We start from the raw sequence: 109,792 nt of genomic DNA, 5'->3' as shown, positions 1-109,792 counted from the left end.
TCATTTTTTACGATGGATGGGGACCAATGGGGATGGATGGGGACCAATGGGGATGGATGGGGACCAATGGGGGCCATCCTCAAGAGCAAGCCCTACTTCGAGCTCAAGGCGCACTTGAACCGCCTCCTGGAGGTACCGGCCTATGGGGGACCAATGGGGATGGATGGGGACCAATGGGGATGGATGGGGACCAATGGGGATGGATGGGGACCAATGGGGGCCATCCTCAAGAGCAAGCCCTACTTCGAGCTCAAGGCGCACTTGAACCGCCTCCTGGAGGTACCGGCCTATGGGGGACCAATGGGGATGGATGGGGACCAATGGGGATGGATGGGGACCAATGGGGATGGATGGGGACCAATGGGGATGGATGGGGACCAATGGGGATGGAGGGATGGGGTTGGATGGAGGGGATGGATGGAGGGGGGATCGTCGCTTCTTGGGGGTGGTTTCGTGTATTTTTGGGGTGGTTTTATCACTTTTTTGGGTGGTTCCATCTCTTTTTGGGGTGGTTTCATCACTTTTTGGGTGGTTTCGACTGTTTTTGGGGTGGTTTTGTCACTTTTTTGGGTGGTTTTGCCTCTTTTTGGGGTGGTTTCATCAGTTCTGGGGTCTAGGAGAGCAGGAAGGACCCAGCGTGGCCATGGGGCACCTTGGAGGGCTGATGGAGATGGTTTTGGGGTGGTTTCACCTCTTTTTGGGGTGGTTTCACCTCTTTTTGGGTGGTTTCATCTCTTTTTTGGGTGGTTTCACCTCTTTTTGGGGTGGTTTCACCTCTTTTTGGGGGTGGTTTCATCACTTTTTGGGTTGTTTCCTCTCTTTTTTGGGTGGTTTCACCTCTTTTTGGGGTGGTTTCACCTCTTTTTGGGGTGGTTTCACCTCTTTTTGGGTTGTTTCCTCTCTTTTTTGGGTGGTTTCACCTCTTTTTGGGGTGGTTTCACCTCTTTTTGGGGTGGTTTCACCTCTTTTTGGGGTGGTTTCATCCCTTTCTGGTGTCCATCCCCTTTCCCACCCCGTCCCCCCCATACCCCACCCTTACCCCCCCCTTCCCACCCCATAGGAGCACAAGGCCACGGTGACGGCGCTGGAGGCCCGCGTCACCCACGCCAAGACCCGGTACTCGGTGGCCTTGCGTAACCTGGAGGAGATCAGCGAGCAGATCCACGCCCGCCGCCGCCATCGCCGCTCCCCCATTGGCGCAGAAGGCTTAGCTCCGCCCCCTCCCTCCGAATCCACTCCCATTGGCTCCCGTTTAGGAGTGGGAGGAGCTTCCGGGGATGACCTATCGGTGCTCAGCCTCCAGACCATCGCCTCGGACCTGCAGAAGTTCGACTCGGTGGAGCATCTCATGGGGCTTTCGGATGCCACCAGTCTCCATGGTGAGGACATGGAGGGGGGGCAGAGGTACCGGGCTGCTCCAGGACACCTGAAGCATCATCGGAGCGTCAGTCTCTAATAGGTAAAAGGGGGAAGGACCAATGGGGAGCAAGGGGGTCCCGAAGGAGATCAAGAGGGGTTCAGGGGTGCCATGGGGGCTTTGTGTTCCCCATGGGGGCTTGGTCTTCACTATGGGGGCTACATCTTCCCCATGGGGGCTTGGTCTTCACTATGGGGGCTACATCTTCCCCATGGGGGCTTGGTCTTCCCCATGGGGGCTTCATCTTCCCCATGGGGGCTTGGTCTTCCCCATGGGGGCTTCATCTTCCCCATGGGGTGAAGGTTGGAAGGACCCAAGAAGACCAAAGGGGCTTCGATCTCCCCATAGGAACCAATGGGTGAAGGTTGGAGGTACCCAAGAAGACCAAGGGGGCTTCAGTGTCACCATGGGGGCTTCATCTTCCCCATGGGGGCTTCATCTTCCCTATGGGGGCTTCATCTTCCCTATGGGGTGAAGGTTGGAAGGACCCAAGAAGATCAAGAGGGCTTTGATCTCCCCATAGAAACCATGGGGTGGAGGTTGGGGGTACCCAAGAAGACCAAGGGGGCTTCAGTGTCACCATGGGGGCTTCATCTTCCCTATGGGGGCTTGGTCTTCCCTATGGGGGCTTCATCTTCCCTATGGGGTGAAGGTTGGAAGGACCCAAGAAGATCAAGGGGGCTTCGATCTCCCCATAGGAACCAATGGGTGAAGGTTGGAGGTACCCAAGAAGACCAAGGGGGCTTCAGTGTCACCATGGGGGCTTCATCTTCCCCATAGGGGCTTGGTCTTCCCCATGGGGGCTACATCTTCCCCATGGGGTGAAGGTTGGAAGGACCCAAGAAGATCAAGGGGGCTTTGATCTCCCCATAGGAACCATGGGGTGAAGGTTGGAGGTACCCAAGAAGAGCAATGGGGCTTCAGTGTCACCATGGGGGCTTCATCTTCCCCATAGGGGCTTGGTCTTCCCCATGGGGGCTTCGTCTTCCCCATGGGGTGAAGGTTGGAAGGACCCAAGAAGATCAAGAGGGCTTTGATCTCCCCATAGAAACCATGGGGTGAAGGTTCAAGGTACCCAAGAAGACCAAGGGGGCTTCAGTATCACCATGGGGGCTTCATCTTCCCTATGGGGTGAAGGTTGGAAGGACCCAAGAAGATCAAGGGGGCTTTGATCTCCCCATAGAAACCATGGGGTGAAGCTTGGAGGTACCCAAGAAGACCAAGGGGGCTTCAACCTCCCCATAGGAACCCATGGGGTGGCTTCATCTTCCCCATAGGAACCCATGGGGTGGCTTCAACCTCCCCATAGGAGCCATGGGGTGAAGGTTGGATCTGGTGCCCCCCACTCTTGGAAGCTTCTTCTTGACCATGGAGGGGGGTTTGGGTTCATCTGCTCCCCCCATAGTGATGCTGGGATCCCTGTCCCATGGCATTCCCAGTATTGGGATCCGGAGCCCATGGAATTCCCTATTCCCAGTATTGGGATTGGAGCCGATGGAATTCCCTATTCCCGCTATTGGGATCCGGAGCCGATGGAATTCCCTATTCCCGCTATTGGGATCGGGAGCCCATGGAATTCCCTATTCCCAGTATTGGGATCCGGAGCCCCTGGAATTCCCTATTCCCAGTATTGGGATCGGGAGCCGATGGAATTCCCTATTCCCGCTATTGGGATCGGGAGCCGATGGAATTCCCTATTCCCGCTATTGGGATCGGGAGCCGATGGAATTCCCTATTCCCGCTATTGGGATCCGGAGCCGATGGAATTCCCTATTCCCGCTATTGGGATCGGGAGCCCATGGAATTCCCTATTCCCAGTATTGGGATCCGGAGCCGATGGAATTCCCTATTCCCAGTATTGGGATCGGGAGCCGATGGAATTCCCTATTCCCGCTATTGGGATCGGGAGCCGATGGAATTCCCTATTCCCGCTATTGGGATCCGGAGCCGATGGAATTCCCTATTCCCAGTATTGGGATTGGAGCCCATGGAATTCCCTATTCCCAGTATTGGGATCTGGAGCCCATGGAATTCCCTATTCCCGCTATTGGGATCCGGAGCCGATGGAATTCCCTATTCCCAGTATTGGGATTGGAGCCCATGGAATTCCCTATTCCCAGTATTGGGATTGGAGCCCATGGAATTCCCTATTCCCATCATCGGGATTGGAGCCCATGGGATTCCCTATTCCCAGTATTGGGATCTGGGCTGGCTGTGATGAGAACCCCCCAGGTTCGAGGCAGCCCCATGGGATGGGATGGGATGGGATGGGATGGGATGGGATGGGATGGGATGGGGTCATTCCCAGTGTAAATCCCAAGGAGTAAATGGATGTTCCCAGCCTATTCCCGATGGATTTCTTGGTGTATTCCCAAATCCCAACCCCCCCACAATGGGATATCCGCGTGTTTTGGGGTGCTTCCTATAGGGAATGGGATGGGGGGCTTGGGATTCCATTGGGAATGGGGGTCCCACTGTTGGCACCCTATTGGAGGTGGGGTGAACCCATTGGAGATGGGATGAACCCCATTGGAGGTGGGATGAACCCCATTGGAGATGGGATGAACCCCATTGGAGGTGGGATGAACCCCATTGGAGGTGGGATGAATCCCATTGGAGATGGGATGAACCCCATTGGAGGTGGGATGAACCCCATTGGAGATGGGATGAACCCATTGGAGATGGGATGAACCCCATTGGAAATGGGATGAACCCACTGGAAATGGGATGAACCCCATTAGAGATGGGATGAACCCATTGGAAATGGGATGAACCCCACTGGAAATGGGATGAACCCACTGGAAATGGGATGAATCCCATTGGAGATGGGATGAACCCATTGGAAATGGGATGAATCCCAGTGGATATGGGATGAACCCATTGGAAATGGGATGAACCCATTGGAAATGGGATGAATCCCACTGGATATGGGATGAACCCCATTGGAGATGGGATGAACCCATTGGAAATGGGATGAACCCACTGGAAATGGGATGAACCCCATTGGAGATGTCCTCCAGCCATCCAACCCTTGAAGCCTGAGGAGCACCCATGGCCATTCCCAACCCCAATGGGACTCCCTTTGGATACGGGATCCGCAGCGCCCCCATCCCAAGGAGAAGACCTCATCCCAAGCTCCTACGTTCTACTTTATTCCCATCATGGAAAACAGAAGATGAGGAATCCCCCCCCCAAACCCACCCCATACAATGAGACACGAGAAGAAGACCATGGACAAAGGACACGGCCAATGGCGGCTTTGGGAGCTCCGGGATGGGAAACAGTGGGATTCCATCCCAAATCCCAGTTCTGAAGAGGAGGAACCCCCCTGTGATGCCTTCAGGGAAGGGCTTTGGGATCCTTTGGGGTGGTGGTGGGTTCTCTGGGGTCTTGGTGGGACCTTGTGCCCCATTGGTGCCGTCATCCATCCATTATCATCCATCCATCCATCCATCATCCATCCATCCATCATCCATCCATCCATCATCCATCCATCCATCATCCATCCATCATCAATCTATCCATCATCCATCCATTATCCATCCATCCATCATCATCCATGCATTATCCATCCATCCATTATCCATCCATTAATCCATCCATCCCTTCATCCATCCATCATCCATCCATCATCATCCATCCATCATCATCATCCATCCATCCATTATCCATCCTTCATCCATCCATTATCCATCATTCATTCATCCATCATCCATCAACCATTATCCATGTTATCCATCATCATCATCCATCCATCATCATCCATCCATCCGTTATCCATCCATCCATCATCCATCAACCATTATCCATCTGTTATCCATCATCATCCATGCATCCATCATCCACCCATCAACCGTTATCCATCATCATCCATCCATCATCATCATCATCCATCATCCATCCATCCATCCATCATCCATCCATCATCATCCATCCATCATCCATCATCCATCCATCATCCATCAACCATCATCCATCATCCATCATCATCCATCCATCATCATCCATCCATCAACCGTTATCCATCATCATCCATCCATCATCATCATCATCCATCATCCATCCATCCATCCATCATCCATCCATCATCATCCATCCATCATCCATCATCCATCCATCATCCATCAACCATTATCCATCTGTTATCCATCATCATCCATGCATCCATCATCCACCCATCAACCGTTATCCATCATCCATCCATCATCATCATCCATCATCCATCCATCCATCATCATCATCCATCCATTATCCATCCATCACCCATTATCCACCATCATCCATCATCATCCTCATCCATTCCTCCACCCATCCCTTTCCCTACATTCAGCACCGATGACGCTCCCATTCCCGTACCCTTCCCTTCTTTCCCCATTCCTTCCCTCCTCTTTCCTATATCCATGTCCCCTCTTTTGGGGGCGCTATTCCCCCTTCCTCCTCCATTCCCAACACAGCCCTTCCCATCCCAATGCGCTCCTCTTGACCCAATTCAGATTCCATCCAACCCTTCCCAATCCCACACTTTTCATCCATTCCTTTCCCCAAACCCTTACCCCAGCCATTGAATGGGGGAAGAACGGGAAAACAGGGACAAATCCTTGTTCCCAATGGGACCAACCCCACTGCGAGGGATGGGGCCTAAAACATGGGGGGAACCAAGAGGAATCCTTGCAAATCCCACCCAGCAGCAGGGAATTTGGGGTGAAATCCACCTGGAAAAGCACCCGAGCCCCAAAATTCCATGGAATTAATGGGAAAATGGACAAAATAGCTCCAAAGGGGGTGGTCTTGGTGGCCAACCCCACTGGACTCAATGGAACGAGCCCAATGACTCCTCTTGTTGGCCAACCCCACTCGAGTCAATGGAACGAGCCCAATGACTCCTCTTGTTGGCCAACCCCACTGGGGTCAATGGAACGAGCCCAATGACTCCTCTTGTTGGCCAACCCCACTGGGGTCAATGGAACGAGCCCAATGACTCCTCTCGTTGGCCAACCCCACTGGGGTCAATGGAACGAGCCCAATGACTCCTCTCGTTGGCCAACCCCACTGGACTCAATGGAACGAGCCCAATGACCCCTCTCGTTGGCCAACCCCACTGGAGTCAATGGAACGAGCCCAATGACTCCTCTTGTTGGCCAACCCCACTCGAGTCAATGGAACGAGCCCAATGACTCCTCTCGTTGGCCAACCCCACTGGACTCAATGGAACGAGCCCAATGACCCCTCTCGTTGGCCAACCCCACTCGGGTCAATGGAACGAGCCCAATGACTCCTCTTGTTGGCCAACCCCACTGGGGTCAATGGAACGAGCCCAATGACTCCTCTTGTTGGCCAACCCCACTGGGGTCAATGGAACGAGCCCAATGACTCCTCTCGTTGGCCAACCCCACTGGAGTCAATGGAACGAGCCCAATGACTCCTCTTGTTGGCCAACCCCACTGGAGTCAATGGAACGAGCCCAATGACTCCTCTCGTTGGCCAACCCCACTCGAGTCAATGGAACGAGCCCAATGACTCCTCTCGTTGGCCAACCCCACTGGGGTCAATGGAACGAGCCCAATGACCCCTCTCGTTGGCCAACCCCACTGGAGTCAATGGAACGAGCCCAATGACTCCTCTTGTTGGCCAACCCCACTGGGGTCAATGGAACGAGCCCAATGACCCCTCTCGTTGGCCAACCCCACTGGAGTCAATGGAACGAGCCCAATGACCCCTCTCGTTGGCCAACCCCACTCGGGTCAATGGAACGAGCCCAATGACTCCTCTCGTTGGCCAACCCCACTCGAGTCAATGGAACGAGCCCAATGACTCCTCTTGTTGGCCAACCCCACTCGAGTCAATGGAACGAGCCCAATGACTCCTCTCGTTGGCCAACCCCACTCGGGTCAATGGAACGAGCCCAGTGACTCCTCTCGTTGGCCAACCCCACTCGGGTGCTGAGTGCCCTTGCCCCCATACCCCGAAGGCTCCTTCCCCACCCCATAGCCCCCTTCAACCCCCCCCTTCCCCTGTCTCCGTTTGGGCCCACCCCAACCCCATCCCTTCCCCGGCCCCACATCCGCCCCCATTGTGCCCATGGGGCCGTGGGGCCGGGGCTCAGTTGCTGAGGGTCGAGGCCTGAGCCCCTGGGGCTGGAGCCGGGGGGCAGCAGGGCTGGGGGAAGGCGCGGGCAGGGAAGGGCAGGGCCCAGGGCAGCTCCAAGCCCGGCACCGCGCCGGGGAAGGGCGGCAGCGCCGGGACGGGCGCGAAGGCGGCGGCGTCGGCGTCGTTGGCGTCGGCGTTGCCGGGGTTGGCTTTGGCCTTGTCCCCGCTGTGGGTGCGTTGGTGGCGGTTGAGGTGGGAGCTGCGGCTGAAGCACTTCCCGCACGCCCCACACTTGTAGGGCTTCTCCCCGGTGTGGACGCGCTGGTGGATGGTGAGCTCGGAGCGTTGGATGAAGCTCTTGCCGCACTGGGAGCACTGGTAGGGCTTCTCCCCCAAATGGATGCGTTGGTGCTTGATGAGGTTGGAGGAGACGCTGAAGCACTTCCCGCACGCCCCACACTTGTAGGGCTTCTCCCCCGTGTGCATGCGGCGGTGCTTGGTGAGATCCGACTTCTGGATGAACCCCTTACCGCAATCCCCGCACTTGTAGGGCTTGTCCCCTAAATGGGTCCGTTGGTGCTTGACGAGGTTGGAGCGCACCCCAAAGCTCTTCCCGCACTCCCCACACTTATGGGGCTTCTCCCCCGTGTGCACGCGCCGGTGCTTGGCCAACGCCGAGCTCTGCCCGAAGCTCTTCCCGCAGTCCCCGCATCCATAGGGCTTGTCCCCGGTCTGCGTCCCTTGGTCCTTCACCCTCCCCGCCCCATAAGTGATGCTCTCGCCGCATTCACCGCACGCGCGGCTCGCCCCATAGGGACGCCGTTGCCCGTCGCCGCCCCATAACCGCGTCCGTTTGGTTGCATCCGTGGTACCGCACTCAACGCACCGACCCATTGATGAATGGAGACGCCGGTGCCGCTCTAAATGGGAATACTGGGAGAAGCTCTTCCCGCAATCCCGGCATCCATAGGGCTTCTCCCCACCGTGGATGCGCCGGTGCCGGTCCAAATGGGAGCTCCACGCAAAGCTCTTCCCGCATTCCCCGCATGGAAACGCTTTGCCGGCCCCACGGCGCCGGTGGGTCCCGCGCTCCCCACACTTATGGGGCCGATCGGCGTCGCTATGGGTCCGGCGGTGCTTGGTTAAGGCGGCGCGTTTGGTGAAGCCAACCCCGCATTCCCCGCATTGGAATGGCTCCTCCGGTGATTGGGGTGCATCCGATGGGACCCCATGGATGCGCCGGTGCCGTTCCAAATGGGAGCTCCAACTGAAGCGCTTGCCGCAATCGGGGCACCCATAGGGGCGCTCCCCGGTGTGGATGCGCCGGTGCCGTTCCAAGTGGGAATTCCAATGGAAACCCTTCCCGCACTCCCCACACTTGTAGGGCTTCTCTTCCATAGGGAGCCGACGATGCTTACCCAAGCTCTTCCCGCATTCCGGACACTTGGGGTCCTTCTCCCCGCCGTTGCGATGTTGGGGTGCATTGGGATGAATGGGGGACCCCAACCGGAAACGCTCCCCGCATTCCGGACACTTCCCTCGCTTCGGGAACGCCGGGGCCTTGCCGCAATCCTGGCATCGGGATGGGAACTTCCGGAAGTTCCGGGGGTTTCCGGATCGTTTCCGGGGGGGTTTTGAGGGGGGAGGGGTGTTTTTAGGGGGGTCCCCCCCCCCTGTTTTGGAGGGGGGAATGGGGGATGGGGGGGGGATGGGATCGGGTTTAGGCAGGGGGCCAGGGGGGGGGTCCTCGTCTTCGTTGTCGCTCAATGGGGAATCGTCTATAGGGGAGAGAACGGGGGGGGAGATGCAGGCAAATCGGCCAAGCCCATTGGTTGGTTGCCCCCCGTGATGGTGGTTGCATCCAAGCCATCCTTCCATGCCTTTTGTCCCAATGGGATCTTCCCAATGGCCACCAACCCTCATCACTTGGTTGCCCCCATGATGCTGGTTGCATCCAACCCATCCTTCCATGCCTTTTGTCCCAATGGAATTCCATTGGGATCTTCTCTATGTAATCCCAATGGGATCTTCTCAATGGAATCCCAATGGGATCTTCTCAATGACCACCCAACCCCATCACTTGGTTGCCCCCATGATGCTGCTTGCATCCAACCCATCATTCCATGCCTTTTATCCCAATGGACTTCCATTGGAATGGAAGAAGATCCCAATGGATCTTCTCAATGGAATCCCAATGGATCCCAATGGGATCTTCTCTATGTAATTCCATTGGGATCTTCTCTGTGTAATCCCAACGGGATCTTCTCAATGGAATCCCAATGGGATCTTCTCTATGTAATCCCAACGGGATCTTCTCTATGTAATCCCAATGGGATCTTCTCAATGGAATTCCAATGGGATCTTCTCAATGGAATCCCAACGGGATCATCCCAGTGGAATCCCAATGGGATCTTCTCAATGTAATTCCAATGGGATCTTCTCTATGGAATCCCAATGGGATCTTCTCAATGGAATCCCAACGGGATCATCCCAATGGAATCCCAATGGGATCTTCTCAATGTAATTCCAATGGGATCTTCTCTATGGAATCCCAATGGGATCTTCTCAATGGAATCCCAATGGGATCATCCCAATGGAATCCCAATGGGATCTTCTCAATGTAATTCCAATGGGATCTCCTCAATGGAATCCAACGGGATCTCCTCATCCCACTGGAACCCAATGGGCTCTCCTCAATGGAACCCAATGGGCTCTCCTCATCCCAATGGAACCCAATGGGCTCTCCAATGAACCCAATGGGTCTCCAATGGAACCCAATGGGCCCAATGAACAATGGGTTCCAATGAACAATGGGTTCCAATGGATCCCAATGGGCCCAATGGATCCCAATGGGTTCAATGGAACCCAATGGGCTCTCCTCAATGGAATCCCAATGGAGTCCCAATGGGATCTTCTCTATGGAATCCCAATGGATCCCAACGGGATCATCCCAATGGAACCCAATGGGTTCAATGGATCCCAAGGGAATCAATGGAACCAATGGACCCAATGGAACCCAATGGGAAGTCAATGGGAAACCAATGGAGACCCAATGGGAAGTCAATGGGAATCCAATGGGAACCCAATGGAACCCAATGGGTTCAATGGAACCCAATGGGTTTTTGGGGGTTCCAACGGATCCCAACGGGATCACCCCGACACCATTCCCACGGCACTCACCGTCCCCCGTGCCCCTCCTGCGATGGGATTCGGCGAAGGCCGTGATCCGCGGCCAACTGATGGCGATCTCCTCGGCTATGGGTGAACAACGGGAATGGGGATCCCGGCTCCTCCCAGCCCCGGAACCCCCATTGCAAAGGGGGGGGGGGATCCCCCCGGGAATGGGGGCCTCACCCAAGGAGATGACGCTCTCGTAGCTCTCCTGCATCTTCTCCCAATGGGAATGAGCGTCCCGAGGACTGGAATGGGGCTGGGGTGGGGAGGGCACTGGGGAACACTGCGATGGAGAGGAGGTATTGGGGTGAATGGCGGGGGTTCAATGGGGGTCTAGGGGGGTTCAATGGGGGTCTAAGGGGGTCCAATGGGGCAGGGGGAGGGTCCAATGGGGGTCTAGGGGGGTCCAATGGGGCTATGAGGGTTTCAATGGGACTATGGGGGGATCCAATGGGGGTCTAAGTGGGTCCAATGGGGCTATGTGGGGGGTCCAATGGGGCTATGGGGGGGTCCAATACAGATATAACGGGGTCCAATGGGGCTGGGGGCAGTCCAATGGGGCTGGGGGGGGGTTTCAATGGGGATATGGGGGTCCAATGGGGGTCTAAGGGGGTTCAATGGGGGTCTAAGGTGGTTCAATGGGGGCCTAAGGGGGTTCAATGGGGTCTAAGGGGGTTCAATGGGGGCATCTAAGGGGGTTCAATGGGGGCATCTAAGGGGGTTCAATGGGGATATGGGGAGGTTCAATGGGGGTCTAAGGGGGTTCAATGGGGATATGGGGGGTCCAATGGGGGTCTAAAGGGGTTCAATGGGTGTCTAAGGGGGTTCAATGGGGATATGGGGGGGTTCAATGGGGGTCTAAGGGGCTTTAATGAGGCTATGGGGGGGTTCAATGGGCGTCTAAGGGGGTTCAGTGGGGATATGGGGGGGTTCAATGGGGGTCTAAGGGGGTTCAATGGGGGTCTAAGGGGGTTCAATGGGGGTCTAGGGGGGTTCAATGGGGGTCTAAGGGGGTTCAGTGGGGGTCTAAGGGGGTTCAATGGGGGTCTAAGAGGGTTCAATGGGGCTATGGGGGGGGGGATGCAAACAACGCGGCTGGATCCGGTGGGAAGGGAAGTGGGAATTCGACCGGAGGGAAGCGGGATCAGGGCTTAAATGGGGGGGGGGGGAGATATAAGGATAATGGGGGACCCCCCCCCCAAATACATCCCTATGGGGGCACAAACCGCGTTACCCCCCCCCCTTTTGCATTGGTGTCTCCCATTACCTGGTCCCGATGGCGTCGGGATGCGGAGGTGATGGATGGGGATGGATGGGATGAAAAAGGGGTGGGAATAATGGGATATGGGGGGGGGGAAATGGGATATGGGGCTGGGATATGGGATATGGGGTTGGGATATGGGGTGGGAATGTGGGATATGGGGTTGGGATATGGGATATGGGGTGGGATAAAGCGATACTGTTGCACGCCGGCTCCGTGATCCAGGGCACACAGGAAGGGGATGGAGCAACCGGGATACAGGGGGGGGGGGGGGGTGGTACCCACCATAGACAGGAAAAGGGGGGGGGGGAAAGGAGGAAAAACCGGGATAGGGAGCGTTGGGATCAACGGGATCGGGAACAACGGAGCCGCTTTTGTGGGTACGGGATGCGATGGAAAGGGGGGGGGGGGTTCGGTTGGGAATGGGGAAAATGGGAATGGGGGGGGGGTTTAGTTCACCCCCCCCCCCCATCCGTTCAATGGTATCGGCGCCGCCCGGCTTTGTCCGGGCTATGGGAGAAAAGGAGGGGGGGGTCCCTGTATCCCTATGGAGGAGGTGGGAATGGGGATGGGGGGGGAATGGGGATGGGGGGAATGGGGGTTAATGGGGGGGTCACTGCATCCCTATGGATTCAATGGGGATGGGGATGGGGGTTAATGGGGAGGGTCACTGCATCCCTATGGATTCAATGGGAATGGGGATGGGGGGGAATGGGGATGGGGGGGAATGGGGGTTAATGGGGGGGGTCACTGCATCCCTATGGATTCAATGGGGATGGGGTCCCATCCATCCCATGTGGATCCGATGGGATTGGGGATGGGGGGAAATGGGGGGGGTCCCTGCATCCCTATGGAGGAGGTGGGAATGGGGATGGGATGGGGTCGCATCCATTGCATGGGGATGGGGGGGAATGGGGATGGGGGGGAATGGAGGGGGGGGTCCTGCATCCCTATGGATCCAATGGGAACGGGGATGGGGGGGGAATGGGGTCGTATCCATTGCATGGGGATGGGGGGGGAATGGGGATGGGGGTTAATGGGGGGGGTCACTGTATCCCTATGGATCCAATGGGAATGGGGATGGGGGGGGGGATGAAGGGGGGGGTGGGCCCTTCGTTCCATATGGACTGGGTGGGATTGGGCATGGGGGGCAGTGGGGGTCCCCTCCATCCCATATGGAGCCAGTGGGATAGGGGGGATAAAGGGGGTCCCATCCAATCCCATTTGGATCCACTGGGATGGGGGGCAAGGAGGGTCCCATCCATCCCATGTGGATCCAGTGGGAATGGGGATGGGGGACAAAGGGGGTCCCCTCCATTCCCTATGGATCCGGTGGGATTGGGAATGGGGGTTAAAGGGGGGGTCCCCTCCTCTCCCTGCAGTGTCCCCGTGCCATGGACATGGATCCATTGGGATTGGAGGAGCCGGAGCCCTTTGGGGGTGATGGGGGGGACGATGCCCCCGACCCCCCCGGGATGCAGGGTAAGTGGGGATGGGGCCTTGGGAATGGGATGGAGACCTGGAGCCTATAGGGATAGGGGTCTGCATCCCCGTTAATGGTCCCATAGGGATAGGGGTCTGCATCCCCTTTAATGGTCCCATAAGGATCATGGCCTCCATCCCCTTTGATGGTCCCATAGGGACTGGTGTCTCCATCCCCTTTAATGGTCCCATAGGGATTGATGTCTCCATCCCCTTTGATGTTCCCATAGGGATCATGGCCTCCATCCCCTTTAATGTTCCCATAGGGATTGGTGTCTCTGTTGGTTGGGTGGGTTTTTTGTTGGTTGGTTTTTTGTTGGGTGGGTTTTTTTGGTTGGTTGTGTTTTTTGTGTTGGGTTGGTTTTTTGTTTGGGTTGGTGTTTTTTTGTTCCCATAGGGATAGGGGTCTGCATCCCCGTTAATGGTCCCATAGGGATAGGGGTCTGCATCCCCGTTAATGGTCCCATAGGGATAGGGGTCTGCATCCCCGTTAATGGTCCCATAGGGATCATGGCCTCCATCCCCTTTAATGTTCCCATAGGGATGGAGGTCTCCATCCCCTTTAATGGTCCCATAGGGATTGGTGTCTCCATCCCCTTTGATGTTCCCATAGGGATCATGGCCTCCATCCCCTTTAATGTTCCCATAGGGATTGGTGTCTCCATCCCCTTTAATGTTCCCATAGGGATTGGTGTCTCCATCCCCTTTAATGGTCCCGTAGGGATTGGTGTCTCCATCCCCTTTAATGTTCCCATAGGGATTGGTGTCTCCATCCCCCTTGACATTCCCATAGGGACGTAGGTCCCCATCCTCTTCGGGTCCCCCTCCCCTTTGTTATTCCCCCCGGGATCCCCATCCCCACCCCATCCCTGACCCCATCCCCCTTTACCCCCAGCCCCTATCACCCCGACGGACCCCATTGAAGCCACTGCGGAGCGGTCCCATTGGCCCGCGGTCCATCCACCGGAGCATCCCGTTGCCACGGCAACCAAAGCCCCTTGGCAACCCTTGGAATTCCAATGCTTGGAATGCGGGAAGAGCTTCGCCTGCAGCTCCCACCTCACCAAGCACCAGCGCATCCATACTGGGGAGAGACCATTCCCATGCCTCCATTGTGGGAAGAGCTTCAACGTCAGCTCCAACCTTTACCGGCACCAACGTTCCCATTCATCCCATTCATCCCCATCACCCCGCAGCGCATCCCATCCGTGCCGAGACCTCGACTCCCATCGCCGCCTCCACCGGAACCCGTTGCCGTTCCAGTGTTCCCAGTGCGGGAAGAGCTTCCCGTGGAGTTCCCATTGGGAACGGCACCAACGCGTCCATACTGGAGAGAAACCCTATGGGTGCCCCGAATGCGGGAAGCGGTTCGGGCGCTCCTCGCATCTCTACCGGCACCAACGCACCCATAACGGGGGGCGTTCCTATATCTGCACCTATTGCGGGCGATCCTATGGGAGCATCCTCCACTTCCAACGCCACCAACGCACCCATCGGGGCCGACGGCCCTATAAGTGTTCCCGATGCCGGAAGAGCTTCGTCGACGCTCCGGCGTTGATCCAACACCAACGCCTTCACCTCAATGGGGATAGGGATGAGAAACCCTATAGATGTGGGGCGTGCGGGAAGAGCTTCTCGTGGAGCTCCCATTGGGAACGGCACCGGCGCATCCATACTGGGGAGCGCCCCTATGGGTGCCCCCAATGCGGGAAGCGGTTCGGGCGCACCTCGCACCTCTACCGGCACCAACGCACCCACGATGGGGGGCGGCCCCATATCTGTGGGGTGTGCGGGAAGAGCTTCAATAGCACCGTCCACTTCCAGAAGCACCAACGGGCGCACGCCGGAGCGGGACGGGGCCATAGGGATGGGGAGGGATTGGGGGTCCGGGATGGGAGCTGTGGGGCTATAGGGGGGAATGGGGAAGGGGAAGGGGAGGAGGGGGGGATGGGGTGAATGGGGGGGGGAGGGGATATGGGGATGGGGAGGGGGTTGATGTGGGAAGGGTGGTGTGGGGGTAATGGGAGGGGGTGGGGATGGGATGGGGGGAGGGGAGCGTCTCCATGGCCAATGGGAATCATCTCCATAAGGAGCCATCTCCAATGGGAATCATCTCCAATGGGAATCATCTCCATGGCCAATGGGAATCATCTCCAATGGGAATCATCTCCAATGGGAATCATCTCCATGGCCAATGGGAATCATCTCCAATGGGAATCATCTCCAATGGGAATCATCTCCATGGCCAATGGGAATCATCTCCAATGGGAATCATCTCCATGGCCAATGGGAATCATCTCCAATGGGAATCATCTCCATGGCCAATGGGAATCATCTCCAATGGGAAGCATCTCCAGTGGGAATCATCTCCAATGGGAACCATCTCCAATGGGAATCATCTCCATGGCCAATGGGAATCATCTCCAATGGGAATCATCTCCATGGCCAATGGGAATCATCTCCAATGGGAAGCATCTCCAATGGGAAGCATCTCCAGTGGGAATCATCTCCATAAGAAGCCATCTCCAATGGGAATCATCTCCATGGCCAATGGGAATCATCTCCAATGGGAACCATCTCCATGTCCCATTGGGAATCATCTCCATAAGGAATCATCTCCATAAGGACCCATCTCCATGTCCCATTGGGAATCATCTCCATAAGGATCCATCTCCATAAGGATCCATCTCCATAAGGATCCATCTCCATAAGGACCCATCTCCATGTCCCATTGGGAATCATCTCCATAGGGAATCATCTCCATAAGGACGCATCTCCATAAGGACCCATCTCCATGTCCCATTGGGAATAGGGAGGAGACGGCCCCATCCATGGCCATGGTGGGATCCCATTGGGAATAGGGAGGAGATGGCCCCATCCATGGTCATGGTGGGATCCCATTGGGAATGGGGAGGAGATGGCCCTCCCCATCGCCCCTACGGGTCCCTCCCCCCCATCGCCCCTATAGCTCCCTCCCATTGCCCCTTAGTCCTCCTCCCATTGCCCTATAGCCCCCCTATATTTCCCCTATAGCTCCCTCCCCATCGCCCCTATAGCTCCCTCCCCATCGCCCCTATAGCTCCCTCCCCATCGCCCCTATAGCTCCCTCCCCATTTTCCCTATGGGTCCCTCCCATTGCCCCATAGCTCCCTCCCATTGCCACTATAACTCCCTCCCATTGCCCCTGACAGCCCCTCCCATTGTCGCTATAGGGCGCTCCCCATTGTCCCTATAGGGCGCTCTCCATTGTCCCTATAGGGCGCTCCCCATTGTCCCTATTGTGCTGTCCCCATTGTCCCTATAGGAAGCTCCCCATTGCCCCTATAGCTCCCTCCCCATTGCCCCTACGGGTCCCTCCCCATTGCCCCTATGGGTCCCTCCCCATCGCCCCTATAGCTCCCTCCCCATTGCCCCTATAGCTCCCTCCCCATCGCCCCTATAGCTCCCTCCCCATTGTCCCTATGGGTCCCTCCCATTGCCCCTATTGGTCCCTCCGGACCGCACCATCGCTCTGTGCACGGGGGGGGGTGCAGTTCCCTCAGTGGCCACCAGAGGGCTCCGGCTCCTTCCATTGCCGGTGCAAGGGGGGGGGGGTGAGCTCCACTACATCCGGGTCACAGCAGGAGCCGCCTCCAGCGGCAGCGGCGCGGGGCGAGGACCCCGCTCCCGGCCCCCCCCCCCCCTCCAGGTAAATGGAGCGTCCGAGGGGGGGGCACCTTGGGGGCTCTATGGGGTGGGGTGGGGGGGGGATAGGGGTCTGTGGGGACGCTATGGGGGGGGGAGTACCCTATAGGGGTCTGTGTGCGTCCCATAGGGGTGAGCGTGTTCCCTATAGGGATGTGTGTGTGTATCCCCCATAGGGATTTGTGTGTCCCCCATAGGAGTCTATGTGTGTGTCCCCTATAGGGATGTGTGTGTCCCCTATAGGGGTCTGTGTGTGTCCCCTATAGGGGTCTGTGTGTGTCCTAATGTGTGTCCCCTATAGGAGTGTGTGCGTCCCATAGGGTTCTATGTGTGTGTCCCCCATAGGGATGTGTGTGTCCCATAGGGATGTATGTGTCCCCCATAGGGATGTGTGTGTCCCATAGGGGTCTGTGTGCATGTCCCCCATAGGGGTGTGTGTGTCCCATAGGGATGTGTGTGTCCCCCATAGGGATGTGTGTGCCCCATAGGGATGTGTGTGTCCCCCATAGGGATGTGTGTGCCCCATAGGGATGTGTGTGCCCCATAGGGATGTGTGTGCCCCATAGGGATGTGTGTGCCCCATAGGGATGTGTGTGCCCCATAGGTCTCTGTGTGCCCCATAGGGATGTGTGTGCCCCATAGGGTTCTATGTGTGTGTCCCATAGGGGTCTGTGTGTGTGTCCCATAGAGGTCTGTGTGCATGTCCCCTATAGGGGTGTGTGTCCCCTATAGGGATGTGTGTGTCCTATAGGGTTCTATGTGTTTGTCCCCTATACGGGGGGGGGTGTGTCCCCTATAGACATGTGTTTGTCCTATAGGGGTCTATGTCTGTCCCCTATAGGGATGTGTGTCCCCTATAGGGGTGAGTGCATCCCATAGGGGTCTGTGTGTGTGTCCCATAGGGGTGTATGTGCATGTCCCCTATAGGGGTCCATGTGTGTCCCATAAGGTTCTATGTGTGTGTCCCTATAGGGATGTGTGTGTCCTATAGTGATGTGTGTATCCCATAGGGACGCGTGTATCCCATAGCAATGTGTGTATCCCATAGCAATGTGTGTATCCCATAGGGACGTGCGTATCCCATAGGGACGTGTGTATCCCATAGGGACGTGTGTATCCCATAGGGACGTGTGTATCCCATAGCAATGTGTGTATCCCATAGGGACGCGTGTATCCCATAGGGATCTATGTATGTATCCCATAGGGATGTGCGTATCCCATAGGTGACCCCCCCCTTCAGACCCCTCTTTTCCATAGGGAAAAGTGGGAATCGGGGGATGCTGACAGCAATGGGGGGGGGCTCTGTTCCCTTTGCAGGGGCCGGAGCCGTACTTGTGGGGCGCGGGCACCCCAAGCCCCCCCCCGGATCTGGGGGTCGCGATGCAGGAGAACTACGAGAACGTCATTTCCTTGGGTGAGGAATGGGGGGGATCCCTTGGGATTGGGGGGGGGGGGAGGAATTGGGGCCCTATGGGGGTCCCCAGGGCTCTTGGCAGCATCCCTGGGGTGGTTTGGGTACCACGAGGATCCCATTGGCATCCCATTGGCATCCCATGAGCATCCCATTGGTATCCCATGAGCATCCCATTGGTATCTCATGAGCATCCCATTGGCATCCCATGAGCATCCCATTGGTATCCCATGAGCATCCCATTGGTATCCTATTGGCATCCCAGTGGCATCCCATTGGTATCCCATGAGCATCCCATTGGTATCCTATTGGCATCCCATGAGCATCCCATTGGCATCCCATTGGTATCCTATTGCCATCCCAGTGGCATCGCATGAGTATCCCATTGGTATCCCATTGGTTTCCCAGTGTTATCCCATTGGCATCCCATGAGCATCCCATTGGTATCCCATTGGTATCCCGTTGGTTTCCCATTGGTATCCCATTGGCATCCCATGAGGATCCCATTGGAATCCCATTGATATCCTGTTGGTTTCCCATTGGTATCCCATTGGCATCCCATTGGTATCCCATTGCTTTCCTATGGGTATCCCACTAGTTTCCCATTGGTACCCCATGAGCATCCCATTGGTTTCCCATTGATACCCTATTGGTTTCCCATTGGTTTCCCATTGGCATCCCATGAGCATCCCATTGGTTTCCCATGAGCATTTAGGCCCCCCATCCCAAGGTCAGGATTGGGGGGGGATACACGTGCTGCTGGAAGCACTTTTTGGCCCAAACATGAAGGATTTCACCCCAAAACCGGCTTGGGAATGGCACCTTTGGAGCCCATCTATGGGATGCATTGAGGACCGGGATCCCCTTGTCCCACAGCCGAGGAGATCGCCATCAGCTGGCCACGGATCACGGCCTTCGCGGAATCCCATAGGAGACGAGGCCTGGGGTCGGGTAAGTCCTGGGATTGGGATGAATTCCATAGGTTTGGGGGAAAACGGCCCCAAATTTGGGGGAATTCTGTGGGATTGATGGAGAACATCCCAAATTTGGGGGAATTCTGTGGGATTGATGGAGAACATCCCAAATTTGGGGGAATTCCGTGGGATTGATGGAGAACATCCCAAATTTGGGGGAATTCTGTGGGATTGATGGAGAACATCCCAAATTTGGGGGAATTCTGTGGGATTGATGGAGAGCATCCCAAATTTGGGGGAATTCTGTGGGATTGATGGAGAACATCCCAAATTTGGGGGAATTCTGTGGGATTGATGGAGAACATCCCAAATTTGGGGGAATTCTGTGGGATTGATGGAGAACATCCCAAATTTGGGGGAATTCCGTGGGATTGATGGAGAACATCCCAAATTTGGGGGAATTCTGTGGGATTGATGGAGAACATCCCAAATTTGGGGGAAATCTGTGGGATTGATGGAGAACGTCCCAAATTTGGGGGAATTCTGTGGGATTGATGGAGAACATCCCAAATTTGGGGGAATTCTGTGGGATTGATGGAGAACATCCCAAATTTGGGGGAAATCTGTGGGATTGATGGAGAACATCCCAAATTTGGGGGAATTCTGTGGGATTGATGGAGAACATCCCAAATTTGGGGGAATTCTGTGGGATTGATGGAGAACATCCCAAATTTGGGGGAATTCTGTAGGTATTTTATGAATCCACCTCAAATTTGGAGGAATTCCTTGAAATTCTTGGAGATCCTCCTCAGATTTGGGTGAATCCTTTGGGATTGATGGAGAATCCCCCAAGTTTGGGTCAAATCCCATTGGATTCTTGCAGAATCACCCAATTTGGCTCAAATCCCATTGGATTCTTGCGGAATCACCCAATTTGGGTCAAATCCCATTGGATTCTTGCGGAATCACCCAATTTGGGTCAAATCCCATTGGATTCTTGCAAAATCACCCAATTTGGGTCAAATCCCATTGGATTCTTGCGGAATCACCCAATTTGGGTCAAATCCCATTGGATTCTTGATGAACGCCCCAATTTGGGTCAAATCCCTTTGGATTCTTGCAGAATCACCCAATTTGGGTCAAATCCCATTGGATTCTTGCAGAATCACCCAATTTGGGTCAAATCCCATTGGATTCTTGCAGAATCACCCAATTTGGGTCAAATCCCTTTGGATCCTTGTGGAATCACCCAATTTGGCTCAAATCCCATTGGATTCTTGAGGAACGCCCCAATTTTGGTCAAATCCCATTGGATTCTTGCAGAATCACCCAATTTGGGTCAAATCCCTTTGGATCCTTGTGGAATCACCCAATTTGGGTCAAATCCCATTGGATTCTTGCAGAATCACCCAATTTGGGTCAAATCCCATTGGATTCTTGCAGAATCACCCAATTTGGGTCAAATCCCTTTGGATCCTTGTGGAATCACCCAATTTGGCTCAAACCCCATTGGATTCTTGAGGAACGCCCCAATTTGGGTCAAATCCCATTGGATTCTTGTGGAACGCCCCAATTTGGGTCAAATCCCATTGGATTCTTGAAGAATCACCCAATTTGGGTCAAATCCCATTGGATTCTTGCGGAATCACCCAATTTGGGTCAAATCCCATTGGATTCTTGCAGAATCACCCAATTTGGGTCAAATCCCATTGGATTCTTGCGGAATCACCCAAATTTTGGTCAAATCCCATTGGGTTCTTGACGATCGCCCCAATTTGGGTCAAATCCCATTGGATTCTTGACGATCGCCCCAATTTTGGTCAAATCCCATTGGATTCTTGACGATCGCCCCAATTTGGGTCAAATCCCATTGGATCCTTGCAGAATCACCCAATTTGGGTCAAATCCCGTTGGATTCTTGCAGAATCACCCAATTTGGGTCAAATCCCATTGGATTCTTGCAGAATCACCCAATTTGGGTCAAATCCCATTGGATTCTTGCGGAATCACCCAATTTGGGTCAAATCCCATTGGATTCTTGCAGAATCACCCAATTTGGGTCAAATCCCATTGGATTCTTGCGGAATCACCCAATTTGGGTCAAATCCCATTGGATTCTTGCAGAATCACCCAATTTGGGTCAAATCCCATTGGATTCTTGCAGAATCACCCAATTTGGGTCAAATCCCATTGGATTCTTGCGGAATCACCCAATTTGGGTCAAATCCCATTGGATTCTTGCGGAATCACCCAATTTGTCAAACCCATTGGATTTGCGGAATCACCCAATTTGGGTCAAATCCCATTGGATTCTTGCAGAATCACCCAATTTGGGTCAAATCCCATTGGATTCTTGCGGAATCACCCAATTTGGGTCAAATCCCATTGGATTCTTGCAGAATCACCCAATTTGGGTCAAATCCCATTGGATCCTTGCGGAATCACCCAATTTTGGTCAAATCCCATTGGATTCTTGCAGAATCACCCAATTTGGGTCAAATCCCATTGGATTCTTGATGAACGCCCCAATTTTGGTCAAATCCCATTGGATTCTTGTGGAACGCCCCAATTTGGGTCAAATCCCATTGGATTCTTGCAGAATCACCCAATTTGGGTCAAATCCCATTGGATCCTTGCGGAATCACCCAATTTGGGTCAAATCCCATTGGATTCTTGCAGAATCACCCAATTTGGGTCAAATCCCATTGGATTCTTGCAGAATCACCCAATTTGGGTCAAATCCCATTGGATTCTTGCAGAATCACCCAATTTGGGTCAAATCCCATTGGATTCTTGCAGAATCACCCAATTTGGGTCAAATCCCATTGGATTCTTGCGGAATCACCCAATTTGGTCAAATCCCATTGGATTCTTGCAGAATCACCCAATTTGGGTCAAATCCCATTGGATTCTGCAGAATCACCCAATTGGGTCAAATCCCATTGGATTCTTGCGGAATCACCCAATTTGGGTCAAATCCCATTGGATTCTTGCAGAATCACCCAATTTGGGTCAAATCCCATTGGATCCTTGCGGAATCACCCAATTTTGGTCAAATCCCATTGGATTCTTGCAGAATCACCCAATTTGGGTCAAATCCCATTGGATTCTCGATGAACGCCCCAATTTTGGTCAAATCCCATTGGATTCTTGTGGAACGCCCCAATTTGGGTCAAATCCCATTGGATCCTTGCGGAATCACCCAATTTGGGTCAAATCCCATTGGATTCTTGCAGAATCACCCAATTTGGGTCAAATCCCATTGGATCCTTGCGGAATCACCCAATTTGGGTCAAATCCCATTGGATTCTTGCAGAATCACCCAATTTGGGTCAAATCCCATTGGATTCTTGCGGAATCACCCAAATTTTGGTCAAATCCCATTGGATTCCCTCAGAATCACCCAATTTGGGTCAAATCCCATTGGATTCTTGCAGAATCACCCAATTTTGGTCAAATCCCATTGGATTCTTGCAGAATCACCCAATTTGGGTCAAATCCCATTGGATTCTTGCGGAATCACCCAATTTGGGTCAAATCCCATTGGATTCCCTCGGAATCACCCAATTTGGGTCAAATCCCATTGGATTCTTGCAGAATCACCCAATTTGGGTCAAATCCCATTGGATTCTTGCGGAATCACCCAATTTGGGTCAAATCCCATTGGATTCTTGCAGAATCACCCAATTTGGGTCAAATCCCATTGGATTCTTGCAGAATCACCCAATTTGGGTCAAATCCCATTGGATTCTTGACGAATCACCCAATTTGGGTCAAATCCCATTGGATTCCCTCAGAATCACCCAATTTGGGTCAAATCCCATTGGATTCTTGCAGAATCACCCAATTTGGGTCAAATCCCATTGGATTCTTGCGGAATCACCCAATTTGGGTCAAATCCCATTGGATTCATGTAGAATCACCCAATTTGGGTCAAATCCCATTGGATTCTTGCAGAATCACCCAATTTGGGTCAAATCCCATTGGATTCTTGCGGAATCACCCAATTTGGGTCAAATCCCATTGGATTCTTGCGGAATCACCCAATTTGGGTCAAATCCCATTGGATTCATGTAGAATCACCCAATTTGGGTCAAATCCCATTGGATTCTTGCGGAATCACCCAATTTGGGTCAAACCCCATTGGATTCTTGCAGAATCACCCAATTTGGGTCAAATCCCGTTGGATCCTTGCGGAATCGCCCAATTTGGGTCAAATCCCATTGGATTCTTGCGGAATCACCCAATTTGGGTCAAATCCCTTTGGATTCTTGTGGAATCACCCAATTTGGGTCAAATCCCATTAGATTCTTGCAGAATCACCCAATTTGGGTCAAATCCCATTGGATTCTTGCAGAATCACCCAATTTGGGTCAAATCCCATTGGATTCTTGCAGAATCACCCAATTTGGGTCAAATCCCATTGGATTCTTGCGGAATCACCCAATTTGGGTCAAATCCCATTGGATTCTTGCGGAATCACCCAATTTGGGTCAAATCCCATTGGATTCATGTAGAATCACCCAATTTGGGTCAAATCCCATTGGATTCTTGCGGAATCACCCAATTTGGGTCAAACCCCATTGGATTCTTGCAGAATCACCCAATTTGGGTCAAATCCCGTTGGATCCTTGCGGAATCGCCCAATTTGGGTCAAATCCCATTGGATTCTTGCGGAATCACCCAATTTGGGTCAAATCCCTTTGGATTCTTGTGGAATCACCCAATTTGGGTCAAATCCCATTAGATTCTTGCAGAATCACCCAATTTGGGTCAAATCCCATTGGATTCTTGCAGAATCACCCAATTTGGGTCAAATCCCATTGGATTCTTGCAGAATCACCCAATTTGGGTCAAATCCCATTGGATTCTTGCAGAATCACCCAATTTGGGTCAAATCCCATTGGATTCTTGCGGAATCACCCAATTTGGGTCAAATCCCATTGGATTCTTGCAGAATCACCCAATTTGGGTCAAATCCCATTGGATTCTTGCAGAATCACCCAATTTGGGTCAAATCCCATTGGATTCTTGCGGAATCACCCAATTTGGGTCAAATCCCATTGGATTCTTGCGGAATCACCCAATTTGGGTCAAATCCCATTGGATTCTTGCAGAATCACCCAATTTGGGTCAAATCCCATTGGATTCTTGCGGAATCACCCAATTTTGGTCAAACCCCATTGGATTCTTGCGGAATCACCCAATTTGGGTCAAATCCCATTGGATTCTTGTGGAATCACCGAATTTGGGTCAAATCCCATTGGATTCTTGCGGAATCACCCAATTTGGCTCAAATCCCATTTGATTCCCTCAGAATCACCCAATTTGGCTCAAATCCCATTGGTTTCTTGAGGAATGCCCCAATTTTGGTCAAATCCCATTGGTTTCTTGACGATCACCCCAATCCGCATCGCATCCCTTTGGGATCGCCGCCGCAGCCCCACTTTGGGCTGAATTCCCCCTGTTTTGGGGTCTGTTCTCAGGTGCAGACACCGAGGGCGAGCAGGGCCCTTCGGAACCCCCCCCGCTGCAGCCTTCGGGGGGCTCCGGGGATGGGGGGGTCCATCCCGACCTGCGGCGCCAGTTGGGGCTCATCCTGCAGACAGCCGGGAGGAGCCAAGTGGAGAAGATGCTGCGGGAGCTGGTGCGGGAGCAGGGCCAGGCCGGGAAGCGCCGGGGCCGGAAGAGGGGCACCAAGGATGGAGGTAAAGGGGGGGGCACACGCGCACATCACCCCATAGAGCTACTGCGTGGCCCCATAGAGCTACTGCGTGGCCCCATAGAGCTACTGCGTGGCCCCATAGAGCTACTGCGTGGCCCCATAGGGCTACTGCGTGGCCCCATAGAGCTACTGCGTGGCCCCATAGAGCTCCATGGGACCATGGAGCGTCTTCATGTTGTGATGGACCTCAGCCATGGCACCGTAGACCTCATCTGTGGCCCCATAGACCTCATCCATGGCCCTGTAGACCTTCTCTATGGCCTCATAGACCTCATCCATGGCACCGTAGACCTTCTCCATGGCCCCATAGACCTCATCCATGGCCCCATAGCCCTCCATGTCCCCATAGACCTTCTCCATGTCCCTATAGCCGTCATCCATGTCCCCATAGACCTTGTCCATGGCCCTGTAGCCCCCCTCCACATCCCCATAGCCCCCCTCCACGTCCCCATAGCCCCCATAGCCCCCCTCCACATCCCCATAGCCCCCCATAGCCCCCCTCCACATCCCCATAGCCCCCCTCCACATCCCCATAGCCCCCCTCCACATCCCCATAGCCCCCCATAGCCCCCCTCCACATCCCCATAGCCCCCCTCCACATCCCCATAGCCCCCCATAGCCCCCCCCCCCATCCCCATAGCCCTCACCTCTTCCTCCCTGCTTCCCCCTACAGTCTCCACCACCGCCCCCGAATCCCCGCCATCGGAATCCCCCCCCGACCCCCAAAACCAAGCGGAACCCCTTGAACCATCCCCGGCGGCGGCAGCGGCACCATCGGCGCCCACCCCGCTTTCCCCTTGCCTCGAATGCGGCGCTCACCCACGCTGTTCCCGTTGCGGTCACCACCGTCGCGGCCGTCGCCTCCATGGCGTCAATGGTGACAAACCCCACCGCTGCGGCGACTGCGGCAAAGGCTTCAGCCGCGGCTCCAACCTGGCCCAGCACCGGCGCATCCACAGCGGGGAACGGCCCCACCGCTGCGGCGACTGCGGCAAAGGCTTCCTGCAGCGCTCCGACCTGCAACGGCACCACCGGGTGCACACCGGCGAGCGGCCTTACCCGTGCGCCGACTGCGGGAAGAGCTTCAGCGTCAGCTCCCACTTGGAGCGCCATCGGCAGACCCACGCCGACGGGGCGGCCCCGCGGCACAAGCGGGGGTCACCGGATGAACCCGTTTCCCTTCCCCATCGTTGCGGTGAATGCGGGAAGGGCTTTGCCCAACGCAACGCCTTGGCGAAGCACCGCAAGAGCCATAGCGGCGAGCGGCCGCATCGGTGCGGTGATTGCGGGAAGAGCTTCAGCCGCGGTTCCAACCTCACCCAACACCGGCGCATCCATACCGGGGAGAGGCCGTTTGCCTGCGGTGATTGCGGTAAAGGCTTCATCCAACGCTCCGATTTGGAACGGCACCAACGCGTCCATACCGGCGAGCGGCCCTATACGTGCGGGGAATGCGGGAAGAGCTTCAGCGTCAGCTCCCATTTGGATCGGCACCGCAAGATCCACACGGCGGAACGGGCTTGTTACCGGTGTCCCCAACACCTCGATACCTTCTTGGCCGCCCATCGCCACGGGCGCCTGTTCCAGTGTTCCCAGTGCGGGCGTTGCTTCGGGCAAGGGGCGGCGTTGCTCAAACACCAACGGTGCCACAACGGGGGCCAATGCGCCGATTGCGGGAAGAACCGCGCCGTAGGGTTGAGGCCTCGTGCTCAACAGTGCTTGGATTGCGGGGTGGAAGAGGACGCCGGCGCGGTGCCGGTGACACCACCACCACCACCAGCACCACCGGAGAAGCCCTATAAGTGTGGGGAGTGCGGGAAGGGCTTTGGGCAACGCTCGGCCTTGGTCAAGCATCGCCGGATCCATACCGGTGAGAAGCCGTACGCCTGCGGTGATTGCGGTAAGGGGTTCATCCAGAAGTCGGATCTCACCATCCACCGCCGCATGCACACTGGGGAGAAGCCCTACAAGTGTGGGGAGTGCGGGAAGTGCTTCAGCGTCTCCTCCAACCTCCTCACCCATCAACGGACCCATTTGGGGGAGAAGCCCTACCAGTGCTCCCAGTGCGGCAAGAGCTTCATCCAACGCTCCGAGCTCACCATCCACCAGCGCGTCCACACCGGGGAGAAGCCCTACAAGTGTGGGGCGTGCGGGAAGTGCTTCAGCCGCAGCTCCCACCTCAACCGCCACCAACGCACCCACAGCGGGGACAAGGCCAAAGCCAACCCCGGCAACGCCGACGCCAACGACGCCGACGCCGCCGCCTTCGCGCCCGTCCCGGCGCTGCCGCCCTTCCCCGGCGCGGTGCCGGGCTTGGAGCTGCCCTGGGCCCTGCCCTTCCCTGCCCGCGCCTTCCCCCAGCCCTGCTGCCCCCCGGCTCCAGCCCCGGGGGCTCAGGCCTCGACCCTCAGCAACTGAGCCCCGGCCCCACGGCCCCATGGGCACAATGGGGGCGGATGTGGGGCCGGGGAAGGGATGGGGTTGGGGTGGGCCCAAACGGAGACAGGGGAAGGGGGGGGTTGAAGGGGGCTATGGGGTGGGGAAGGAGCCTTCGGGGTATGGGGGCAAGGGCACTCAGCACCCGAGTGGGGTTGGCCAACGAGAGGAGTCACTGGGCTCGTTCCATTGACCCGAGTGGGGTTGGCCAACGAGAGGAGTCATTGGGCTCGTTCCATTGACTCGAGTGGGGTTGGCCAACAAGAGGAGTCATTGGGCTCGTTCCATTGACTCGAGTGGGGTTGGCCAACGAGAGGAGTCATTGGGCTCGTTCCATTGACTCCAGTGGGGTTGGCCAACAAGAGGAGTCATTGGGCTTGTTCCATTGACCCCAGTGGGGTTGGCCAACGAGAGGAGTCATTGGGCTCGTTCCATTGAGTCCAGTGGGGTTGGCCAACAAGAGGAGTCATTGGGCTCGTTCCATTGACTCGAGTGGGGTTGGCCAACAAGACCCATCCTTGGGGGCTTGTTCCCATTGGAACCCTTCAGTCTTGGTGAGTAATTATGGGATGGGGACCCTTCCTTTTCATTTTTTCCCCCGTTTTTAACCAAATCCCATGTTTTTACAGCAGGAATGTCCTTCTTTCCCCCATCCCAATGTCCTCCTGGATGGGATAGCCCCCACCACCCTCCCTTTCCTTTTGGGGTTGTTGGAAGCCCAGAAACCCCATTTCCCACTAAATTAAGGTGATTTTAAGGCTCGTTTCCCACTTCCTCCCTGTTTCCAGGTGGGATCCGAGGCAGGAAGTGGCCAAAATAGGGGGATTTGGGGGTTTCCCCCCCATTTTCCGCTGGATTTTTGCTCCTTGGAGCAGAACATGTTGGGGGGGGTTGGGGGGGTTCACATGGGGTGAAGATGGGGGGAGGGGGACCACTGTCATGTGTTGTTTTGGGCCCAAAAAAGGGGGTGCTGCTGCTCTTCAAGTGCCATTTTGGGGGGAAAAAAGCCCAATTTGGGGGTCATTGGCACTGCCAGGGATGCGTTAGGGAGGAAGGACTGGAGTATCCCACACGGAGCAGAGGCAATGCCGGGCTTTTCCCAGTGTTCCCATAGGAAAGGGAGCAAACTGGAGCTGGTTTCAGCTTCCTTTTTATGGATCTTATGGGGGGGGGGGAGGGTTTTGGGGTCGTTTTTGGTACTTTTGGTGATTTTGGATCCCCTGCCTTGGCTTTGAGGCCTTTAATAAAGAGCTGGGGTGAAGTCGTGGCCTCTAGTTTATTCCCAAGTGGGATTTCAGCCCCATTCCCAACAGCAGGCATCTCCCAAAGGGGGGGAATGGGGTGACCCCTGCATCCTCAGCCTAGGGATTGGGGTGGAAAACCCCATTTCAATGGGGTAATGGGATAAATGGGGGTAAAGGAGGGGGCTGGGGGGGGTGTTTGGGGTACACGAGGACCCCCCTCAATGGGGGAACAAGCACACAACGACCCAAGAGCATCATAAATAGTATTCATTATTAAATATCCCATTAAATAACCCCCCCTAATTAAATAGATCTCCATTAAATTAACATAAATACAATAAATAAGAGGGTGGGGATGAGGTGAGTGAAGGGCACCCATGGGTGCTAAAGGCAGGCCCCCACCCCCTCGCTTTGAGGGGGGTGGGGAAGAGGTAGGGGTAACCCATGGGTGCTGAATGCCTCTCTTTGAGTGCATAGGAAGGGGTATCAAGGGGGTGTCCAGCCCTGAGGCCACGGTGATGGGACCCCCCCATTATGTGCACAGGAAGGGGTATCAGGGGTATCCAGCCCTGAGGCCACGCTGATGGCCCCCCCAATGTCATGTCATCCCCCCCATTATGTGCACAGGAAGGGGTATCAGGGGTATCCAGCCCTGAGGCCACGCTGATGGGACTCCCCCCATTATGTGCACAGGAAAGGGTATTGGGCTGTCCAGCCCTGAGGCCACGCTGATGGCCCCCCCAATGTCATGTCATCCCCCCCTTATGTGCACAGAAAGCGGTATCAGGGGTGTCCAGCCCTGAGGCCACGCTGATGGCCCCCCCAATATCATCCCCCCCTTATAGGCACAGCTTGTGCACCAATGGGTGCTGGATGAAAGTCCTCAGGTGCCCCCCTCAGGTCAATGGGCACCAACACAGTTGATAGGGTGCAGACTGGGTGCCATCAGCAACGGGGGGCAAGAAGCACCCATAGAAGGTGCCATAGGTGCCAATGTCCCATTGGGTGTCCCAACAGGTTCAATGGGTGCTGGTCCCGGTGTGCTTGGGCTGGATGGAACCACGTCAAGGGTCACTTCCCCGGGGGTGCTGTACACTTGGGCGCTCACCACGGCCAACAGCAGCAGCAGGAGCCTCTTGGCACCGTTTGGCTCTTCCATTGGGGGGGGGCGCCGGACCTGGGGGGGGCAAAAGAATGGGGTGAGAAGTGATAAATACCCCCCCCCTCTCCCATTGGGGTAAAGGGCGCCCTCTATGGGGTCAATAGGGTTTAATAACCCTATAGGGAAGGCACCCAAGGGCAAAGGTGCTTAGGGTCAGGAGGGGAAGTGGTGTTATACCCCCCCTCTTTGGGGCAAATAACTGCCCCCCCCGGGGTAAACAGACCCTCTATGGGGTGAATAGACACTCTATGGGGTATAGAGACCCCTCCTTGGGGCAAGTAACTGCCCCCCTGGGGTCAATAGACCCCCCCCTTGGGGCAAATAGACCCCCTATGGGGTAAACGGACTCCCTATGGGGCAAATAACTGCCCCCCTTTGGGTCAATAAACGCCCTATGGGGTAAATAAAACCTCTATGGGGTAAACAGACACACCTATGGGGCAAATAACTGCCCCCCTGGAGGTAAACAGACCCTCCATGGGGTAAATAGGCCCCTCTATGGGGCAAATAGGTCCCTCTATGGGGCAAAAAGACCTACAATGCGGTAAACAGGCCCCTCTATGGGGCAAATAGGCCCCTCTATGGGGCAAATAGGCCCCTCTATGGGGCAAATAGGCCCCTCTATGCGGCAAATAGGCCCCTCTATGGGGCAAATAGATCCTCTATGGGGCAAAAAGACCCTCTATGGGGTAAATAGGCCCCTCTATGAGGTAAACAGCCCCTCTATGGGGCAAACAGGCCGTTTATGGGGAAAATAGACACTCTATGGGGCAAATAACTGCCCCTCTTGAGGTAAGTAAGAGCCTCTATGGGGCAAACCACCCCCGGGGGTGCGGAAATACCCATTGCCGCCCCCAAGGGATGAGTCAGGCCTGAGCCGCGGGGGGGGGAAGTGACTCAGCCCCCACAGGCCGGGAAACTGGGAATAAGGCTTGGGAATGGAGAACGGGAATGGGGAACGGGGATCGGAAAGCCGGGAATGGGCCTTGGGAAACGGGGAATAGGCCTCGGAAATGGGGAATGGGCCTCCGGGAACGGGTTCGGGATACGGGGAACAGGAAGCCGGGAATGGGCCTCGGAAAGCCGAGAATGGGGAACAGGAAAGCCGGGAATGGGGCTCGGAAAGCTGGGAATGCGCCTTACCCCCCCCCCCCGGTACTTACAGCAGGCGGGTAAAGAACCCTCCGGTGCTTCCGACGGGGCCTGGTCGGGGAGCGGGGCCCCAGTGGGGTCTCGAAGGTGAAGTACCGAGGAGGGGAAGGGGCCACGGCACCGGGATAACCGCCGCCGGGCCCCCGGGGGCTCCAGCCCCGGCCCGGGCACGCTGTGGTAGCGGCGGCCGCTGCCATCATGGGCACGGTCATGGCGTCAAAATGGCGGCCGTGCCTCAGGGCGGAGGCTTTTATAGCGGGGGTAAAGGGGAGGGGGCGGGGCTACGCGCTCGGGGTGGAGCCCATTGGTTGGTGAGAGGGGAGGGGGTGTGGTTAAGCGGGGAGGCCACGCCCTCCCGGGCGGGGGTTGGGAGGGGCATAGGGAGCGCTATAGGGGTGCATGGGGGGCTATAGGGGGGTATTGGGGGCTATAGGGGTGTATGGGGTGCTATAGGACTGTATGGGGTGCTATAGGGGATATAGGGGGGTATTGGGGGCTATAGGGGCTATACGGCGGTATTGGGGGCTATAGGGGGTGTCTATAGGAGTGTCTATAGCGATTGTGTATGGGGTAGCTTATAGGGGTTGTCTATAGGGGTGTCTATAGGGGGTGTGTATAGGGGTTGTCTATAGGAGTGTGTATAGGGGTAGTTTATAGAGGTGCCTATAGGGGTTGTCTATAGGGGGGTTGTCTATATGGGGTGTCTATAGGTGTTGTCTATAGGGTTGTCTATATGGGGTGTCTATAGGGGTGTCTATAGGGATTGTGTATAGGGGTGTCTATAGGGGTGACTATAGGGGTTGTCTATAGGGGTTGTCTATACGGGTGTCTATAGGGGTTGACTATAGGGGTTGTCTATAGGGGTGTCTATAGGGGTTGACCATAGGAGTATCTATGGGGTGTCTATAGTGGGTGTCTATAGGGCTGTCTATAGGGGGTTGTCTATATGGGGGTGTCTATAGGGGTTGTCTATAAGGGTTGTCTATAGGGGCTGTCTATAGGGAGTGTCTATAGGGGGTGTCTATAAAGGGGTGTCTATAGGGGTTGTCTATAGGGGTGCTTATGGGGGGGCACCCACACACAAGAGTTGGACTATGGGGGGAGGGGGCCCTATAGAGGAGAGGGGAGGAAATGGGGAGATTCCAGCATTCCCCAGCCCTGAGTCATGGATCCGGGGGGGGGGAGGGGGGAATTGCGTCATTCCCGGGTTTTCCATTCCCAGATAAAGGGGGATGGGAAAAGGATCGAGGAGGGCGCCTATAGGGGGGATATGGGTGCCTATAGGGGGGATATGGGCGCCTATAGGGGGGATATGGGCGCCTATAGGGGGATATGGGCGCCTATAGGGGGGATATGGGCACCTATAGGGGGATATGGGCGCCTATAGGGGGGGGATATGGGCACCTATAGGGGGATATGGACGCCTATAGATATGGGCGCCTATAGATATGGGCGCCTATAGTGGGGATATGGGCGCCTATAGGGGGATATGGGCACCTATAGGGGGGATATGGGTGCCTATAGGGGGGATATGGGCACCTATAGGGGGCATATGGGCGCCTATAGAGGGGATATGGGCGCCTATAGGGGGGATATGGGCGCCTATAGGGGGGATATGGGTGCCTATAGGGGGGATATGGGCACCTCTAGGGGGATATGGCCACCTATAGGGTGATCTATAGGTCCAGGCACCCATCGAGGGGCACCCATGGGTGCTCTCCCCCCACCCCCCCAATCCAACAGAGACCCAAAGGACCCCAAAGCATCCCATATATTAATGTAAACGTCTCCAGTATGGCCCCATGTAGATACAGCCCCACCTCCCCACCACGTGACCACGCCCCCCCAGGAGGCCACGCCCCCGTCTCCATCAGGCCACGCCCCCTCCCATTGGCCCCCTTCCGTACAATGGGGGGGCTTTGGTAGGGATGGGGAGGAGGAAGAGGAGATGCTGAAGGCAAAGGAAGGTGAAGGGGATGAAGGAGGAGGATGAAGATGATGATGATATTGATGATGATGATCGATGATGAAGGTCATGATGATGATGATGAAGGATGATGATGATGATATTGATGATGATGATGATGATTGATGATTGGTGATGATGCTATTGATGATGAAGAATGATGTTGATGAAGATGTTGATTGGAAGATGATGATGACAATGATGTTGATGACGATATTGATGATGATGGATGGTGATGATGATATTGATGATGAAGTATGATGATGATGATGAAGGATGATGATGTTGATTTGAGGATGATGATGAAGAATAATGATGATTGATGATGATAATATCTATGATATTGATGATGATGATGATATTGATGATGGATGATGACGACGATGATACTGATGATGATGATGATGAAGGATGATGATGGTATTGATGATGATGGCAATGATGACATTGATGTTGATGATGATCGAAGATGATGACGTTGACAATGATGATGATGAAGGATGATGATGATGACATTGATGATGCCGATGATGATGGATGTTGATGACGATGATATTGATGATGAAGGATGATGATGATGATAATGATGATGGATTATGATGATATTGATGATGATGATGATGATGATGACATTGATGTTGATGATGATGATCGAAGATGATGACGTTGACGATGATGATGATGAAGGATGAGGATGACGTCATTGATGACGTCATTGATGACGTCATCGATGCCGCTGCCCTCAGGCCAGCCCGGATTGGTCCCGCAGGAGGCGGTGCAGGAGCCCGAAGCTCGGCCGGTCGGCAGCATCCCGGGCCCAGCACCGCAGCATCACCCCATGGAGAGCAGGGGGGCAGCCGGGGGGGCACGGCAGGTATTCCTGGGATGGGGATCATGGCATTGACCCATTGATGCTGTTGGCCCCATTACTCCATTGCCCCCATTGGCCCCATTACCCCCATTCCCCCCATTACCCCATTATCCCCATTCCCCCCATTCTCCCCATTACCCCCATTCCCCTATTTCCCCCATTACCCCATTATCCCCATTCCCCCCATTCTCCCCTTTACTCCCATTCCCCCATTCCCCCCTTACCCCCATTCCCGCCCTTACCCCCATTCCCCCCCATTCCCCCGTTCCCCCCTTTACCCCCATCACCCCCATTCCCCCCATTGCCCCCATTACCCCATTCCCCCATTGCCCCCATTACCATTCCCCCCTTACCCCCTTACCCCCATACCCCCATTAACCCCATTTTCCCCCATTACCCCCATTCCCCCATTCCGCCCATTGCCCCCATTAGCCCCATTCCCCCATTGTCCCCATTGTCCCCATTTCCCCATCACCCCCATTACCCCATCACCCCCATTACCCCCATTGCCCCCATTACCCCATTATCCCCATTACCCCCATTCCCCCCCCTTTACTCCCATTACCCCCATTCCCCCATTACCCCATCACCCCCATTACCCCATTACCCCCATTCCCCCATTACCCCCATTCCCCCATTATCCCCATTCCCCCATTGCCCCCCATTGCCCACCTGCTTGCCCTGGGCCCGGAAGTGGTGCCCAGCATTGGCAATGACCTGCTCGTCGCTCAGGCCCCCATAGGGCTGCTCCCGGCACCGCGTCAGCACCTCCCACAGCGTCACCCCGAAGGCCCAGGCGTCACTGGCGGGGGTGAAGGTGCCCTGCGGGACCCATGGAGCCCCATTGAGACCCATTGCATCCCATTGAACCCCATTGCACCCCACTGAGCACCATTGCATCCCATTGAGCCCCATTGAAACCCATTGCTTCCCATTGAGTCCCACTGAATCCCATTGAGCACCACTGAACCCCACTGCATCCCATTGAACCCCATTGCATCCCATTGAACCCCATTGCATCCCATTGAACCCCATTGCATCCCATTGAGCACCATTGAACCTCATTGAACCGCATTGTATCCCATTGAGACCCATTGCATTTCATTGTATCCCATTGAGGATGCACTCCCATTCCCACCCCATCCCCACCATCAGGATTCACTCCCATCCCATCCCATGCCCATCCCATCCCCACCCCATCCCCATCCCATCCCCATCCCCATCCCCACCCCACCCCATTATCCCCATTATCCCCATTATCCCCAGTATCCCCCCCATCCCCATTATCCCCAGTATCCCCATTATCCCCATTATCCCAGTATCCCCATTACCCCCATTATCCCCATTACCCCCATTATCCCAGTATCCCCATTATCCCCATTATCCCAGTATCCCATTATCCCAGTATCCCCATTATCCCATTATCCCAGTATCCCCATTACCCCCATTACCCCCATTATCCCCATTACCCCCAGTACCCCCATTACCCCATTACCCCCAGTATCCCCATTACCCCCATTATCCCATTCCCCCCATTCCCCCCAGTATCCCCACCATGAGGATGCACTCCCAGGCCATCCAGCGGATGGGCAGCAGGGCCCTGCCCCGCACTCGGTAGTAGTGCCGCCCGTACAGGGGCCGGCTCATGCCGAAATCCGACACCTTCACCGTCACGCCCGCCCCCACCAGGCAGTTCCGGGTCGCCAGGTCGCGATGCACCACGTTCAGTCGCGACAGGAACCGCATCCCCGACGCGATCTGAGCCCCCACGTGCACCAGTGTGGGCAGGCTGAGAATGGGAGGGGGGGGGGTTAGAGGGGCGGGGCTAAAGGGAAGGGGAGGGAGGGAGGAAAGGGATTGGGTGGGAGGAAAGGGGCGGGGCTAAAGGGAAGGGGAGGGGCTAAAGGGATTGGGTGTGATCTAAAGGGGCAGGGCTAAAGGAATGGGGAGGGGCTAAAGGGATTGAGTGGGAGTAAAGGGGAGATGCTAAAGGAAAGGGGAGGGGCTAAAGGGAAGGGGAGGGGCTAAAGGGATTGGGTAGGAGTAAAGGGGAGGAGCTAAAGGGAAGGGGGAGGGGCTAAAGGAAAGGGGAGGGGCTAAAGGGATTGGAGAAGATGTAAAGGGATTGGGTGAGAGGGAAGGGGCGGAGCTAAAGGGATTGGATAGGATGTAAAGGGACTGGGTGGGAGTAAAGGGCAGGGGCTAAAGGGAAGGGGTGGGGCTAAAGGGAAGGGGTGGGGTTAAAGGGATGGGGTGGGAGTAAAAGGGGAGGGGCTAAAGGGATTGGAGAGGATGTAACGGGATTGGGTGGGAGGGAAGGGGCAGGGGCGGGGCTAAAGGGACTGGGTGGGAATAAAGGGGAGGGGATAAAGGGAAGGGGTGGGGCTAAAGGGACTGGGTGGGTGTAAAGAGGAAGGGCTAAAGGGAAGGGGAGGGGCTAAAGGATAGGGGTGGGGTTAAAGGGGAGGGGCTAAAGGGAAGGGATGGGGCTAAAGGAAAGAGGAGGGGCTAAAGGGATTGTGTGGGTGTAAAGGGGAGGCACTAAAGGAAAGGGGAGGGGCTAAAGGGAAGGGGTGGAGCTAAAAGGAATGGGTGCCCTAAAAAGGCGGGGGCTAAAGGGAAAAGGGGCGTGGCTAAAGGGAAAAGGGGCGTGGCTAAAGGGAAAAGGGGCGTGGCTAAAGGAGGGAAAGGGGGGGTGGCTAAGGGGAAAAGGGGGCACCTGAGGGCGCTGCCGGCGGGGCCGCCCAGGAAGCGGTGCAGGTCTCCGTGCTCCATGTACTCGGTGACGATGCAGAGGGGGCCGGGCCCCCCGCACACCCCCAGCAGCCGCACGATGTTGGGGTCCCGCAGGCGCCCCATGGTGCGCGCCTCCTGCAGGAAGTCCCGCCTGGGGGCAACCCGACCCCATTGGGCACCATTTGCATCCCATTTGCGTCCTATTGGTGTCCCATTGGTACCCCATTGACATCCCATTTGCATCCCATTTGCGTCCTATTGGTATCCCATTGGTACCCTGTTTATATCCCATTGACATCCCATTTGCATCCCATTTGCATCCCATTTTGCATCCCATTGATACCCCAATGACATCCCATTGACATCCCATTTGCATCCCATTGACATCACATTGACATCCCATCTGCATCCCGTTTACATCCCATTGATACCCCAATGACATCCCATTGACATCCCATTTGCATCCCATTGACATCACATTGACATCCCATCTGCATCCCGTTTACATCCCATTGATACCCCAATGACATCCCATTGACATCCCATTTGCATCCCATTGACATCCCATTGACATCCCATCTGCATCCCATTTACATCCCATTGATACCCCAATGACATCCCATTGACATCCCATTTGCATCCCATTGACATCCCATTGACATCCCATCTGCATCCCATTTACATCCCATTGATACCCCAATGACATCCCATTGACATCCCATTTGCATCCCATTGACATCCCATTGACATCCCATTGACATCCCATTTACATCCCATTGATACCCCAATGACATCCCATTGACATCCCATTTGCATCCATTTCCATCCCATTAACATATTCATAGCCCCATTTACCCCCCATTCCCCCCATTGCCCCATCCCCCCATTCTCCCATTCCCCCATTTCCCCCATTCCCCCCCATTCCCTCCCATTCCCCCCCATTCCCCCCCATTGCCCCATTGCCCCCCATTGCCCCCATTGCCCCCCATTACCCCCATCCCCCCCATCACCCCCCCCACCTCTCACTCGGGGTCGCCTCCCCCCTCAGCACTTTGACCGCCACCAGCAGGGGGCGCCCTGGCGCCAGGGCCGGGGGTCGTGACCCCGGCGGCTCCTCGACCTCGCAGAGCAGCACCTAAAGGGGGCGGAGCCTCAATGGCATCAGGGCCAATCAGCGTTAAGGGGGCGGGGCTTGATGTGAAGGGGCGTGGCTTACCTCTCCGAACTGCCCCTCCCCCAGCTTCTGCCGGAAGCGCAGGCGTTGGCGCGGGAAGGCCGGGAGGGCGGGGCAGGGGGCGGGGCCGGACGCGGGGTGGGCGGAGCCTCCGATGACGTCAGCTTCGGCGTAGGCCTCGGCTCCGCCCTCCGGGGCTGGGGGGGGGGAAGGATGGAGGGGAATGGGGGTTGGGCTTGAATGAGGTGGGAGGGGATGAAGGGGGGAGGTGGGGTCAATAGGGGAGGGGCGGGGCTTGGGCTCACCGTCGGTGTTGATTGGCTTGGCCCCGTCAGGTGGGGTCCGAGCGAGCCCTCCCATTGGCTGGGCGTAGGTGGCCAGGAGGAGGCGGTAGCCTGGATTGGTGAAGGGAGCTGGGGGGGGGGAGTGGTGTTAGGAACGGGGAGGGGCCTGTAGGCTCCACCCACTCAATACATCCGTGTATCCATATATGCATATATCTATACATCCATATATCCATCCATCATCCATCCATTGTCATCATCCATCATCATCCATCGTCATCATCATCCATCAACATCCATCCATCAACCATCATCTATTACCCATCATCATCATCATCCATTACCCATCATCCATCCATACTCATCCATCATCCATCATCATCATCCATCATTCATCATCCATCATCACCCACCATCATCCATCCATCCATCATCATCCATCTTCATTCATTCATCATCATCATCATCCATCATCATCTATCCATCAACTGTCATCTATTATCCATCACCATCCATCATCCATCATCCATTATCCATCATCCATCATCATCCATCATAATCCATCCATATCCATCCATCCATCACCCATCTATCATCCATCATCCATCCATCACCTATCCATCATCATCATCACCCATCCATCATCCATCATCATACATCCATCATGCATGCATCCATCCATCCATCATCCATCCATCATCCATACATTGTCATCATCATCCATCATCATCCATTATCCATCAACCATCATCTATTACCCATCATCATCATCATCATCATCATCATCATCATCATCATCATCCATCCATATCCATCCATCCATCTCCTATCCATCATCATCATCCCCCATCCCCCATCCCCATCCCCCCCCCATCCCCATCCCCCTCACCCTGTCCCGCTGCTCCCATTGGCCCCGCTCCCCTCCTTGGTTCCTGGTACCCCCCCTCTCCGGGGGGGATCCTCTCATAGCGGGGGGGTCCCCGCGCCGCCGCCGCCGCAGCCCCGTGGTTGACGCCGATGGAGCCCCCGGGCCCCGAGAGCTGCACCCGCAGCTCCGCCTCCGATGGACGCGCCTGGGGGAGAGCCTGGGGTACCCCAACAGCCCCCCTGCATCCCAGTGCAACCCAGTGCACCCCAGTGCATCCCAGTGCACCCCAGTGCATCCCAGTACATCCCAGCAGCCGCCGCCCCGTGGTTGACGCCGATGGAGCCCCCGGGCCCCGAGAGCTGCACCCGCAGCTCCGCCTCCGATGGACGCGCCTGGGGGAGAGCCTGGGGTACCCCAACAGCCCCCCTGCATCCCAGTGCATCCCAGTGCGTCCCAGTGCATCCCAGCCCATCCCAGTCCATCCCAGTGCATCCCAGTGCGTCCCAGCCCATCCCAGTCCATCCCAGTGCACCCCAGTGCCTCCCAGTGCATCCCAGTGCGTCCCAGTGCATCCCAGTGTGTCCCAGTGCGTCCCAGTGCATCTCAGTGCATCCAAGCCCGTTCCAGTATATCCCAGTGCATACTAGCCCATCCCAGGCCATCCCCATGCATCCCAGCCCATCCCAGTCCATCCCAGTCCATTACAGCCCATCCCAATGCATACCACCCCGTCCCATTCCATCCCAGCCCATCCCAGTGCATCTCAGTCCATCCCAGTCAATCCCAGTCCATTACAGCCCATTCCAGTGCAACCAAGTCCATCCCAGTCCATCCCATCCCAGCCCATCCAAGTCCATCCCAGTCCCTCCCATCCCAGCCCATCCGAGTCCATCCCAGTTCATCCCAGTCCATCCCAGTGCAACCCAGTCCCATTCACCTTGCCCAGGATCTTCTTCCAGTACTGGCGCCAGAGGATGAGGATGATGACGCCCAATAGGAGCAGGATGATGGCCACCAAGCAGCCAATCAGGACGGAGGTGGGGCTGTGCTCGCCTTTGGCTATTGGTTGGCCTCCATTGGGGTCCATTGGGGCTGGCATTGGGGTGGGGGGGGCATCATGGACCAATCACATCAATGGATTCCATCCATGGAGCCATCATGGACCAATCCCATCAATGGACTCCATCCATGGAGCCACCATGGACCAATCGCATCAATGGACTCCATCCATGGTGCCATCATGGACCAATCCCATCAATGGACTCCATCCATGGTGCCACCATGGACCAATCCCATCCATGGACCCCATCCATGGACCAATCCCATCAATGGCCTCCATCCATGGTGCCACCATGGACCAATCCCATCCAGCCCCACCATACCTGGTGTTGTGACGTTGGTGGCCATGTCCCCACGCCATTGGTCCTCATGGATGGCCATGACCCCCACGGAGGGCTCAGGGGCAGTGCCTGGAGGCCACCCACTGGACCCCACGCTCTCCTCCACCACATCTATGGGGTGAGCCCCATGGAGCAGCCAATGAAAGGGGCCCATGGGGTGGTTGAGCACCCAATCACCCAACCATTGACCCCATCACCCAACCATTGACCCCATCACCCAACCATTGACCCCATCACCCATTGACCCCATCACCCAACCATTGACCCCATCACCCATTGACCCCATCACCCATTGACCCCATCACCCAACCATTGACCCCATCACTCACCCATTGACCCCATCACCCAACCATTGACCCCATCACCCATTGACCCCATCACCCATTGACCCCATCACCCAACCATTGACCCCATCACCCACCCATTGACCCCATCACCCATTGACCCCATCACCCATTGACCCCATCACCCATTGACCCCATCACCCATTGTCCCCATCACCCATTGACTCCATCACCCATTGACCCCATCACCCAACCATTGACCCCATCACCCATTGACCCCATCACCCATTGACCCCATCACCCAACCATTGACCCCATCACCCAACCATTGACCCCATCACCCAACCATTGACCCCATCACCCACCCATTGACCCCATCACCCAACCAGTGACCCCAGTAGCCCACCTGAGAAGAAGGTGACCTCACTGAAGAGCATCCACTCCCCATTGAAGAAGAAATGGCACTGGATGAACTGGGCCTGACGCCCCCCGAGGGGCACGGTGATGGAGCGGGCACTGGGGTCCTTCATGCTCCCAGCCAGGCTATGGGTGACCGGGGTGGGCTCCCAAGGAGTGGCCAAGGTCTTCTTAAAGAGACACTCCACCCCCTTGAAGATGCTCACCCCATAGGTGTGCATGTTGTTGCAGTGGACCTAGTGGGGGGGACATTGGGGGTCCCATGATGCCATTGGAGGGGGTGAGAGCAAGGGGTCCAATGGGAAGATCCAGCTGCTGAGGTTGGGTCTCCAATGGGAAGCTAAGGAGCATCCAAAGGGGTTTCCAATGGGAAGCTCCATCCCTAAGGTTGGGGTCTCCAATGGGAAGCTCCACCCCTATAGTTGGGGTCTCCAATGGGAAGCTCCATCCCTAAGGTTGGGTTCTCCAATGGGAAGCTAAGGAGCATCCAAAGGGGTCTCCAATGGGAAGCTCCATCCCTAAGGTTGGGGTCTCCAATGGGAAGCTCCATCCCTAAGGTTGGGGTCTCCAATGGGAAGCTCCATCCCTAAGGTTGGGCTCTCCAATGGGAAGCTCCATCCCTAAGGTTGGGCTCTCCAATGGGAAGCTCCATTCTTAGGTTGAGGTCTCCAATGGGAAGCTCCACCCCTACGCTTGGGCTCTCCAATGGGAAGCTCCACCCCTAAGGTTGAGGTGTCCAATGGGAAGCTCCACCCCTACTGTTGGGCTCTCCAATGGGAAGCTCCACCCCTACGCTTGGGCTGTCCAATGGGAAGAGCCCATTCCCCCCCTTCCCATCATGCCCTGGGGCACCTGCATGGCTCGGAAGCTCCGGAGGGCCTCGAACTCGAACTCCAGCTCCAGGTGGGGCCGAGGCCCTGGGGGTCGGCTCCATCCCACGTAGTCATAGCCGGGCCCCAGGCGCCGCTCCCGGCTCCGGGTGAAGTCGTCCAGGCCCAGGATCCCATCGGACAACTGGCCCAGGCCCCCAAACTGCAGCCTGCAGGCACCAGGGCGTGGGGGGACCAGCATGGAGCAAGCGCATCCATGGTGACCATCCATGGAGCCATCATGGACCAATCGCATCAATGGACTCCATCCATGGAGCCATCATGGACCAATCGCATCCATGGGGCCATCATGGACCAATCGCATCAATAGTGTCCATCCATGGAGTCATCATGGACCAATCGCATCCATGGTGCCCTCATGGACCAATCGCATCAATGGATTCCATCCATGGAGTCATCATGGACCAATCGCATCCATGGGGTCCATGCATGGAGCCATCATGGACCAATCGCATCAATGGATTCCATCCATGGAGCCATCATGGACCAATCGCATCAATGGATTCCATCCATGGAGCCATCATGGACCAATCGCATCAATGGATTCCATCCATGGAGCCATCATGGACCAATCGCATCCATGGGGTCCATGCATGGTGCCATCATGGACCAATCACATCAATGGATTCCATCCATGGGGTCCATCCATGGACCAATCGCATCCATGGTGTCCATCCATGGAGTCATCATGGACCAATCACATCAATTTATTCCAGCCATGGGGTCCGTCCATGGACCAATCGCATCTATGGATTCCATCCATGGAGCCATCATGGACCAATAGCATCCATGGTGTCCATCCATGAGGCCATCATGGACCAATCCCATCAATGGACTCCAGCCATGGAGCCATCATGGACCCATCCCATCCATGAGGTCCATCCATGGACCAATCCCATCAATGGTGTCCATCCATGGAGCCACCATGGACCAATCCCATCAATGGATTCCATCCATGGACCAATCCCATCAATGGTCTCCATCCATGGACCAATCCCATCAATGGATTCCATCCATGGGGCCATCATGGACCAATCCCATCCATGGCATCCATCCATGATGCCACCGTAGCCCCATCCCATCTGGAGATGCTTTTGGGCCACATGAGGACAGTTTAGGTCCCATTGGGACCACATTGGGGACCCATAGGGACCCATAGGGACCCATAAGGACCCATAGGACCCATGGGGACTCACGGGCCGAGGCTGTATCCATCGTAGGTGGAATCATTGAGGACAATGGGTGCTGGGTCCAGGACCATCACTTGTCCATGTGGAGCCGTGTAGGACACGAGGCCTCCTATAGGGACACAGCCCCATAGGCTTGGATGAGGGACGTGGGGATGGGGTCCCACCACCCTTAGCACCGCCCCCATGGGGGTTGGAGCTTGGGTGGCACCATGAGGGTGATGGGGTGGAGGTGGCAATGGGTGTCAATGGGGTCAATGGGTGACAATGGGTGGCAATGGGTGGTAATGGGTGTTAATAGGGTCAATGGGTGTCAATGGGTGTCCATGGGTGCTAATGGGTGCCATAGGGTTTCAATAGGTTTCAGTGGGAACTAATGGGTGTCGATGCATGTCAGTGGTTATCAGTGGGTGTCAACGGGTGTCAATGGGTACTCATTGGTGCTGTAGGATGTCAATGGGTTTCAATGGGAACCAATGGGGTTCAATGGTTACCAATGGGTGCCTTGGGTTCTCGATGTGTGTCAATGGGTGCCAATGGGTTTCAAGGGGTGTCAATGGGAGCCAATGGGTGTCAATGGGTGTCAATGGGTGTCAATGGGAGCCAATGGGTGTCAATGGGTGTCAATGGGTGTCATTGGGTATCAGTGGGTGTCAATGGGTGTCAATGGGTGTCAATGGGTGTCAACGGGTGTCAATGGGTGTCAACGGGTGTCAATGGGTCCCAATGGGAGCCAATGGGTGTCAATGGGTCCCAATGGGTGTCAACGGGTGTCAATGGGTGTCAACGGGTGTCAATGGGTGTCAATGGGTGTCAATGGGAGCCAATGGGTGTCAATGGGTCCCAATGGGTGTCAACGGGTGTCAATGGCTGTCAATGGGTCTCAATGGGTCTCAATGGGTGTCAATGGGTCCCAATGGGTGTCAACGGGTGTCAACGGGTGTCAATGGGTCCCAATGGGTGTCAATGGGTGTCAATGGGAGTCAATGGGAGCCAATGGGTGCCAATGGGTGCCAATGGGTGTCAATGGATGTCAATGGGTGTCAATGGGAGTCAATGGGAGTCAACGGGTGTCAATGGGTCCCAATGGGTGCCAATGGGTGCACTCACCCTCCCAGGGGCACCCATAGAGCTCCAGGCGCAGGCAGACGCTCATGGCCCTGGGGGCCCGGGGGTAGATGCGGAGGGCGCGGGCCACGGGGGGCGGGGCCAGGTCCTTCAGCACCACCCCCTCGGGGTCCTCATTGCCCCCAATCACCTGCGGGGCAGGAGAGGGGCCTATGGGTACCATTGATCCCCATTGACCCCCATTGATCCCCATTTCCCCATTGACCCTCATTGATCCCCACTGCCCCCATTACCCCATTGCCCTCATTGCCCCCATTCCACCCATTCCCCCATTACCCCATTGACCCCCATTACCCCATTCTCCCATTCCCCCATTCTCCCCATTGACCCCCATTACCCCCATTGAACCCATTCCCTCATTGACCCCATTACCCCATTGACCCCATTGCTCCCATTGCTCCATTCCCCCCATTGTCCCATTGTTCCCCATTGCCCCCATTCCCTCCATTGCCCCATTACCCCCATACCCCCATTGCCCCCATTCCCCCATTACCCCATTACCCCCATTACCCCCATTGACTCCATTACCCCATTGCCCCCATTGCTCCCATTACTCCATTCCCCCCATTGGCCCCCATTCCCCCCACTGCTCCATTCCTCCCATTCCCCCATTGCCCCATTACGCCATTGACCCCCATTATCCCCATTCCCCCTGTTGACCCCATTACCCCATTGCCCCCATTGCTCCCATTGCTCCATTCCCCCATTGACCCCCATTCCCCCCATTCCCCCCATTAGCCGTTGACCCCCATTCCCCCCATTCCCCCCATCCTCCCCATTCCCCCATTGCCCCCCATTCCCCCCATTACCCCCATTACCCCATTGACCCCCATTATCCCCATTCCCCCATTGACCCCATTACCCCATTGCCCCCATTGCTCCCATTACTCCATTCCCCCCATTGCCCCCATTCCCTCATCCCCCCATTCCCCCCATTTGCCATTGCCCCCCATTCCCCCCCATTCACCTCCTCTCCCCACCGGTCCCTCCATCGCACCCAGCGCCGCCGGTCGCGGCTGTAGCGCAGCCGATAGGAGGCGGTGAACTCGCGGCCGTGCCCCCCCGCGTGGCGGCCCTGAGTCGCGACCAAGGTCACGAGGTGCAGTCGCGACAGAGCCACCTCGAGGAACTCCCGCTCTCGCGGGAACACGGGGCCCGCCGGGCACCACGCTCCGTCCCCGTCGCTGCGGCCAAGGCTATGGGGGGGATATGGGGGGTGAATGGGGGGGATATGGGGGGGATATGGGGGGGATATGGGGTGTATATGGGGTGTATATGGGGTGCATATGGGGTGTATATGGGGGATATGGGGGATATAGGGGGGATATGGGGGGATATGGGGTGTATATGGGGGATATGGGGTGTATATGGGGGGTAGATGGGGTGTATATGGGGACTATATGGGATGTATAGGGGGAATATAGGGTGTATATGGGGGATATGGGGGTGTATATGGGGGATATAGGGGGTATATGGGGTGTATATGGGGGATATGGGGAATATGGGGTGTATATGGAGGATATAGGGGGTGTATGGGGATATGGGGGGATATGGGGAATATGGGGGATAGGGGGTGTATGGGGGATATGGGGCATATGGGGTATATAGAGCATATAGGGTATATGGGGGATATGGAGTATATGGGGTAAATGGGATATGGGGTATGGGGTTATTATGGGGTATGGGGTTATTATGGGATATGGGGTATGGGGTTATTATGGGATATGGGGTATGGGGTTATTATGGGATATGGGGTATGGGGTTATTATGGGATATGGGGTATGGGGTATGGGGTTATTATGGGATATGGGATATGGGGTATGTTGTTATTATGGGGTATGGGGTATGGGGTTATTATGGGGTATGTGGTTATTATGGGGTATGTGGTTATTATGGGATGCTCGGGTCCCGGCGTGCCCCGCTCTCACCGGCCGTGCTGGGCAGCGGTGGAGTCGGACCAGGCGCTGGAGGCCGAGAGGTGGCTGTCGGGGATGGACCCGTCCTGCATCCCCAGGGCAAAGCGGCACCTGCCTGGGAGATGGGCTCATTATGGGGTATGGGGTTATTATGGGATAGGGGGTTATTATGGGATATGGATATATGGGATATGGGGTATGGGGTATGGGATATGGGATATGGGATATGGATATATGGGATATGGGATATGGGATGTGGATGTATCGTATATGGGATATGGATATATGGGATTGGAATATGGATATATCATATATGGGATACATATATGGGATTGTGATATGTATATATGGGGTATGGATAAATGGGATATGGATATATGGGATATGGATATATGGGATATGAGACATAGATATATGGGACTGGGATATGGATATATGGGATTGGGATAAGGGATATGGATATATGGGATTGGGATATGGGTATATGGGACTACGATATGTATATATGGGATTTGGATATATATATATGGATATATGGGATTGGGATATAAAATATGGATATATGGGATTGGAATATGGATATATAGGATATGGATATATGGAATATGGGCTACGGGATATGGATATATGGAATATCAGGTATGGAGATATGGGATATGGAATATGGGATATAGATATATAGCATATGGAATATGGGATATGTGGGATGTGGATATATGGGGTATGGAATATGGGCTATGGATATACGGGCTATGGGATATGTATATATGGGATATGGGGTATGGGGTTATTATGGGATATCGTATATGGGATAGGGCGTATGGGGTATGGGCTATGGATATATGGGGTATGGGATATGGGGTATGGGCTATGGATACAGGGATACAGGGATCTGGGCTATGGGGCACTCACTCAGGTCCAGCTGCTCCAGGCTCACGGTGCCCATTGGCAGCAGCAGCAGCAGCAGCAGGGGCACCCCCGCCATGGGGCCCCCCCTGCCTTGGGGGCACCGGTCCCCAGGGTCCCCCATCCCCATCGATGGCCCCATCCCTATGGATTCCCATGGGCAGAGACCCCCTATGGGCATGCGTGGCCACGAGCATCTCCCCTAATGCCCCCCCCCAACAGCCCCAGGTACCCCCGAACCCCCGCAAACCGACCCCTAAATCCCTCCTCAGCCCCCCAAGTGCCACAAATCCCCCCAAATCTGCTCCCAAACGCCCCAAAACGCCCCTAAACCACCCCCAAACGCCCGAAAACGCCCCGAAAACGCCCCCAAACGCCCCTAAAACACCTCCAAACGCCCCCAAACGCACTCCAAACAGCCCGAGGTGCCCCCAAACGCTCCAAAACGCCCCCAAACACCCCCAAATCCACCCCAAAGCACCCCGAAACGCCCCCAGAACACCTCAAAACGCCCTAAAACACCCCCAAACGCTCTCAAACGCCCCCAAAGTACCCCCAAAACGCCCCCAAAGTCCCCCAAATGCCCCCAAACGCCCCTAAAACGCCCCAAAACGCCCGGCAAACGCCCCCCAACATCCCCGAACGCCCCCCCGACCCCCCAAACGCTCCTAGAACACCCCCAAACACCCCCAAACCGTCACAAACGCCCCCCAAAAAGCCTCTAAAACACCCCCAACCCCCCCCAAGTGCCCCCAAACGGCCCAAAACGCCCCCAACCGCCCCCAAACGTCCGAAAACGCCCCCAAAACGCCCGAAAACGCCCCAAAAACGCCCCCAAATCCCGTACCACCGGCGCCCGGCTCCGGCTCCTCGCGGCCCTCGTGGCCCCTCCCCTTTACCCCCCCTCTCCCCCCCCCCCCCACGGGGGGCTTGGGAGGGGGGGGACACAAAAGGGGGGGTCCCAAGGGGGGTTGGGACCCCGGATGTTGGGGTCCGTGTCCCTTTCCTCCCCCCAGGAGGAACCCCATTGGTGGACCCCCCAAAGCCTCCTTTTGGGGTCCCCCCCTTGAACCCCCCTATTGGGAGCCATTGAAACCCCCTTTTGGGGTCCCCCCCATTGAAACCCCCTATTGGGGCCCATTGAAACCCCCTTTTGGGGTCCCCCCCTTGAACCCCCCCAATTGGGACCCATTGAAATCCCCTTTTGGGACCCATTGAAACCCCCTTTTGGGGTCCCCCCTTGAACCCCCCTATTGGGACCCACTGAAACCCCCTTTTGGGGTCCCCCCCTTGAACCCCCCTTTTGGGACCCATTGAAACCCCCTTTTGGGGTCCCCTCCTTAAACCCCCCCTATTGGAACATATTGAACCCCCCATTTTGGGGTCCCCCCCTTGAACCCCCCATTTTGGGGTCCCCCCCTTGAGCCGCCCTTTTCACCCCCTAGAAATCTTCATTTTTGGGGATGAATCCCCCCAAAATCTCCCTTTTTCTCCCCAAAACCCTCATCTTGGGGTGGGGATGGGCTCCTAAAACGCCCTTTAGGGGTTCCCCCCCTGAACCCCCTTCTTGGGGGGCCCCCCCAAACGTTTTTGGGCAGTGACCGAACGTCTGTGGGGCTATAAATAACGGGGGGGGGGGGGGGTTGAACGACGATGGAACAGCTGCCCCCTAACAGCTGGGGGGGGGAAGCAGCTGTTGGGGGAACAGCTGGAATGGGGGAATGGGGGGGGGCTGGAATTCCATAGGGAGGAGCCATTGGGATGGAATGGGGGGGTGTTAATGGAGGTTATTTGGGTGTTATTAGGGGTTATTTGGGTGTTATTAGCGGTTATTTGCCATCAGTAGTGGTTATTTGGGGTATATTAGCGGTTATTTGTCATTATTAGTAGTTATTTGCTGGTTATTAGCGCTTATTTGGGTGTTATTAGTGGTTATTTGCCTTTATTATTGGGTATTTGGTGGCTATTAGCGCTTATTTGGGTGTTATTAGCAGTTATTTGCCATTATTACTGGTTATTTGCTGGTTATTAGCGGTTATTTGCTATTATTAGTGGCTATTTGGTGGTTATTAGCGGTTATTTGGGTGTTATTAGTGGTTATTTGCCATTATTAGCGGTTATTTGCTGGTTATTAGCGGTTATTTGGGTGTTATTGCCGGTTAATTGCCATTATTAACTGTTATTTGTGTGTTACTAGCTGTTATTTGACTGTTATTAGCGGTTATTTGCCATTATTAGTGGTTATTCTGGTGCTATTAGCGGTTATATGCCCCTATTAGCGCTTATTTGGGTGTTACTAGATGTAATTTCTCTGTTATTAGCGGTTATTTGCCATTATTGGCTGTTATTTGGTTGTTATTAGCGGCTATTTGCCATTTTTAGTGGTTATTTGGGGTTTATTAGCTGTCATTTAGGTGTTATTTGCTGTTATTTGGGTGTTATTAGCGGTTATTTGGGCGTTATAAGCCGTTATTTGGTTGTTATTAGCCGCTATTTGCCGTTATTAGCGGTTTCTTGGGTGTTATTAGCGGTTATTAGTGGGTATTTCCCATCATTAGCTGTTATTTGTGTATTATTATCAGTTATTCCCTTTATTAGCTGTTACTTGTCTGTTAATAAAGGCTATTTCCCATTATTAGATGTTATTTCCCATTATTAGTGCTTACTTGGGTGTTAATAATGGGAAATAGCGGTTACTTAGCCGTTAATAGAGGTTATTTCCCAATATGCGGTAATTTGCCGTTATTAGTTGTTATTTGTGTGTTATTAGCGGTTATTTATCTCTTAATAGCTGTTATCTCCCATTATTAGGGTTATTTCCCATTATTAGCGGTAATTTCTCTGTTATTAGCTGTTATTTATGAGCTATTAGCGGTTATTTCCAATTGTCAGCAGTTATTTCGGTGTTATTAGCATTTAAGTCTTGTTAGCGGTTATTGAGTATTAATAGCGGTTATTTCCCGTTATTAGCAGTTATTTGCCTTCTATTGGCAATTATTTGCGTATTATTAGCATTTTTTTGTGCGTTATAAGGTTTTATTTGTCTATTAGGAGTTATTTCTTATTATTAGCGATTATTCCCACTGTTATGAGCGTTATTTCCCACTATTAATGGTTATGTCCCATTGTTACCCGTTGCTTTTCTGTTATTACTGGTTATTTCCTTATTATTAGCCGCTCTTTCCCATTATTAGCAGCTATTTCCTCATTATTAGCGTTTTTCCTCATTATTAGCTGCTGTTTTCCGTTATTAGCCTTTATTTCCCCGTGATTGCCATTATCTCTCCAATAATAGCTTTTATTTCCCCATTATTAGACGTTATTCCCCTTTTATTTGCCGTTATTTCCACATTATTAGCAGTTTTCCCCATTATTAACAAGTATGTCCAATTATTAGCTGCTATTTCCCCATTATTAGCCCAAATTGTCCATATTATGAGCGATTATTAGCCCTTTGTTAGCCCATTATTAGCCATTTCTCTCCCATTACACCCCATTATTTGAGTCTATTCACCTGTTATTCATCATTTTTGGCCATTATTCCACCATTATTAGCCTTTTTTACCCCATTATTAGCGATTATTCCCCGTTATTAGCCATTATTATCCCAGTATTAACCATAGTTAACCCATTATTAGCAATTATTCCACCCATTAGAAGACATTTTTCCCCATTCCCCCACATTCTTTGGGCCTATTCACCTATTATTCCCCCTTATTAAGCATGATTACCCCATTATTAGCGATTATTGTCCCTTATTAGAGAATATTAACTCATTATTAGCCATTATTATCCCATTATTAACGCATTATTAGCAATTATTTCCCCATGATAAGGCGTTTCACCCTATTTTGGGGGGTAGCCCCCATTATTACCCCATTATTAGCCTTTTACCGCCCCATTTTGGGGACGCACCCTCTGATTTTGTTATTTTCTCTATTATTAACGCTGATCACAGCCCACCCTAGGCCACGCCCCCTCCCACCATAGCCACGCCCTCTCCTCCAAAGCCACGCCTCTTTTACCATAGCCATACCGCCTTCACCACCCCTAATACCCGCCCATCGCCCGCTTTCCACCAATCACCGCGGGCGCCCGCGGCCGGCAGCCAATGGGAGGCGGCGGCAGCGCTGACGTACGAGGTGGGAGAGGAGGGCTGCCCCAGGGCGGCCGCCATGATGGGAGCTGGCAGGGGTAGGTGAGGGGGAGCCGGGTGGGACGTATAGATCCCCTATAGAGGGGTCTATAGGGGGTCTGTAGTGGGTAAATAGGGGTTTAGGGGTGCATATAGGGCCTGGACGGGGTATATAGGGGTGGCTGGAGGGGGGGGCACGCGGTTTATAGGTGTATAGGGGTGCTTGAAGGGGTCTATAGGGTCATGGGGCTATATAGGGGCCTGGGGGTGCTGGGGTGGGGATGTGGGGCCTGTATAGGAGGGGGTCTGGGGGCTACAGAGGGGCAGACTGGGGTATGAGGGGTGCTCTGGGAGGGTATATGAGGGGTATAGGGGACATGGAGGGTATAGGGGGGTATAAAGGGGTATATGGGGGGTATAGGGGGGTATATGGGGGGTATAGAGGGTTATAAGGGGGTATAGGGGATATATGAGGGTATATGGGGGGTATAGAGGGGTATAAGGGGGTATATGGGGGATATAGGGGATATATGGGCGGTATAGGGGGGTATAGGGGACATATGGGGGTATAGTGGGGTATAACGGGGGGTTTGGAGGGGTCTATGGGGCTCTATGGGACGTATGGGGGGCATAGGTCCATATAGGATCCATGTAGGGCACCTAGAGGGTCCATGTAGGTTCCCTATAGGGTCCCTATAGGATTCATATAGGTTCCCTATAGGATCCATATAGGTTCCCTATAGTGTCTCTATAGGATTCATATAGGTTCCCTATAGGATCCATATAGGGTCCCTATAGGGCCCATATAGGCCCCTTTCCCCCCCCACCAGGCGGTGCTGCCCCGTGCGCCGCCCCGGGGCCGGGGCCAGAGCAAGGGGGTGACCTACGGCCGGGGCAGCCCATGGTGCCCCCGGTATACACCAGCCCCTACAGCCCCTATAGACCCTATGGGGACCGGCACCATCCCCTATAGACCCTATGGGGTCCATATTCACCCCCTATAGACGCTATGGGGACCGGCACCATCCCCTATAGCCCCTATGGGGGCCATATTCACCCTCTATAGACCCTATGGGGACCGGCACCATCCCCTATAGCCCCTATGGGGACCATATTCACCCCCTATAGACCCTATAGGAACAGGCACCAGCTCCTACAGCTCCTATGGGGACCATATTCAGCCCCTATAGACCCTATAGGGACCAGCAGCAGCCCCTATAGACCCTGTGGGGACCATGCCCAGCCCTATAGGGACCATACCCAGCACCTATATACCCTATAGGGACCATGTCCATCCCCTATAGCCCCTATAGGGACCATACCCAGACCTTATAGGCACCAGCCCCAGCCCTTATAGACCCTATGGGAACCATATCCAGCCCGTACAGCCCTTATAGACCCTATAGGGGCTATGCCCAGCCCCTATAGGCACCAGCACCAGCCCTTAAGCCCCTATAGGGACCATGCCCAGCCACTACAGCCCCTATAGGGATCTCACCCACTTGTACAGACTGGATCCTATAGGAACCCACCCCACTAACCCCCTATAGACCTCCCCCTATAGGGTCCAACCCCCTATAGACCTCCCCCTATAGGGTCCAGCCCCTTCAAGGCCTCACCCTATAGACACTGACCTATAGGTCCTCTTTCCCTCCCCTTTTCCAGGTCCTGGCTGAAGCTTCTGGTTTGGAATGACACTGGGACAGGTACTGGAATCCCTATGGAGATTCTCCAAGGGCTCCTATAGGGTTGTGCTGCTTTCATCCATCAGACCCTATAGGGGACAGGGACTGGAATCCCTATGGAGATTCTCCAAGGGCTCGTATAGGGTTGTGCTGCCTTCATCCATCAGACCCTATAGGGGACAGGGACTGGAATCCCTATGGAGCTTCTCCAAGGGCTCGTAGCAGGGTTTGTGCTGCCTTCATCCATCAGACCCTATAGGGGACAGGGATAGTTGCATCCTATGGAGCTTCTCCAAGGGCTCGTATAGGGTTGTGCTGCCTTCATCCATCAGACCCTATAGGGGACGGGTACTGGAATCCCTATGGAGCTTCTCCAAGGGCTCGTATAGGGTTGTGCTGCATTCATCCATCAGACCCTCTAGGGCCAATAGGGGGGGGGTATAGGGGGATATAGGGCACAAGCCCCCCCACCTCCCACAAAGGCGTGGACGGCCCCCTATGGCCACCCCACGTAAGAACCGGAGGCAGAGGGACATAGGGGACAAAGCCAACCCTATGGGGACGATGAGGTCCCCAAAGGGCTTTAGTCCCTACATGTGGATCCGTATGGGATATGGGATATGGGGTATGGGATATGGGGTTATTATGGGATATGGGATATAGGGTATGGGGTATGGGATATGGGGTATGGGGTATGGGATATGGGATATGGGGTGTGGGATATGGGGTATGGGATATGGGGTATGGGGTATGGGGTATGGGATATGGGGTATGGGGTATGGGGTATGGGATATGGGTATGGGGTATGGGGTATGGGGTATAGGATATGGAGTATAGGATATGGGGTATGGGATATATAGGGTATGGGATAAGAGGTTCCATGACCCCACAGGATGCAGTGCTCTCCCTGCTGGACTCCATTGTTTGGTGTGTGGGATATGGCAAAGGCCCCAAATCCCATGGGAATCATGGAAAATGACCGGGAATAGCAATAAAAGCCTGAACTGGTCCCAGTGCCCACCCTAAACTGGTCCCAGTGCCCATCCCTACCCCCTATAGACCGCCATAGCCCCCAATAACCCCCCTATAGCCCTCCGCAGGCTCCTTATAGCACCTTTCCCACAGTGCACCGCGCCTCTCTCTTTATTTGCATAACCTGCCTAGCGACGGCCGCTGATTGGTGGAGAAGAAGGGGGCGGCCAGTTCCGCCTCTTTGCCAGGACTTCACGCACTTCCGGTCCGGCTTCCCTGCACTTCCGCCCGGCTCTGCGGGCTGAACGGAGTGGTTCCGGGGCACGGAGTCCCCGTTGCGGAGCGGCGGGAGGGAGATGGAGCGCATCGGTGGGGCAATGGGGGGCAATGGGGAGCTATGGGGTGGTTATAGGGGGTTATGGGGCTCTATGGGGTGTCTGTGGGGGGCTATGGGGTGGTTATGGGTCGGTTATAGGGGGTTATGGCTTGGTTATAGGGGGTTATGGGGCTCTATGGGGGGCTATGGGGTGGTTATGGGGGTCTATGGGGTGGTTATGGGGGGTCTATGGGGTGGTTATGGGGAGCTATGGGGTGGTTATGGGGTCGTTATAAGGGGTTATGGGGCTCTATGGGGTGCCTGTGGGGGGCTATGGGGTGGTTATGGGTCGGTTATAGGGGGTTATGGCTTGGTTATAGGGGGTTATGGGGCTCTGTGGGGGACTATGGGGTGGTTATGGGGGTCTATGGGTTGGTTATAGGGGGCTCTGGGGCTATGGGGTGGTTATGGGCTATGGGGTGGTTATGGGTTGGATATAAGGGATTATGGGACTCTATGGGGTGTCTATGGGGGGCTGTGGGGTGGTTATGGGGGTCTATGGGGTAGTTATGGGTTGGTTATAGGGGGTTATGGGGCTCTATGGGGTGTCTATGGGGGGCTATGGGGTGGCTATGGGTTGGTTATAGGGGGTTATGGGGCTCTATGGGGTGGTTATGGGGGTCTATGGGGTAGTTATGGGGGTTTATGGGGAGGTTAGGGGGTCTATGGGGTGGTTATAGGGGGTTATGGGGGTCTGTGGGGTTATAGGGGGTTAAGGGGTCTATGGGGTGGTTATGAGGGGGTCTATAGGGGGGTTATGGGGGTCTATGGAGTGGCTATGGGGTTGTTATAGGGGGTTATGGGGGTCTGTGGGGTGGTTATGGGGGTCTATGGGGTGATTATGTGGGTCTATGAGGACGTTATGGGGCCTGTGGGGGTTTATGGGGTGGTTATAGGGGGATATGGGAGTCTATGAAGTAGTTATAGGGGTCTATGGGATGGTTATGAGCGGGTATGAGGGTCTATGGGGAGGCTATAGGGGATTGTGGGGGTCTATGGGGTGGTTACGGGGGTCTATGGGGTGTCTCTGACCCCCATTGCACCCCTGCCCCATAGCGCTGCCCCCCCGCTCCCCACGGGAGCTGCCATTGGCGCTGCTGGAGCTGGGATGTGCTGGGACCTTCGAGTTGGTGGTGGGACCCCCGGGGGGGGCTCGGGGACCCCCCCACCGAGCCACAGTGAGACCCCCATTGAGCCCCATTGAGCCCCATTGAGCCCCATTGAGCCCATTGAGCCCCATTGAGCCCCATTGGTCCCACTGAGCCCCATTGAACCCCATTGGTCCCATTGACACCCATTGAGCCCCATTGACACCCATTGAGCCACACTGATCCCATTGAGCCCCATTGATCCCCATTGATCCCACTGAGCCCCATTGACACCCACTGAGCCCGATTGACCCCATTGATCACCATTGACACACATTGAGGCCCTTGAGCCCCATTGACACCCATAGACCCCATTGAACCCCACTGAGCCCCATTGACCCCATTGAAACCTATTGTCACCCATTGATCCCCATTGAACCCATTGACCCCTATTGATCCTCATTGACACCATTGACACCTGTTGAGCCCTATTGACTCCCATTGAGCCCCATTGATCCTCATTGACCCCCATTGATCCCCACTGACCCCCGTTGAGCCCCATTGACCACTACTGATCCCCATTGACACCCATTGACCACTACTGACACCCATTGATCCCCATTGACTCCCCTTTGTACCCCCATTACCCCACATTGACCGCCCACCCCTTTGTACACCCTAAACCCCCCCCATTGACCCCAATAAACCCCCTTTTGGGACCCCCAAGTGCATGGGGAAGGGGGGGGTTATGAGCCCCCCCTGAGCCCCCTCAAACTGACCTCTGACCTCTTCCCCCCCCCCCCCCCAAGCTCCCTCTGGGGGTCCCCCCTTTCGCCCCCTCCCTTGTTTCGGAGCTGGAGCAGAAGCTTTTGGGGTCCCCCGAGTGGCTTCCCCCCCACCAGCATGAGAGGGCCCAAAGGTATGGGGGGGGTCTATGGGGGGGTCTATGGGGGGTGTATGGGGTTCCTATGGGGAGGTCTTATGGGGGTCTATGGGGGGTCTGTGGGGGTCCTATGGGGGGTGTATGGGGTTCCTATGGGGGGGTCTTATGGGGGTCTTTGTGGGTCTATGAGGGGTGTATGGGGTTCCTATGGGGGGGTCTTATAGGGGTCTATGGGGGTCCTATGGGGGGGTCTGTGGGGGTCCTATGTGGGCATCAATGGGGATCCTATGGGGGGGTCTATGGGCATCAATGGGGGTTCTATGGGGGGGTCCATGGGAGTCCTATGGGGGTCTATGGGGGGTGTATGGGGTTCCTATGGGGGAGTCTTATGGGGGTCCTATGGGGGGGTCTATGGAGGTCCTATGGGAGGATCTGTGGGTGTCAATGGGGGTCTGTGGGGGTCCTATGGATGGTCTTATGGGGGTCCTATGGGGGGGTGTGTGGGCATCAATGTGGGGTCTATGGGGGCTCCTATGGGGGTCTGGGGGAGGTCTATGGGGGTCTATAGGGGATAGGGGGTGGGTCTATGGGGATCAATGGGGGTCCAATGGGGGGGCCTATGGGGGTCCAATGGGGGGGCCTATGGGAGTCTATGGGGGGCTCATACTGGGGCCTGTGGGGGCTCTAAAGGCCCTTGGGGGGGGTTCCTGTCCCCTGACCCCCCCATTGCCCCCCCCCCAGGTCATGGTCCCGGCACCCGGAGCCCCGGAACCTCTTTGCCTTGGAGCCAACCCCCCCTATGGGGGGGCTCCGGGCCCAAAGGGACCCCAAAAGCGGCTCCTTGAAGGGCTTCGTTGAGGTGGGGGGGTTCTATGGGGGTCTATGGGGGTCTATGGGGGTTCTATGGGGTTCTATGGGGTTTCTATGGGGTTCTATGGGGGTTCTATGGGGGTCCTGTGGGGTTTCTATGGGGGTCTATGGGGGTCTATGGGGGTCTGTGGGGTCCTATGGGGTCTTATGGGGGTTTTGGGGGGTTCTATGGGGTCCTGTAGTCGTTCTGTGGGGTCAAGGGGGGTCCTATGGGGGTTTGGAGGGGTTCTGTGGGGGTTTTGGGGCTAATTTGGGCTATTTAGGGTTGGGTTCGGGCTATTTTGGTCTACTTCGGGCTATTTTTGACTGTTTTGGAGCTATTTTAGGGCTATTTGGGCTATTTTGGGCCTATTTTGGGCTATTTTGGTCTATTTTTGGCTATTTTGGGTCTATTTCGGGCTACTTGGGGCTATTTTTGACTGACCCCCCCCTGTCCCTTGTGTGTGTCCCCCCCCCAGGAGCTGCTGCCCAATGTGGGGCTCTCAGCCAAGAACTCGCTCTCCCTGCGCCGCCCCCCCGGCCCCCCCCAAGAGAATCTATGGGGCAGCGCCACCTCCTGCCCTTTCTGGCCAGGTACCCCCATAGACCCCCCCATGGACCCCCCCATGGACCCCCCTATGGACCCCCCCCCATAGACCCCCATATGGACCCCCCATGGACCCAACCCGTGCAACCTCCCACCTCTCCCACCAATCTCCCCTTTGGACCCCCCCGCAATACCCAACCCATGGACCCCCCCTCTATGAATCCCCCCCATGGACCCCCCCCATGGACCCCCCCCATGAACCCCCATAGACCCCCCCATAGACCCCCCCATGGACCCCCCCATGGACCCCCCTCATGGACCCCCCCTCCATGGACCCCCTCCATGGAATCCCCCCATGGACCCACCCCCCATGGACCCCCCCCCCATGGACCACCCTATGGACCCCCCCATAGACCCCCCCATGAACCCCCCATGGACCCCCCATTCACACACCCCACCACCCTCCACCTCCCCACACACCTCCCTCTATTGACCCCTTATAAACCCCATATAGACCCCCCCATAAGACCCCCCCCATAGAACCCCCCCCAGCACCCCCAACCCCCCCCTTTGCCCCCCCCAACCCTCCCCATAGACCCCAAAACTCCCCCTTGGGGACCCCATCCCCTCCCCTTTGACCCTCACAAACCCCCCCCATGGACCCCAAACCCCCATAATGTCCCCCATAAGACCCCCCCTTTGACCCCCCCAAGCCCCCCTCCCATAGACCCCAACGCCCCCCACTCAGGGACCCCAATTCCTTCCTGCACCCCCTTTTGCCCCCCAAACCCCCCCTTTTTGACACCCCCCCCCCAGCTGGATTGGATGAGCCCAGCCTGGAGCAGCTCCGTATCCATGGCGACGAAGAGGAGGATGTGGACTTCGACACTGGTACCCCCCCCATTTTGGGGTGTCCCCCCTCCAATTTTGGGGTAGGTCTCCCCAATTCCGTGTCTCCTCTCTCCATTCTCGGGTGTCCCCCCATCCCTAGGCCCCCCCCCTTTAAAGCACTTATTGGGGTGCGCCCCCCCCATTAAACCTCTTTTTGCCCCCCCCCCCAGACCTATTGGTGACCCCCCCAGGGCTGAAAAGAGGGGTCGAGTACAAGGCTTCAGGTAGGGGGGGGGCACATAAGGGGGGGGGGGGGTTTAACCCCTTATGGGGGGTATTTAATGAATGGGGGGGGGCATTGTATGGGGGTCCTATGGGGGTCTGTGAGGGTTTTATGGGGGTCTGGGGGGGGTCTATGGGTGTCTATGGGGTGTCTATGGGGTGTCTATGGGGGTCTATGGGGGTCCTATGGGGGTTTGGGGGTGTCTATGGGGGTCCTGTGGGGGTCTATGGGGGTCTGGGTGGGTCTTATGGGGGTCCTATGGGGTTTTGGGGGTGTCTGTGGGGGTCTGGGGGTTTCTATGGGGTGCCTATGGGGCTTTAGGGGGTGCTCTATGGGGGTCTATGGTGTTCCCCCCATTGTGGCCCCCCCTTTGTTGTTGACCACCCCCCCCAGTTGGGGGCCATGGTGGGGGGGGACCCCTTTCCCTCTGCAGCCTCCTCCAGACCTTGGACCCCTTTGACTTGGGGGGGGACGAAGACATTGAGGGGGGGGGCCCCCCCAAACCGGAAGTGGGGGGCAGAGATGGGGACCCCCCGAAGAGCCCCCCCCCATTGCCCCATAGCGACAGCGTGGATGAGCTCCTGCATCAGGTGGGGCTCCATAGGGATCAATGGGGGGGGGGTGTGTGTGTGTTATTGTGCCCCCCCCCCTTTATATTGACACACCCCCCTCCTCCCATAGGAAGTGGTAGAGCCCGCCCCAGCCCCGCCCCCGGCCCCCCCCGAGGACCAATGGGCTGTGGCCGTTGACACCAGTGAGCCAATGGAGGACTTCGAGAGCCTGGTGCCTGACCCGGCCTTTAAGGTGGAATTGGGGGGGGGGTCCTAAAGGGGTTTGGGGGGGTCCTAAAGGGGTTTAGGGGGGTTCTAAAGGGGTTTGGGGGTCCTAAAGGGGTTTGGGGGCACAAAGGGGTTTGGGGGGGTTCTAAAGGGGTTTGGGGGGGTCCTAAAGGGGTTTGGGGGGTCCTAAAGGGGTTTGGGGGGGTTCTAAAGGGGTTTGGGGGGGGCTAAAAGGGGTTTGGGGGGTCCTAAAGGGGTTTGGGGGGGCTAAAAGGGGTTTGGGGGGGTCCTAAAGGGGTTTGGGGGGGTCCTAAAGGGGTTTGGGGGGGCACAAAAGGGGTTTGGGGGGGGCTAAAAGGGTTTTAGGGGGGGTCCTAAAGGGGTTTGGGTTGGCACAAAGGGGTTTGGGTGGGCACAAAGGGGTTTGGGGGGGGTCCTAAAGGGGTTTAGGGGGGTCCTAAAGGGGTTTGTGGGTGTCTTAAAGTGGGCTCGTCCTTTGTGGGCCCCATCCCCATTGTATCCCCATTACCCCCCCCTCAGTGGCCCTTTAAGCCGGACCCGTTCCAGCTCCGGGCCGTGCTGTGCCTGGAGCAGGGGCACTCTCTGCTGGCGGCCGCCCACACCTCGGCGGGTAAAACGGCCATTGCCGAGTACGCCATTGCCCTAGCGCAGCGCCACATGGCCCGGTGAGACCCTCCCGCACCCAAAACCGCCCTTTTTCACCCCAAAAATCGCTTCCAAAACGCGCAAAACCCACCCAAAACGCAGCCCCCCCATCCCCTGCTATACCCAGCCATAGCGCCCCTGCAGTACCCAGTGTGGCCACAAGAGGTCGTGGTTGTCCCATTGTTACCATCAAATCCATCCCATAACCTCCCTTTTGAGCCCCCAAAACCACCCTTTTTGTCCCCAATTATCATTGAGGGCCCCTAAACCCTCTCAGGACCCAAAACCACCCTTTTTCAACCCAAAAATCGCCTCCACAACGCCCAAAACGAAGCCCCCCATCCCCTGCTATACCCAGCCATAGCGCCCCTGCAGTACCCAGTGTGGCCACAAGAGGTCGGGGTTGTGCCATTGTTAGCACCGAACCCATCCCATAAACCTCCCTTTTGGTGTCCCCAAATCCCCCCATTTTTGTCCCAAATCATCAATATCGTCCCTAGACCCTCTCAGGACCCAAAACCGCTCTTTTTCACCCCAAAAATCGCCTCAAAAATTCTCAAAACCCACCCAAAACGCAGCCCCCCCATCCCCTGCTATACCCAGCCATAGCGCCCCTGCAGTACCCAGTGTGGCCACAAGACGTCGTGGTTGCTCCATTGTTAGCATCAAATCCATCCCATAAACCTCCCTTTTGGTGTCCCCAAAACAACCCTTTTTGTCCCCAATCATCATTGAGGGTCACTAAATCCTCCCAGGACCCAAAACCCCCCTTTTTCACCCCAAAAATCGTCTCCAAAACGCTCAAAACCCACCCAAAACGCAGCCCCCCCATCTCCTGCTATACCCAGCCATAGCGCCCCTGCAGTACCCAGTCTGGCCACAAGAGGTCGTGCTTGTCCCATTGTTAGCATCAAATCTATGCCATTAATCTCGCTTTTAGTGTCCCCAAAAACCCCCCTTTTTTGTCCCCAATCATCATTGAGGGTCCCTAAACCCTCTCAGGACCCAAAACCACCCTTTTTCACCCCCAAAATCGCCTCCAAAACGCCCAAAACCCACCCAAAACGCAGCCCCCCCCCCCCCCCATCCCCTGCTATACCCAGCCATAGCGCCCCTGCAGTACCCAGTGTGGCCACAAGAGGTCGCGGTTGTGCCGTTGTTAGCACCGAACGCATCCCATAAACCGCACTTTTGGTGTCCCCAAAACCCCCCTTTTTATCACAAATCATCATTGAGCGTCCCTAAACCCTCTCAGGAGCCAAACCTGCCCTTTTTCACCCCAAAAATCGCTTCCAAAACGCCCAAAACACACCCAAAACGCAGCCCCCCCATCCCCTGCTATACCCACTATAGCGCCCCTGCAGTACCCAGTGTGGCCACAAGAGGTCGTGGTTGTGCCGTTGTTAACACCGAATCCATTCCATAAAGCGCAATTTTGAGCCCCCAAAAGACCCCTTTTTGTCCCAAATCATCATTGAGGGTCCCTAAACCCTCTCAGGACCCAAAACCACCCTTTTTCACCCCAAAAATCGCTTCCAGAACGCCCAAAACCCACCCAAAACGCAGCCCCCCCCCTTCCATCCCTTGCTGGACCCAGCCATAGCGCCCCTGCAGTACCCAGTGTGGCCACAGGAGGGCGGGATGGTCCCATTGTTAGCACCGAACCCATCCCATAAACCTCCCTTTTTGTGTCCCCAAAACCCCCCTTTTTGTCCCCATTCACCATTAAGCTTCCCTAAACCTTCTCAGGACCCAAAACCACAATTTTTCGCCCCAAAAATCGCCTCCAAAACGCCCCAACCCCACCCAAAACGCAGCCCCCCCATCCATCCCCTGCTATACCCAGCCATAGCGCCCCTGCAGTACCCAGTGTGGCCACAAGAGGGCGGAGTTGCTCCATTGTTAGCACCAAACTCATCCCAGAAACCTCCCTTTTGGTGTCCCCAAACGCCCCCATTCGGGTCCCCAATCATCATTGAGGGCCCCTAAACCCTCTCAGGACCCAAACCCGACCTTTTTCACCCCAAAAATCGCCTTCAGAACGCCCAAAACCCACCCAAAACGCAGCCCCTCCATCCCCTGCTATACCCAGCCATAGCGCCCCTGCAGTACCCAGTGTGGCCACAAGAGGGCGGGGTGGTGCCATTGTTAACACCGAACCCATCCCATAAACCTCCCTTTTGGTGTCCCCAGAACCCCCCTTTTTGTCCCCAGTCATCATTGAGGGTCCCTAAACCCTCTCAGCACCCAAAACTGCCCTTTTTCACCCCAAAAATTGCCTCCAAAACGCGCAAAACGCACCCAAAACGCAGCCCCCCCCATCCCCTGCTATACCCAGCCATAGCGCTCCTGCAGTACCCAGTGTGGCCACAAGAGGTCGTGGTTGCTCCATTGATAGCATCGAATCCATCCCATAAACCTCCCTTTTGGTGTCCCCAAAACCCCCATTTTTGTCCCCAATCATCATTGAGCGCCCCTAAACGCTCTCAGGACCCAAAACCAACCTTTTTCACCCCAAAAATTGCTTCCAAAACGCCCAAAACCCACCCAAAACGCAGACCCCCATCCCCTGCTATACCCAGCCATAGCGCCGCTGCAGTACCCAGTGTGGCCACAAGAGGTCGCGGTTCCTCCATTGATAGCACCAAATCCATCCCATAAACTTCCCTTTTGGTGTCCCCAAAACCCCCATTTGGGTCCCCAATCACCATTGAGGGTCCCTAAACCCTCTCAAGACCCAAAACCACCCTTTTTCCCCCCAAAAATCGCCTCTAGAACACCCAAAACGCAGTCCCCCCATCCCCTGCTATACCCAGCCCTAGCGCCCCTGCAGTACCCAGTGTGGCCACAAGAGGTCGTGGTTGTGCCATTGTTAGCATTGAACCCATCCCATAAACCTCCCTTTTGGTGTCCCCAGACCCCCCCTTTTTCTCCCCAATCATCATTGACGGTCTCTAAACCCTCTCAGGACCCAAAACTGCCCTTTTTCGCCCCAAAAATTGCCTCCAAAACGCCCAAAACCCACCCAAAACGCAGCCCCCCCATCCCCTGCTATACCCAGCCATAGCGCCCCTGCAGTACCCAGTGTGGCCACAAGAGGTCGTGCTTGCTCCATTGAGAGCACCAAATCCATCCCATAAACCTTCCTTTTAGTGTCCCCAAAACCCCTTTTTTTGCCCCAATCATCATTGAGCGTCCCTAAACCCTCTCAGGACCCAAAACCGCCCTTTTTCACCCCAAAAATCGATTCCAGAATGATCAAAACCCACCCAAAATGCAGCCCCCCCCCCACCCCTGCTATACCCAGCCATAGCGCCCCTGCAGTACCCAGTGTGGCCACAAGAGGTCGTGGTTGTCCCATTGATAGCACCGAACCCATCCCATAAACCTCCCTTTTGGTGTCCCCAAACCCCCCTTTTTGTCCCCAATCATCATTGAGGGTCCCTAAACCCTCTCAGGACCCAAAACCGCCCTTTTTCACCCCAAAAATCGACTTCAGAACGCCCAAAACCCACCCAAAACGCAGCCCCCCCCCCCCCGCTGTACCCAGCCATAGCGCCCCTGCAGTACCCAGTGTGGCCACAAGAGGTCGTGGTTGTGCCGTTGTTAGCATTCAACCCATCCCATAAAGCTCCCTTTTGAGCCCCCAAAACGCCCCTTTTTGTCCCCAATCATCATTGAGGGTCCCTAAACACTCTCAGGACCCAAAACCACCCTTTTTCACCCCAAAAATCATCTCCAAAACGCTCAAAACCCACCCAAAACGCAGCCCCCGCATCCCCTGCTATACCCAACCATAGCGCCCCTGCAGTACCCAGTGTGGCCACAAGAGGGCGGGGTGGTCACATTGTTCGCATCAAATCCATGCCATAAACCGCCCTTTTGGTGTCCCCAAACCCCCCTTTTCGTCCCCAATCATCACCGACGGTCCCTAAACCCTCTCAGGACCCAAACCCGCCCTTTTTCACCCCAAAAATCGCCTCCAAAACGCCCAAAACCCACCCAAAACGCAGCCCCCCCCCCCCCCATCCCCTGCTATACCCAGCCATAGCGCCCCTGCAGTACCCAGTGTGGCCACAAGAGGGCGGGGTGGTCCCATTGTTAGCATCAAATCCATCCCATAAACCCCCATTTTGGGGTCCCCAAACCCCCCCATTTTGGTCCCCAATCATCATTGAGCGTCCCTAAACCCTCTCAAGACCCAAAACACACCTTTTCCACCCCAAAAATCGCCTCTAGAACACCCAAAACGCAGCCCCCCCCATCCCCTGCTGTACCCAGCCATAGCGCCCCTGCAGTACCCAGTGTGGCCACAAGAGGCCGTGGTTGTCCCATTGATAACACCAAACTCATCCCAGAATCCTCCCTTTTGGTGTCCCCAAACCCCCCCATTGGGGTCCCCAATTATCATTGAGGGCCCCTAAACCATCTCAGGACCCAAAACCCACCTTTTCCACCCCAAAAATAGCCTCCAAAACGCCCAAAACCCACCCAAAACGCAGCCCCCCCCCCCATCCCCTGCTATACCCACCCATAGGGCCCCTGCAGTACCCAGTGTGGCCACAAGAGGTCGTGGTTGCTCCATTGATAGCACCAAATCCATCCCATAAACTTCCCTTTTGGTGTCCCGAAACGCCCCTATTCGGGTCCCCAATCATCATTGAGTGTCCCTAAACCCTCTCAGAACCCAAAATCACCCTTTTTCACCCCAAAAATCACTTCCAAAACACCCAAAACCCACCCAAAACGCAGCCCCCCCCGACCATCCCCGGCTATGCCCAGCCATAGCGCCCCTGCAGTACCCAGTGCGGCCACAAGAGGTCGTGGCTGTCCCATTCATAGCACCAAACACATCCAAGAAACTTCCCTTTTGGGGTCCCCAAACCCCCCCATTTTTGTCCCAAATCATCAATAAGCGTCCCTAGACCCTCTCAGGACCCAAAAACACCCTTTCCCAACCCAAAAATCGCTTCCAAAACGCGCAAACCCCACCCAAAACGCAGCCCCCCCATCCCCTGCTATACCCAGCCACAGCGCCCCTGCAGTACTTAGTGTGGCCACAAGAGGTCGGGGTTGTGCCGTTGTTAGCACTGAACTCATCCCATAACCTCCCTTTTGAGCCCCCAAAACCCCCCTTTTTGTCCCCAATCATCATTGAGGGTCCCTAAACCCTCTCAGGACCCAAAACTGCCCTTTTTCACCCCAAAAATCGCTTCCAAAACGCGCAAAACGCACCCAAAACGCAGCCCCCCCCCCATCCCCTGCTATACCCAGCCATAGCGCCCCTGCAGTACCCAGTGTGGCCACAAGAGGTCGTGGTTGCTCCATTGATAGCATCGAATCCATCCCATAAACCTCCCTTTTGGTGTCCCCAAAACCCCCATTTTTGTCCCCAATCATCATTGAGCGTCCCTAAACCCTCTCAGGACCCAAAACTGCCCTTATTCACCCCAAAAATCGCCTCCAGAACGCCCAAAACCCACCCAAAACGCAGCACCCCCCCTTCCTGCTATACCCAGCCATAGCGCCCCTGCAGTACCCAGTGTGGCCACAAGAGGGCGGGGTTGCTCCATTGTTAGCACCGAACCCATCCCATAAACCTTCCTTTTGGTGTCCCCAAAACCCCTTTTTCTTGCTAATCATCCATCCGACGTCCCTAAACCCTCTCAAGACCCGAAACCACCCTTTTTCACCCCAAAAATCGCCTCTAGAACACCCAAAACGCAGCCCCCCATCCCCTGCTATACCCAGCCATAGCGCCCCTGCAGTACCCAGTGTGGCCACAAGAGGTCGTGGTGGTGCCATTGTTACCATCGAATCCATCCCATAAACCTCCCTTTTGGTGTCCCCAGAACCCCCATTTTTGTCCCAAATCATCAATAAGAGTCCCTAAACCCTCTCAGGACCCAAAATCACCCTTTTTCACCCCAAAAATCGCTTCCAAAACGCCCAAAACCCACCCAAAACGCACCCCCCCATCCCCTGCTATACCCAGCCATAGCGCCCCTGCAGTACCCAGTGTGGCCACAAGAGGGCGGGGTTGCTCCATTGTTAGCACCGAACCCATCCCATAAACCTTCCTTTTGGTGTCCCCAAAACCCCTTTTTTTGCCCCAATCATCATTGAGCGTCCCTAAACCCTCTCAATACCAGTCGCCCTCACCCCAAAAATCACCTTCGCCTTCAGAACGCCCAAAACCCACCCAAAACGCAGCCCCCCCCATCCCCTGCTATACCCAGCCATAGCGCCCCTGCAGTACCCAGTGTGGCCACAAGAGGTCGGGGTTGTGCCGTTCTTAGCACCGAACCCATCCCATAAACCTCCCTTTTGGTGTCCCCAAAACCCCCATTTTTGTCCCAAATCATCAATAAGCGTCCCTAGACCCTCTCAGGACCCAAAACCGCACTTTTTCACCCCGAAAATCGCCTTCAGAATGCCCAAAACCCACCCAAAACGCAGCCCCTCCATCCCCTGCTATACCCAGCCATAGCGCCCCTGCAATACCCAGTGTGGCCACAAGAGGTCGTGGTTGCTCCATTGATAGCACCAAACTCATCCCAGAAACCTCCCTTTTGGTGTCCCCAAAACCCCCGTTTTTGTCCCCAAACATCACTGAGGGTCCCTAAACCCTCTCAGAACCCAAAACTGCCCTTTTTCACCCCAAAAATCACCTTCAGAACGCCCAAAACCCACCCAAAACGCAGCCCCCCCATCCCCTGCTATACCCAGCCATAGCGCCCCTGCAGTACCCAGTGTGGCCACAAGACGTCGCGGTTGCTCCATTGTTAGCATCAAATCTATCCCATAAACCTCCCTTTTGGTGTCCCCAAAACCCCCATCTTTGTCCCCAATCATCATTGAGGTCCCCTAAACCCTCTCAGGACCCAAAATCACCCTTTTTCACCCCAAAAATCGCTTCCAAAACGTGCAAAACCCACCCAAAAACGCAGCCCCCCCCCCCGGCAATACCCAGCCATAGCGCCCCTGCAGTACCCAGTGTGGCCACAAGAGGTCGTGGTTGTGCCATTGTTAGCACTGAACCCATGCCATAAACCTTCCTTTTGGTGTCCCCAAAACCCCTTTTTTTGCCCCAATCATCATTGAGCGTCCCTAAACCCTCTCAAGACCCCAAACTGCCCTTTTTCACCCCAAAAATCGCCTCCAGAACGCCCAAAACCCACCCAAAACGCAGCCCCCCCATCCCCTGCTATACCCAGCCATAGCGCCCCTGCAGTACCCAGTGTGGCCACAAGAGGTCGTGGTTGTCCCATTGATAGCACCAAACTCATCCCATAAACCTTCCTTTTAGTGTCCCCAAAACCCCTTTTTTTGCCCCAATCATCATTGAGCGTCCCTAAACCCTCTCAAGACCCAAAACCGCCCTTTTTCACCCCAAAAATCGCCTCTAGAACACCCAAAACGCAGCCCCCCCATCCCCTGCTATACCCAGCCATAGCGCCCCTGCAGTACCCAGTGTGGCCACAAGAGGTCGTGGTTGTGCCACTGTTAACACCTAATCCATTCCATAAACCGCCCTTTTGAGCCCCCAAAAGCCCCCTTTTTTGTCCCCAATCATCATTGAGGTCCCCTAAACCCTCTCAGGACCCCAAATCACCCTTTTTCACCCCAAAAACCGCCTCCAAAACGCCCCAAACCCACCCAAAACGCAGCCCCCTCCGTTTCCTGCAATACCCAGCCATAGCGCCCCTGCAATACCCAATGTGGCCATTGTTGTTCCTTATGGCTCTTAATACCCTCCTATAAGCCTCTTATGGGGGTCCAATGGGGGAGCCATGGGGGTCCCCCTCTGTTGTGCTGTAAGTGGGGGGGTCCCCCCTATTTCCCCCCCCATTTTACCCCCCATTACCCCCCATTACCCCCCATTAACCCCCATTGCCCCCCATTTCCCCCCCCAGCTCCATTTACACGTCTCCCATCAAGGCTCTTTCCAACCAGAAGTTCCGGGACTTCCGGGGCACCTTTGGGTCCGTGGGGCTGCTCACGGGGGACGTCCAACTGCACCCCGAGGCCTCCTGCCTGGTCATGACCACCGAGATCCTGCGGTGAGCGCCCCGAAACTGCGCCAAAGGCACCCAAAATGGCCCAAAATGCACCAAAAGCACCCGAAACAGCCCCAAATGCACCCAAAACGGCCAAAAATAGCCCAAAATGCACCAAAACCACCCCAAAATGCACCAAAACCTCCCCAAAATGCACCAAAACACCCCAAAATGCACCAAAACCACCCCAAAATGCACCAAAACCACCCGAAACAGCCACAAATGCACCCAAAATGGCCCAAAATACGTTTGAAGCAGCCCAAAATGCACCCAAACCAGCCCAAAATGGCCCAAACAACCCCAAAATGCACCCAAATCACCCCAATATATACACAGAACCCCAAAACCCCCCAAAGTACACCCAAAACAGTGTAAAATGCACCAAAACCACCCCAAAAGATACCCGCAACACTCCAAAACACCCCAAAATACACCCAAACCAGCCCAAAATGCACCCAAATGAGCCCAAAATGCACCCAAACCACCCCAAAATATACCCAGAACACTCCAAAACACCCCAAAATACACCCAAACCGTCCCAAAATGCACCCAAATGAGCCCAAAATGCACCAAAACCACCCCAAACCTGCCCAAAACAGCCCAAAACAACCCAGAATTCATCCAAATCACCCCAAAATACACCCAAAAATGTACCCAAAAAGAGCCCCAAATCCACCCAAACCAGACCAAAATACACCCAAAAATACACCCCAAAATAGATTCAAACCACCCCAAAATAGACCCAAACCAGACCAAAATAGACCCAAAACCACCCCAAAATACACCCAAACCAGACCGATATACACCCAAAACACCCCTGAAACACCTCAAAATACACCCCAAAAGGTCCCAAATACACCCCAAACACCCCCAAAAAGCTCCATATACACCCCAAACACCTCAAAACACCCCAAAATACCCCAAAATAGACCCAAAATACCCCAAAATAGACCCAAAATACCCCCAAATAGACCCAAAATACCCCAAATAGACCCAAAATAGACCAAAATAGACCCAAAATAGACCCCAAATAGCCCCAAATAGACCCAAAATACCCCAAAATAGACCCAAAATACCCCAAATAGACCCAAAATACCCCAAAATAGACCCAAAATACCCCCAAATCGACCCAAAATACCCCCAAAAATCGACCCAAAATACCCCAAAATCGACCCAAAATACCCCAAAACCGACCCAAAATACCCCAAAATCGACCCAAAATACCCCAAAATCGACCCAAAATACCCCAAAATCGACCCAAAATACCCCAAAATCGACCCAAAATAGCCCAAGATAGACCCAAAATACCCCAAAATAGACCCAAATAGACCCAAAATACCCCCGAACAGCCCCCGATCCCCCTTTCCTGCCCCATAGCTCCATGCTCTACAATGGCTCCGATGTGATCCGGGACCTGGAATGGGTCATCTTCGATGAGGTGCATTACATCAATGATGCTGAGGTCAGGGGGGGCCCTATGGGGTGTCTATGGGGCTGGGGGGGGGTCCTATGGGGCGCCTATGGGGCTGCGGGGGCCCTGATGGGTGTTGACGGGGCTGGGGGGCTGATGGGGACCCACGGGCTGGGGGGGGTCCTATGGGGTGCCTATGGGGCTAGGGGGTGTCCTATGGGGCTGGGACCGGGTATCATTGGGGTCCCTATGGGAGTTATGGGTGGTTCTGTGGGGCACCTATGTGGTTGGGGGGGGCCCTATGGGGTGCCTACGGGGCTGGGGGGGGTCCTATGGGGCGCCTATGGGGCTGGGGGGGGTCTCTATGGGGCTCTATAATCTCTATAGGTCTCTGTGGGGCTCTATAGGGTCCCTATGGGTCTCCATGGGTCTCTATGAGGTCTCTATGGGTATCTATGGAGTGTCTATGTGTCTCTATGTGTCTCTATGGGTCTCTATGGGTCCCTATGGGGTCTCTATGGGGTCTCTATGGGTCTCTATGGGTCTCTATGGGGTCTCTATGGGGTCTCTATGGGTTCCTATGGGTCTCTATGGGGTCTCTATGGGGTCTCTATGGGTCTCTATGGGGTCTCTGGGGTCTCTATGGGGTCTCTATGGGTCTCTATGGGTCCCTATGGGTCTCTATGGGGTCTCTGTGGGTTCTCTATGAGTCCCTATGGGGTCTCTATGTGGTTTCTATGGGTCTCTGTGGGTCTCTATGGGGTCTCTATGGGTCTCTGGGGGTCTCTATGGGTCTCTGTGGGGTCTCTATGGGTCTCTATGGGGTCTCTATGGGTCTCTATGGGGTCTCTATGGGTCTCTGGGGGTCTCTATGGGTCTCTGTGGGGTCTCTATGGGTCTCTGGGGGTCTCTATGGGTCTCTGTGGGGTCTCTATGGGTCTCTGGGGGTCTCTATGGGTCTCTATGGGGTCTCTATGGGTCTCTGGGGGTCTCTATGGGTCTCTGTGGGGTCTCTATGGGTCTCCATGGGTCCCTATGGGTCTGCCCGCAGCGAGGGGTGGTGTGGGAGGAGGTTCTCATCATGCTCCCCGAGCACGTGAAGCTCGTCCTGCTCAGTGCCACCATCCCCAATGCCATGGAGTTCGCCCAGTGGGTCGGGTAAGGGGCAATGGGGGGTAATGGGGTAATGGGGGTAATGGGGGTAATGGGGGTAATGGGGTAATGGGGGTAAATGGGGTAATGGGGGTAATGGGGTAATGGGGGGCAATGGGGGAATGGGGTAATGGGGGTAATGGGGGTAATGGGGGCAATGGGGGTAATTGAGGCAATGGGGGTAATGGGGGAATGGGGTAATGGGGGCAATGGGGGTAATGGGGGTAATGGGGTAATGGGGGCAATGGGGTAATGGGGGTAATGGGGGTAATGGGGTAATGGGGGTAATGGGGGTAATGGGGGTAATGGGGGTAATGGGGGTAATGGGGTAATGGGGGTAATGGGGATAATGGGGGTAATGGGGGTAATGGGGGTAATGGGGGCAATGGGGTAATGGGGGTAATGGGGTAATGGGGGTAATGGGGGTAATGGGGGTAATGGGGGCAATGGGGTAATGGGGGTAATGGGGTAATGGGGGCAATGGGGGCAATGGGGGCAATGGGGTAATGGGGGTGATGCAGACAATGGGGGTGATGGGGACAATGGGGGCAATGGGGGCAATGGGGGTGATGGGGACAATGGAGGTGATGGGGACAGTGGGGTAATGGGGGTAATGGCGGCAATGGGGACAATGGGGGTAATGGGAGTGATGGGGTAATGAGTGTAATTGGGGTAATGGGGCAATGGGGGTAATGGGGACGATGGGGACAATCGGGACAATGGGGGCAATAGGGTAATGGGGACAATGGGGCCAATGGAGACAATGGGGACAATGTGGGTAATGGGAACAATGAGGACAATCAGGGTAATGGGGACAATGGAAACAATGGGGACAATGGGGGTAATGGGGGCAATGGGGGTGATGGGGGTGATGGGGGTGATGGGGGTGATGGGTACAGTGGGGTAATGGGGACAATGGGGGTAAGGGGGGTAATGGGGTCAATGGGGACAATTGGGGTGATGGGGGAATGGGGGTAATGGGGGGCAATGGGGACAATTGGGGTGATGGGGGAATGGGGGTAATGGGTGTAATTGGGGTAATGGGGACAGTGGGGGTAATGGGGTCAATGGGGGTAATGGGGGTCAATGGGGATAATGGGGGTGATGGGGGAATGGGGTAATGGGGCAATGGGGATAATGTGATTTTGGTGTGTTTTGGGCTGATTTTGGGGTGTTTTGGGGTGATTTTGGGGTGTTTTGGGGTGATTTTGGGGTGTTTTGGGCTGATTTTGGGGTGTTTTGGGGTGATTTTGGGGTGTTTTGGGCTGATTTTGGTGTGCTTGGGCTGATTTTCGGGTGTTCTGGGGTGTTTTGGGCTGATTTTGGGGTGTTTTGGGGTGATTTGGGGTGTTTGGGGTGGTTTTGGGGTGATTTTGGGGTGTTTTGGGCTGATTTAGGGGTGTTTTGGGGTGATTTGGGGGTGATTTGGGGTGTTCTGGGGTGATTTTGGGCTGATTTTGGGGTGTTTTGGGCTGATTTTGGGGTGTTTTGGGCTGATTTTGGGGTGTTTTGGGCTGATTTTGGGGTGTTGTGGCCCAGTTTTGGGGTCCTCACCCTGTCTCCCCCCCAGGCGCACCAAGCGCCGGTGCCTGCGGGTGCTGAGCACCCAGCGCCGCCCGGTGCCGCTGCAGCACTTCCTGTACACGGGGAACGGGCCCCGCACCCGCGAGCAGCTCTTCCTGCTGCTGGATGCGCACGGGAGCCTCAGCACACAGGGGTGAGACCCATGGGGACCCATTGGGACCCATTGGGACCCATAGAGATCCATAGGGACCCATAGGGACCATAGGAACCCATAGGGACCATAGGAACCCATAGGGACCCATAGAGACCCATTGGGACCCATAGAGATCCATAGGGACCCATAGAGACCCATAGGGACCATAGGGACCCATAGAGACCCATAGAGACCCATAGAGACCCATAGAGACCCATAGAGACCATAGAACCCCCATAAAGCCCCGTAGACCCATAGAGACTCAGACACCTCATAGAGACCCATAGACACCCCATAGAGACATAGAGACTACGAAGACCACGGAGACACATAGAGACCCATAGTGACCCTACAGGAACCCCATACCCAGCCCCATAGAATCTCCATAAAGACCTTGTATGCAGCCCTGTAGAGACTCCAGCCCCATAGACACCCCATAGAAGTGCTGCACCTAGCCCCACTGCACTCACTCCTACCCCACAGACACCCCAGCCCCATAGACACCCCATGGACACCCCATAGACCCCCCCATAGCCCCCCCATAGCCTTCCCATAAGACCCCCCATGGACACCCCATAGACCCCCCATAGACTCCCCATAGACCCCCCAGACCCCCCATAGACTCCCCCATAGACCCCCCATAGCCCCCCCCCAGACCCCTCTCTCCTGCCCCACAGTTACTACGCCGCGGTGGAGGCCAAGAAGCAGCAGCAGAGCAGCAAAGCGGGGCAGAGCTTTGGGGCCAAGCACCCCACGATGGCGCCAACGACCCCGGGCCAGGTCTGTGGGGGGGAACTTGTGGGTCGCGCTATGGGTCAGGCTCACCCCATAGCGCCCCATAGAGGAGTGGGGGTATGAGGGAGGGTGGGAAGGGTGGTTCCTGCTCACAACAGCGCCCCCTAGAGGAGTGGGGGTATAAAGGGGGGGCTCACCCCATAGCGCCCCCTATGGGAGTAGGGGTATAATGGGACTCAGGCCATAGCGCCCCCTGTAGGAGTGGAGGTCTAATGGGGCCCAGCTTCCCCATAGCGCCCCCTGCAGGAGTGGAGGACTAAAAGGGTTCCCCCCCCAGTTCCTCGAGCTCACTCCATGGCGCCCCCTACAGTAGCGGATGTATAAAGGGCCTCACTCCATAGCGCCCCCTGCAGGATCGGAGGTCTAAAAGAGACCTCCCTCCATAGCGCCCCCTACAGTATTGGAGGTATAACAGGACTCACTCCATAGCGCCCCCTGCAGGCTTGGAGGTCTAAAAGAGACCTCCCTTTCACCATAGCGCCCCCTACAGTAGTGGAGGTATAACGTGCCTCACTCTATAGCGCCCCCTGCAGGCTCGGAGGTCTAAAAGAGACCTCCCTTTCACCATAGCGCCCCCTACAGTAGTGGAGGTATAACGGGCCTCACACCATAGCGCCCCCTGCAGGATGGGAGGTCTAAAAGAGACCTCCCCTTCCTCCTGCTTACCCCATAGCGCCCCCTACAGTAGTGACGGTATAACAGGCCTCACTCCATAGCGCCCCCTGCAGGATGGGAGGTCTAAAAGAGACCTCCCTCCATAGCGCCCCCTACAGTAGTGGAGGTATAACAACAGGCCTCACTCTATAGCGCCCCCTGCAGGCTCGGAGGTCTAAAAGAGACCTCCCTCCATAGCGCCCCCTACAGTAGCGGAGGTATAACGGGCCTCACTCTATAGCGCCCCCTGCAGGATGGGAGGTCTAAAAGAGACCTCCCTCCATAGCGCCCCACAGCGCCCCCTGCAGTCTGGGAGGTCTAACCCCCCCCCCCCCATGTCTCTCTCTGTGCCCCATAGGAGCGGGGTCTGTGGCAGGCGCTGCTGGGGCTGCTGCGGGAGTGGGGTCACCTCCTCCTCTCCCCTTCCTCCATCACCCCCACAGCGCCCCCTGCAGGCTGGGAGGTCTAACCCCCCCCCATGTCTCTCTCTGTGCCCCATAGGAGCGGGGTCTGTGGCAGGCGCTGCTGGGGCTGCTGCGGGAGCGGGGTCACCTCCTCCTCTCCCCTTCCTCCATCACCCCCCCATAGCGCCCCCTACAGGGGTGGGGGTCTAAAAGAGACCTCCCCTTCTTCCATAGCGCCCCCTACAGTATTGGAGGTATAACGGGCCTCACTCTATAGCGCCCCCTGCAGGATGGGAGGTCTAAAAGAGACCTCCCCTTCCTCTATAGCGCCCCCTACAGTGTCGGAGCTATAACAGGCCTCACTCCATAGCGCCCCCTGCAGTATAGGAGGTCTAAAAGAGACCTCCTTCCACTCACCCCACAGCGCCCCCTGCAGGCTGGGAGGTCTAACCCCCCCCCCCATGTCTCTCTCTGTGCCCCATAGGAGCGGGGTCTGTGGCAGGCGCTGCTGGGGCTGCTGCGGGAGCGGGGGCTCCTCCTCCTCTCCCCTTCCTCCATCACCCCCATAGCGCCCCCTGCAGGAGTGGGGGTCTAAAAGAGACCTCCCCTTCTTCCATAGCGCCCCCTACAGTAGCGGAGGTATAACAGGCCTCACTCCATAGCGCCCCCTGCAGGATGGGAGGTCTAAAAGAGACCTCCCTCCACTCACCCCATAGCGCCCCCTGCAGGCTCGGAGGTATAACAGGACTCACTCCATAGCGCCCCCTGCAGGCTCGGAGGTCTAAATGAGACCGCCCTCCATAGCTCCCCCTGCAGTATAGGAGGTCTAAAAGAGACCTCCCTCCATTCTCACCCCACAGCGCCCCCTGCAGGCTGGGAGGTCTAACCCCCCCCATGTCTCTGTGCCCCATAGGAGCGGGGTCTGTGGCAGGCGCTGCTGGGGCTGCTGCGGGAGCGGGGGCTCCTCCCCGTCGTGGCCTTCACCTTCTCGCGCAGCCGCTGCGACGCCCACGCCGCCGCCCTGGGCCCCACGGAGCTGCTGAGCCCCAGCGAGAGGCAACGGAGCCGCCTCTTCCTCCAGCGCTGCCTCGCCCGACTCAAGGCCCCCGACCGCCGCCTGCCACAGGTGGGGTCTATGGGGGGGATATGGGGGGGATATGGGGGGGATATGGGGGTCTATGGGGGTCTATGGGGGTCTATGGAGGTCTATATGGGGGTCTATGGGGGTCTATGGGGGTCTATGGGGGTCTATGGGGGTCTATGGGGGTCTATGGGGGTCTATGGGGGTCTATGGGGGTCTATGGGGGTCTATGGGGGTCTATGGGGGTCTATGGGGGTCTATGGGGGTCTATGGAGTCTATGGGTCTATGGGGGTCTATGGAGGTCTATGGAGGTCTATGGGGGTCTATGGGGGTCTATGGAGGTCTATGGAGGTCTATGGAGGTCTATGGGGGTCTATGGGGGTCTATGGGGGTCTATGGGGTCTCTGTGGGAGTCTCTGTGGGGTCTCTGGGGCTCTGTGGGTCTATGGTGGGTCTTTGAGGTCTCTGTGGGGCTCTATGAGGACTCTATGGGTTTCTGTGGTGGTCTATGGGTATCTATGGGGCTCTATGGATCTCTATGGGCTGTATGGGGTCTCTATAGATCTCTATGGTCTCTGTGGGTCTCTGTGGGTCTCTATGGTCTCTATGGGTCTCTATGGGTCGTTATGGTCTCTATGGGTCTCTGTGGGTCTCTATGGTCTCTATGGGTCTCTATGGGGTCTCTGGGTCTCTATGGCCTCTATGGGTCTCTATGGGTCTTTATGGTCTCTATGGGGTCTCTATGGTCTGTATGGATTTCTATGGCCTCTATGGGTCTCTATGGTCTCTCTCTATGGGTCTCTATGGTCTCTATGGTCTCTATGGGTCTCTATGATCTCTGTGGGTCTCTGTCCCCCCAGGTGGTGGCCATAGGGGAGCTGCTGCAGCGCGGCATCGGGGTGCACCATGGGGGGGTCCTGCCCCTGCTCAAGGAGGTCGTGGAGATGCTCTTCAGCCAAGGGCTGGTCAAGGTGCGTGTGGGGCAGCCGTGGGGCAGGGATGGCTCTCTATGGGGCTCTGGGGGTCTCTATGGGTCTCTATGGGGTCTCTATGCGGTCTATAGGGTTCTGTGGTCTCTATGGGGTCTATGGGTCTCTACGGGGCTATATGGCGTCTATGGGTCTCTATGGGGTCTATGGGTCTCTGTGGGGCTCCGTGGTCTCTATGGGTGTCTATGGGGTCTATGGGTCTCTATGAGTCTCAATGGTTTCTATGGGGACTCTATAGGTCTCTATGGTTTCTATGGTGTCTATGGTTTCTATTGGGCTCCATGGCTCTCTATGGGTGTCTATGGGTGTCTATGGGTCTCTATGGTCTCTATGGTGTCTATGGGGCTCTATGGCTCTCTATGGTCTCTATGGGTCTCTATGGTTCTCTATGGGTCTCTATGGTTTCTATGGGTCTCTATGGCTCTCTGTGGGACTCAATGGTCTCTATGGGTCTCTATGGTCACTGTGGCTCTCTATGGCTCTCTATGGGGCTCTATTTTCTCTATGGGGCTTTATGGTCCCTATGGGTCTCTATGGTTCTCTATGGACTCTATGGGTTTCTAAGGGGTCTCTATGGGTCCTGCCCCACCCCAGGTGCTCTTTGCCACCGAGACCTTCGCTATGGGGCTGAACATGCCGGCCCGCACGGTCGTCTTCGACTCCATCCGCAAGCACGATGGGAACAACTTCCGGGACCTGCTGCCAGGTAAGGGACAATGGGGGCTCTATGGGGCCCTATGGGGTGCTATGGGGCTCTATGGGGCCCTATGGGGTGCTATGGGGCTCTATGGGGTGCTATGGGGCTCTATGGGTCTCTATGGGTCTCTATGGGGCTGCCCCACAGGTGAGTACATTCAGATGTCCGGGCGCGCCGGGCGCCGGGGGCTCGATGCCATGGGCACCGTCATCATCCTGTGCCGGGGCAGCGTGCCCGACCTGCCCGACCTGCACCGCATGATGCTGGTGAGCCCCGTAGCGTGTCCTTAACATGGCCTTAGCGTGTCCTTAACATGGACTTAGCATGTCCTTAGCATGTCCTTAGCGTGTCCTTAACATGTCCTTAGCATGTCCTTAGTGTGTCCTTAGCGTGTCCTTAACATGGCCTTAGTGCATCCTTAACATGTCCTTACCATGCCCTTAATGTGTCCTTAAGATGTCCTTAGCATGTTCTTAATGTGTCCTGAACATGTCTTTAACGTGTCCTTAGCATGCCCTTAGCATGTCCTTAGCATGTCCTTACCATGCTGTTAACATGTCTCTAAGATGTCTTTAGTGTGTCCTTAACATGTCCTGAATATGTTCTTAGTGTGTCCTTAACGTGTCTTTACCATGCCCTTAATATGTAAGGTGTCCTTAGTGTGCCTGTAACATGTCCTGAATATGTCCTTAGCGTGTTCTTAGTGTGTCCTTAACATGTCCTTAGTGTGTCCTTAACATGTCCTTACCATGCCCTTAATGCATTCTTAACATGTTCTGAACATGTCTTTAGCATATAGTTGGCGTGTCCTTATCATGTTCATAGTGTGCCGTTCGCATGTGCTTAGTGTGTCCTTAGTGTGGCCATAGCATGTTCTTAGCACGTCCTTAGTGTGCCTTTAGCATGTGCTTAGCTTGTCCTTACCGTGTGTGCTTAGCGTGTCCTTAGCATGTCCTTAGCATGTCCTTAGCATGTCCTTAGCGTGTCCTTAGCGTGTCCCCCCGCCGGCAGGGGCGCCCCACCCGCCTGCAGTCCCAGTTCCGCCTCACCTACCCCATGATCCTCAATGTGCTGCGGGCGCAGGAGCTGCGCGTCCAGGACCTGCTGCGCCGGAGCTACGCCGAGTTCCCGCTGCGCCGGGAGCAGGAGGTGGGCCCATAGAGACCCATGGAGACCCATGGAGACCCATGGAGGCCCATAGAGACCCATGGAGACCCATGGAGACCCATAGAGACCCACAGAGACCCATTGACACCACTGAGACCCATTGAGCCCTATAGAGCCCCATTGAGCCCATTGAGACCCATTGACCCCACTGACTGCATTGAGCCTCATTGAGCCCCATAGAGCCCCATTGACACCGTGGAGACCCAGTGACCCCACTGAGCCCCGTGGAGCTCCATTGAGCCCCATTGACACTATTGAGTCCCATTGAGCCCACTGAGACCCATTGAGCCCCATAGAGCCCCATGGAGCCCATGGAGACCCATTGACCCCCATTGAGCCCCATTGATACCATTGAGTCCCAGTGAGACCAACTGAGAACCATTGATCCCCATTAACCCCCATTGATCCCCATTGACACCCATTGAGCCCCACTGACACCACTGAGACGTACTGACACCCATTGAACCCCACTGAGCCCCATTGCCTCCATTCAGTCCCATTGCCACCCATTGATCCCCATTGAACCCCATTGAGCCCCACTGATCCCTATTGCCCCCCATTGACCCCCATTGCCCCCCCTAACCCCCCCCACTGACCCCACGTGACCGCAGGCCCAGGCTCGCCGCGTGGCCGAGCTGCAGGGGGCGCTGTCGGCGGAGCCGGAGCCGGATCCCGGAAGTGACGTCAGCTCCTACCACGAGGCCGTGGAGGCGCTGCGGAGGGACCGGAAGGAGCTGATGGTGCGGTGGGACCGGAAGTGGGCGGGGGCAAAACCAGAAGCGGAGGGGCGGGACCGGAAGTGGGGGGCTATAGGGCCGTATAGGCTTCTATAGGGATCTATGGGGCTCTGTGGGGCCCTATGGGGCTCTATGGGGGTCCCATGTAACCGGATGGGGGTCCCCGCAGCGGCGCTTGGCGGACTCGGTGGCCGGGCTGCGGGTGCTGGTGCCCGGCCGGGTGTTGGTGGTGAGCACCCAGAGACACCGGAACGCGCTGGGCCTCATCCTGCAGGTACCGGGCCCCAAAACAGCCCCAAAACACCCCAGAAACACACTGAAACTGCCCCAAAATCACCCGAAACACCCCAAAGCGCCCCAAAACAGCAGGAAATGCCCCAGAACCCACTCGAAACCACCCCAAAATCACCCGAAACACCCAAAACTGCCCCCAGATCACCCCAGGATCACCCAAAACAGCCGAAATCACCGCAAAACGGCCCCACATCACCCCAAAACCACCCCAAAACACCCCAAAACCACCCCAAATTGCCAACCCCCCCCGCCCCCCAAAATCACCCGAAACACCCAAAACTGCCCCAAAATCACCCCAGGATCACCCAAAACGACCGAAATCAGCGCAAAAGTGCCCCAAATCACCCTGAAACTCCCCCAAAACAACCCAAAACAACCCGAAACCACCCCAAAACCAGCTGAAACACCCAAAACTACCCCAGAAATACATTCCCCCATCACCCTCATTAGCCCCATTCCCCCATCGCCCCCATTACCCCATCACCCCCATTACCCCCATTCCCCCATAACCCCTATTAACCCCATTCCCCCATTGCCCCCCATTACCCCCAGGTCACCCCCAGCCCCTCAGGCCGCATTTTCACCACCTTGGTGCTCGCTGAGAAGCCCCCCGAGGGGGGGGAGGAGCCCCCGACACCCCCCGATGCCCCCCTCCCCGAGGAGCTGCTGCTCACCCGCCTCTTCCTGCCTGATGGTATGGCCCGGGGGGGTCCATTGTGCCCTATGGGGGGTCCATTGTGTCCTATGGGGGGGTTTGGGGGGCCCATTGTGTTCTATGGGGGGTCCATTGTGTCCTATGGGGGGTCCATTGTGTCCTATGGGGGGGTTGGGGGGTCCATTGTGTCCTATGGGGGGGTCCATTGTGTCCTATGGGAGGTCCATTGTGTCCTATGGGGCGGTTGGGGGGGCCCATTGTGTCCTATGGGGGGTTTTGGGGGGCCTATTGTGTCCTATGGGGGGTGCATTGTGCCCTATGGGGGGGTTTGGGGGGGTCCATTGTGTCCTATGGGGTGGTTGGGGGGTCCATTGTGTCCTATGGGGGGGTCCATTGTGTTCTATGGGTGTTTAGGGGTCCCATTGTTCCCTATGGAGTGGTTTGGGCTGTACCATGTGCCCTATGGAGGGGGGGTTAGATCCCGTTTGGGCTCTTTTATTGGGGGGGGGGTTTTGGGGTCCCCCAATCTCAGGGTTCCCCCCCTCCCTCCAGGCCCCTGTGGCCACGCTTTGGAGCAGCTCCAGGCCCAGGACTTTGTGGGGGTCACGGCCAAGACCCTGAAGGTGAACCCTGAAAACCTCCTGCAGGAGCTGAGGCCTCGCCACCAGCACCGGGACAGGTGTGAGGGGGAACCCCATTATTGGGGTCTATGGGGGTGGAGGGGGGAACCCCATTATTGGGGTCTATGGGGGAACCCAATTATTGGGGAACCCCATTATTGGGGTCTATGGGTGAACCCCATTATGGGGGGTGAACCCCATTATTGGGGTGTATGGGGGGGAATCCCATTATGGGGGTCTATAAGGTGAAGGGATGGAGGGGGGACCCCATTATTGGGGTCTATGGGGGGGAAATCCCATTATTGGGGTCTATGGGGTGAAGGGATGGAGGGGAGAACCCCATTATTGGGGTCTATGGGGGGGAATCCCACTATTGGGGTCTATGGAAGATTCCATTGTTACCAATGGGGGGGTGTCCATTGCTGCCAATGGGAGATTCCATTGTTACCAATGGGGGGGTGTTCATTGATGCCTATGGGAGATTCCATTGTTACCAATGGGGGGGTGCCCATTGACGCCAATGGGAGGTTCCATTGTTACCAATGGGGGGGTTCCATTGTTACCCCTCTGTGTGTCCCCCCCCCATAGGCCAGCCCTTGGTGCCGCCCTGCAGGAGCTGCTCCGGTTGGCAGCGGGGGTGGGGGGGGGCTCGCCCCTCCCCCTGCTGGATCCCGCTGGGATCCTGAGGGATCCGGATGCTTTGGAAGCGGCCGCTCGGGTGCGGGAGCTCAGCGCCCGCCTCGGGGCCTTCGAGTGCGTGCACAGGGCCCGGTTCCAGCAGGAGGTGAGGGGGGGGATATAGGGGGGGAGATGGGGGAGATGGGGGGGGATATGGGGAGACATAGGGGGATATAGGGCGGATATGGGGCGGATATAGGGGGGATATAGGAGGGGGTATAGGGGGATATAGGGGTGGATATGGGGGGGTATAGGGGGGGATATGGGGGGGATATAGAGAGGGATGTAGGGCAGATATAGAGTGGATATAGGTCAGATATACAGGGGATGTAGGGAGGATATAGGGCTGATATAGGGGTGGATATAGGGGGATATAGGGCAGATATAGAGGGGATATAATGAGGATATTGGGAGGATATAGAGTGGATATAGAACAGATATACAGGAGTTGTAGGGCGGATATAGAGGGGATATAGGGCGGATATAGGGGGACATAGGGCGGATATAGGGGGGGATATAGGCGTGGATATATGGGGAATATGGGGTGGATACAGCGGGAATATACGGTGGATATAGGTTGGATATAGGGCAGATAAAGGGCATATAGGGTGGATATGGGCAGATATAGGGGGGATATGGGGGGATATGCAGCGGGATATAGGGGGGATATGGGGCTGTTATAGGGTGAATATAGAGTGCATATAGGGGGGATATTGGGGCGGATATAGGGGGGATATAAGGCGGATATGGGGCAGATATGGGGCGGATATAGGGTGGATATAGGGGGATATAGGGCGGATATGGGGTGGATATAGGGGGGATATAGAGGGATACAGGATGGATATAGGGTGGATATGGGGCGGATATAGGGTGGATATAGGGGGGATATAAACGGATATAGGATGGATATAGGGTGGATATGGGGCGGATATAGAGGGCATATAGGGGAATATAGGGTAGATATAGGGGATGTAGGGCAGATATGGGGCAGATATGGGGTGGATATGGGGCAGATATAGGGGAATATAGGGTAGATATAGGGGATATAGGGTGGGTATAGGGTGGATATAGGGTGGATATGGGGCAGATATGGGGCAGGTGCAGGCTGTTTGCCCCCCATCCCTCCCTTGCCCCCAGTACGCGCAGGCCGCGAGGCGCCGCTGCCTGCAGGAGCAGTTGGAGCAGCTCCGCTTCCAGCTCTCCGACAGCTCCCTGCTGCTGCTGCCCGAGTACAGGCAGCGCCTGGAGGTCAGCTCTCCCCATTGACCCCATTGAACCCCATTGAACCCATTGACACCCATTGAACCCCATTGACACCATTGACACCCATTGACACCCATTGAGCCCCATTGACACCCATTGACCCCATTGACACCCATTGAACCCCATTGACACCCATTGACACCCATTGAACCCCATTGACACCCATTGACACCCATTGACCCCATTGACACCCATTGAGCCCCATTGACACCCATTGACCCCATTGACACCCATTGAACCCCATTGACACCCATTGACACCCATTGAACCCCATTGACCCCCATTGACACCCATTGACACCCATTGAACCCCATTGACACCCATTGACACCCATTGAACCCCATTGATTGATCCCCATCACCCCCATTGACCCCCATTGAACCCCATTGAACCCCATTGACACCCATTGACCCCATTGAACCCCATTGACCCCATTGAACCCCATTGACCCCCATTGACACCCATTGATCCCCATCACCCCCATGACCCCCATTGACCCCCATTCCCCCCATTGACTCCCATTGATCCCCATTGCCCCATTCCCCCCATTCTGCCCTACCCCCATTGATCCCCATTCCCCCATCACCCCTATTGCCCCCATTCCCCACATCACACCCATTGATCCCCATTGACCCCATTGACCCCCATTCCCCCATTCCCCCATTTCCCCATTCACCCATTCCCATCACCCCCATTCCCACCATTGACTCCCATTCCCCCATTGCCCCCCATTAACCCCCAATTCCCCCCCCCTTCCACCCCGCAGGTGCTGCGCTCCCTGGGTCACGTGACCCCGTCGGGCGCAGTGGCGCTGGGCGGCCGCGTGGCGGCGTCGCTGAGCACGGGCTCGCTGCTGGTGACGGAGCTGTTGCTTAGCAACGGGCTGGCGGCGCTGAGCCCCGCCGAGAGCGCGAGCCTCCTGTCGTGTGTCGCGACAGGGGGGGGAGGGGGGGGCCGGGGGGAGGTTCCCCCCCTGAGCCAGGCGTTGGGGAAGGTAAGGGGGGCGGATGGGGGGAATGGAGCTGACCGTTAATCGCGGAAATAGGGGTGGGGGAAATGAAGGTGGGAGTGGAGAATGGGAACGGGGGAATAGGATAATGGGAAGAGGTAATTGGGGAAATGGACGTGGAATGTAGGAATGGGAATGGGGGAACGTGGGCCCAATGCGGGGCTGAAATGGGGGTCGTGGCCCCCCAAAATGAGGGAATAAGAAGCAATGGGGACATGGAGCTATTGGAGGAGATGGAATTGGGATAATGAGGGATAATGAAGAATCTGGAACGGGACAATCGGATAATGGGAGAATGGGAAGGGAAATAGGATAATGGAACAAAATCGGGGTAATTGGGATAATCGGGTAATCGGAGAAATCGCGGCAATGCGGGGAAATCGGAAGAAATGGAGTAATCGAGATAAATGCAATGCTGGTCAGTGGGGTTCAATGGGATTCAGTGGGTGTCAATGGGTATCAATGGGGTTCAATGGGGCTCAATGGGTATCAGTGGGTGTCAATGGGTGTCAATGGGTGCCAATGAGTGTCAGTGGTGCTCAATGGGGTCCCTGTGTTGTGGCTCTCCCCCCCCAGGCCGTGCAGCACCTCGTGGGCCTGGCGCAGCGCCTGGGCCGCCTGCAGCAGGAGTGCGGCCTCAGCACCAGCGCCGAGGACGTGGAGCAGGAGCTCAACTTCAGCTTCATGGAGGTGGTGTTCGAGTGGGCCCACGGCGTGGTGAGAGCCTGAAACAGCACCAAAACAGCCCCAAAAACACCCCAAAACACCCAAAAATGCCCCGAAACAGCCCAAAACACCCAAAAAATCACCAGAACAGCCCCGAAACACCCAAAAATACCCCAAAACATCCGCCAAATACCCCAAAACAGCCCCAAAGCAGCCCGCAAGAGCCCCAAAATACCCCAGAAGCGCCTCAAAACAACCCAAAATACCCCCAAACAGCCCCAAAGTAGCCTCCCATACCCCAAAAGAGCCCCAAAGTGAACCCCAATACACCAAAGAGCCCCAAAATACCCTAAAACAGCCTCAAAGCAGCCCAAAATACCCCCAAACAGCCCCAAAGTAGCCTCCCATACCCCAAAACAGCCCCAAAATACACCCAAATACCCCAAAATAGTGCAAAATACCCCAGAAGAGCCTCAAAACACCCCAAAATACCCCAAACCAGCTTAAAACCAGCCCAAAATACCCCTAAAGAGCCCCCAAAATTCCCCAAACACCCCCAAGACACCCCAAAATATCCCCAAAACACCCCAAAATACCCTCAACCCCCAAAACCCCCATAAAAACCCCCCAAACCCCATAAAAAAACCTCAAACCCCCTTAAAACCCCCCCAAAACCCATTAAAACCCCCAACCCCCTTGAAAACCCCATTAAAAGCCCCAAAACCCCCCAAAACCCCCCAAACACCCCCAAAAACCCAAACACCAAAAACACCATCAAACAACCCCCAAACCCCCAAATCCCCCAAAACCCCATTAAAACCCCCCAAACCCCCCTTAAAACCCCCCAAACCCCCCTTAAACCCCCCAAAACCCCATTAAACCCCCCCAAAACCCCATTAAACCCCCCAAACCCCTTGAAAACCCCTTTCAAACACCCAACCCCCCCCCAAAACCCCATTAAACCGACCCAAAAAAACCCTTTTTCCCCCCATTCCCCCCCTTTCTTTTCCAGCCGTTTGCCTCCATCCGCCTCCCCCCGGCCCTACAGGAGGGCTCTGTTGTGCGCTGCATCCAACGCCTGGAGGAGCTGTGCCGGGAGCTGCGGCAAGCAGCCCGGCTACTGGGGGAGCCAGCCCTGGCCACCAAGATGGAGGCGGTCTCAGGCCTCATCCGCAGGGACATCGTCTTCGCCGCCAGCCTCTACACGCAATAAAAGGGGTGCCAAGGGCACCCCCATGGTTATGGATGGACTCGTGTCCCCACACACAGCCCTGTGTTGAGGTTGGTGCAGTTCAATGGCCACACAGCCACCCCTGTTGTGGTAATGGTTCGGTCCAATGCACCCCCCCATTGAGGTTGGCTCGGTCCAATGAATACACCCCCCACATTGTGGTAATGGTTCGGTCCAATTCATCCCTCCATTGAGGTTGGTTCGGTCCAATGCATCCCTCCATTGAGGTTGGTTCGGTCCAATGCATCCCTCCATTGAGGTTGGTTCGGTCCAATGCATCCCTCCATTGAGGTTGGTTCAGTCCAATGAATACACCCCCCCCCCCCCCCATTGTGGTAATGGTTCGGTCCATCCCTCCATTGAGGTTGGTTCGGTCCAATGAATACACCCCCCACATTGTGGTAATGGTTCGGTCCAATGCATCCCTCCATTGAGGTTAGTTCGGTCCAATGCATCCCTCCATTGAGGTTGGTTCAGTCCAATGAATGCACCCCCCCATTGTGGTAATGGTTCGGTCCAATGCACTCCTCCATTGAGGTTGGTTTGGTCCAATGCATCCCTCCATTGAGGTTGGTTCTGTCCAATACACACACAGCCATTTCCCCCCCCCCCCCCCCCCATTGTGGTAATGGTTTGGTCTGATTCCTCCCATTGAAGTCGGTTCGGTCCAATGCACACTCTCCCCCATTGTGGTAATGGTTTGGTGCTAACCCCCCTGTTGAGGTTGGTTCGTTCCAATGTGCACACATACACACACACACCCCCATTGTGGTAATGGTTTGGTCTAAACCCCCCATTGAGGTTGGTTCGGTCCAATGAATACAGCCCCCCCATTGTGGTAATAGTTTGGTCTGATCCCCCCACCCATTGAAGTTGGTTCAGTCCAATGCGCACACACACCCCCATTGTGGGAATGGTTCGGTCTAAACCCCCTCATTGAGGTTGGTTCGGTCCAATGCACACACCCCCCCATTGTGGTAATGGTTTGGTCTGATCCCCCCCCCCATTGAGGTTGGTTTGGTCCAATGCAATCCTCCATTGTGGTCATGGTTCAGTCTGGACGCCCCTATTGGGGTGGGTTCGGTCCAATGCACCCCCCCCATTATGGTAATAGTTGGCCAATAGGGTTCAGCCCTGGCCCCTGATTGGCGCATGTGATTCAGACCAGCCTTCTGATTGGCCCATGTGGTTCAGTCCAGCGCCCTGATTGGCCAATAGGGTTCAGCCCAACCTCATTGGCCCGTATGGTTCAGCCTAGCCCCCTGATTGGCCAATAGGGTTAAGCCCAACTTCATTGGCCCATGTGGTTCAGCCCAGCACCCTGATTGGCCAATAGGGTTAAGCCCAATTTCATTGGCCCATGTGGTTCAGTCCAGCGCCCTGATTGGCCCATGTCGTTCAGTCCAACCCCTGATTGGCCAGTAGGGTTCAGCCCAACCTCATTGGCCCGTATGGTTCAGCCCAGCCCCCTGATTGGCCAATAGGGTTCAGCCCAACCTCATTGGCCCGTATGGTTCAGCCTAGCCCACTGATTGGCCAATAGGGTTAAGCCCAACTTCATTGGCCCATGTGGTTCAGTCCAGCGCCCTGATTGGCCCATGTGGTTCAGTCCAACCCCTGATTGGCCAGTAGGGTTCAGCCCAACCTCATTGGCCCATGTGGTTCAGTCCAGCGCCCTGATTGGCCCATGTGGTTCCAATCCCTCCCCCTCATTCCCCATTGGCCCCATTCAACCCCTTCCCTTTAAACCACGTGACTCATCCCTTCCGCCCCCATTGCACCGAAGTGGTTCCGTCCTACGGCGGAGCCACGCCCCCTTCCTCCTGACGTCATCAAGCTGCGACAAGCCGGGATTTCCCCTCCCCCCCCCATGAGCCGCCGGCGCCGCTACGGGGACGGGATCGAGGCCAAGAGGCGGCGCCGGGACGGTACCGGGGGCCTATGGGGCTCTATGGGGCTCTATGGGGGCTCTATGGGGCTCTATGGGTCTCTATGGGGTCTCTATAGGGCTCTGTGGGTCTCTATGGGGTCTCTATGGGTCTCTATGGGGCTCTATGGGGTCTCTAGGGAGTCTCTATGGGGCTCTATGGGGTCTCTGGGTCTCTATGGGGCTCTATGGGGTCTCTGGGTCTCTATGGGTCTCTGTGGGGCTCTATGGGGTCTCTATGGGGCTCTATAGGGTTCTGTGGGTCTCTATGGGGTCTCTGTGGGTCTCTATGTAGGCTCTATGTGGCTCTATAGGTTTCTGTGGGGCGTCTATGGGCACCTACGGGTCTCTATGGGTCTCTATGGGGCTTTATTGGGTCTTTATGGGGGCTCTATGGGATCTCTGTGGGGTCTCTATGGGTCTCTATGGGTCTCTACGGGGTCTCTATGGGTCTCTATAGGGCTCTGTGGGTCTCTATGGGGTCTATGTAGGTCTCTATGTAGGCTCTATGGGGCTCTATAGTTTTATGTGGGGCATCTATAGGTCTCTATGGGGTCTCTATGGGGTCTTTCTGGTTTCTATGGGTCTCTATGGGGCCACTTATGGGCCCCCCCCCCATAGGCAGCCCTGGGGCAGTGGAGGCTGCCCTGGGGGCCCTGGGGGCCCTGTTCCCCATAGGGCTCTTTGGGGACCTCCTGCCCCCCCTGGTCCTGCGCCATCAGCTCTACAGCATCGTCAGCGACCGCACGGCCGTCGACCGGCACCTGGTGGGGCCCGCTATGGGGCAGCCCCATAAGTAACCCCCTGCCCCATAGGTGACAATGGGACTGCCCCTTTGGACCTCTCGCGGTTGGGTTCTCTGCCCCATTGGGGATAATGGGACCTCCCCCTGCCCCATTGGACCTCTCTTGGTTGGGTCCTCTGCCCCATAGCGGACAATGGGACCCCCCCCCCATGGGACCCACATTGTGTGTTCTGCCCCATAGCGGACAATGGGACACCCCCCCCCCATAGGACCTACATTGTGTGCTCTGCCCCATAGGGGACAATGGGACCCCCCCCCATGGGACCCACATTGTGTGCTCTGCCCCATAGGGGACAATGGGACCGCCCCCCTCATGGGACCCACATTGTGTGCTCTGCCCCATAGCAGACAATGGGCCCCCCCCCCATAGGACCCACATTGTGTGCTCTGCCCCATACCGGACAGTGGGACCCCCCCCCATAGGACCCATATTGTGTACTTTGCCCCATAGCGAGCAATGGGACCACCCCATGGGACCCACATTGTGTGCTCTGCCCCATAGGACCGGCTCCGGGCTGACGGGCGCATCCGGTTGCTCCATGTGGGGCTGGGCTCGGATACGCTGGGGGTCGTGTGCGTGGATGCCTATAGGGAGAAGGTGGGGAGGGGCCAGGGGGCACAATGGGAACGTCCACCCCCATAGGGCAGAATGGGATCTTCCAACCCCCCCATAAGGGATAATGGGATCTTCCACCCCCCATAGGGGATAATGGGATCTTCCACCCCCCCCCGTAGTGGATAATGGGATCTTCTACCCCCATAGAGGATAATGGGATCTTCCACCCCCCATAGTGGACAATGGGATCTTCCACCCCCCATAAGGAATAATGGGATCTTCCACCCCCCATAAGGAATAATGGGATCTTCCACCACCCATAGTGGATAATGGGATCTTCCACCCCCCATAGGGGATAATGGGATCTTCCACCCCCCCATAGTGCATAATGGGATCTTCCACCCCCCATAGGGGACAATGGGACCCCCATAGGGCCCCATAGGGGGCAATGGGACCCCCATCCCCTCTGTTGCCCCCCCCCAGGTGCTGGCGGGGGCAGCGGGGTCCCCCCGGGCCCCCCTGATCCGGAGGTTCCTGGATGGGGCCGTGGCCGCGAGCCCGGCGCTGGGGTACGAGGAGAGGGAGCTGAAGGAGTGGGGCTTCGGAGACCGGGACATCACGTGAGGGACCCCATTGAGACCCATTGAACCCCATTGACACCCATTGAACCCCATTGAACCCCATTGAGCCCCATTAATACCCATTGATACCCATTGAGCCCCATTGACTCCCATTGATACCCACTGATACACATTGATACCCATTGGTACCCATTGACACCCATTAACACCCATTGATACCCATTGACTCCCATTGATACCCATTGATACCCATTGACACCCATTGAGCCCCATTGAACCCCATTGAGCCCCATTGACACCCATTGAGTCCCATTGATACCCATTGATACCCATTGACACCCATTGAGCCCCATTGATACCAATTGACACCCATTGAGGCCCATTGACACCCATTGACACCCATTGAACCCCACTGATACCCATTGAGCCCCATTGACACCCATTGAGCCCCATTATTCCTATTGCCCCATTACCCCATTTCACCCCATCGCCCCATTGCCCCCATTGACCCCGATTGCTCCCCTTCACCCCCATTGCCCCCATTTCACCCCATTGCCCCATTACCCCCATTGCCCCATCACCCCCATTGACCCCCATTGCCCCCATTGACCCCCATTGCCCCATTGCCCCCATTGCCCCATTGCCCCCATTGCCCCATTACCCCCATTGACCCCCATTGCCCCATTGCAGGCAGTTGGTGGCCGCAGGGCTCCTCACTCTCCGGGATGCTGGGAGCTGGTGGCTGTCGGTGCCGGGACTGGGCCGCTTCATCCGCGCCATCCTTAGGGGTAATGGGACCCCCATTGACCCCCATTGAGCCCCATTGAACCCCATTGAGCCCCATTGACCCCCATTGAGCCCCATTGAACCCCATTGAACCCCATTGACCCCATTGAGCCCCATTGACCCCCATTGAGCCCCATTGAGCCCCATTGACCCCATTGAGCCCCATTGAACCCCATTGACCCCATTGAGCCCCATTGACCCCCATTGAACCCCATTGAGCCCCATTGAACCCCATTGACCCCATTGAGCCCCATTGAACCCCATTGAACCCCATTGACTCCCATTGAGACCCATTGACACCTATGGATCCCATTGAACTCCATTGCCCCATTGACTCCCATTGCCCCCTATGGGTCCCATTGCCCACATTGCCCCTATTGACTCCATTACCCCCATTACCCCATTCCCCCCACTACCCCCATTCTCCCCATTACACCAGTGCCCCATTACCCCAATTACCCTCTTGACCCCCATTACCTGATTACCCCAATTACCCCATTGACTCCCATTACCCCCATTGGCCCCCATTAACCCCATTACCCCCATTACCCCCATTGCCCCCCATTAACCCCTATTACGCCCATTGCCCCCATTACCCCATTGCCATTACCCCATTACCCCCATTGCCCCCCATTCCCCCCATTGCCCCCCATTACCCCATTCCCCCATTCCCCCATTCCCCCCATTACCCCATTGACCCCCATTACCCCCTTGACTCCCATTACCCCATTGCCCCCCATTCCCCCATTGCCCCCCATTACCCCATTGCCCCCCATTACCCCATTGCCCCCATTCCCCCCATTACCCCCATTACCCCATTGCCCCCCATTCCCCCATTCCCCCCATTACCCCATTGCCCCCATTACCCCATTGCCCCCCATTCCCCCATTGCCCCCATTAACCCCCATTGCCCCCCATTCCCCCCCAGGCCGTGGGGCCATCCTCTCCCGCCTGCGCCGGGCCCGGCACCGGGAGCTGTTGCTGGAGGAGCTGCAGGAGCGCAGGGCCCCCCCCGGCGCCGCCATCGGCCTCAGCTTCATCCTGCACGACCTCCTGGGGGCACAGCTGGTGCTCAGGTGGGCACGACCCCATAGAGACCCATAGAGACCCATAGAACCCCATAGAGACCCATAGAGACCCATAGGGACCCATAGGGACCCATAGACCCACATAGACCCCCATAGACCCCTATGGACTCCCCATAGACCCCTATAGAGCCCCATAGAACCCCCATAGACCCCCCATAGACCCCTCTATACCCCCATACACCTCTATAGACCTCCCATAAATCCCTGTAGACCCGTATGTACCCCTGTAGAGCCCCATAGACCCACATAGATCCCCTATAGAGCCACGTAGACCCCCATAGATCCCCATAGACCCCCCATAGACTGCTATAGACCTCCCCTAGACCCCTATAGATCTCCCATAGACCCCCATAGATCCCCCATAGACCTCCCATAGACCCCCATAGATCCCCCATAGACCCCTATAGAGCCACGTAGACCCCCATAGATCCCCATAGATGCTCCATAGACCCCTATAGGCCCCCCCATCATGTGACCTCTGACCCTCACGTGACACCCTTGGGTGCCCCCAGGTGACTGCTGAACTCTGGGTGTGACCTATGACCCCTCTGTGACCCCCATGACCCCTCTGTGACCCCATTGAGGGGGGCACGCCCCCACGTGACCCCTCTCTGGCCCCTCCCACAGTGTCCCCACCACCTCCGGCCCGATGCTGCGATTGGCTGAGCCCTGAGCGGCCCCTTCCCATCATGCCACGGGGCCCACCGGACCAAAAGGGGGCGTGGCCTCCGCGGAGGGGTCCACCTTAACCCCGCCCCCTCCACGGGGTCACCCCCCGACACCCCCCCCGCGGAACGAGGCTTTTCCCGCGCTCCCAGAAGTGTTAAAGTGCAATAAAAAGGGGTTTTTACCCCAAAAAAAGCCTCCCTTTTTGACTCTGGGGACCCCTTCACCGTTGCCCCTTTAAGGCTTTGAGGCACCGTTGCCCCTTTAAGCCCCTACGGGGCGTGGCCTCCTGAAGGCCCCCATCTGATTGGCTACAACAAACAGCGCGGGAGCCCCCTGCCTCGGCCACGCCTCTTAAAGCTGATTGGTTCAACGCTGTCTCCATAGCGACGCGGCGGGGGCCGGGGCTCCCTCTGGCAGAGTCAGGACCCCCGCAGCGGGGCTGCCCGTGGCGCCGCCTGATCGTAAATCGCTCCCGGTAACGGGGGCCCCACCGGGAAACGGGGGAATGGGGTGGGGGAGGGACGAGGGTGCGGTGTGGGGGGGGAGCGGGTGCACCGTGGGCGGGGCTTTGTGGCGGGGTCTCGATTGGATTCGGCTCCGGATTCAGGCGATCTCCGCGGGCAGCCCCGCTGTGGAGGCGGCGGATTGGTGGGAGGGTGAAGGCGGAAGTGACGCCCCATCGCCCCGCCCACTCTTCCCCACGGCTGTTGCAGCGCTCGGCGGTAAGTCATGGCGGCGCGGCCATCGGGGCCCTCGGGTTCCTCCATCGGGCTCGGATCGCGGTCGCCGGCGCCCATCGGGGCCCATCGGCCTCCGATACCTCCGGGGCCGCTCCTTCCGCGTCCGTCCCCGGGCTCCTTTCCCGGCGCGGCCTCTGCCGGCACCGGATGGACCGGGAAAAGCACCGGGGGGGGGGGGGGATCGGCGGCCATTGTGGGTGCCAAGATGGCGGCGCCGGAGAGGGCCCGGGAATGGAAGTGGAAAGGAGGGGGGGGAGAGGAGAACCCCGCGCCCGCGCGTGCGGGGGTTTGGCGGGAAGGGCGGGGATTGGCTGGAGGCGGAATGGGCGGGGTCGAGGCGGGATGTGGCGGGAGAGGGGTAATAAGAGGGGGGTGTCAGGGTCCGCATTCCCTATCCCATTCCCTATCCCATTCCCTATCCCATTCCCTATCCCATTCCCACCGCTTTATGGAGCCAATGTCCCCTCCTTATCCCACCCCTTTATAGACCCCATTTCCCCCTTTATCCCACCCCGTTCCCAACGGTGTTCCCGGTGTTCCAGCCTCCATGGTGGAGAACGATGTGGGCAGCCCTTTAGAACCCCCTTATCCCCCCTTTTATCGAGCCCATCTCCTCCTTTATCCCACCCCATTCAAAGCCACTGCATCCCCCCATTCCCACCCCATTCCCCCCCCATTCCCAACCCAATTCCCTCCCCCATTCCCCCCCCCATTCCCCCCCATTGCCCCCCCTCACTCCCCCCCTTTTCCAGCCTCCATGGCGGAGAACGACGTCGACAACGAGCTCCTGGACTATGAGGACGACGAAGTGGAGGCGGGGGCCGGGGGGGAGGGCCCCGAGGCGCCCCCCAAGAAGGAGGTGAAGGGCTCCTACGTGTCCATCCACAGCTCCGGCTTCAGGGACTTCCTGCTCAAACCCGAGCTGCTCCGGGCTATTGTGGACTGCGGCTTCGAGCACCCCTCTGAAGGTGCTATGGGGTGCTATGGGTGTCTATGGGTGCTATGGGGTGTCAATGGGTGCTATGGGGGCTATTGGGGTCTATGGGGATCAGAGCTGAGCTGCTCCGGGCCATCGTCGACTGCGGCTTCGAGCACCTCTCCGAAGGTGCCATAGGGTGCTATGGGGGCTATAGGGTGCTATGGGGCCTATGGGGTGTCAATGGGTGCTATGGGGGCTATGGGTGTCTGTGGGTGCTATGGGGGCTATGGGGTGTCTATGGGGGCTATTGGGGTCTATGGGGATCAGAGCTGAGCTGCTGCGGGCCATCGTGGACTGCGGCTTCGAGCACCCCTCCGAAGGTGCTATGGGGTGCTATGGGTGTCAATGGGGTGTCAATGGGTGCTGTGGGGTGCTATAGGGTGCCATAGGGTGTCAATGGATGCTATGGGTGCTAATGGGTGCCAGTGTGTGCTATCGGGTGCTATGGGTGCTCATGGGTGCCATAGGGTGTCAATGGGTGCCATAGGGTGCTATGGGGGTGATGGGTGCCATAGGGTGCTATGGGTGCTCATGGGTGCTGTAGGGTGTCAATGGGTGCTATAGGGTGCTATAGGGTGCTAATGGGGGCTATTGGAGTCTATGGATGCTGTTGGCGTCTATGGGGATCAGAGCTGAGCTACTCCGGGCCATCGTGGACTGCGGCTTCGAGCACCCCTCTGAAGGTGCCATAGGGTGCTATGGGTGCTATAGGGTGTCAATGGGTGCTATGGGTGCCATAGGATGCTAATGTGTGTACCCCCATTTCTAACCCCCCCTTTTTTGTGTCCCCCCCCTGCAGTGCAGCACGAGTGCATCCCTCAGGCCATCCTGGGCATGGACGTGCTGTGCCAGGCCAAGTCAGGCATGGGCAAGACAGCCGTGTTCGTGCTGGCCACCCTGCAGCAGCTGGAGCCCGTCACCGGGCAGGTGAGCGGACACCTATGAGGGGTCCTCAAGGGCTGTAAGGGGTCCTTGGCCAGGCTACTTGAGCTTATGCTTCACGTCAGGCACTGCATAGACACCTATATAAGATACAGAGGGGTCCTCAAAGGGGTCCTGAAGGGTGTAAGGGGTCCTTGGCCAGGCTACTAAAGCTTAAGCTTCTCATCAGGCAGGGCATAGACACCTATAAGGGATATAGAGGGGTTCTTAAGGGAGTTTAGTGGGGTCTTATGGGTCTGGGGGGCTTTGGGGGTCTTTGGTGCCATCATCAGGCAGGGTATAGACACCTATAAAGAGGATAGGGGGGGTCCTCAGAGGGGTCCTGGAAGGATTTAAGGGGGTCCTGGATGGATTTAAGGGTTTCCAGATGGATTCAGTGCATCCCGAGGGTGTTTTGGGGGTGTCCAACCCCTTCCCCCCCCAATCCCCCGCCGTCCAATCCCAGGTCTCGGTACTGGTGATGTGTCACACGCGGGAGCTGGCCTTCCAGATCAGCAAAGAGTACGAACGCTTCTCCAAGTACATGCCCAGTGTGAAGGTGAGGGGCATGGGGTGATCCTATGGGATTTGGGGGGGATCCTATGGGATTTGGGGGATGATCCCATGGGAATTGGGGGGGGATCCCATGGGATTTGGGGGGTGATCCCATGGGATTGGGGGGGTGATGCCATGGGAATTGGGGGATGATCCCATGGGATTTGGGAGGGATCCCATGGGAATTGGGGGGGTTCTGTCTATGGGGTGTTTTACTGTACTTATGATGGTTTAGGTGTACCTATGCCGGTTCAGGTGTATCTATGGGGTGTTTCGCTGTACCTATGATGGTTTAGGTGTATTTATGCGGTGTTTAGGTGTATCTATGGAGTGTTCAGCTGTACTTATGCCAGTTCAGGTGTATCTATGGAGTGTTTAGGTGTATCTATGATGGTTCAGCTGTATCTATGGAGCGTTCAGGTGTACCTATGACGTTTCAGGTGTATCTATGGGGCGTTCAGGTGTATCTATGCTGGTTCAGGTGTACCTATGGGTTGTTCAGGTGTATCTATGGGGTGTTCAAGTGTATCTATGACGGTTCAGCTGTATCTATGGAGTGTTTAGGTGTACCTATGCCGGTTCAGGTGTATCTATGGAGTGTTTAGGTGTACCTATGACAGTTCAGGTGTATCTATGGAGTATTTAGCTGTATCTATGATGGTTTAGGTGTATCTATGGGGTGTTTAGGTGTACCTACGATGGTTCAGGTGTATCTATGGAGTGTTCAGGTGTACCTATGCCGGTTCAGGTGTATCTATGGAGTGTTTAGGTATACCTGTGATGGTTTAGGTGTACCTATGACGGTTCAGCTGTATCTATGGAGTGTTTAGCTGTATCTATGATGGTTTAGGTGTATCTATGGAGTGTTTAGGTGTACCTACGGGGTGTTTAGCTGTACCTATGATGGTTCAGGTGTATCTGTGGGGCGTTCAGGTGTATCTATGGGGCGTTCAGGTGTATCTATGGGTTGTTCATGTGTACCTATGGGGTGTTTCCCCCCGTCCCCCCGCAGGTATCGGTGTTCTTCGGGGGTCTGTCCATCAAGAAGGACGAGGAGGTGCTCAAGAAGAACTGCCCCCACATCGTGGTGGGGACCCCGGGCCGCATCCTGGCGCTGGCGCGCAACAAGAGCCTCAACCTCAAGCACATCAAGCACTTCATCCTGGATGAGTGCGACAAGATGCTCGAGCAGCTCGGTACCCATCGGGGGATGGAGGGATCTGACATGGGGGGGAATGGGGAAAAGGGGGGGTTTTGGGGGAAAAATGAGGGGTTTGGGGGAGAAAAATGGGGGTTTTGGAGGGGAAAAGTAGGTTGTTTTGGGGTAAAAGTAGGGTTTTTTGGGGGAAAAAGTAGGGTTTTGGGGGAAAAGGATCGTTTTTGGGGGGGAAAGTAGGGTTTTGGGGAGAAAAAGTAGGGTTTTAGGGGGAAAAAGTAGGGTTTTTGGGGAAAAAATGTAGGGTTTTCGGGGAAAAAGTGGGGTTTTTGGGAGTCATAGTAGCGTTTTGGGGGGGAAAAGTAGGGTTTGTCATCCTTCGCATCCTTATCCGTGTTCTTCTCCCCATTCTTCCCCCCTTATCCCCATCCTTTCCCTCCCATTATCCCCATCCGTTATCCCCCATTGCCCCCATCCTTTCCCCCCATTACCCCCATCCTCCCCCATTACCCCCATCCTTTCCCCCCCATTACCCCCATCCTTTGCCCCCCATTCCCCCCATCCTTTCCCCATTACCCCCATCCTCCCCCCATTATCCCCATCATTCTCCCCCATATTCCCCATCATTCCCCCCCATTACCCCCATCCTTTCCCCATTACCCCCATCCTTTCCCCCCCATATTCCCCATCATTCCTCCCCATTACCCCATCCTTTCCCCATTACCCCCATCCTTTCCCGCCCATTACTCCCCCCCATTCCCCCCCATTCCCCCCCATTCTATCCCCCCATTCCCCCCACTATCCCCACGGCAGACATGCGTCGGGACGTGCAGGAGATCTTCCGCATGACCCCCCACGAGAAGCAGGTCATGATGTTCAGCGCCACCCTCTCCAAGGAGATCCGCCCCGTCTGCCGCAAGTTCATGCAAGACGTAAATGAACCCCGCCCCCACCCCGCTGACCCGCCCCTCCCCCCACCACCCGCCCCTCCCCCACCCCCACACATCACCGATGGGGGAGGGGCAGCATCCTCATCACGCCACCCCCCTTCCATCCCTCCATGCGGAAGATCTCTCGGTTATCCCCTACACCCCCTCTTCTCCATCCTCATCCTCAGGGTGTAGTAATGGGGGGCTTCAGTTTGAACCCCACTCTTTTTGCCTAAAAGCATGGGAAATGAACCCAAAAGGAGGCTTAAACCGCACGCAACCCCCCCCAGACACAACCGTCATCGTCGTCACACTGAGATGAGGAAGATCTATAGGGGACAGCTCAATTTAACCCCCTCTTTTTGCCTAAAAGCACCTGAAATCACCCCAAAATGAGGCTTAAACCGCATGCAACCCCCCCCAGACATTATCAGCATCATTGTCACACTGAGATACAGAAGATCTATGGGGGGGGCTCACTTTAAATCCCTCTTTTTGCCTGAAACCACCTGAAATCACCCCAAAAGGAGGCCTAAACCACACGCAACCCCCCCCAGACACATTCATCATCAGACTAAGAAGCAGAAGATTATGGGGGGGGGCTCAATTTAACCCCCTCTTTTTGCCTGAAATCACTTGAAATCAACCTAAAATGAGGCCTAAACCACACTCAACCCCCCCCAAGACACAACCATCATCATCATCACACTGAGAAGCAGAAGATTATGTGGGGGGCCTCACTTTAAGACACCCCTTTTTGCCAAAAACCACCTGAAATCACCCCAAAATGAGGCCTAAACCACACTCAACCCCCCCCAGACAGCACCATCATCATCACACTGAGATACAGAAGATCTATGGAGGGGTGCTGAATTTAACCCCGGATTTTTGCCTAAAAACACCTGAAATCAGCCCAAAATGAGGCCTAAACCGCACGCAACCCCCCCCAGACACCATCATCATCATCATCACAGAGAAGATTATGGGGGGGGCTCGATTTAAGCCCCTCTTTTTGCCTGAAATCACCCCAAAAAGAGGCCTAAACCACACGCAACCCCCCCCCAAACACATTCATCATCATCATCATCACACTTAGAAGAAGATTTGGGGGGGGGCTCACTTTAACACACCCCTTTTTGCCTAAAACCACCTGAAATCAACCCAAAAGGAGGCCTAAACTGCATGCAACCCCCCCCAGACACATTCATCATCATCACACCGAGATGCAGAAGATCAGTGGGGGGGGCTCACTTTAAACCCCTCTTTTTGCCTAAAACCACCTGAAATCACCCCAAAATGAAGCCTGAACTGCACGCAACCCCCCCCCAGACACAACCATCATCATCATCACACTGAGATGAGGAAGATCTAACGAGGGGTGCTCAATTGAACCCCCTCTTTTTGCCTGAAACCACCTGAAATCAGCCCAAAATGAAGCCTAAACACGCAACCCCCCCCAGACACCATCATCATCATCATCACACTGAGAAACAGAAGATCAATGGGGGGGGGCTCAGTTTAACCCCCTCTTTTTGCCTAAAAACGCCTGAAATCAACCCAAAAGGAGGCCTAAACCACACTCAACACCCCCCAGACACCATCATCATCACACTAAGAAGATTATGGGGGGGGGGCTCACTTTAAACCCCTCTTTTTGCCTGAAATCACCCCAAAATGAGGCCTAAACCGCACGCAACCCCCCCCAAACACCATCATCATCGTCACACTAAGAAGATTTTGGGGGGGGGCTCACTTTAAACCCCTCTTTTTGCCTAAAAACGCCTGAAATCAACCCAAAATGAGTCTAAACCATCACTCAACGCGGAAGATCTCTCGGCTCCATCCTCTAGGCTGCACCAATAGGGGAAAAAAAAGGGGGGGGTCCTCACTTTAACCCCCCCCCAAACCCTCTTTTTTTGCCTAAAACCACCTGAAATCACCCCAAAACGAGGCTTAGACCCCCCCAAAACCATCGCCATCATCATCATCACCCCCGAGACGTGGAAGCCCAGGAGAGCATCAGGACCAGCCCCCCCCTCACTTCCGGCTTTGGGACCACGACGAAGGAGTTAAGACCCCCCCAACCCCCACCCCAAGCCCCTCCCCCCCAACTTTGGTTCCCCTCCCCCCCATCCCCTCCTCCCCCCCAACAATGGGAGCATCCGGATTCACTTCCGGGGAGCCCCGCGGATGCTGGATCCTGGAGCAGGATTTTGGGGAGGGGGGGGGATGGGATGGGGGGGGTGGAATGGGGGGGATAGGAAGGGTTTGGGGTGCAGGGGGATATAGGGGGCCCATAGGGCTCTATTGGGGTGTAGGGATGCTATAGGGAGCCCATAGGGTTGTATTGGGGTGTAGGGGGTTATAGGGAGCCCATAGGGTTGTATTGGGGTGCAAGGGGTTATAGCGAGCCTGTAGGGCTCTATTGGGGTATAGAGGGTTATAGGGAGCCCATAGGGTTGTATTGGGGTGTAGGGGGTTATAGGGAGCCCATAGGGTTGTATTGGGGTGCAAGGGGTTATAGGGAGCCCATAGGGCTCTATTGGGGTATAGGGGGTTATAGGGATCCCATGGGGTTTTATTGGGGTGTAGGAATCCCATTGGGTTGTATTGAGCTGTAAGCAGCCCATTGGGCTCTATTGGGGTGCAAGGATTCCATTGGGCTCCGTTGGGGTGCAGGGAGCCCATAGGTTTGTATTGGGATGCAGGGGACCCATAGGGTTGTATTGGGGTGCATGGGGTTATAGGGACCCCATAGGGCTCTACTGGGGTGTAGAAAGCCCATAGGGTTGTATTGGGGTGCAGGGAGGTATTGGGGACCTATTGGGGTGGAGGGGGGCTGTAGGGAGCCCATTGGGTTGTATTGGGGTGCAGGGAGTCTACTGGGGTGTAGAGGCTATAAGCCTCTATTGGCACCCATAAGACTCAGTTGGGGACCCCTTGGCTCCCTTTTTGGGGGTGCCAAGACCCATTCAGGGGTGCAGATCCCCATTGGCCTCTATTTGGCCCATTTTTGCCCTCTCTGAGCCCATTTTTGGGGTGCCAGGGCCCATTTTTGGCCTCTTTGCCCCATTTTTAGCCTCTCTGAACCCATTATGGGGGTGCCAGGGCCCATTTTTCCCCTCCTCCCGCCCATTTTTAGTCTTTTTGGCCCATTTTTTACCTTTCTGAGCCCATTTTTGGGGTGCCAGGTCTCAGTTTTGGGTGCTGGGCCCATTTTTGACCTCTTTGAGCCCATTTTTGGGGTGTCAGGGCCCATTTAGGGGTGTCAGGGCCCATTTTGGGGGTTCCAGGGCCCATTTTCACCCTCTTTGGGCCCATTTTTACCCTCTTTGGGCCATTTTCACCCTTTTTGGGCCCATTTTTACCTTCTTTGGGCCCATTTTTACCCTCTTTGGGTGCATTTTCACCCTCTTTGGGCCATTTTTGCCGGTTTTGGGCCCATTTTCACCCTATTTGCGTGCATTTTTACCCTCTTTGAGACTATTTTTGCCTCTTTGTCCCATTTTTGCCCTCTTTGAGCCCATTTTCACCCTTTTTGGGCCCATTTTTACCCTCTTTGACCCATTTTCACCCTTTTTGAGCCCATTTTTGCCCTCTTTGGGCCATTTTCACTCTTTGGGCCCATTTTCACCCTCTTTGGGCCATTTTCACCCTTTTTGGGCCCATTTTCACCCTCTTTGGGCCATTTTTACCCTCTTTGGGTGCATTTTTACCCTCTTTGAGCCCATTTTCACCCTTTCTGGGCCCCTTTTTGCCTCTTTGGGCCCATTTTCACCCTTTTTGGCCCATTTTCCCCCTCTTTGGCCCCATTCTGGGGGTGCGGGTCCCGTTTTGGGGCGCAGGGGGGGTCCCCACCTCAGTCTCTCTCTGCCCCCCCCCATTGTAGCCTATGGAGATCTTTGTGGACGACGAGACGAAGCTGACGCTGCACGGCCTGCAGCAGTACTACGTCAAGCTCAAGGACAACGAGAAGAACCGCAAGCTCTTCGACCTGCTCGACGTGCTCGAGTTCAACCAGGTGAGCACCCCAAAACACCCCAAAACACCCCAAAACACCCTAAAATACCCCCAAAACACCCCAAAACGCACCCAAACACCCTAAAATACCCCAAAATACCCCAAAACACCCCAAAATACACCCAAAACACCCTAAAATACCCCCAAAACACCCCCAAAACACCCTAACACACCCTAAAATACCCCAAAACACCCCAAAATACCCCTAAAATACCCCCAAAACACCCTAAAATACCCCTAAAACACCCTAAAATACCACCAAAACACCCTAAAATACCCCAAAATAGCCCCAAAATACCCCCAGAACACCCTAAAATATGCCCTAAACACCCCAAAACAGCCCCAAAACACCCTGAAATACCCCCAAAACACACTAACATACCCCTAAAACACCCTAAAATATGCCCTAAACACCCTAAAATACCCCAAAACAGCCCCCAAACACCCTAAAATACCCCAAAACACCCTAAAATACCCCAAAACACCCTAAAATACCCCAAAACAGCCCCCAAACACCCTAACCCCCAAAACACCCCAAAATACCCCCAAACAGCCCTAAAACACCCTAAAATACCCCAAAATAGCCCCAAAACACCCTTAAATCCCCAAAACACCCTAACATACCCCTACAACCCTCCTAAACCTATTTCCTACCCAAAAATACGCCCCATACAATCTCTGCACCCCACCTCTCCCCTTCAACCCCTTCATTTCCCCCCCCAAATCCCCATTTTTTCTCCCCAAATCCCCTTTTTTCTCCCCAAAACCCCAGTTCCCCAAATCCCCATTTTTCCTCCCTAAACCCCCATTTCCCCAAATCCCTATTTTTCCCCAAAACCCCCATCCCCAAACATTCTCCCCACCCATTCTCCCCAAATCCCCATTTTCTCCCCAAATCTTTTTTTCCCCAAACCCCATTTCTCCCAACCCCATTCCCCCAATCCCTATATCCCATTAAATCCCTTTCCCCCTTAAATTCCCTATTTCCCCCCCAAAGGTTCTGTCTCCATCCAATCTCTGCACCCCACTCTCTCCCCTTCAACCCCTTCATTTTCCCTCCCCAAATCCCCATTTTTTTTGCCAAAAACCCCGTTTTTTCTCCCCAAACCCCCATTTTTCACCCCAAACCCCATTCCCCCCCATCCCCATTCCCCCCCATTATCCCCCCTCTCCCCATTGACACCCCTGTACCCCGTTCCCCCCCAGGTGGTGATCTTCGTCAAGTCGGTGCAGCGCTGCATCGCCCTGGCGCAGCTCCTGGTGGAGCAGAACTTCCCGGCCATCGCCATCCACCGCGGGATGCCCCAGGAGGAACGGTGCGATCCCCTGCCGTAGACTGGGATAGACTGGGATATACTGGGATATACTGGGATATGTCGGGTATATATTTGGGTATATCGGGATATATTGGGATATATAGGGATATATCGGGATATACAGGGATATATTGGGATATATCAGGATATACTGGGATATATCAGGGTATATCGGGATATACTGGGATATAGTGGGATGTACCGGGATATATTGGGATGTGCAGGGATATATTTGGATATATCGGGATATATCAGGATATATCGGGATATACCAGGATATATTGGTGTATATCGGGATATATTGGGATATATCGGGATATACTGGGATATATGGGGATATATTGGGATATATCAGGATATACAGACATATCAGGATATATTGGGATATATGGGGATATATCAGGATACAGTGGGAGGTAGCAGGACATATCGCGATACACCAGGATATATCGGGATATATCAGGATATATTGGGATATATCGGGATATATTGGGATATATCGGGATATACTGGGATATATCGGGATACAGCGGGATATATCGGGATATATTGGGATATGTCGGGATACAGCAGGATATATCGGGATATAGTGGGATGTATCAGGACATATCACGATATAATGGGATATATCAGGGTACACCAGGATATATCGGGATATAGTGGGATGGATCGGGATATATCACGATATAATGGGATATATCAGGGTACACCAGGATATATTGGGATATAGTGGGGTGTATCAGGATATATCGCGATATAATGGGGTATATCAGGGTACACCAGGATATATTGGGATATAGTGGGATGTATCGGGATATATCGCGATATATCGGGACACCCCCCCCCCCCCACGCTCCAGGTTATCCCGGTACCAGCAGTTCAAGGACTTCCAGCGCCGCATCCTGGTGGCCACGAACCTGTTTGGGCGGGGGATGGACATCGAGAGGGTGAACATCGCCTTCAACTACGACATGCCCGAGGACTCGGACACCTACCTGCACCGGGTGAGCCCCTGGGGGGCACATATGGGGGGGAACACAGGGTATAGCACTCTCTAGGGCGCCCTATGGGCCCCATAGCGCTCTCTAGGGCGCCCTATGGGCCCCATAGCGCTCTCTAGGGTGCCCTATAGGCCCCATAGCACTCTCTAGGGTGCCCTATGTGCCCCATAGCTCTCTATAGGGTGCCCTATATCCCCCATAGCACTCTGTAGGGTACCCTATGTGCCCCATAGCTCTCTATAGGGTACCCTATATCCCCCATAGCACTCTATAGGGTGCCTATGGGAACTATATGGCTCCTATAGTGTTCTATGGCTGCTCTCTGGATCCATAGGGCTCTCTGGGTGCCCTATGTGCCCCATAGCACTCTATAGGGTGCCCTATGTGCCCCATAGCACTCTCTAGGGTGCCCTATGTCCCCCATAGCACTCTATAGGGTGCCCTATGTGCCCCATAGCACTCTATAGGGTGCCCTATGTGCCCCATAGCACTCTATAGGGTGCCCTATGTGCCCCATAGCACTCTCTAGGATGCCCTATGTCCCCCATAGCGCTCTCTAGGGTGCCCCATGTCCCCCATAGCTCTCTGTAGGGTACCCTATATCCCCCATAGCACTCTATAGGGTGCCCCATAGGCCCCATAGCGCTCTATAGGGTACCCTATATCCCCCATAGCACTCTCTAGGGTGTCCCATAGGCCCCATAGCTCTCTAGGGTGCTTTATGTGCCCCATAGCTCTCTATAGGGTACCCTATATCCCATAGGTGGCCCGGGCGGGCCGGTTCGGCACCAAGGGCCTGGCCATCACCTTTGTGTCGGATGAGAACGATGCCAAGATCCTCAACGACGTCCAGGACCGCTTCGAGGTGAACATCAGCGAGCTCCCCGACGAGATCGACATCTCCTCCTACAGTGAGCTCTGGGGCGAAAAACGGCGATTTTGGGCAAATTTGGGCTGAAAAACGGCACAACAAAAACACAACAAAAACATTTTGGGCAACTTTGGGGTGAAAAATGGTGATTTTTGGCAAAACGCAGAGGTTTTAGGACAGGGTTGGAGGGAGCATGCTGCCCGATGAGATTGACATTTACAGTGAGCTTTGGGGCGGAAAACGGGGGTTTTGGGCAACTTTGGGCTGAAAAACGGCGATTTTGGGCAAAACAGAGTGGTTTTGGGGCAGGGGAATGGGTTGGAGGGAGCATCATTGGGATGAACCATTGGCTATGGGGGGGAGCTGCCCGATGAGATCGACATCTCCTCCTACAGTGAGCTCTGGGGCGAAAAACGGGGATTTTGGGCAAATTTGGGCTGAAAAACCGCGATTTTGGGCAACTTTGGGGTGAAAAATGGTGATTTTGGGCAAAACGGAGTGGTTTTAGGGTAGGGTTGGAGGGAGCATGTTGCCTGATGAGATCAATATCTACAGTGAGCTTTGGGGCGAAAACCAGGGATTTTGGGCAAATTTGGGCTGAAAAACTGCGATTTTGGGCAACTTCGGGGAGAAAAACGGCGATTTTGGGCAACTTTGGGCTAAAAAACGGCGATTTTGGGCAAAATGGAGTGGTTTTAGGGCAGGGACGGAGGGAGCATCATTGGGGTGATGGGGCTATGGGGGGGAGCTGCCCGATGAGATCGACATCTCCTCCTACAGTGAGATTTGTGGCAAAAAAGGGCGAGTTTGGGCAACTTTGGGCTGAAAACCAGCAATTTTAGGCAAATTTGGGACAAAAAATGGCAGGTTTGGGGGCAGTTGCAGTTTTGGGGCAATTTCAGGTGGTTTTGGGCAATTTGGTGTGGTTTTGTGTCACTTTTAGGGTGGCTTTGAGGCAGTTTTAGAGTAGTTTGAGGGTAATTTGGGACCATTTTGGGGGAACTTGGGGTAGTTTTGGGTCAGTTTTGGAGCCAATTTTGGGGCAATTTGGGTCAGTTTGGGGGCAATTTTGGGGTAGTTTTGGCTCAGTTTTGGGAGCAATTTTGGGGCAATTTGGGTCAGTTTTAGGGTCAATTTTCGGGCATTTGGGGTCAGTTTTGGGAGCAATTTTGGGGCAATTTGGGTCAGTTTTGGGGCTGCACCATTTACTATGGGGGGGTGGTGGGTGGGGGAGGGGTGGATTTGGGGGTCTCCCCCCACCCCCCTTCCCCTCCCCCCTTCCTAACCCCCCCCTTTCTTTTCTCTCCCCCCACAGTTGAACAGACCCGATAAAGGCCACGCCCCTCCCCCCACCCCTCCCCCCACCCCCCCTCCCCCATCCAGGGCCTTTTATAGAAAAACCCGGCCTGAAAAGACAAAAAAAACCTGGAAATTGCCCCAAAAAGTGGCCCCCCCTCCCCCCCCCTTCCGGCTTGGGGGGTGGGGGGGGCCCCCCAATACCCCCAATGGGGGAACCCCAAAATCCCCCGTTTGAGACCCAAAATCCCCTTCCCCGGCTGTACAATTTTGGTTGTTTTTGGTAATAAAGTTGCCTTATATGGCAAAAATGGGCGGGGCTTGAAGGGGAAGGGGCGGGGCTTCGGGGGGTTTGAATGGAAGCGGATAAAGGAGGGGAGAAGGGCTGTGATTGGCTGAGGGGGTGGGCGGGGTGAAGGGGAGAAGGGTGGGGTAAGGGGGGCGGGGTCAACGTAAGGGCGCGGGTTGTGATTGGTTAAAGGGAGGGCGGGTGGTGGGGGTCGCAACGGGGGAGGGGTGTGATGGGTGGGAGGCTGTGATTGGCGGGCGCGGCTCTTCCTTGTGATTGGCTGGCGGGGCGCGCGGTGGGCGGGGCTTCGCCTCAGGGCCTTATAAAGCAGGAAGAGCAGGCGCGCTTTGTCCTTTCCGGCGGGAGAAGGGTGAGTGTGGGGCTCCTATGGGGCTCCTATGGAGTTATGGGGTGCATATGGGGGCCCTATGGGGCTGGGGAGTTCCTAGTTCTCTGTGGGGCGCATCTATGGGGTTAAGGGGGCTCCCTATGGGGTTATGGGGGTTCTTACGGGGGTCCTATGGGGCCATATGCATCCCTGTGGGGCTGGGGGGTCTCTATGGGGCTCCCTATGGGGTTACGGGTTATGTGCTCTATGGGGGGATCCATATCCGCTATGGGGTGGTGTCCTATGTGCTCTATGGGGCACATCTATGGGGTTAAAGGGTTCTCGTGCTCTATTGGGGGATCTATGGGTCTGTGGGGGTCCCATATCTGCTATGGGGGGTGTCCAGTGGCCTCTATGGGGTTATGGGGGGTTCCCTATGGGGGTCCCTTGTGCAATGTGGGGTGCATCTGTGGGGTTAAGGGGGGGTCCCTATGGGGTTATGAGGTTCCTATGGGGCTATGGGGAGGTCCTCAATGGGGCTATGGGGGTCCCATACCCTCTATGGGGCTATAGGGGGGATCCACGTCCTCTATGGGGCACATCTATGGGGTTCCTATGAGACTATGGGGGGGTCCTCAATGGGGGTCCCATATGCTGTAGGGGGGTTCCTGTGTTCTGTATGGGGTTCCTATGGGGCTATGGATGGGTCCAATGTCCTCTATGGGGCTATGGGAGGGGTCCAGTGTCCTCTATGGGGTTCCTATGTCCTCTATGGGGCTATGGAGGGGTCCAATGTCCTCTATGGGGCCCTATAGCGATTTACGGGGCGCCCTATAGGGCTCCGGACCGGTCCATTGCTGCCCTATGGGGGGGTTCGCAGTGATGACGCCATAGACTAGAGTCTCTGACCCCCTTTGATGACGTCATTGGCCTGAGCGACCCTCCCCCCCTTCTCCCCCCAATTGCCCCATGGTCTCTCCCTTAACCCCCCCTTTCCTTTCTCATAGTGGTTGCACCCATCAGGACCCACCTTACCGAGGTAAGGAACCACGTGGTTTTCTTTCCCCCATCACGTGACCTTTCCCCATGGGCCATGATGGCGGCGATGAGGAACCAGCCCTAAGAGCACCTGAACCCCCGCATGAGGACCCCTCGCAGCGCCCTGAGCCGCCGGAGCCCCCCCATAGAGACCCCTATGGGACCCACTGATGTCTATGGGGCCCCATTGATCCCATTAACCCTTGTGGGACCACATTTATCCCTATGAGACCCCAGCTTCCCCCTGTTGGCCCCTATTGGACCCCATTGATCCCTATGGGACCCCAAACGCCCCCCTATTGGACCCCATTGATTCTGTTTCTCTCTTCCAGCCCCAGATTTCCCTTCAGGACTGATGGAACCGTTGGAATAAGGGGGGGTGGGGGTGATTTTGGGTCAAATAAAGACGATTTTGGGTCTGATCCTGTCTCTTGTGTTCCATTGGCGCTATATGGAGGGGGTGTCACGTGACAGAGCGACTGCCGCCATCTTGGGGGGTGTTTCGTAACCCATAGGGTGTTTAATGGTAGCCCCTGCCCCATATTGCACCCCGGCCCCTCCCCCATCGCGGGGCTCATTTTGGGGTCAATAACGCGAGTTTTGGGTCCCGGTGATGACGCAAACGACACCACCCCCTCCTCGTACGGAAGATAGCGGCGCCCACACCCTCAATGGCGCCTGCGCCGTGTTCCCGCCCTCCAAGATGGCGCCGCTCTGAGGCCCCCCCCTTGTGCTGCCTTCCTCAAACGCCTGTTGCGAGCGGCGTTTTTCCACCGTCCCAACGCTTCCGAACGCGTTGGAAACGGCCCCGAAGGGGCCGTTTTGGGGTGGGGGAGGGCAGCGTTTGGGGCTCCCCGTCCCCGTTTGAAGAGGGGGCGGGTTGGACCCCGATCAGGCCCGCATTGGGCAGCCCCGGGGCGCGGGGTCCTGATCACCTCAGAGGCAGCGTCCGGACGCGTTCGTTCAGACCGCGGTCGGGAGCTTTCGGGTCCCGTTTTCGGCTCCGTTTGGGCCCCGTTTGGGAGCGTTCGGAGGCCCCGTTCGGAGGCCGCGTTCGGAAGGAACGGGAAGAGGCCTCCGGGGCCCTGAGGCCCGGCCATGGCGGAGGAGCCGCTCCCGGTGCTCGTCAAGACCCTGGACTCGCAGACGCGGAGCTTCGAGGTGGAGCCGGAGGTGAAGGGGGGGGGTCCGGGCCCGTTTGAGCCCGTTTAAACCCGTTCGGGGCCGTTTGGGACCGTTTGAGCCCCTCCCCCGCTCCCGTTTCCCCCCCCATTTCCGGTTCCCTTTTGGCCTATTCCCGTTCCCCTCCCATTCCCATTGATTCCCCCCCCCCCATTCCCATTCCTTACCCCCCCGTTCCCATTATTTCCATTCTCCCCATTCCTGTTTTCCTCCCCCATTCCCATTGTTTCCCATTATTTACCCCCATTCCCATTATTTCCCCCCGTTTCCATTCTTATGTTTTCCCCCTCATTCCTATCACTTCTTGCTCCATCCCCGTTTATTTCCACCCCTATTCCCATTGATCCTCATTGACCCCATTGACTCCATTGATCCCTATTGATACCCATTGACACCAAATGATCCCACTGATACCCATTAACCCCATTGATCCCCACTGACACCCATTGATTCCCCTTGATCCCCATTGACCCCTTTGACCCCATTGACCCCATTCACCCCCATTGCCCCCATTGACCCCCATTGACCCCATTGGCCCCCATTGACACCCATTGACTCCCATTGATCCCCATTGACCCCATTGACCCCCATTGACCCGTCCCCCCATTGCCCCCATTGACCCCCATTGACCCCCATTGCCCCCCATTGACCCCCATTCATCCCCATTGATCCCCATTGACCCCCATTCCCCCCATTGCCCCCATTCACCCCATTCCCCCCATTCCCCCCATTGCCCCCCATTCCCCCCATTCCCCCCATTCCCCCCATTGCCCCCATTGCCCCCCTTACCCCCATTGCCCCCATTCCCCCCATTGCCCCCATTACCCCCATTGCCCCCATTCCCCCCATTCCCCCATTCCCCCCATTCCCCCATTCCCCCCATTCCCCCATTGCCCCCATTGCCCCCATTCCCCCCATTCCCCCCATTCCCCCCATTGCCCCCCATTCCCCCCATTCCCCCCATTGCCCCCATTCCCCATTCCCCCATTCCCCCCATTCCCCCCATTCCCCCATTCCCCCCATTCCCCCCATTACCCCATTGCCCCCATTCCCCCCATTCCCCCCATTGCCCCCATAGCCCCCCATTGCCCCCCATTCCCCCAGATCTCGGTGCGGGATTTCAAGGCCCGCATCGCCGGCGCCGTGGGCATCGCCCCCGAGAAGCAGCGCCTCATTTACCAGGGCCGGGTGCTGCAGGACGAGAGGCG

The 109,792-nt window shown here is 55.8% G+C and overlaps 8 protein-coding genes across 8 annotated transcripts; 5 read left to right on the top strand and 3 right to left on the bottom strand.

Moving 5' to 3' along the window:
- Nucleotides 1-66: 66 nt before the first annotated feature.
- SH3BP5L (SH3 binding domain protein 5 like) lies at nt 67-1,456 on the top strand. Its single transcript, XM_061352239.1, has 2 exons — nt 67-132; nt 1,061-1,456. The coding sequence occupies exons 1-2, from the start codon at nt 67-69 to the stop codon at nt 1,454-1,456; spliced, it is 462 nt and encodes a 153-aa protein (XP_061208223.1).
- Nucleotides 1,457-7,512: 6,056 nt separating this feature from the next.
- Nucleotides 7,513-9,382, bottom strand: LOC133211671 (zinc finger protein 345-like). Its single transcript, XM_061352238.1, has one exon. It carries the CDS (start codon nt 9,380-9,382, stop codon nt 7,517-7,519), a length of 1,866 nt encoding a protein of 621 aa, XP_061208222.1. The 3' UTR covers nt 7,513-7,516.
- A 3,951-nt stretch (nt 9,383-13,333) lies between these two features.
- Nucleotides 13,334-27,577, top strand: LOC133211670 (zinc finger protein 184-like). Its single transcript, XM_061352237.1, has 6 exons — nt 13,334-13,421; nt 14,317-15,305; nt 18,423-18,519; nt 19,393-19,467; nt 24,917-25,138; nt 25,829-27,577. The coding sequence occupies exons 1-6, from the start codon at nt 13,334-13,336 to the stop codon at nt 27,571-27,573; spliced, it is 3,216 nt and encodes a 1,071-aa protein (XP_061208221.1). The 3' UTR covers nt 27,574-27,577.
- A 2,159-nt stretch (nt 27,578-29,736) lies between these two features.
- IER3 (immediate early response 3) lies at nt 29,737-31,361 on the bottom strand. Its single transcript, XM_061352236.1, has 2 exons — nt 31,161-31,361; nt 29,737-30,012 (listed from the first exon to the last, which is right to left on the bottom strand). The coding sequence occupies exons 1-2, from the start codon at nt 31,359-31,361 to the stop codon at nt 29,737-29,739; spliced, it is 477 nt and encodes a 158-aa protein (XP_061208220.1).
- Nucleotides 31,362-33,857: 2,496 nt separating this feature from the next.
- Nucleotides 33,858-47,255, bottom strand: DDR1 (discoidin domain receptor tyrosine kinase 1). The gene is made up of 17 exons (XM_061352244.1): nt 47,183-47,255; nt 46,283-46,385; nt 45,322-45,550; nt 44,337-44,484; nt 43,236-43,338; nt 42,002-42,188; nt 41,139-41,385; nt 40,431-40,559; nt 39,986-40,140; nt 39,089-39,265; nt 38,199-38,325; nt 37,939-38,099; nt 37,742-37,857; nt 36,706-36,873; nt 35,541-35,775; nt 34,659-34,808; nt 33,858-33,995 (listed from the first exon to the last, which is right to left on the bottom strand). The coding sequence occupies exons 1-17, from the start codon at nt 47,253-47,255 to the stop codon at nt 33,858-33,860; spliced, it is 2,646 nt and encodes an 881-aa protein (XP_061208228.1).
- Nucleotides 47,256-54,196: 6,941 nt separating this feature from the next.
- On the top strand, nt 54,197-85,533 carry SKIC2 (SKI2 subunit of superkiller complex). Its single transcript, XM_061352243.1, has 29 exons — nt 54,197-54,337; nt 55,401-55,522; nt 56,242-56,351; nt 57,057-57,174; nt 57,644-57,758; nt 58,528-58,602; nt 58,773-58,826; nt 59,219-59,415; nt 59,507-59,629; nt 60,145-60,290; nt 68,187-68,333; nt 69,708-69,792; nt 70,793-70,899; nt 72,464-72,610; nt 73,288-73,390; nt 75,377-75,589; nt 76,406-76,516; nt 77,129-77,240; nt 77,379-77,497; nt 78,243-78,380; nt 79,010-79,138; nt 79,305-79,409; nt 79,982-80,123; nt 80,637-80,763; nt 81,293-81,488; nt 82,520-82,630; nt 83,412-83,639; nt 84,231-84,371; nt 85,333-85,533. The coding sequence occupies exons 1-29, from the start codon at nt 54,325-54,327 to the stop codon at nt 85,531-85,533; spliced, it is 3,735 nt and encodes a 1,244-aa protein (XP_061208227.1). The 5' UTR covers nt 54,197-54,324.
- Nucleotides 85,534-87,413: 1,880 nt separating this feature from the next.
- Nucleotides 87,414-92,033, top strand: STK19 (serine/threonine kinase 19). The gene is made up of 7 exons (XM_061352242.1): nt 87,414-87,479; nt 88,100-88,245; nt 88,786-88,881; nt 89,323-89,459; nt 90,111-90,208; nt 91,135-91,282; nt 91,922-92,033. The coding sequence occupies exons 1-7, from the start codon at nt 87,422-87,424 to the stop codon at nt 91,965-91,967; spliced, it is 729 nt and encodes a 242-aa protein (XP_061208226.1). The 5' UTR covers nt 87,414-87,421; the 3' UTR covers nt 91,968-92,033.
- A 1,427-nt stretch (nt 92,034-93,460) lies between these two features.
- On the top strand, nt 93,461-105,845 carry DDX39B (DExD-box helicase 39B). The gene is made up of 10 exons (XM_061352241.1): nt 93,461-93,671; nt 94,482-94,609; nt 95,070-95,162; nt 96,171-96,354; nt 97,128-97,246; nt 101,133-101,264; nt 102,470-102,579; nt 103,439-103,583; nt 104,344-104,491; nt 105,767-105,845. The coding sequence occupies exons 1-10, from the start codon at nt 93,461-93,463 to the stop codon at nt 105,781-105,783; spliced, it is 1,287 nt and encodes a 428-aa protein (XP_061208225.1). The 3' UTR covers nt 105,784-105,845.
- Nucleotides 105,846-109,792: the final 3,947 nt, after the last annotated feature.

This window comes from Neopsephotus bourkii, unplaced genomic scaffold, assembly GCF_033783945.1.
Source record: "Neopsephotus bourkii isolate Nb327-2 ecotype Australia unplaced genomic scaffold, CSIRO-AGI_Nbou_v1 NB_644, whole genome shotgun sequence".
NCBI lineage: Eukaryota > Metazoa > Chordata > Aves > Psittaciformes > Psittacidae > Neopsephotus > Neopsephotus bourkii.
The sequence above is the reverse complement of the archived record's forward strand: the minus strand, read 5'-3'. Positions and strand labels throughout refer to the sequence as shown.

Excerpts from the sequence above, each read along its gene's own strand:
- SH3BP5L (XM_061352239.1), top strand. The coding sequence starts at position 67 with ATGGGGGCCATCCTCAAGAGCAAGCCCTACTTCGAGCTCAAGGCGCAC. Across the intron at positions 133-1,060 it reads ACTTGAACCGCCTCCTGGAG|GAGCACAAGGCCACGGTGAC; the intron begins GTACCGGCCTAT and ends CCCACCCCATAG.
- LOC133211671 (XM_061352238.1), bottom strand. The coding sequence starts at position 9,382 with ATGGAAGGATGGCTTGGATGCAACCACCATCACGGGGGGCAACCAACC.
- LOC133211670 (XM_061352237.1), top strand. The coding sequence starts at position 13,334 with ATGGACATGGATCCATTGGGATTGGAGGAGCCGGAGCCCTTTGGGGGT. Across the intron at positions 15,306-18,422 it reads GGGATGGGGAGGGATTGGGG|GGGCCGGAGCCGTACTTGTG; the intron begins GTCCGGGATGGG and ends TTCCCTTTGCAG. Across the intron at positions 19,468-24,916 it reads GAGACGAGGCCTGGGGTCGG|GTGCAGACACCGAGGGCGAG; the intron begins GTAAGTCCTGGG and ends GTCTGTTCTCAG.
- IER3 (XM_061352236.1), bottom strand. The coding sequence starts at position 31,361 with ATGACCGTGCCCATGATGGCAGCGGCCGCCGCTACCACAGCGTGCCCG. Across the intron at positions 30,013-31,160 it reads GGGTTCTTTACCCGCCTGCT|GTCCGGCGCCCCCCCCCAAT; the intron begins GTAAGTACCGGG and ends TGCCCCCCCCAG.
- DDR1 (XM_061352244.1), bottom strand. The coding sequence starts at position 47,255 with ATGGCGGGGGTGCCCCTGCTGCTGCTGCTGCTGCTGCCAATGGGCACC. Across the intron at positions 38,100-38,198 it reads GCCAATCAACACCGACGGTG|CCCCAGCCCCGGAGGGCGGA; the intron begins AGCCCAAGCCCC and ends ATCCTTCCCCCC. Across the intron at positions 37,858-37,938 it reads GGGAGGGGCAGTTCGGAGAG|GTGCTGCTCTGCGAGGTCGA; the intron begins GTAAGCCACGCC and ends CGCCCCCTTTAG.
- SKIC2 (XM_061352243.1), top strand. Across the intron at positions 55,523-56,241 it reads GACCCCCCCACCGAGCCACA|CTCCCTCTGGGGGTCCCCCC; the intron begins GTGAGACCCCCA and ends CCCCCCCCCAAG. Across the intron at positions 79,410-79,981 it reads CGCTGGGCCTCATCCTGCAG|GTCACCCCCAGCCCCTCAGG; the intron begins GTACCGGGCCCC and ends CATTACCCCCAG.
- STK19 (XM_061352242.1), top strand. The coding sequence starts at position 87,422 with ATGAGCCGCCGGCGCCGCTACGGGGACGGGATCGAGGCCAAGAGGCGG. Across the intron at positions 87,480-88,099 it reads CAAGAGGCGGCGCCGGGACG|GCAGCCCTGGGGCAGTGGAG; the intron begins GTACCGGGGGCC and ends CCCCCCCCATAG. Across the intron at positions 91,283-91,921 it reads GGGGCACAGCTGGTGCTCAG|TGTCCCCACCACCTCCGGCC; the intron begins GTGGGCACGACC and ends CCCCTCCCACAG.
- DDX39B (XM_061352241.1), top strand. The coding sequence starts at position 93,461 with ATGGCGGAGAACGACGTCGACAACGAGCTCCTGGACTATGAGGACGAC. Across the intron at positions 95,163-96,170 it reads AGTACATGCCCAGTGTGAAG|GTATCGGTGTTCTTCGGGGG; the intron begins GTGAGGGGCATG and ends GTCCCCCCGCAG. Across the intron at positions 101,265-102,469 it reads ACGTGCTCGAGTTCAACCAG|GTGGTGATCTTCGTCAAGTC; the intron begins GTGAGCACCCCA and ends GTTCCCCCCCAG.